Source organism: Stegostoma tigrinum, chromosome 16 (assembly GCF_030684315.1).
Source record: "Stegostoma tigrinum isolate sSteTig4 chromosome 16, sSteTig4.hap1, whole genome shotgun sequence".
Classification (NCBI taxonomy): domain Eukaryota; kingdom Metazoa; phylum Chordata; class Chondrichthyes; order Orectolobiformes; family Stegostomatidae; genus Stegostoma; species Stegostoma tigrinum.
Genome location: NC_081369.1, coordinates 50475780 through 50619958, shown reverse-complemented (window position 1 = coordinate 50619958; position 144179 = coordinate 50475780). Strand labels below are relative to the sequence as shown.

General features: G+C 41.1%; 1 long non-coding RNA gene across 1 annotated transcript; it reads right to left on the bottom strand.

The window, feature by feature from the left end:
- Positions 1-49728: 49728 nt before the first annotated feature.
- Positions 49729-112254, bottom strand: LOC125459997 (uncharacterized). The gene is made up of 2 exons (XR_007249150.2): positions 111919-112254; positions 49729-50287 (listed from the first exon to the last, which is right to left on the bottom strand). It is a non-coding gene; the product is annotated as an uncharacterized LOC125459997 (long non-coding RNA).
- Positions 112255-144179: the final 31925 nt, after the last annotated feature.

The following is a 144179-nucleotide window of genomic DNA, read 5'->3' as shown; positions in this document are numbered from 1 at the left end:
TCATTCTCATTGTTCTGCGATAACTGCTCCTGTTCTCCCTGTTCCTCAGCATCCAGCCCATAGTCTCATGGCCTGCTCCAATTGTGCAAGGTACTATACGCTAGTATGTTACAGCACAGACTCTGTCCAGATTTGCCCAGATGTTAGGGCACTGGCTTCTTTTGACACCGGTCCCTGACTGACCCGCTTTTCAATTTGGTTGAATAAATTTGCAGTATGTTTATCTCACAGCAGTTGGCACATACTTCTTGGATGTTGGATTGAAATCTCCCGTGTGTGCTGGACAGTGGAATGTCCCTCACCTGATCCCCAGGGCAGATTCTTACTGACAAGCAGCCAGCCTGTCTCCATGCAAAAAAGCTCATTGATACTGCAGTACTGATGGCTTTTTGGCTCTGGCTGAAGTGTCAAGAGACTAACAATTGCTGCAAACATGTGGCTAGGCACAAAGTGAATGAGTGCTAAGAGGGCAAGTGAATTGCCTGGAGCTGCAGCCTGATCAAATGCCTGAGCTGGGTGCCTGTCCCTGTGTGCAACATATCCTTGCAGCAGCTTTTCGGTGCTAACTACATTGATGTGCTGCTTTCGAAATGGGCCAGAGAGTTGCCAGGATGGTTGTGAAGAATTCGCAGGTGCCAATGTCAGCTGAGGATTGGCCACAGCTGGTGCCCATGGATTGTCTGCCGAGATGCTGTTTTTGATGCTCAGTGACAGAGGTTGTTCACAGACAGCAGAAAGTCTCTGGGTACACATTCAGACTTCCATGTCATTAATCCTAAAAGTTCTGAACAGACTGGCTTACTGCTAAGACTGCTACCAGGAAGCGAGTTTGAGTTGCTTACTGGGGAGTTAGAGTGGATGTTGAAAAGAATGAATTAAGTTTTCTAACATTTAATTGGAACAAATTTCTGCTCGTGCAACGCTGACTGTTAGATAAACAGTCTGAAAATTAAACAGTGGAGCAGTCAAGAGAGCTGGATCTGGGGTGTCATTGTAAATGTTGGAACTAATACTGCCTCCTTGGATGATATCACCATGGCGCCTGCAGGTGAGAAATAGGAGAGGGCAAGGCCAAATCTTTGAGAGCCACCAGTGGTGATGGTGCAAGATAGGAAGATAATAATTCAGTGGCTATGATGAGATAAATAAGACACCCCCTTTTCCTGCTGTTTGACGGTAGAGAGGTACTGGAGAAGGGATAGTGGTGCCATCTGTGTTAAAGGCTGCAGACAGATTGAGATTTTCATGGCGAAAAAAGTTAACTTTTTCAAATGTCATTCTGTGACTGTGACGCTCTGATAAGAACTCTTTCAGTACTGTGGCAGGCTCAGAAACTTGAAGAAGGGATTCAAACATGGTGCTCCAGGAAAGACCGGAATGCATGTGGGGTGCTCAAGAATTTTAAAGAGAAAGAAGAGGTATGAGATCGCATGGTAGTCAGTAAGGTTGGAGTGGTCAAGGGATAGATTTTTTGATGGGGGAGTGATGATGGCAGATTTAAAGAACAGGGGATAACATCTGAAGAGAGAGCATTTTTTCCCAATGTCCATCATCTGAGTATTCTCTCTATTTACGTTGAAGTAACTGAGCTCATCTAGAATATAGTGAATATTAAGATTAAGATTGGTGCTTTCATACCAGGGAACGAAAATGCTCCTCCAGAAATTTCACTTCCGATAGCTGTTCTTACTGGAAAGGGGTATATGTGTGGTCATTAGTGAGTACAAGAATGAGGTGATGCCCCTGCTTTTAACAGCACCAAAACCCGAACCCTCAACAAACGTCCGACACTTGCAAAATTCATTTTTCACTCAACATTTAGTATAACAATTTCCAACTATAACCACTGCTCTCATTTTCTTTCAAATAACAGGTCCTCATCATTCTGCAGTTTCCATTTACAAATTCTGTTGACTTGGTAGTTTTCACTTGTCTACCTCTTATCTCGTTCATGTTGCACGATCATTTTAGTCATTTAAAAACTTATCTTCCACCCTATCCCAGAGCTTCTGTTTTAATGTTTCCCTCCTCTCCACCACTTTCCCTGCCTCCGTACTTAGTTAAACTGCTGTTGAATGTTCTGATGAAAGGTTAACAACCTGAGATTCTAACTTTTTGTTTCCCACACCCAGAGGCTGCTAAGTGTTTCCAGCACTTCTGCATTTATTCTACAGAGAATCCCTATTAAGATAAGACATTACTGCAAAACCCTATAGTATTATAACACAGCCATTAATTTAAGACAGCTTGCCAAGAAATCCAATTAATAATTCAGGAAAAACTGCATTACCTAGAGTGGCAAGAATGTGGAATTCTCTAACATTGTGTGAATGGTTTAAGTGAAGAGCGTTTTAAGAGGAAACCACACAACCATTTGAATGATGGTCATCATGATGGAATTAATTAAGGGAATGTTGGAGGAACTTTGACTGGACCCATTTTGGACTGCAGCATGAACACAGGCACACATACTTTCACTGAAGCCCTACACGGTGGAAGCAGGCCACTTGGCTGATAGAGTCCACACTGATCCCAAAGAGCATTCTATCTAGACCCACTCCCTACCCTATCGTTGTAACTCTGTATTCCCGTGGCAAATCCACTCAAGCTGTGCATGTTTGGGTTTGGGAGAGACACCCTAGAGAACCTGGACGAAACCCACATGGACACGGGGAGAATGTGCAAACTCCACACAAACAGTCCCCTGAGGCTGGAATGACATCCATGTCCCTGGTGCTGTGAGCCAGTAGTGCTAACCAGTGAGCCACCCTGCAATACCTTTTGTAATGAATGGACCATTTGTATGTCTTCTATTCTATGTGTCTTCTGCCGGCACATTTTAGGACATTTGTGTGGGAGAGCGGCGAAACAAGATTTAAAAAAAAGCAATGTTGTATTTTCTAGTGGCTTATCGAATGAAATGGCGCCAAAGAACAGGGCATTCAGTACCAATAATTTTATTAAATCACGAGTACTAGTTCCTGTTCTTCCAATTAGAGTCCTTGTTAATTTGACTATTACTGCCTCAGACATTTGTTAAAATTAGTAATCCATTTGTTCAGTTGAGGCTTTCACCAGTTGACCCTAATAACGACAACAACAAACAGCTACTGGTATTTGATACAGATGGCACAAAGTCATAAAACAGTCAGAGCTAACACGATGCTAGACAGTGCTACAGTACCACATGTGAGCTGTAATAGCCTAATCTACTGTGATAATAAACTTGCTCAGCAAGAGAGAAATGTCAACACAGATTCATATAATCCAATCACAAAGCAGACAATTTAGACTAGATTTGAATTCTAAAAATACTTAACCATTTTTGTACAAATAAATATGTCGTGATACAAAGGTATTTCACCCATCAAAATTTACAAAAAAGCCGCAATACCTTTGCACAACTATTACGAGGATCTTGGTAAGTATTTAGGTCTGAAAGTCGATGTTTATTATTTTCAGGATTACCTTCTGGGCCTAATCCAGATAAAGTAAAAAACCGTCTATTGTTTAACTAAGTCTAGTTATGGAAAACCTTTTTCATCTCACCATATCTGTATGATCTTAGAATTATAAAACTCATTGGGAGAGCAGCCGCAGTCTTGAAGTGAAACACTTATATTTTGCTTGGGATATATTTATGTTTGTGTTAGCAGCCTACTGTAAGATTATACCTGTCTCTGTCACATGTTGCTTTTATATATACATGCAAGCATGTCTTGCAGTATGTATGAATGGATGTGAAAATTGCAGAATCCCTACAGTGTGGAAGCAGACAATTCGATCCATCCAGCCCATGCTGACCCTCCAAAGAGCATCCCACCTAGACCCACCTCCCTCCACTCGATCCCTGTAAACCTGTACTTCCAACAGCTAATACATGTAGCCTGCACATCTCTGAACACTATGGGCAATTTAGCAGGACCAATCCACCTAATATGTACATCTTTGGACTGTGAGAGGAAACTGGAGCACTGCAGGACTGAAATTAACGGTGTGTGTGTGTTTATACATTGAATGATTAATTACTAATTTCCTTCTCAAACTATACCATACACTGATAATCACCATAAGGTCAGGCTGTCATCTGTTACTCAACTGCTTTGAAAGTGTTTGCCAGAAGGTAGGAATGTGTCTCCCTTCCATTTCTCCTTTTTCTCTCACAGAAGGTCCTTTGCTTCTCCATATTTCTGCAGTAGAGGCAGGGGAGTTCAGGATGGTGCTCTGAGACTTTTAATTTACATAGCACCATTCCACAATACAACATGTTAGAGCTGTTGTATCCTGACAACTCTCACTGTTACTAGAGCTGGGATTCACCATAAATGCTTCACTTTTCATTGAATCACCAGAATTGTTCTAATGCCGAAGGACACGATTCAGCCTGTTCAGTTTGCACTGATTGTCCTTCCTCCAAATCAGAAGTCCCACAACACCAGGTTATAGTTCAACAGATCTATTTGGAATCACAAGCATTTGGAACGTCACCTCTTCATCAGGATGAGTCCACACTGACCGTCTGAAGGGGACAACACTGAGAATCCCTGCACTTCACCCATTTCCCCACCCGCCCCCCCCCCCCCCCCCCCCCCCCCACTCTATGTCTGGATGAATACACTATGCTTCGAAAGCTTGTGATTTCAAATAAACCTGTTGGACTATAACCTGGTGTCGTGTGACTTCTCACTTTGTCCACCCGGTCCAACACCGGCACCTCCACATCGTGTCCTTGCTCAGGGCCACTCCTCCACCTTCCCCCATAATGCTTTTACTGACAGCATTACAGAATAAAACATGAACGTTGGCAGTTCAAAAAGGTAAGGTGAACGGCCTTGGAATAAGCATTGCTATATTCAATTCTTTGTACATAACTATAATACCATAGTTGGGCTTTTACACGAGGGCCGTGTTGCCTTTCCTCCATTAACCAGAAAGTCAAGAGCCAGTGATAATGGGAACTGCAGATGCTGGAGAATCCAAGATAATAAAATGTGAGGCTGGATGAACACAGCAGGCCCAGCAGCATCTCAGGAGCACAAAAGCTGACGTTTCGGGCCTAGACCCTTCATCAGAGAAGGTCTAGTCCTCACTTTCACAAGGTCAAGAAATTGCTGGGGAGGGTGGGAGAGTGATTTAGTAGATCGAGGGATTACAGTCATGAGGATAGACTGGAGAAGGTATGGTTGTTCTACGTGGAGTGGAAACCCGATAGAGGCATTTAAAATCATGAAGGATTTAGACTGGATAAAGGGAAACCAATTCCGGATATGTCAGGGTTTATAACTAGAGCACACAGATTTAAGGTGACTGTAAAAAGAACCAAAAATAACATTGGGAAAACAATTTCTAATGGATGAATATTAAGATTTGGTAGTGGACACAGATTCAATAGTATATTTCAAAATGGTATTAGATAAATATATGAAGAAGCAAAAAGACTTGCAGGAATTTAAGATAACAAAGTGTGGAGCTGGATGAACACAGCAGGCCAAGCAGCATCTCAGGAGCACAAAAGCTGACGTTTCAGGCTTAGACCCTTTATCAGAGAGGGGGATGGGGAGAGGGTTCTGGAATTGAGAGGGGGAGGTGGACCAAAGATGGAGAGAAAAGAAGATAGGTGGAGAGGAGAGTATAGGTAGGGAGGGGATAGGTCAGTCCAGGGAAGACGGACAGGTCAAGGAGGTGGGATGAGGTTAGTAGGTAGGAAATGGAGGTGGGGCTTGAGGTGGGAGGAAGGGATGGGTGAGAGGAAGAACAGGTTAGGGAGGCAGAGACAGGCTGGGCTGGTTTTGGATGCAGTGGGGGGAGGGGATGAGCTGGGCTGGTTGTGTGATGCAGTGGGGGGAGGGGAAGAACTGGGCTGGTTTTGGGGTGTACTGGGGGAAGGGGAGATTTTGAAGCTTGTGAAGTCCACATTGATACCATTGGGCTGCAGGGTTCCCAAGCGGAATATGAGTTGCTGTTCCTGCAACCTTCGGGTGGCATCATTGTGGCACTGCAGGAGGCCCATGATGGACATGCCGTCTGAAGAATGGGAGGGCGAGTTAAAATGGTTCGCGACTGGGAGATACAGTTGTTTACTGCGAACCGAGCGGAGGTGTTCTGCAAAGCGGTCCCGAAGCCTACGCTCGGTTTCCCCAATGTAGAGGAAGCCACACCGGGTACAATGGATACAGTATACCACATTGGCAGATATGCAGATGAACCTCTGCTTAATATGGAAAGTCATCTTGGGGCCTGGGATGGGGGTGATGGAGGAGGTGTGGGGGCAAGTGTAGCACTTCCTGCGGTTGCAGAGGAAGGTGCCGGGTGTGGTGGGGTTGGAGGGCAGTGTGGAGTGAACAAGGGAGTCATGGATAGAGTGGTCTCTCCGGAAGGCAGACAAGGGTGAGGATGGAAAAATGTCTTGGGTGGTGGGGTCGGATTGTAGATGGCGGAAGTGTCGGAGGATGATGCGTTGTATCCGGAGGTTGGTGGGGTGGTGTGTGAGAATGAGGGGGATCCTCTGGGGGCGGTTGTGGCTGGGGTGGGGTGTGAGGGATATGTTGCGGGAGACGCGGTCAAGGGCGTCCTCGACCACAGTGGGGGGAAAGTTGCGGTCCTTGAAGAACTTGGACATCTGGGATGTGCGGGAGTGGAATGCCTCATCGTGGGAGCAGATGCGGTGGAGGCGGAGGAATTGGGAATAGGGGATGTAATTTTTAGGAGGGTGGGTGGGAATTCAAAGCAGGTGTTTAGAGTGGTGTCTGAGAAAAGCATCCAAACTGAAATCTTTGTGTGGTCTCACCCTGAGCTATACTAGCGCACAATTCCTTCATTCTCTAGATGGCATGTGAACATCCAACTGTGGAACAAACTATAGTAGATAATGATGGATGAAAGTATAAAATATTTTAATTTTCAGGAGTTGTGGTAGTGACTATTTTAGCCACTTGAGTGGGTGATGTGAAAGGAAGTGCTATTTGATCATGTGCTAAGATATAGCATACTAGAGGCATGTAGGAGGTGAGTTCTGTTAGTTACTGCACTTTTGAATGCTGATTTGCCCTCTTTGGGTAGCGTTCATCCAGGCTGTACCCTGTTTGGCAGGTGGTGGTCTAAGTAGTACAGGGCACAGAGGACAATTGAGGCAGCAAGGCTCGAGTGTAACTAGTATGTATCAAGTGGCTAACAAATGATAGAAAACTCTCTGGGACAAAGGAAGCTGCAGGATATCAGCCTGGCTTTTTCACGCAGAGGGTGGTGCGTATATGGAATGAACTGCCAGAGGGAGTAATGGAGGCTGATACAATTACAACATTTAAAAGGTATCTGGATGGGTATATGAATAGAAGGGTTTAGAGGCACATGGGAAATAGGACTAGATTAATTAAGGATATCTGACATGGATGAGATAGACTGATGGGTTTATTTCCATGCTGTACGTCTCTATGACTCTGGGGTTGGTGGAAGAGGCAGAATTCTTTGTTCCACACCAAGAACATGAAGGATGCTCCTGGCATGAAGAAAATGAAAAGCTGTCTGGGTGTCCTTTTTAAATATGGTGCCAGGACATTTGACCCTAGCAGGTACTGCTGAGGGTGAGGACTTGCTGCCTCTCCTTGCCACAAGATTTGATGAGCCTTCTGTGTGTGTGTGGACATATGGAGCTTAGAACTATGTGATTGTTCAAGACAAGGCGACCTTGCTGTGTAAAATTGTAAAATTAGACTCTGTAGCAAAAGCTGCTGCCCAAGAAAAGTATTAGTGGATCAATGTAAATCGCTGGTTAAACCTCAACTGGAGCTGGTGCCCAGTTTTGGGCACCACACTTATGGTAGAACATTAATTCCATGGAGAGTGTACAGGAGAGATGTTGCAGAATGGTAGTAAGGGGAGGACTTCCATTGTGTGGAGAAGCTAGGAAGCTGAGAGTGTTCTCCTTACAATGTCGACAAAGCTAAAAAACTGATCAAAACTGATCTCCATTCGGAGGAAGGGTCACCGGACCTGAAAAATTAACTCTGGATTTTTCTTTTCTTCACAGATGCTGCCAGGCCTGCTGAGCTGTTCCAGCAATTTCTGTTTTTGTTGCTAAAAGACCAATCATTGACTTCAAAAGGAAGAGGAGAATACGCCCCCATCTACATCAACAGAGCTGAGATTGAGAGGGTGGAGAGCATCAAGTTCCTAGGAGTGATGATAACCAACAACCTGTCCCGGACTTCCCACTTGGAGATGAGAGTCAACAAGGCACAATGACTCCTCTTTTCTCTCAGACAGCTCAGGAAATTTTGGCATATCCAAGGAGATCCTCACCAACATTTATAGATGCACCATTGAAAGCATACCATCAGGGTGTATAATAGCCTGGTATAGCAACTGCTCTGCCCAGGACCATAAGAAACTACAGAAGGTGGTGTGCACAGCCCAAACTAACATGGAAGCCAAACTTCCATCCATGGACTCCATTAACACAGCTTGTGCTGTGGAAAGACTGCTAACGTCATCAAAGAGACCCATCATACCCCAGTATTGATCTCTTACAACAACTTCCGTCAGGCATGAAAATGCAGAATCTTGAAACACATGCACCAGTAGTTTCAGGAGGGACTCCTTCCCAGCCATTATTAGACTGATGTGAGGGTGCCACTGTTGGACTGGGTTGGACAAGGTCAAAAATCACGCAAAACCAGATTGTAGTGCAACAGGTTTATTTGCAAACACTACCTTTTAGGAGCTTTACACCTGGATGAAGTAGCAATGCTTCGAAAGCTAGTGTTTTCAAATAAACCTATTGGACTATAACCTGGTGTTGTGTGATTTTGACATTATTATACTGATGAATGGACTCTCAACTTCAAATGATGCTGGTCTTGCTAATGTTGATTTTGCCTAGTGCACGCCCTATGTGACATAACCTGTATGCCTCTAAGTTTCTTTTTCACCCTATGATCTGCCTGTACTGCTCAGAAACAAAGCTTTCCATTGTTCTTAGGTACACATGACAATAAATAAATGAAACAAACCAGAGATGATAACAGGACAGTTTTATTAAAGAAGCTTGAAATGTTGCAGTGTTTCAATACAGTCGACAAGGCCAAATTGTTTCCATTTCAAGAAGCATTTGTAACCAGGGTCAGACACCTAAAATAATTGGCATAAGGTCCAGGAAGTAATGTTTTCATGCAGGGAATGGTCCTGATTTGAAATGAGTTCCCTGAGCAAATTGTGGCAGTAGAGTTAGCAACAGTTAGGGAATGGGACTAATTGAATAAGTGTTTCAAAGAGCTACCAGAGACTAGATGGGCTGAATATCTCTTGTGCTGTATGATTCTATGATCTTATGATTGCTAAGTAAAATCATTGCCAGACTCATTGATATATGGCGAACCTTCATTAGAATCTAAGTCGCTGTATGCAAATCTTTTAATAAATGTACTGCTATGCATACATGTCCTGTGTGTTACAAGATATAAACAAGTGATCAAACGCATCAACATTACAACACTGCCATCTAGCAAAATACACTTGGCAGTCTTTCCGTTGCTGTCTATTAAGGTCCTTCCTGTCAAATGCCTCCTTCCCTGACATTTTCTAAGACCTGTGTTGCTTGTCTCATATAAGTCTGGGGTGAGGGGTGCAGGGTGGTCTGGATGCAGTTTCAACAACTGAAACTGTTTTCAAATGAAGCACTGAAATCAAATAATTTCAGTACTGACCAATCTGGGGAAAACATGCATTCGATCCCAAATGGGATTGTGTCTGTCATCCATTAATTACACAAGTCTGTCAGGGCAGGCAGACTTGGCATGCATTGGCAAGTCAATTTGACGAGCTGTGTGAATGCCCAAGACAATCTGCTCATGAGGTAGAGCACCAAAATCTGGCAAGAATTCAACTTCTGAAAGAAAATGGAGCCAGAAAGGTTTTGCAGTTAAGACAACCTTAACTAATTTAGAATTGTCAAACTTTACGCTTTCCCAGCCAATAGGACAACCAAAAGGGCTCTGTCCTTTAGAAAACATTTCACTGGGACTGGTCGTATTGCACTGGGGAGCTCTTAGTGGTTTGGAAACTTGAGCTCGCACCTTGCTTCTTTTTGAGATGTTATCAGAGGCTGCTGATTGCTTTACTTACACAACATCAGCAGTGTAAGTGACATTCCATCACTTTAAAAGCAAGGGTTGACAGGTTTTGTTTTAGTTTTGTTGTAGCATAACCTGTCATCTATGCTTAAACTATCTTTGGATCTTAAGCCTAACTGGAAATTCAACTCTACAATACTTCAACTCATGACGCTGATCAAGTTTGAGTACGCTTCCTAATATGTAGCATTAATAAATATATTAATGTTTTCAGTAGCACAATTGACAAGTCTGTGTAAAAAAAAATGAATGATATCAAACCAAATGTTGATAGTTAGGGAATGAGACAAGAATTTTCAGTTAGCTTTTTATTTCTGAGGGGAGATGTGAGATGATGATTTACCAAACAATTTTTTTTAAATCCCAGGAGGTTGAGCTCTGCAATTCCCCTTGAGGTTCACACCCATAATTTTTAAATTGTAGCAATATTTCAATAAAGCCAGGGGTCGTGATTCTGGATTTTGATTTTAAGATCAAACAACTGAAATGTTTAACTGAAGGTTATAGGGCTTCTCTATAAATTTAAATCTCCTGTTCAAACCTGTACTAATCTGTTTTTCAAAAGCCTTTGTGCTGACAGGAGAGTGACTTCTGAAATATCTCACCAGGATTTGTGGCTTCTTTCTCTGACCCTTCCCCACGCCCCCCCCCCCCCCCCCCCCCCCCCCAACCCATTAGGCTAGGAAGAATCAAGGCAGCTACAAAAAGCTCTGGAACAATAGTGTCAATCTTTCCAACTGCTGTGTAGGCAGCCCTACAAGATTGGTTTTGAGTCATTTCCATCTAGGAGCAACAGTGATTCTTGGGATTGTTCTCTTTTTGGCTTTGGTGCAAGCTTGCTGTTAAATGTTAAAATCAAATGTTTCCTGTCTCAGAGACAGTAGAAAAACTCTTTTTCCACTTCTGTTCCCTATACATAAAAACAGGAAAAATTGAAGCCAGAAATAAGTCCTTCAGCACCCGCCATGCCTGCTCTGACATTCATGACTAATCTGATATGGCCTTAACTCCAATTTTCTGTCCTTGTCAATCAAAATTCAGTTACACTCAGGTCATTGAATATATTCAAGGCTATCTCCTCCATGCACCAAATACAAATATCTTCTGAAATAAATCTTTCCTCATCTGTCTCTCTCTAATTGAAGACACTTTTTCGTTTGAAATTGTGCCCTCTAGTTCTACATTCCCCAACAAAGCAAAACATTTTCTCAACTCCTACCGTGCCAAGTTCCCTCCAAATCTTGTATGTTTCAATAAAGCTTTCAATCTTCTTAACTCCACGTAGTCCCAACCTCCCCAAACCTTTCTTATAGGACAAAATCCTGATCCCTGAAATCAACTTGATGAGCCTTTCCTGAATTGCTGCCAATCATAATATTTCTTTGTGAGCCATTTGGTATGTATTTAAATGTGGAATACAGAAACAGATCGTTCACTCCAATGTCCATTTTCAGGCTTCAAATTCTCCTATCAACTTTACATCGCAATTAGTGTCATTTTTTCTTTCCTCTTGGGTATTGAGTTAGCTTCTCATTAAATACATCTTGGCTATTCATCTTCACTACCCCAGGCCGGATTTTGTTTTGGGATTCATAGTGGAATGTCAGGTGTTTTGATGCAGTGTTGGATCAGTGCCTGATGTAATTTTTGTTGAGTAGGTCAATTACTGATCAGGCTCCATGTGCACCCTCTGATTATGACCCAGGTAGGTAAAAGAAAGGACACCAAAAATGGAAGAATTCTGAAGAATTTTCAATCCCTTAAAACTGAAAGGAGGCCGCAGCTCCCATGCTGTAGTTGTGGAGGTGTTGTGACCATCTTGCACTCATGGCCACCAGAATCAGGTGGGTTCTGGTGTTTGAGGGGGTTGGTGATAGGATGTTTTGTGGTTGGTGCAAAGCAAGGGCAGTAATGTTAAATATGGCCTGCCGAGTTTCCGGAAGTGGGGCCATACATTATGCGTCTCCCATGGGTGCTGGGTCAATTCTTCTGGATAACGAAACACTTCAGAATTTTCCCAATTACTTTGAGTTGGATCACAGTGTTTACAGAGCAGGCAAGTACTGAAAAATGATGGGAACTTTGACCAGTGGCATACAGATAAGACAAGATAGGAGTTAAAAACCAGGAATCTAGCTTAGGCCTGTGAGTGCAGTCTACCACTCCATGAGTGTTCTATGCTGTGATTTGATTCCAATATGTGGTTAAAAAGGATATCTGTTAGCTTAGGTTGGCTGTACTAAACTGTGCCTTTTACTGGTAGCCTCTAAAAGTGTGGAAATTGAGCATAATAGATGCTCGCACATTCACTGAGAATGCTATCCAGATGTCACAGCTGAGCTTTGTGTCTGGTTCCAGGATTTGACTCATGACAGAGATGAGTTCTTTGTTAAAGAACAACATCTTTAACTACCGTTCCTGACAGAAGTCCAGGTAGATGCCAGTAGCGTATAGCATGGCAAAAAGAAGCAGGTTCTAAAAGATTGGTTTTTCAACCCTTACACCTGGTGGGGCCCCTTCTGATCCTGCTCAAGTTCTTCTAAATTAGCCATCATTGAGGTGCTTCCTGCAACACCTTTTGCTTGCCACCAGTCTCCCCTTTACCTTCTTCTTTAAGCTACTTCTTGTTCGACTCATACTTCAAACTGTTGCTCTCCCTGGTTTATTAATTTCACCATTAGTTGGACAAAATGAACCCAATGTGCAAAGTCTTTAGAATGCTAGAATTAGACGTCGGGGGAATTTTTCTGTTATGTTTATGATTTTAGTGATCAAAGGAATTTTACCATTTTGTTTTGTTATCTTGTTGATACAGTGATCAGAGCAAAATTAAAAAATAAACATTTTCAATTGAACCTTCCAAGAAATCTTCCTTCCTGTCAGTCCAGGATTATAAATTGCAAGGTTTAAAATGAAGTATTATTCAGGCTAATAAATCTTTGCCAAAGTGTACCTGACCATTTAGTTCACTGTTGTTTGTGAGACCTTTCTGTATCACCTTTGATTGCTGTGTTTCCCTAAAAAAAATAATGGAAGCAAAAGGGTAACCCATTGACTGGAAAGCACTGTGTGATATTCTGAAGATGTTCTGAATGACATGACAAAAATCCAAATCTTCTTTTCTATCCGTTTGCTTCAAGTTTCTGTGTGGTATAGTCACTGGAAAATAATTGCAATGGCTGCATGTTAAGAGGGCTCTGGAGAACACTACGCTTTTTCTACATCCCAATCTTATTGCAGATCAGTAAAAAGCCTTCAGATGTGTACAGCGGTCTTTTTTTTCCCCCTTTGGGATCATTTCAGGCTGAAATATGTTCCACACCATGAGATAAGTTGACCTCATCCTGAGTAACAGTGTGGATCATGAAAGGAAAAATGTGGAACTTTAACATATCCATAGTTTCAAAAATTGGATGAGAGCTAAAGACTGGGAACAACAGTGAATCATTGTTACTTGGACAGAGATCGAGCCAGCAGTGAAGTGAACTTTTAAAGCCCAGAATTCTCCAGCAATCCAATTTACATAAAATCCATTTCAACAGTGAGCACGGAAAGAGACAACATTACGTTACTCCCCTGACTCCCTTCCCCTCCAAGTTAGCACCTTGAATTTGTTCGATAAAGTTGCTACAGTCTTACCAGACTATATAGATGCTCTTATTAGAGAGACGAGTGGTGGCAGTTTAAGCTGAGGGTCACCATGTCTCTGGTGAGAGGAGAGATTGAGAAGGAGAATCCTTCCATGGTAATCTTAGCCAATGTAGGAATCAAACCTATGCTGTTGGCATGACTATGCATCTAAACCAGCTGTCCAGCCAGTTGAAATGACATATAGTCCTTTTAAATGAAGAAGCGATTATCATTTTGCAAGGAGTAATTTATGTTTTTTGAATGTGCATATCCACTGGGCACTGAAGGTGTCAGGTAGATAGTTAAGGCAGTTACGAAGTAAAATGCAACAATTTTACTTTTATTCACTTAGGTACAGAAAACCAGAACAGTAAGGCTGTGCTGGAATTGTATGAAATGCTGGTTTGGCCACAACTGGAGTATTGTGTGTAGTTCTAATCATCACATCATAGAAAGGATGTGACTGCTGTGGAAAGAGTGCAGGGGACATTTACCAGTTTGCCTGGGCAGGAAGGCCTGAGCCAAGAAGAAAAATTAAGATAGGCTAGGCTTGCTTTCCTCTTGTGCAGTGAATGTTGTGCGGGAACCTGATAGAGATGTACAAAAGTGTATGAGATGCTTACATAGAGTGGATAGTAGAAGGGTCAATAACTGAAGAGCATGTATTTAAGGTAAAAGTTAGAAATCTAAGAGTAGGAGATTAGTTTTTTCTCACATGAGGGCGTTGGGAGTTTATCTCTTGAAAAAGTGGTTGAGTCAGATTTTATTTTTATTTTGTTGCCATAACTTCCAGGGCTTTGGACCAAGATCTGCAAAATGAGATGAGTATATTCAGATGTGTGGTGTGACCATGATGGGTTGAATGGCCTCCTGTGTTGTAAATATCTGAGTCTCAGTTGATTTAATCAGGAAGTGCTTCAGCAATGAAGAAGTGATGACATCCTCCCCCACCACCCCCTCGAAAACTCAAACCTTTTCCTGGTCCATTTCCTCTTGGGTGTTACTATAAAGAAGTACCCCTGTCCCCAGGAGGGAATGCTTTGCCAAACAAGTTTAGGATTCATTGTGAGGTCTATTTACCAGTAGTCAAATATTGCTGCACTATGACAACAGCAGAGTTCAGCTCCAATTTGATTTGAATCTGCGTAACATCATTCACTTTTTGTGGATTATGAGTTTACCATCAATGGGTAGCAAAAGGAACAGATTTATGAATTAGAATTGTCAGTCAAAGCAACTCTTCCTCGACATGTGCATTGCTGCTATAGGCAACAAGCAGAGCAATTCTTTCTCCACTATATCTTCTATTGCAGTAAAACCATTTACGAGAACTCACATGAAGTTGACACAAGCAGTACACTGGCTTTCCCAATCTGCAAATGTGAGTATGCATCCTCACTGGACGCACAACATCTGTAGTTCATCAAAGAGTTTACAAGCGCTACAGATGTCACTGCAAACATCTGCTCAGTGTAGTGAAATATCACTGGGAAAAGCTGATGTGAACTGTTTGCTTGCAACACAAATGCATGCAGTCAAGTTCTGTTGATGCGAGAAAAATATCAAAGGATGCGAAAGTAGAACATTCTTTAGATGTCATAGTGTGCTATTTTTAGGGAGATTTTGTAGCCAGTTGGATTATGTCCCAAGAAAGGCCACTTTCTCTTTGTAAGGTAGGACTGTTCACATCAGCGGTCCACTTAACATAACACCGTATGATGGGAAAAGAAAGAAAGTTAGTACAAAATTCAGACCAATGGCACAATTGGAAGTGCATCATCTCAAGAAGACTGCTAATGTAGGTGTCCATTACAACAAATAGAAGCACCAAACAATAAGTGTGTGACCCATTTTACAAGTAGGGTCACGACTGTCCATTCAACAAGTTCACAAAACAATCATCAATAATCAAGCATTCAGCTTCTCTTTTTTTGGCGAGGTGGTGTTGTGTGCAAATAGGGGGACACTTGCATTATTTAAACATCCAAGCAATCAACTTACAGGTAAGGTAACAAGGTAAGGGATGGTGATAGCCTAGCCGAGTTATCACTAGACTATTAATCTAGAGACTCAGGAAATGTTCTGGGCACCCAGGTTTGAATCCTGTTGCAGCAGATGGTGAAATTTCAATTCAAGTGAAAAATGTAGAAGTTTAATGAAAGCCATGAAATCAATGTCCATTGTTGGATTAACCATTTGGTTCACAAATGCCCTTTCGTGTAATAAACAACCATCTCATTTATAATGAAATGTGAGGATGGATGAACACAGCAGGCCCAGCAGCATCTCAGGAGCACAAAAGCTGACGTTTCGGGCCTAGACCCTTCATCAGAGAGGGGGATAGGGTGAGGGTTCTGGAATAAATAGGGAGAGAGGGGGAGGCGGACCAAAGATGGAGAGAAAAGAAGATAGGTGGAGAGGAGAGTATAGGTGGGGAGGTAGGGAGGGGATAGGTCAGTCCAGGGAAGACGGGCAGGTCAAGGAGGTGGGATGAGGTTGGTAGGTAGGAGATGGAGGTGCGGCTGGGGTGGGAGGAAGGGATGGGTGAGAGGAAGAACAGATTAGGGAGGCAGAGACAGGTTGGACTGGTTATGGGATGCAGTGGGGTGGAGGGGAAGAGCTGGGCTGGTTGTGTGGTGCAGTGGGGGGAGGGGACGAACTGGGCTGGTTTTGGGATGCAGTGGGGGAAGGGGAGATTTTGAAGCTGGTGAAGTCCACATTGATACCATTGGGCTGCAGGGTTCCCAAGTGGAATATGAGTTGCTGTTACTGCAACCTTCGTGTGGAATCATTGTGGCACTGCAGGAGGCCCATGATGGACATGTCATCTAAAGAATGGGAGGGGGAGTGGAAATGGTTTGCGACTAGGAGGTGCAGTTGTTTATTGCAAACCGAGCGGAGGTATTCTGCAAAGCGGTCCCCAAGCCTCCGCTTGGTTTCCCCAGTGTAGAGGAAGCCACACCGGGTACAGATGTGCAGGTGAACCTCTGCTTAATGTGGAAAGTCATCTTGGGGCCTGGGATAGGAGTGAGGGAAGAGGTGTGGGGGCAAGTGTAGCATTTCCTGCGGTTGCAGGGGAAGGTGCCGGGTGTGGTGGGGTTGGAGGGCAGTGTGGAGCGAACAAGGGAGTCACGGAGAGAGTGGTCTCTCCGGAAAGCACACAGGGGTGGGGATGGAAAAATGTCTTGGGTGGTGGGGTCGGATTGTAGATGGCGGAAGTGTCGGAGGATGATGCGTTGTATCTGGAGGTTGGTGGGGTGGTGTGTGAGAATGAGGGGGATCCACTTGGGGCGGTTGTGGCGGGGACGGGGTGTGAGCGATGTGTTGCGGGAAATGCGGGAGATGCGGTCAAGGGCGTTCTCGACCACTGTCGGGGGAAAGTTGCGGTCCTTGAAGAACTTGGACATCTGGGATGTGCGAGAGTGGAATGCCTCATCGTGGGAGCAGATGCGGCGGAGGCGGAGGAATTGGGAATAGGGGATGGAATTTTTGCAGGAGGGTGGGTGCTAGGAGGTGTATTCTAGGTAGCTGTGGGAGTCGGTGGGCTTGAAATGGACATCAGTTGCAAGCTGGTTGCCTGAGATGGAGACTGAGAGGACCAGGAAGGTGAGTGATGTGCTGGAGATGGTCCAGGTGAACTGAAGGTTGGGGTGGAAGGTATTGGTGAAGTGGATGAACTGTTCGAGCTCCTCTGGGGAGCAAGAGGCAGCGCCGATACAGTCATCAATGTAACGGAGGAAGAGATGGGGTTTGGGGCCTGTGTAGGTGCGGAAGAGAGACTGTTCCACGTAACCTACAAAGAGGCAGGCATAGCTGGGACCCATGCGGGTGCCCATGGCCACCCCCTTAGTCTGTAGGAAGTGGGAGGAATCGAAAGAGAAGTTGTTGAGGGTGAGGACGAGTTTGGCTAGGCAGATGAGGGTGTCGGTGTGGGGGGACTGGTTGGGCCTGCGGGACAGGAAGAAGCGGAGGGCCTTGAGGTCATCTGCATGCGGAATACAGATGTATAGGGACTGGACGTCCATGGTGAAAATGAGGTGTTGGGGGCCAGGGAATTGGAAGTCCTGGAGGAGGTGGAGGGCGTGGGTGGTGTCACAGACGTAGGTAGGGAGTTCCTGGACCAAAGGAGAGAAAATGGAGTCCAGATAGGTGGAGATGAGTTCGGTGGGGCAGGAGCAGGCTGAGACGATGTGTCGACCAGGGCAGGCAGGTTTGTGGATTTTGGGAAGGAGATAGAAACAGGCTGTGTGTGGTTGGGGAACAACGAGGTTGGAGGCTGTGGGTGGGAGGTCCCCTGAGGTGATGAGGTCATGAATGGTGTTGGAGATGATGGTTTGGTGCTCGGGTGTGGGTTCATGATCGAGGGGGCGGTAGGAGGTGGTGTCAGAGAGTTGGCGTTTGGCCTCGGCGCTGTCGAGGTCAGTGCGCCATACTACCACTGCACCACCATTGTCTGCGGGTTTGATGGTGAGGTTGGGGTTGGAGCGGAGGGAGCGGAGGGCTGCCGGTTCTGCGTTTGAGAGGACTCCATCGGCTCCAACCCCAACCTCAGCATCAAACCCGCAGACAAGGGTGGCGCAGTGGTACTATGGCGCACTGACCTCTACATCGCCGAGGCCAAACGCCAACTCTCCGACACCACCTCCTACCGCCCCCTCGATCATGACCCCACACCCGATCAACAACCATCATCTCCAACACCATTCATGTCCTCATCACCTCAGGGGACCTCCCACCCACAGCCTCCATACTCTTTATTCCCCAACCCCGCACAGCCCATTTCTATCTCCTTCCCAAAATCCACAAACCTGCCTGCCCTGGTCGACCCATCATCTCAGCCTGCTCCTGCCCCACCGAACTCATCTCCACCTATCTGGACTCCATTTTCTCCCCTTTGGCCCAGGAACTCCCTACCTACGTCCGTGACACTACCCATGCCCTCCACCTCCTCCAGGACTTCCAATTCCCTGGCCCCCAATACCTCATTTTCACCATGGATGGCCATTCCCTATACACATTGTATTCTGCATGCAGATGGCCTCAAGGCCCTCTGCTTCTTCCTGTCCCGCAGGCCCGACCAGTTCCCCCCCACCGACACCCTCATTTGCCTAGCCAACCTCGACCTCACCCTCAACAACTTCTCTTTTGATTCCTCCCACTTCCTACAGACTTAGGGGGTGGCCATGGGCACCCGCATGGGCCCCAGCTATGCCTGCCTCTTTGTAGGTTACATGGAGCAGCCCCTCTTCCGCACCTACACAGGCCCCAAACCCCATCTCTTCCTCCGTTACATTGATGACTGTATCGGAGCCGCCTCTTGCTCCCCAGAGGAGCTTGAACAGTTCATCCACTTCACCAACACCTTCCACCCCAACCTTTAGTTCACCTGGGCCATCTCCAGCACATCCCTCACCTTCCTGGACCTCTCAGCCTTCATCTCAGGCAACCAGCTTGTAACTGATGTCCATTTCAAGCCCACTGACTCCCACAGCTACCTAGAATACACCTCCTCCCACCCACCCTCCTGCAAAAATTCCACCCCCTATTCCCAATTCCTCCGCCTCCACCGCATCTGCTCCCACGATGAGACATTCCACTCTCGCACATCCCAGATGTCCAAGTTCTTCAAGGACCGCAACTTTCCCCCGACAGTGGTCGAGAACGCCCTTGACCGTGTCTCCCGCATTTCCCGCAACACATCCCTCACACCCCGCCCCCTCCACAAGTGGATCCCCCTCGTTCTCACACACCACCCCACCAACCTCCGGATACAACGCATCATCCACCGACACTTCCGCCATCTACAATCCGACCCCACCACCCAAGACATTTTTCCATCCCCACTCCTGTGTGCTTTCCGGAGAGACCACTCTCTCCGTGACTCCCTTGTTCGCTCCACACTGCCCTCCCACCCCACCACACCCAGCACCTTCCCCTGCAACCGCAGGAAATGCTACACTTGCCCCCACACCTCCTCCCTCACTCCTATCCCAGGCCCCAAGATGACATTCCATATTAAGCAGAGGTTCACCTGCACATCTGCCAATGTGGTATACTGCATCCACTGTGCCCGGTGTGGCTTCCTCTACATTGGGGAAACCAAGCAGAGGCTTGGGGACCGCTTTGCAGAACACCTCCGCTCGGTTCGCAATAAACAACTGCACCTCCCAGTCGCAAACCATTTCCACTCCCCCTCCCATTCTTTAGATGACATGTCCATCATGGGCCTCCTGCAGTGCCACAATGATGCCACCCGAAGGTTGCAGGAACAGCAACTCATATTCCACTTGGGAACCCTGCAGCCCAATGGTATCAATGTGGACTTCACCCGCTTCAAAATCTCCCCTTCCCCCACTGCATCCCAAAACCAGCCCAGTTCGTCCCTTCCCCCCACTGCACCACACAACCAGCCCTGCTCTTCCCCTCCACCCATTGCATCCCATAACCAATTCAACCTGTCTCTGCCTCCCTAATCTGTTCTTCCTCTCACCCATCCCTTCCTCCCACCCCAAGCCACACCTCCATCTCCTACCTACCAACCTCATCCCACCTTCTTGGCCTGTCCGTCTTCCCTGGACTGACCTGTCCCCTCCCTACCTCCCCACCTATACTCTCCTCTCCACCTATCTTCTTTTGTCTCCATCTTTGGTCCGCCTCCCCTCTCTCCCTATTTATTCCAGAACCCTCACCCTATCCCCCTCTCTGATGAAGGGTCTAGACCCGAAACGTCAACTTTTGTGCTCCTGAGATGCTGCTGGGCCTGCTGTGTTCATCCAGCCTCACATTTCATTATCTTGGATTCTCCAGCATCTGCAGTTCCCATTATCACCATCTCATTTGCTCTGGTTTATGTGTGACTGCAGACCTGCAGCAATATGGTTGACTCTTATGGGCAATAAATGCTCGTCTAATTAGTGATACCCATATCCTGTGAATTAATGAAAATGAGACTTGATGAGCATCTGTTATTCAAATGTGCCTGTTAGTACTTTGGAGTGCTTTTGGAGGTATGGTGCTAAGTTCCTGCATTTGAAAAAGCTGTTTCTCATGATTTCGTTGAAGGTTCGATGACCTGCCAACATAAGTCTTATTGACTCTGACTCTGGGTCGGCTGTCTGAGATGGAGATAGAGTGCAGTCTGTGGGATGAACCATTAGTGCATCATACCTTTAGCCAAGTTGCAGCAAATTCTTTTCAGCTTACTGATAACTGGAGGCAGTCTAGTAGACCAATCAATGCAACCAGTTTGTCCACATTCTTCCATATGTCACATCATCCAGGTTTTCACCTGAGGTCTTTCTGACAGAATTCATATGCATCCTCACCCTTCAGTGAGCGAGCAAATGAACCATCCATTTGTCCTGTCCTGCCTGAAGCTCACTTATGCTCAGTGACTCACCATGCTTTGATTCCAAATAAGGGTGAGGTCAATGGGCACACCATTTTCAGCCTGTTTATCATTGCTAGGTAATAGGATGATGTTCAGCTTTATGTGCCTTTCAACTCCTAGAAAAAACTCTTCTGTGGATTTCAGGAGAAGCAGACATCCCTTCTGTTGGAAGTCATCTTGGCTGATCAGAGTGTGGGAAAGATGTCAGTTATTGAGTTGTACTATGCTTGAATGAAGTGACGACCATGGTGAATCACTGGAGGGATAGGAGGCAACGAGACGTGGTTGTACGGCTGGCAGCAATGGTTGACGTGTGAGGATTTTCTGCAATATGTGGAGATGTGGGAATGTTAAATGCAGATGCATTCTTCTTTTCTACCAGCACTGTAGGCGGACTGCAACAGTTCAAGACAAAAACTCAAGATCATTATTTCTAATTCTATTTCTCTTCAATAGCTTCCCAATCATTGATGTGAGACACTCTGGTCTATAGTTTCCTGGATTAGCCTTATTTCCCTTCTTGAACAGCGAAAAAAACATTAGCTACTCGCCAGTCCTACTGGATCTTGCCAATGGCCTACAAGGATATAACGATCTTGAGCAAGGCCCCAGCAATCTCCTCTCTTGCCTCTACCAATAACTTGAGGTAGCTATGATCAGGCCCTGGGGACTTATTCACCTTATGCTCTTCAAGAGACCCAACACCACATCTTTTTCGATCTCAAAAATGCCCTCGTATATTAGCATGCTCCACACAAATCTCAGTTTCCTCCATATCCTTCTCATGGGTGAATACAGACATGAAGTACTCATTAAGGATTATTTTGTATCTGTATTTTACTTGTCTGATAACAGCTCCTCCCAATTAACACTCCCTAGCTCCTGCCCAATACTCACATAATTTGCCCTCCCCATTTCAGTACCTTCCCACAGGGTCATAACTTATCCTTGTTCATAGCTATCTTAAAATGTAAGGAGTTGTGATTACTGTTTCTAAAATACTCCCCCATTGAACGGGTAGTCACCTGGCCAGGCTTATCAGCTAATACAAGGTCCAGAATGGTCCGTCCTCTAGTTGGGCTATCCACATACTGCTTCAAGAAACTCTCTTGGGTGCTATTGACAAATTCTTTCCCATTTAAGCCTCCTGCTCTAAGGGACTCCCAGTCAGTATTGGGGAAATTAAACACATCTGCTCAGACAACTTATGGAGTATTGTCTCTAAGGATTCACACAGCCCTTTTACACGCCACAACATAAACAGAAGTTGCTGGAAAAGCTCAGCAGATATGGCAACATCTGTGAAGAAAAATCACAGTTAATGTTTTGTGTCCAGTGACCCTTTGTCAGAACAGAGATAGTAGGAACTGCAGATGCTGGAGAATCTGAGATAACAAGGTGTAGAGCTGGATGAACACAGCAGGCCAAGCAGCATCAGAGGAGCAGGAAGGCTGATGTTTCGGGCCTAGACCCTTTTTCAGAAATGGGGGAGGGCAAGGGGGTTCTGAAATAAATAGGGAGAGAGGGGGAAGCCGACAGAAGATAAATAGAGAAGATATTTGGAGAGGAGACAGACAGGTCAAAGGGGCGGAGTTGAAGCTGGTAAAGGTGAGTGTAGGTGGGGAGGTTGGGAGGAGATAGGTCAGTCCAGGGAGGATGGACAGGTCAAGGGGGCGGGATGAGGTTAGTAGGTAGAAGGGTGGGCGTGGGGCTTGAGGTGGGAGGAGGAGATAGGTGGGAGGTAGGACAGGTCAGGGAGGCAGGGACAAGCTGGGCTGGTTTTGGGATGCAGTAGGGGGAGGGAGATTTTGATTTTGGGCAAAGCTTAAATCAACTTTGAGGCTTAAATGTGTAGAATATCTGGTTGATTTTTGTCAAATCTGTTGTTTTGTGACAGCAGTGAGTGTTGAATTCTTGGTGTGTGTAAGCAACCCTCTCAATTTAATTCTAAAGGAACTGTTGGCCTCTGGTGCACAGATTTCAGATTTCTGATGATTATAAAATGCTGATTCGTCCTCTCAGCTCATTTCAAAAACTATGAATTCCACTAGCAATCAGCAAATAAGAAGCGAAGCTGTGTGTACATTTCAGTGCACACATGTGGAATTCTCCAACTGTCTGAGTGATGCTAGTCAGCAGCATAATCATTGCAGCCCACTCAAATCATTCTCAAAATGCTGCAAGAATTGCACCACTTAGTCCAAGGATTTGTTGCAGTGTACACAACCAGGACATTATTCAACATGACCAGATCTAGAAATGTTACTATATAAAGGAAATAGTCCTCAAATACCATGTCGTCTATAATTACATGTGGGTAATAGCTGACTAGTGAGTTACAAGGCAGTAATTCAGTCCAGTGGTTTTGATAGCATCATAAACCATGGGAGCAAAACTCAAGCAATTTCAGGACATCAACAGAACCCCAAAGTTTAATTACCATCTTAAACAAGCAGCCTGGTATCTGCTGTTCTTTAGAACACACCGTTTGGAGTTTATATTTTATTTTAAAACTATATTTTAACTGTTACCTGGGTAAGCGCACTGAGCAAGATACAGATCATGTCAGAATGCAATATATTTCAATGAGATGCATTACAATTCAACTACTTACAGTAAAATCATTGTACCTTTTAATTTGCTGGTAGCTTTATTAAGTGATTTGATTTCCTCTGAGGAAAACTGATGCTGAATGCAAGGTGAAAAGTGACTCAGTACCTGAAGTTTCATGGTCCCATGTAACTTATGCATAAGAACATCAGAACTACGAGCAGGAGTTGGCAATTCAGCCCATTGAACCTGCTTTGTCAATCAATACGACCATGGTTGATCTCATCTCAGCCTCAACTCCACTTTCTTGCCCGCTCCTCATAACTCTTTAACCCTTTACTAATTAACAATCTGTCTGTCTCCTCCTCCAACTTATTTAGTGTTACAGTGTTGTCCACCATGCTCTGGGGTAGTGAATGCTACAGATTCACAACCCTTTGAGAGAAGTTTTTTCTCCTCACCTCAATTTTAAATCTGCCACTCTGTGGCCTAAACCTATGAACTCTCATTCTAGATTTTTCTGCAGGAGGAAGCATCTGCTTTATGGCTACTTTACCATCTCCTTTAGCATATTAATACCTCCAATTAGATCTCCTCTCATCCTCCTAAACTGTTGTGAGGATAAACCTGTAGTACTCAATCTGTCCTCTGTAGGAGTCATACTCGCCTTTCTCTTTCAGCATAAGGATCCAGAAGCCAAATTAGACTCTCATTCCCATTAGTTCAAATTACTGTCAATTAACAATTAACATACTTGTATAATGATATCCATCAGTTCTGATGTCAGCATCACTCAGGTCAAGGCTTCCATTGAAATTACATAGTAAGATGTCACAAATTTTTAAATTCCCATTAATAGGACATGGACTAGGCCAACATTTATTGCCCATCACTAATTCCCTTGAGAAGGTCATAGTCAGCTGCCTTCTTGAACTGCTGCATTCCAAAACAGGACTGTTAGTGGAGGAGCACAAGAATTGTGACCCAGTCACAGAAAGGAATAATTGTATAGTTCTAGGTTAGGATGGTGTATGGCTTGGAGGGGAACTTGAATGTGGTGACATTGCCATGTGTCAGCCCTGATTTCCATGTTGGTAATAGTTGTGGGTTTAGAAGATGGTGTCTAAGGAGACTTGTGATTTGTTGCAGTGTACACTGTAGATGGTACATACTACTGATACTGTGGGAGGGAATAAAGGTTGAAAGCATTAATGGGGACACCAAACAGATTGCTTTGTCTCAGATGATGTCAAACTTCTTGAGTGTTGTTGGAGCTGCATTCATCTAGACAAGTGGAGATTCATATTCCCGACTTATATTTTAGTCATTTGGGCATTGCTGGCTTGGTCAGCATTTAATGTCCAGCTCTAATTACCTAGAAAGTAGTGAAGAGTCAGCCACATTGTTTTGGCTCAGGAGTCACATATAGGCCAGAGCAGGTAAGGTAAGAAATTCTGTTTCTCTGACCAGCGTTTAACCATTTGCTCAGATATTGTCATTGTCTGATCATGGCACATTTTGCCTCATATTATCACTGTAAAGTGGCCTGGGATATATGATTCTTTTAAAGGGACTAAAAAAGTACAAATTGATGCTGAGTGACCTCAGCCATGAACAGAGCACATTGGAAAAATCTTTAAGCAAACTGTTTGTGATTTCCTGTCATTGTGGTTGCAGGCAGTATGATCTAACTTTCTGTCATGCAATGGGTGAGCTAACTTGTTATCAGCCCAGAATTTGAGTAGTTAGGATCAAGTGTTATGTCAGTGAGTTTATTTCCTACTTGAAACTTTATGTGCCAGGTAAGTAACCAATTTAGAACAGGTCAATATGATGAGAGCACTGAAAAGTTAGTGCAGCAGATAAACATTCATTCTTCTTTAAGGTGTTATCATTGCTTAGTGTAATTTCAAGCCCATTGTCAATAACCCATCATGGAACAATGGTTAAAGCAAACAACCTCAGTACTGCTGGAAGCTGAATTTTAAGATGAATCAGTGAGAACATTTTGTTCTTGTAACGGCTCTCCATTGGAACGAAATAGCAATAATGTTAAATCTTACAGACACATTGGAAGGAAAACCAGAAGTAGGCTGATTTTTGACTACAAGAGGATATACATGGGCTGATCAGTGGAAAATGGAATTCAACCTGGATAAATGTGAGAAATGCAGGCTGGGTTTGTTTTCCTTGGAGCAGAGAAGTTTGGGAGAGGACATGATTGAGACATATAAAACTATGAGGGTCAAAGAGAGGGTACACAGGAAGAAACATTTCCCGATTGAGGGATCAGTGACCAGGGTACATAGATTTAAGGTAAGGAACAGGAGTTTTAGAGGAGATATAAAGAAAAATCTGAAACTCAATGCCTGTAAGAATGGCTGAGGCAGAAGCCATCATTACATTTACGAAGTGTTTAGATGTGTACTTGCAATGCAGTCACATACAAGGCTATGGGCCAAGTGCTGGAAAGTGAGATTAGAATAGCTGGTTAGTTGTTTTTGACTGGGATACACATGATGGGCTTAAGGACCCTTTACTGTGCTGTCGATCCCAATCACATCCCATATCAAACGTTGACCATTTGATAAGGTTCTGTTATGCCAGATCCTTAATATAAATGCTTTGCAACATTGGGTTGGCACTATAGTTTAGGATGCAGTTGCAAGTTACCTGGTCCAGGTGGTGATACGTTAACCTCAAAAATCCAAGGATAACGCAGGGAAGAATTGGTCAGGATTCCTGCTCTTTTGATCAGATGATACCAGCCAGAACGTTCAGGTGTTATGGGAGGCTAGGAGAGGGTTTGATATTTGAATAGTTCGCCAATGTCCGGTGACAAATTCTTATTAAGACTTGTATAAGATATTGTGTAGTTGGGCAAAAATTGAAGGACCATAGGTATTTCATCTGTTAGAGAAGCATAAGTAGTTATTTAGTATGTAGGGGAACATTGTTCATCAAATATGGATCAAGGGCAGGGAGACTTTGACAACCATAAAAGTTCCAAACATGTAAACCATTCATCATCTACACCACACTGTAGCCATTTGGTCAACAGACCCACCTGGATGATGCTGAAAGCCAATGAAATTATTAATGTGAACTGGGACTTTAGGGAAAAGTAGGAGGACGTAGAAGGGAGAACAAAAATAAAAGTGATAGAAGGTTTGCGCTAAAAATGCACAGTAAGTGTTAAAATCATTTGCAATTTCAAAAAGAGAAATAAAACTGAAAGTTTGATACTATCAATAAAGTGGTTATACTTAAGAGTTTTTGTTTCAATTTGCTTTCATCCCCAGTGTGTTATTTTAGTTTATATGTTACATTGGCGGCTGAGATGCCCATATATTTCCTTTTAGAAATTTCTCTTTGTTAAAAGGTTGAGGAATTATTTTCCGTTTTTTTGTTACTTTGAGCTTCTCCTTTTCTGACTGCCAAATGCAGATGGCAAATAGGTAGGAAATGGACTGGTCCATCTGTAGCTAGCTGTGGTTGTTCTACCAGGAATTATACACTTCAGTGAAGCAGGATAGTATCAAAGCCACTATTGCAGAGAGAATGGAGGAAGTTCAAAAGACACCGCATTTTGGATGATGGTTTGGACCATTGGCTACTTTTGGGTCTTAACCACAAAAGCACAGCAGTAAAATTGTTTTTCCAAAACAATCTCATTATTTTTTATGCCATGCCTGCGCTGGAACCATTAAATAACATCCGCTAAATAACATCACTACTCAACTATTTCTAACACTGCTGAGGAAATGCTCAATACCTTGGTTAACCCTTGAGTGTACCTAGCATCACAGGGAATGTGTTTCTTGGACCACATCATGGCAACCACATAAATGAATAGTTTAAGCCAACTCACCTGAAAGATTCAGATCTGTTCCATTGCTGAAACAACAAGACTGTCTGGAATGGTTCCAGCTCTGTGTACATCAGGACAATATTCCATGACAAACAACACAACACAGATAGGCCTCTCCCTCCAACAGTTCAACTGATGCCAAATCCCACAAGGCATATTTTGTGTTGGAATATAGTACCCAACCAGCATTTTAATAAAAAAACTAAACTCATTATAAATCTCTTACTTGCTCACTTTTATTTTTGAGTTACCATGAATAAGAGTCTGAAACTAGAATGTATAGGTTTAAGATGAGGGGAGAAAGATTTAAAAGAGACCGAAGGGGGAACTTGTTCACATAGATGATGATGTGTGTATGGAATGAGCTGCCAGAGGAAGTGGTAGAGGCTGGTACAATTATAAGATTTAAACAGCAATTGGATGGATATATGAATAAGAAGGACTAAGAGGGATATGGGTCAAGTGCTGGCAAATGGGACTAGATTCATTTAGGATATCTAGTTGGCATGTACCAGTTGGACCAAAGGGTTTTTTTACCGTGCTGGCTACAATCTTCCTCCCCAAGTGAGAATACAGGTATATGAAATAACAAGGTGTTGAGCTGGATGAACACAGCATCAGAGGAGCAGGAACGCTGATGTTTCGGGCCTAGATCCTTCTTCAGAAAACGTCAACCTTCCTGCTCCTCTGATACTGCTTAGCCTGCTGTGTTCATCCAGCTCTACACCTTGTTATTTTGGATTCCCCAGCATCCCCTGTTCCTACTATCTCTGAAACAGGTATATGAATACTTCTTAACCACTCTGTCAGTGTGACTCCCAAATTCCTAGCGAACACCAAAGAATTGATTCTTCCATTCTTACTATGCACACTGCAACCCAAAAATACAACTCTATCAGACAGCTGACATATGCCTCCATGACAATGCCCCTCCTCTGAGTGGAGCCATGTCATATTGTTTACTTTCAACAACTGCCCCTTTAAAGAGACCTAGAAAAGAACTGAAGGAACTCTGAAACAAGCTGCTTAGTCTGGTAGCCTGGAGAGAAGTCTGCATCACATCAAAAATACCATTGGACCTGCCAGCCATATCCTTCGACATGTCAGTAGTAATCTGGAGTAATTCCTGTGAGTGGTTTCAAAGCATGGCACAAAGACAGCTTTCCAAAAATAGTATACAGCTCCACAAAAGGCAAAATTAGGTCCACCAAAAGGCTGATGCAACAATCAAACTGCTTCTCACTAATATTTTTGCTACACCTTCCCAAAACACAAAGCCCAACGCATCTTCTCAGCTACTTCACACTATCGTGTATGTTTAGATAGAAAAGAGTCTATCCCTCTGTAAATGAAAAAGCAACATTCTTACAAGAAAGAACAAGAACAAAATAAGATTTAAGCTCATACTGCTCCTTGCACATTTTATATATTGAATCTCTAGTATTTCTGGACTGTGGGTGCCTATACATATGTTGTCCCTGAATCTGTTGGCTCCTGATCTTTAAATAAAGCTCTTTTACTCTTGCTGGCCTGGAATGCTCCTTCATTCAAATCTGTACAATGTAGACTACTAAAGATCTCTCTAGTGTAACCTCTAAGATTTTTCTTTTCATGCTTCTTTCAGTATGAATTCTTGTCTCAACCCCTAATACTGTTGTAGTGAGCTGTCATACCATCAAAGTTGGCATAAAGCATTATCCTACACAGAGCATGGAAGATTGCCAGTGGGACCAGATTAAAATTCTGCACCGAAGTTGCCTTACCTTACAAGTGACCTACAAATCCATTTAGTTCTGTTGGAGTTGCTGCCTAAGCACCTCACTACTGTCCATGTGCCTACATGGTCCATCTCCAGCTTTACTGTAGTGAAAGTTGCCATAGTCTTGGAGGATCACAGGCTGCTGCCTCATCAGAGAGATTCGACTGATGGTAAGATTAACCTGAGGGTCACCTTGGCTCATGTGAGTCAAGTTACAGGTATCACTTAGCATTGCAAAGCAATGAACTGAGCTGAGCAAACCTTTAAATGATATGCCATTAAAATAAAAGCAACTGTTAATTCTGCTAGTCAATAAAATAAATTAGGTGTAACATTTGAAGAATCCCAAACTGGATTATGGGCATCACACTGCAGGATAAACAAATGTCATTGCTTCCTATACAGGTAGTCCCCAAATTCTGTTACCTGTTTATTTAATGCTTATTGAATGGGAACATGCAGTGCAATACTAAACACACTATTGACTGGCTGCATATCACAGCAGGTAGTTCAAATTCATGCAAATCTCACACAATTTAAATCAATAAAACTAATCTCAGAATTTCTAAAACACCTTGTCTATCAAGTCTGCATGCTGTGGACTTCAGAAAAAGAAGGTGAGGGCATGGCAGTGGGAAATGGTTTAGAGTCATTAATGGTTTTAATAAAGAATAATGCAGCAAAGGTAGAGGATGGGTGACTGTAAAAAGGTGTCGGTGAATAGAGAGCCGGTGCTGGAAAGGTGGGATCTTTAAGGTGCGGTTAAAAACATATAGGGACAGAGCTTTCCACAGAGGTGGACAGAAAGAAGAGGGCTAAGGAGGAGGAACTAGGATGTGGATGGATGGAAATATAAGAAAGTAATAATGTACAAGTCATTATATATAAATAATATTTAATATTGTCGGTCTCACAAAACCAAAACTTTGAAATGATGCAAGCTACAGTTTAGGATTGACATAACAACAGGGCAAAGATGTCCCTATGCTTTTTAATCAACCTGTCCCAACATGTTATGACACAGCTCTGGTATAGGTGAGACTTGAAATATTGACCTTCTGACCCAGAGGTGAGGACACTGCCACTGCAGCTCAAAAGCCCTCCTGTAGTTTTATGTAAACTACAAACCAGTGTTGGCCCACAAGTGAATTGATACATTTTCATGAGTGACTTATTGGTGAATTGCTTTCATTAAATTGAGACTCAACTGGTGGATTAACAAAGTTGCTGTTTAATTGTCTTAATTATCACATTACAATATTCTAAAAATAAACCAGTATGTCTAATTGCTCACATTTTTCTCATTTGTTCCCTAGCTAATAAGAGTTTCCATCTGGATAAAATGTGAGCAATTAAAGCAAAAAAAAAGGTACATATGCAGGTTTCAGTCAGATTTTGGGAGCAAAACATAGTTTTTAAAGAAATAGTCTAACAAAAGCGCAAGTTATTTTTGTAAGAGGTTAAGAACTGATTGCTCACTACAGATTAGTAACAGGAAACCTGGTGCCTCATTCAAACTACTGAGATCTGATGTTTGCAGCCATTGTTTGCCATTAGTTCCATTTGCACTCTCACTAAATTTTTATCCAAGGAAAATCCAAGGCTAATTCATGTCAAAATTCAATGAGTAAAAGCTGACGAAACAGATCTGCCTCTTTCATGAGTAAAAGGCACATGCTTCAATGGTTGACAGTTGTTCGGCAACTCTCACCTCTGACCATGGAGCCCTCCAAGCAGCAGGACCAAACTGTTGTGAAATAATTCAGTAAAGCACCATCATCTCTTTTTATCACACTGATACAATTAACCATCTGTAATAGGGCCAAGCTCATTTTCAACCCCGCTGCTCCCAACACCAAACAAATTCAGCTGAACAGAGTTGCAATGAAGAGTAGCTTCATGGTAAAAAAACAGTTGTCAATCACTGCCACACAAAATTACTGTCCCTGAAATTCTTCACTCAGTCAGCTGACAATCTCAGCCATGTCACACATGGAGAGAGAGAGAGAGAGAGAGCAATCAAATGACATTTATGAAAATAATGAAACATTTCTCAGATTGAGCCTGAATTTGACTCCTTTAAATTCTTTGTTATGGTACCTCTGGAGTAAAGCTTCACTCATTGTAGCAATGAAGTACAGAGGGACATGTTGCAATTATTTCTCTGTGTGTCATTGACCAGTTTGTCATGTCACTTAATTAAAAAATGAACATTGTGCAATTAGTTTTCTGACATAAATGTTGAATATGTTGATTTTAAAAATACAATTCCTCTTAATTGCAGTTAGTGTTTCAAGAGGACATATTTATTTGCCTTTTTTTTCTTTTGATGAAATTGATCTGAAATCTTTGAAAATGTATTGTTTGGTTTGAACTTCTGTAGAGATGAAAATAAACCAGTTTTTGTGGCTGATGATGGAAAGGAGTGCATTCCACTGCTTTTTGATCAAGGTCTGAGAATCTTTTAACAATGTAAAATCTAGCCCAGTTAAGGAACATTCATTAAGCTAATATGTAAGGCCATGTAATGGGGTACAATTTCATTGCATGCATTTTTTAACTATTTCCTTTAATGGATGAAACTTTGGTGACATAGCAGCTGGGAGTGAATTGTACAGTTGGGAGGCAAGGAACTCCTTCCCACCCCAATTTAAAACTTTGTCTAAACTAACTCCTACACCACACTTTTATTATCCATTGGCTAAATGCTGGGTTGGAAAAAGTGGGGAAGAGGCATCAGCATGTTGCTGGCAAATAAAAGCTCTGCAGTCTGGGGGTTCACGAACACTCAGGTTTCAGTAGGATTGCAAATATGAGAAATGGAGTAGTCAGGGCAGCAGAGGCCCAGATTTTCCTAATGGCATTCAAAAGAGTACCCACCCAACCCCCTCTTGTTGACACCACAAGGAAAAGTTTATTGCTTATCTTGTTCGGCTTTAGTTTCTTGTGGGCTAGGTTTTGGGGGGACAAAGGCTGATGGATACCTTGCTCAATCAACAGAGAAACAGAATTGCAGAGGGAATTTTATAGCTGAAATCATCTAAAACAAAAAGGGAATCAAAGAGTAAGAAAAATAATTAAAGAAAGGTAGGAAAGACTGTCCACTTTTCACAAACTAGACAGCCCAAACACCTTACAGTCAATAAAGTATTTTTAAAATTGCAGTCAATGTTGTGTTGTGCCCCATGATCAGTAAACCTTTAAGAGAAACACTCATCGTATCACCACTGTATTATATCATGTGACTTGAAGGTTTAAAGGTCCTATACAATATCCTAACTCTGATGAAAGGATGCTACACTTTGTAACTGAATATATCAATGATAATCCAGACACTGATGTGACTACACATGTCATGATTGTATATATTAATGAGTTGTATTAAATGTCTGTTGGATCTCACAGTGCCATGTTGCCGACATCCCAATTTCTTTTATTGCAAGGGACAACATCACTTTGCTGCATCAGGCCAACTTAACCTGCTTAAGGCAAAACACACAACAGTCATTTTTGGAGTGTGAGGTATATTATTCACAGTAAACTCCCACAAGCAGTAATGAAACCAAGTAACATTCTTTTTGGCAGTGTTTGTTGAAGTGCTAATATTGTTCAGGTCATTGGTTGAAATATCAAGTTTTTCTCTGAATATTGCCATCAGATTTTTTACATCCATCTGGAGAGGGTAGACTGGTTCTCAACTTGACATTTCATCCCAAAGGTAGCATTCCTGACAGTGTAGCTGTTCCTCAGTGCTCCACTGAATTGTTGACAAAAGCAATATGCTTATTTTTCTGGAGTACATTTAAACTCATGAAATTCTGGTTGAAGTTGAATGTGCTACCATTTGACATACAACTAGAGCTCAAAAAGATCAAGCCATTGCCTGGTTTCCTCTCCTGTTCCTCCTGCAGCAACATTACCAGAGCATGGTAACAGGTCATACGGTCAGTAACAAAAATGAGGCATGAAATAAACAGAATATAAAAATAAAGAGAGATGAAGAAATGCACCAAATAACTGTAAGACAGAATGAGTGATAATAACCTGCTCAGATTATTGGCCACTGCCACTGTGTTTGGATGATCTGTAATGAGTAATATTGCAATTTACTGTATAAAAACTGCAGTGACAAGAATAACTTTGTGTTTTACAAAGTAGCCCATTTGATAACATATCATGAATATTTTTATGTCGTCAAGGAATTAAAGTGTGATTATCGACTGTACCTGCTAAATCAACGTCTGCGTTCTAAATGCAGACTTTTGTCACCCATTAATTGAACTCCTGATCCTATTCGACTAATTGGTACTTGGGTAAATCAAATATTTAAGACAAGGTCAATTAATGGTCAGACTTGGGTTGGACGACTGCCTTAAGTAGGAAGGAGAAAATTGACTATGGCACCTTGCTATACAATAACCCATTGGAAAGTCTTGCAAAAAGTTTAGAAAATGATCCAGTTTTCAAAAGTGTCTATTGAAATTTAGAAATTCATCTATTAAAGTCAACTCCACAAAGTTCTATGCAATGCCAGCAACCAATCGTTGATTTAAGTCTCATCATGTAGCCCACATCTATTGTGTGTGATATAGGATACAGTAATGAGACTAGATGAGGGCCAATTTGAATTTACCCTGTCCCTCATAAAACTGATGGACTCCAGAGAATTTATAAAATTAAATCTGTTAATGCAATGGCAGTGTTGTTGACAAGGCCAACATTTATTGCTCATTCCCTAAACTCCTTGCATTCTTGAACTACTAGGAGTACAAGGCTGTTAGAGAGGGTTTTCCAGGATTTTACCCCAGTAACAGTGAAGGAATGATGATATAGATTGAATTCAGAATGGTGGATGAAATAAAGGGAAACTTTCAAGTGCTGTTTTTTTTTTCTGTGAGATTCCTGCCCTTGTTCTTCTCAGCATTAGGGGCTGGGATGCAATGGCCCATTTGTGTTATTGCTAGAATATTAACCCAGAGACCCAGGAAGAATTCTGGGGACCTGGGTTCAAATCCCGTCGTGGTAGATGGTAGAATTTGAATTAAATAATAATCTGGAATTAAGAGTCTAATGACAACCACAAAGTGGTTATCAATTGTCAGAAAACCCCATTTTATTCCCTAATGTCCTTCAGGGAAGAAAATCTGTCTGTCTTACCTGTCTTGACTATATCTGCCTCCAGACCCACAATAATGTGGTTGACTGTTAACTGCCCTGTGGGCAATTAAGAATGGGCAGTAAATGCTAGCCTAGCCAGTGACACCCTCATCAATGGATGAATAAAAAAGAACGCTTCGTATACGCTGTCAAGGGAGTTTTGAAGAATTGTTCAGTTCAAATAATATGGACCCCATAACTGCTATTGTGTTTCAATGGTAAATGAAATGAAAGCTTAAAGTGATGAATGGGGGTGTTGATTAAAAAGGGCTACTATGGCCTGGATGGCATTAAGCTTCTTGTACGTTGTTGGAGCTCCTCCAGACAAATGGGAATATTACACTTTTTGATGGCAGACAGGTTTTGGGGAATCAACAAACAAATTACTCACCTGACATTTCCCAGTCTCTCGCCTGCATTTTTAGCCATTGTATTTGTATTGCTAGTCCACTGAAATTCCTGGTCAATGGTAACCAAGTTGGTATTGATGATGGTGATCTTAATAATCATAATGTGGTTGAATGTTAACCAGAGATAGTTGATTCACTCTTGCCGAAGGTGGACTTTGACTGGCATTTGTCTGTCATGGAGTTAACAATTCACATATGAACCCAAGCTTGTATGTTGTGCAAGTCTTGTTGAATGTGCATATGGAATGGTTGAACATCTGAGGAATCAGAAATGTGTGATACACTGTGTAAGCAGCAGTAAATATTCCTACCCTGACCCTTATGTTAGAAGGAAGACCATTGATAAAGTGGCTTGTCCTAGGCTTTGTTGATGCTACACTTGTTCAAACATTGCCTTGTTATTAAGGTAAGCCACTGTCACCTCATATCTTGAGTTCAGCTCTTTCTCCCATATTCGGGTCATGGCTGGAATAGGATCTGAAGCTGAGTGGCCACAGCTGAACTCAAACTCTACATCAATCAACATATTACTGCTGGGTAATTTTGCATAAATAGCACTGTCCACAACATCATATATTAATTTGCTTATGGTCAATTGTGCTAGAGAAGTCATTGTTGTTTTATATTTGTCCCTTTTGTTTTAATTGACTAGACATACTTGGAAATTTACCACATTGTTAATGTTGCAACAGTTTTGGTCAGGGCATGGATAGTTGTGGAGAATAAGTACTCAATGTTAATAGCTGGGATGTTCTCAGATCCATGGCTTTTGCAGTATCTAGGGTCTTCAGCCATTTCTTGGCATCATGTAGATTGAATCAATTTAGCTGAAGACTAGCATCTGTGATGCTGGTTACCTCAGGAGGTGGTCAAAATGTATCATCAGCTCAGCACTTCTACTCATTAAAAATAACTCACTGACTTCAAAGGAGAATGAGTTTGGCTGGTCTGAAAGGAAAATTATAATCATTTTGCTTTATTGAATAGCAGGCCATTTTGGTCAAGTTTATTCCCAACATTAACCCAAGAGACAATAGGTCAGAGATGGTTTCTGCTTTTAGCTAAGTAATTATTAATTTGACCATACTTTGTTCTCTTTTACTGGTGCCAAATTGTTAATTCAGTTTTCTGCAGTGAGAGTCATTGTAGAAACTTGGCCAATCAGGATTTTTCTGCGATATTTTCACATAATGCCTCTCAAATTGTTTGATTATCATTTGACTTCTTAAAATCTAGGAATACTAATCCAGCTACAGAAAGCAGTAAACTATATAAAATCTAACTGTGGCTATCCTAAATAATTGACATGGTTATTTTTCACTCTTTAAAAGACTTATTGGTTCAGAAGAAAAATATTTGCTTTATGTACATAATAGACCTCTATGTTTTGAAATTGAAATCAAATAACTAATTACAATGTTAAGATTAAAAATAGTATGTTAGACTAAATGGCTTATGTTATATCCATGGAGTTTTTTTTGTTAGTTTGGGTTTTCCTTGTGGCAATTTTTAAATCTCAGCCAAGTTTTGCAAATTCTGATTACTTGTGGGGGAGAATCAACTTGTCGTACATTGTTTCAACCATTTTTTGCTGATCTTAGTGTGCCCTAAGCTTGGATAACTTGGCTGGTTAAAATGTTTTGGGGCACAGTATATCAACAGCATTTAAACAAAAAGTCTTGATGATACATGTGGCCATGGTGCATTCTCTACAGTAGAACCAGCACACAGAGAGAACTTTTTTATTCATTCACAGTTTGTGGGCATTGCAGGTGAGGTCAGCATTTTTTTGTCCACTCCTGGTTGGCACAGGATGGTTAGGAGTCAGCTACATTGCTGAGTCACAGGTGAGGGTGGCAGATTTCCTTCCCTTATGAACCAAACAAGCTTTTATGACAATCAACAGTAATCACATGCTCATTATCAGGCCAGTTTTTGTTTAAGGTTTGGTTCATTTTCAGGTTGAGGTCTTAAAGTTATATTACCAGACAATGATAACTGAACAATCATTACCTGCAATTTCCCTTTCAAACCGCCAGCCTTCAAATATATAGCCTCTTCCTCAGTGTCACTGGGGCAAAACCATGGAAATCCCACCCCAAAGACATCACAGATATCTCCTTACCACACGGACTGTTGGGGTCAAACAGGCAGCTCACAACTAATGTCTCAAGGGCAACCTGGGACAAAGGACCGACAATGACCTAACCATGCCCATACACCCTGTGAAACAATATTGTAAAGTTCATGGGCTAAATGGTATGTTAGAATCTGACTGGCTTCCAAGTAGGGAGAGAGTTAGTTAAGTACGAAATGAGCTGGTGTAAAACTTGAGTCACAAACAGGCCAGAACATTAGTGAATCAGCTGAATTTTTTTCACAGCAACCCAAAAACTTGGAAGCCACTTTTTACCGCTGCTCAGGGCTAGACTTTCATGTCAGAGGCAGGTGTCAGTAAATAGCAGTCTTCAGATGCTACCAGACCTGCCAAGTTTTTCCTAGTATCCTCCCTGTTTTGATAGTTTGCATATTGGAAGTAGACCTCCTTAGAAACCTTTAGCTTCCCCCTTATGGAATTATCTTACTAAGTCCTTCCATATTCTTACTGTCATTTTCTTTGTCACCACCACTATCTCCAGCATACGTGTGATAGCGACACATTTCTTTGTTGTTTAAGTCACGTGACATTGACAAGTTTTAACAAGCACCAGCATACTTAGAAACTAAGTCTTGGTTCCCCTTGTATTTGTGTAATAAAACCAAGGTGCAAGCAAATGTGGTGAACTGACTACAGCTCATTAGACTGTAACAACAAGGAAGATGAATATGCACTAGTATGTAGTATGTCCTTTCAGCCCCTCAATCATGTCGTGCCATTCAACTGGATCAAGGCTGATCGTCTACTTTAGTTTTAACATCAGCTCTGCTCTCTCTCCTCTCTCTCTCTTCCCACTTTTGCATGCAGTAATAATCCCTATACAGGATCAGACCAACATGTGCATATTCAGCTAGATATCGAGAACCAGAGCACATGTTGCTGTGCGTGTTTTGATGGCCTGCTGTAATATGCTCAACCTTCCCATAAGCACCCAGCATAAGCTAAATCTACTCTTGACAATGAGTTTGATAATGTGTGGTGGAGGATGGGAAGAAATATTCCCATTCAATTCCATTCTCTCTGTGCCAACAGTAATTTCAGTCCTAAAATAATCCTTCCTGTATCCTGCAGCCTGTACCCTGTTGTCGACTCGTACCTGCTAACAACTGTATTGACAGTCTCTGCTCTTTCGGTATAGACTTTTTGACTGAGTTGGGAGATTTTTAATCATCTCTGGGAAATCAGATCCACAACATGAACTTATTGTATTCCAGATTACGTTGTCACATGTTACGGACAACATATTAACTACATATGCATAACTGTATTAGTTAGAAATGCCTATTTGATTACTTCCAACAATGCTAATTGCCTCAGTGTATATATCAGAATTTCTGAAAGCCCTGAGCATTTAAATATTGATTCAATACCACATTATATTACACTATACATGCTGCGTTGTAAATCCTTTGTTATCTACCATTTAAAAAATCTTGTATTATGCCAACCTTATCCCAATATTATAGTAATAAAAATCCAGCAACCACGCAAACTGCATAGCTTACTTGCACAACATGTAATTAATTGGGACCTACTCAAATGCTGAGCAATTTATGCTACAATGATTAATCATAGTATCCCTACAGTGTGGGAACAGGTTCTTCAGCCCAACAAAGCCACACTAACTTCAGAGCATCCCATCCAGACCCATCTTCTATAACCCATCTAATCTACACATCCCTAAACACTGCAGGCATTTGAGCATGGCTAATCCACCTAGCCTGCACATCTTTAGACTGTGGGATTCAAACAGAGCAACTGGAGGAAACCCACACAATCACAAGCAGGACGTGCAAACTGTACACAGGGTGGAATCAAACCCAGGTCCCTGGCACTATGAGGCAGCAATGCTAACCACTGAACCATTGTGCCACGCTGTGTGGAAAAGCTGCAAACAAATATTTGGCTAACGTTAAGATGGCAATATAAGAATAATAAGCTCTGGCATAGATGAAGAAAAAAAAAATCAATTATACAATGCTAGTCCTGCAGGAATAGCATCTCTGGAATGAAATTTGTTGGAGTTGAACTCTGGGCAATTTTGTGGAGTTTTTGCTTGATAGTCATCAATGGTCAGAGATTATTTGTGATTGTCTTTTTGAAAGCTCATCTTGTGTTTATTCAGGAAACTGAAATGAGAAAAGTCTATATCATGCAAGTTTATTATGACATGTTGACTCAATATAACAAATTGTACTTTCTTCTTTGTAACATGCAACTAAGAAGAGCATCAGGCCATTAGACATTTCTCATTCCTTTTAGCTTAGTTTCCTTTAGTTCTGCTTTTATTTTATTCTGATTTTGTAATCTAGTGTGTAAATAAGATGGCTGGAGAATGGCAGCTTTGTAGTCTTTTCACTGTACTCTTATATTCCTTTCCTTGCGTATATGTGACAATAAATATAATTCTAATTCTAATCCTAGAAATAGGAACAGGAGTAGGCTATTCATCCTCTCAAACCGTTTGCTATTCTTTTGGATTATGGCTCTTATAATATTCTTCCTGTCCATTCACTTGCATTTTCCGCCTAACTCTTTACTCCTCTTTGCATCTAGAATCTATCCAACAAGGACTCTGCCTCACAGGTCCCTGTGGCAAGACTCTCAATCCTCTCCTTCAGACATATTTACACTCTCCTCACCCCAGCCTTTCCTCTTCTCATTTGACATCCTGCAGTACAGCTTTGTAAAGTACTTTATGACTTTCTTCAGTATGACAGATGCCTCAGGCAATATTGACTTCAATGGAGAATAATATCATGTGGTGGCAAAACTAATGTTGCCCCCAGTCCTGCCAGTTTTCTGACTGCTAGGACAGATTAAATTTACCTCCTTGTCCAATTGTTTGATAGTTGGATTGAACAGCTATCAGTGAGGAGATAATTGAAGCTTGGAGAAGAAGCTGATGTAATATGAATCAAACGATCAAGCTTCACATTTACTTTCAGCTCTCAGATGTATTTCTGTAACAGGTTAACGTATTCATTGGAACCTAAATAGAACATGTCTTAACCTGATAATGCAATGTGTGTATTTATTACGTAAACTCAGTTATTTATGAGCAAATATGTACTGAATTTTACCAAGAATAAGCTACATGTCAATTAAGGGGAATTTTATGGTGGGGGACAGGTGTCTCTGTGAGCTCTAGTGAGTTTTATCACACAATTTTATGATGGTCATCTCATTATGTGTGTACCAAGCCGCTATGGCATCACACACACACCAGCAATGGAAATGCTCCCTGCTGCCAGGACTTTCTGGGCTTCCAGCTGGCAGTGCCATATTTGAACACCAGCTGTGCACCAGGTCAATCCCTGCCAGCAGTTGCAGTGTTAGAAGAATTGCCCTGGAGATGGAATGGGTGACAGAGGCAAGTTAGCACTCCGATATGTTCTCCGTGTACTGGAGGTCCTGGTGGATGGGACTGTCCAGAGGAGAAGTCTTCTCTTTCCTAAAGACTGTCACAGCGACACCAGCCCGTTCTAATGTTTTTACATAGGTCAGTGCAAAATTCATGGTGTGGAAGAATTTCTACATGTGCAGAAGAAAAGAATTAATGACCTTCATAAGGGAAAGTGGCTCCATTTTTCTCTCTGCTATGTCACACTGTCTGTAACTGAACTGCACCTCCCACCAAGGCTCATCTCTAATGCTTTCTCAATTGTACATAATGTCTTCCCTCACTCACTCTTCACAACCCTAACCCCAACAACCCACCCCCAGACAATCCTGCATTCCCTCTGCATTGCCTATTCATTCACACAAGTACGTCACCATCTTTCCACCAGCACTAACGGCTATGTCAGACACTTTCACCTCCCTCAATCCTTTCCTTTGTTTTTGTTACTGAAGGAAATAGCCCATATCAAGAGAACCAAGACAGTTGGTGGACTGGTCAACATTCATCCCCTAAACCCCCACCAGGAGGGAAACTTTGCCCCAGTTGGAGAGGGTTGTGACTTGTGACTGCTCGAGATGATGTCAAGATCTCCATGTGCCAGGAATCAAGTAAGCTTCGTCAAATGCTATGGTGCTCTCCCATTACCATCACTGCAAGTGTGTTCTCAACATGTCCAAACTCTTAACCCCTATTTTAAGATTCATTGTCTCTCTTGTTTCCTGCAGTTGCCAGTGGCATCCATACGGCTGCTACCACAAAGAAGAGAACAGCCCGTCAGGACATCATCTCCTCTTCCAGCTCTGAGGAAGAAGCAACAAATCCCTTAGAAAAAGCTGCCTCCTGCACCCTCCAACTCAGGCACTGATACTTCTTTGGGCATTTTAGCATTCAGGAGCACACTCTGGTAAGCACATCACTTCCATATCTGTACAGCTGGCCAAGTATAAAATATCACTGTGACAGTAAGTTCTTTTCAGAGGCTGTACACCTACTCAGCAAAAAGCAGGAGAGGATGCCATGGTGTCAGCTATTAACGCTTTCAAATGCAATGGCAGGCACACAAACAGCTGTAAGATTTGACAGAGACACTCAGCAACTTGACTCAGAGAATGGAAAAATCCACCAAAGTTATGTGTAATGCTTTACTGATTATTTATGAGCATCTGGCTGCCTCAGTGGACAGGTGGTGGCTACCAAATAATGCTAAGTCCAGCATACTCAGTGCCTGTTGAATATAGACATAGAGCCTGCATTCCATCGGTCCAGCCATTTCGCAATGCGACAGCATAAGGGTCCTTGACCTCACTCCATGTGTCCCTTCCTTACATGGAGACAGAGTGTTACCTCCTCTCAGGATAATCTAGAGGCATCCCTCCACCTCCACCTCCAACTTGCCTCCAATCCCCAACTAAGGAGGGTGAACCGACAGTTGGGCAGGACACACTCAGGATGACTGGGACCTCCAGCCACAAATAGCCCCATGGTCAACCAAGCAAAACTCCAGAGCCATGATAGGGCAAGTTCCATCCAGCCTAGATGTGGACCTCTGGACTACAAGTGGATTGAGCAGGAGGGAAATGAAAAAGAAAACCTTTGGAAGGCACATGGGCTGCATGTAGGATACTTCTTTGTCATAAGTTCATTATCACATTTGCAAATATACGTTCACTTTTCACCATGAGCTGTGTCAGCAACTGTCATTTTAGGTGAAACTATAAGAATGAAGATACAGAAACTAACCATTCTTCATGCCACATTATAACCCCATCTGAATGATAATGGGTGGTATGGTGGCTCAGTGGCTAGCAGTTCAAACATGGCAAGTTAGGTAGTTTAGCCATACTAAATTTCCCATAGTGCATAGGGATGTTCAGGTGGATTAACTATGGTTAATGCGGGGTTGTAGGGAAAGGGTAGATGAGTCTGGGGGGAATGTCCTTCAGAGGGCCAGCATGGACTCAATGGACCAATTTGGTCTGCCTCCATGCTGTAGGGATTCTATGAAACCTATCCTTTCCATAGCATTCATGCTAACATGAAGTTTGTCATGACTAAATGACAAAGCATTGAATGCTAACAGCATGAACTGTGTGGAGAGATCAGCTGTCACACTGCATTTGTGGTTTGGATTATACAGGAGATGCTGGCCTAAGCAACAGTAGCGCATTCTCAGAGAGCAAATATGACTGTGGAACTCCATTTTGTTCAGTAAGTTTCAGGGAGAAGTCGCGCCTCCATTGTTTTTGTTGCAGTTCTGCACTGTAGGATGCTGAATGTGGAGTACCACCTGATGAACATCCTCATGTTCGACGCAAAGGTATGGCTTTCATAGATCCTCATCAATCATCACGTAGCTTCAGCACACCTTCCAGTTGTCCAAAACAGAGGTTAAATGGATTAAGTGGCGGGTTCTGTCTGCACTGATTGGTACTGGTACAAACTCTCAGAAATGACCTGCATGGAAACCTGATGAGGATGGGCACTCATCACCCATTTAAAAAAAATACAAAGTCAAACATCGGAAGTTTAGTAGTAAAATCAAGGATTGGACATTTAATGTGTTTGTTAATGGAATTCTGGTTAAAATACCAGGCCTCCAGGAATTCCCTGGTGTGTCTCTGTTTGAATTGTGTGATTATAAATGTGTTGTCCCAGTCAAATTCATGTGCCTCATTGTCTGTGAGACAAGACAGAATTGGTTGTGTTTCTTGATGGCTAATTAGTGTTCATGTTTCTCTATTGTCAATTTTCTTCTGATTTGGCCAATACAGTGTTTCTCACAGTCCTTGCATGGTATTTTGTGTATTATACCGGTTTTACGGGTTTTGGGTATGAAATCCTCTATGCTCGTCAACAGCTGTCATAGAGTGATTAAATATAAACCAAAAGAGCTGTGGATGCTGTAAATCAGGAACAAAACAGTTGCTGGAAAAGCTCAGCAGGGCTAGCAGCATCTGTGAAGGAGAAAACAGAGTAAACGTTTCGGGTCCAGTGACCCTTCCTCAGAACTGATGCTGCCAGACCTGCTGAGCTTTTCCAGCAACTTTGTTTTTGTCATAGAGTGGTAGTTGGTTTGCGGGCTATGCTGAAATCTAGAGTTCTGAGTAGTCTTGTGGTCATCTCTGAAATGTCCTTGATTTGCGGCAGGGTGATGAGTGAGTCTGGTCGTGTTGTGTCTTCCTGTTGTGGTCTGTCTCAGAGGTGACGGTGGATTATGCTATTTGGGTATTCATTCCTTTTGAAGATTCCGTATAGGTGCTCCTGTTCTGCTTTGCTGCAATATGTTGTGGCTCATTTAAGTAGTGTCCTGATGTAGCTCATTTGTGGGAATTGAGGTGGTTGCTAGTGTAATTGAGTATCTGTTCTGTATGTGTGGTTTTTCTATATACGCTAGTCTGTAGATCCCTGTTGTTTTTGCGTCCACAATTACGTCCAGGAAGGGTTGTCGGCAGTTGTTTTCTTCTTCTTTTGTGAATTTTATCCTGGTGAGGATGTTGTTTATGTGTCAGTGGCTTTCGTCTAGTTTTGTGTGTTTGATAATCATGAAGTTGTCACCTACATCTCAGACGCAAAGTTTGGGTTGTATAATGGAGAGTGCTGATTGTTCTAACCTTTCCCTTATTGTTTCTGCAATCAGTCCTGATATTGGGGATCCCACTGGTGTTCCATTGATTTGCTTGTATATGCCATTGTTGGAGGTGAAGTGGGTTGTGAGGTACAGATCTCGTATTTTCATGGTGGTGTCCTTACTGATGTTGTTGGTGTCTTGGGGTGCCTGTCTACTTGATTTGCCCAGTAGTGTGGCAGTTGTTTCTTTCGTCAGTTCGATGTTTATGGATGTAAATAGTGCTGTTATGTCAAAGGATATCATTGTCTCATCCTCTTTTTGGTAGTCTGCCTTACTTATGAAAAAATGAAACCAGAGGGATCCAACATACCCACTTCTATAGGCTCCCCAACATACAGAAACCAGGGGTCCCCCTCAGACCCATTGTCTCACTGCCAGGTACACAAACATATTGACTTACCAACGAACTACAGCAGAAACTGAAATATTTAGTTGACAATACTACCCACTCCATCCACTCAACCAAACCCACCAGCTCGGCAAGCATGTCTACAACCTCATCCAAAACCCAAGATTCAAATCTTCTCAAAAACTTTAGAGAAAGTGAAAAACTAAGGAATAGGAAGTGCGCAATTACATTGTTCTGTGTATATGTAAACACCAATTAATGGAAATAATAGAGATGAACAAGGACATTACATAAAGGTTGATGGTATAAAGCATAGATTTAATGGGGGATTTAATTGCCTCTATATTGACTGGGATAGTTTTTTATTCATTTACAGAACGTGAATGTGGCTGGTTAAGCTAGATATTGCCCAGAGGGCAGTTAAAGTTCAGCCTCACAACCAGGTGATGATGGCAATTTCTTTCCCTAAAGCACATTAATGAACCAGATGGGTTTATTCTGATAATTGACAATGATTTTGTGGTCATCACTGGATTATTAATTGATTGAATTCAAATTCCACCATCTTCTATGGCAGGATTTAAACCTGGGTCACCATAACATTACCTGGATCTCTGAATTAATAGGCCAGCAACAATGCTACCAGGTCATTGCCTCCCCATCAAAGTGGTAGCAGAATAGACAGTATGGGATAAGCATTCCTTGATGGTGTTCAAGGAAGTTTCCTCCAGGACTGTATGTCCAGTCCAACAAGAAAGAAGGCATTGCTTGGCCTAGATCTTAGTAATAATGGCCAAGTTGATCAAGTGACAGTGGGGGAGCATGTAGAGGACATACACCAATGGTGGGTGGTAAAAAGAAGAGAGATTCTAGTAGGCCATATGCCAGAGGGAAATTGGAACTTCGACCATCACCACTAATAGCTCCAGCTACAACATGTTTGTGAGATTGTAATTTGCCACAGCAATTCAGTCTGCTTGATTTGGGGATGGAATTTGGCTGGATGGCTGTGGTGGATCACTTTGGCATGAAGAGAAAACAATTGATCCCCTTTCTTGCTCAGGTGGATTAAAGACCTGCTTTCATGCCCTATCAGAGCTGGTGGTTAAGGTGCTGAGGTTGGAGCAGTGAACAGAGGAATGCAAACAAAAATCCATTAAATGGACTTTTCCCATTCATTTTCTCGATATAGTTGGAGGAAAGAGATGCTAGCAACATTTTAAAAATGTATTGCTTATCTCTTCTTTGGTCCTCCATATTGTGGAAGGTCTATGAAAGGACCTGCATTGATCTGGCTTCTCTGAAAAGATGATTGGTTGTTTGTTCATTTCATAAATGAATGATGGCCAGTGTGATGTAAAATGGTATATCATTGGATGCCTTTCCTGAGCCAATGACATTAGGCAAAGCTGTATATTGGTTCTGCTCTGTTCACTGTATCCTCTTGGCCATGCTCCAGTACACACTGTAAGATCCTGACATGTGCTTACACATTGAGGTTGGGAAAGACAGCAATCTCTTCAACTTGCAAAGGTTCAAGACTTGCACAAAAGTTACTGGATAGCTACTGAGTGAGCTCTTGTTCGCAGATAATTATAGTGCATATTGTGGAGACACTTGACTGCTTATTAATTGCTTTGCCAAGCCTCAGAAAAACATTGCTCTGATATAGTCTGAACGAAACAGAGAACTTGTATCAACCTGCCCCTGATCACATACTCCAACATTCCATCACCTTGCAAAAGCAGGCTCAGGGTTTGAAAGGCTCACTTACAGATACTGAAAGTGCATGGAGATAATCTTTGTGCTTTGTTCTGAGATGATCAGGACATTCTGCAAGATGTCCACTCCGGTGTCTGAGATCTACTTTCAATATCAGGTGGTGGGACAAAATACTCAAGTTCATGACAAGCACTGCATTCCTGGCATTGATGGCATGCTCCTCAGACCTCAGCTTTACTGGGTCAGTCACATGGTTCACATGGAGGATTCCCTGATACCAAAGGCAATGCGCTACAGCCAATTGAGCATGGTCACCCACACCACAGGTTGCCCTGAGCCTAGATATCAAGCCAACATGAAAGACGACCTCAGAGCCTTCAAGTTGGATCCCAAAACATGGGAAAACATGGATAGATCCGAATCAAGAAGTCACTCCCAGTGATTTCACCATTTGAGGAGAACAGAATAAAATGCTTCCAGATCAATTGAGCACAGTGTGAAGTCACTGCCTACATACATTTCTCCAACACTGATGGCTTATGCAGTACTCGCAATCTCTTACGGATATCAAGTTTAAGGCTAAGATCATACATGAAGCGGCATTGAGACTGCAAGCCAGGCATTTTGTTTTTTGCTGATCTCTCCATTCATCTAAGTAGTGGGAAAATCAATTGAAATTGAAAATATCAGATTATATACTTAATACAATGTCAACATTCTGCAAAATCCATGTGTTTTGAGCTGGGTTTTCAAAGGAGTGTGAGGTCAGCCCAATGTGATTGGGAGTTAAATGTTGCAGTCATGGAAGTCATCTCAGAATCTTGACACCAGCTGGATAGTTTCAAAAAGCCAGAAACAGGTCATACAATTGCATTCAATTCCTTCACCTCGTTAGTGAGCTTGTTAAGAGCCCTGTCAGTTTGAGCTTGGAATTTTTAAAGCTCATTTCAGCAAGCCTGAATAGTTTGGTGCAGAATACTCAAATCAGTATGGGAGCATTAAGACATTTCTCCGCATTGATATATAACCGATCTCTCCTTTGCTCTGTTCCGCTTTCTAATCTTATCTCTTGAATTGTTGTGAACACTGCTGCTTTCTAGGACGCTGCCTGTCTTCTTTGGACAACGCGATCGCAGCCTCCAAATCACTGCTGCTTGCTTTTGCTGTTAGCACCAGGCAGGTAGTTCCTACTTCCTGGGAGTGTTGGCACTTCTAACTGGCTGCTGAACTCACTCTCGAGGCCATCAGCCCACTTACATGTGAAAAAAATCATGACAGTGACGCAGCTCAGACAAACAGTGGTATCTGACCTGTTAAGTTTTAAAGGTAAGTCATAGTTAATGAATTTAAATATGGATAAATATGAAGTTCTACAGTGGAACAGTGAATGTACAGTATGCGTACACAATAAAGAGTGACTGAAGCTGTTTAACAACCTTCTGGGATGACATTAGATCTTTAAACGTAGAAAGGACTTTTGCCTGGCAATACTGTGTTTCATAACTTGGGGAAGCAAAAATTTTGACGTATGTTCTTCAGCAACAATGGTAAAGAAAAAGATGTTCCAATTGACAGTTCAATGAAAATATAACACAGTCTCTATTTAGCTCACCGTTAAGTAAAACAGCCATGAATGATTCTACAATGACTGACTCATCACAGCACTGAATAGTTTCTTAAATGTTTCCAAGATTTTCCTTCCAATATTTTACTATCCCAAGTATGAATTATTCTTTAAGTGAAGAGCAATTTTTTGGCATCAGTTGTAAATGTACCATTTGCTGGTTTGAACCTATGCCACCTTGTCTTTCAACCAATATTCAACTTGATTTGGTGCTATTACTATCCTAGATAATTCCCTCTCATTTAGTTGCTTTGAATTCTGAAGAGTTCACATTTTTCTAACCTTTTCATTATAGCCCAACCTCTGATATTAGGCTGAGTTTATTGTCCTCCACATTCTTCCGGATGATTTCCTCATGCCACAGAAATTGGGACTGAACGTACTAGTTAAGATAAATAGCTGTAACCCGTGTTTTGGCAAACTGTCACTGGCCTGAAACACTGACCATAAGCTGGATGTAGCCAGGTTGGTTGGCGATCATTCTCAGCAGCCAGAAAGCCAGCAGGGAGCCATCATCCATTGTGCAGAACGGTCCCAATGGAATCGAAGGCCCTTGAGACATTTAGCTGACCACTATCAGGCCTCCACATTCAATGAGGTCCTTGGTAACTGATGTTCTGCCTGTCAAGAGTTATTGGTCGATTTGAGGTCAGCAGCTACACCGAATCATGGCTGATTGCAGTGCTGTACCTTGGAGAGGATTGGAATTTCACAGGACCCCAGTGGAGAAAGAGTGAGACATGGATGGAATTGTGGGACCATGTGGGAAGATGTTGGTGGTGGAGAGGTTGAATAAAATTAAGGGAGGGAGAGGCTTTTAGCAGCTTCTCCCCTGCGTGATACTGAGTCCCTTGAGTGACAACAGGGTCACAAATAAATACATCAACCAACCCATGCCCGCACTCCCAACCATATTTCTGGGATCTAACTGGCCAACCTGACAGGATTTGCTGGGCAGATTTCTGAGAGTGCAAGAAAGCTGTGCTTATCACATCAAACTCAAGGAGTTACGACCACATTGTGGTGGCCTCAGGGATAATGATCACCATTTGGCTCAATAATGAGCCTAAATTGCCATCCTGCCACTGGTGACCTTTCTCCCCTCTGAATTAATCCAGGATAGCATTGTACTCTCTCTGCTAGGAAACAAATTAAGTGGGCCCTATGATTAAGTGGGCCTGATCATAATGGTTCATGCTGTGACAGGCTACATTAAATCCAGCCCTCCATTTCTCTCAACACAAATTCAGTCTGACCTCTTGACTATTTCTTGCATATTCTCTTTTTGTTTCAAATTTCCAGCATCAGTAGTATCTAGCTTTGTTGCAGTTCCCAAGGTGCAGACTGGCCAAAGCACTCTATAGCTTCAAGGTCACAATCCCAAACATAGCTTCCACTGTTGCTGTAAGAATGCTTGACAATCTCTTTATTTTATTAGTTCTTATTCTGTATGACCTGATATGGTCCCTAAGACCATATCACTCCATATTCTTCATGGTTGTCAGCTATTACAATTTCACTTAATGAATAAAACATGTATCTCATTTTTTTCTTGTTTTGTGTTGAACCTTGCTCTAAGATGAACTACTCAACACTTTATGCACCTAAACTAATGACTTTAAATAAAAAAGGTATAGTTATTCGTGAGGCCAAGATTACGATATTATGTCTAGTGTCAGCACTTGCTTTAAAGAAATGGCCATGAAAGCACTGGACAAAGTGAAGAGTAAGTAAAAAGAAAGACAAATGTGTTACTTCAGTTGCAAAGTGAAACTCATGGATCAGAATTCTGTTTAAATGGACAGCAAATAATGGAACGGACCAAATAGGATACATTTTTAAAAACAGCTGAATGGTATGAATAATGTTGGAATAGGCATATTATTTCATTCAATAGTAATCTCACAACAAGATGATCACAGAAAAAGTACAAAATAAGCAAATCTCAAGCAAGATACTTCGATTTTATTTCATACAGATCAATGCATATAGGAATCCCAACTTCCTCTTAATTAGTTGAGGAAGTTACAAAGGGTATATGAATAAACAGAGACACATGATAAAACATTTTATTAAAAAATTATGATTGTGCTGCAGAGTCGCAGTGGGTATTGCTTGTGCAATAATATTCATTTGGATTGAATATTATATATTTGTTATCTTGCAATTTCCAGATTATTTTAGTGAAAAGAGAAAGTTGCAAAGAACTCCTTTGATGTCTTACTTCAGCTACGTTATGTCTCTGCTTCAGGAGAGATTTTTTCTTAACCAAAGATTTTTATATTCTTTTGTGTAGCTATCATTGCATCTGCTCAGTTCACCACACAATACAAAATAACAGAATGAATCCCACATTGCAGATAGGAACATTGAATTATTTTGGGGATGTTTTGTGCGGGGGTAATGATTTCATTTTTTCTAATGTTCTTATGATCAATCTATTTCTTGTCTTTGCTCTTGCTAGAAGCTTTCCCATTTGGTGTTTGTCCCCTGGTTCAGAGATCACTGTCTAAAATAGATAAAATGCTACAATCAGGTTATTCATGTCATTCCACACTTTAGAAAAGCCTGAATAATGTAATCTATTAATAGCTCAATGGGTTGGATGAATTCACCAGTTTTATAGAATTACATGTTTTTTATGAACTTATAATTTAAAAGTATATCAGAACCTGAGTTGATCTAATTTTGTTTTATCAGTATGAGTGTAGATCCAACAACAAAAAAGAAGCTTGGCAGTAAGCACTCCACCTGATTGGCACCTCATCCACCACCTTCAAATTCATTCCCTTCACCAGTTACACAGAGCAGCAGTGTGTACCATCTGCAAAATACACTGCAGTAACTCCACAGGTCCCCTTAGACAGCTTCTTCCAAACCGAAGTCTTCTATCACCTAGAGAGATAAGGGCAATGGATACATGGGACTCCACCACCAATAAATTTCCCACACAACATCCTGATTTGGAATCATATTATTATTCTTTCACTGTCACTGGGTCAAGATCCTGGAACTCCCTTCCTAACAGCATTGTGGGCGTCCCTACACTCCAAGATATGCAGCAGTTCAAGAAGGCACATCAACATGCTTTAGGTCGATTGGAGATGGGAAATGAATGCTGGCCTCGTCAATAATGCTCACACCCCATGAAAAAAAATTAAAAGTAAATCATTGGAAATCTTAGAGGCAAAATGGTGGAAAAGCTATTATATTTGTAACTAACAGATGAAATACAATTCGATGAATGCGAATGGTCTGTTCAGATGAAAAGTTTTCTCCTGAATCAGTACCTCATTTTATTCTCTCTTTCCATGTTGAAGAAAAACTTTGTTTTGCTCTGTTTCCCAATTTTATTTCCTTCTTTGTATTGCCTTGGATTTTGTTTAGTTCTACAATTTTTGGTGATACATCAATGTACTTTTGTGCTGGAGAACAGAGACACTTTTGTATAACCTTCATGCTGTCGCTTCATGCTGTTCTTTCCAAAACAGATAACTGACAGTATCTCAGAATGGTTATGAAGGTGTGGAATAGTCAGAAGATGGATAGGACTTGCAACACTTTGCAAGCAGTAACATTATTTTGAATGTATAAACTGTTATTCACAACAACGCAGCAGTGATTGCCACAAAAAAGCTACTGTTCTACTTGACCGATTGCAGCAGAAAATGGAGCAAAATGCAGGTCTCTTTTGGACGTTGCTAATGAGCATGTTCATTCTGGCTACCTGCCACTCTTCTCTTGTTTTGTTTGCACTAAAGTAATCATAGTGAAGGATCATAATATCTCCCAAACATTGGACATTTTCTGTGAGGAGTGGATACTGCAGATTCTGGAGGATATACTGGGAACTGTTAATATTATGCAAGGCCTGAATGCTACAGTTAGTGATGAAAGAATAGCCTAGACAGAAAGTGTCCACAAAGATTTAGCAGTATCTAGAGTGCAGGTTTGCAATGCGAGTTTAACTTGGTGCCTTCGACTGGAGATCTGAAATATACAACAGTGCAAACTCCAGGCAAGCTGGTCAGGCAATCAAATGTAGATATAGGAAATGTAAATCCCATTTAAATTATGCTGCAGTAGGAGAAATAAGAATTTGGACATGCACATGGAGGTCAAGGGAAAATTATAAACATCAGAAGAAAAATATTAATAAGTTTTATTTAATGAAAACCTGACACTTCAGTTTCAGGCTTCTAAGGGATTGATACACCGCATCTACAAAATTATTTTTTTCAGGGTGAGAGAGGCTATTCTGAAATATTTATGACTCATTATGGTGTTAATAAATCCTGTTTGATAAAATTAAGCCATGTTGATTTCTCATTACAGTAAAGTTAATGGGTTCATAACTGAAATTAATAATTTCTGAATGATTCCATCTGTGAATTCTCCAATAGCATACCTTGTTGAGAAGTAGGATATGACTGATAAACAACTTCCAAATTTCAACATTATAGCATACATGTGTAGAAGTTGTTTTCTGTTTCAGTTTATGTCTGCCCCAGACATATTTCATAACATGCCTGAACAGGTTGATTTAAAGCATCCAGAAGGAAGGATTGATGGCAACACTCAATCCCAACCATATACTGCCAGTAGTTTGTACCACGAACTATCACAGTAACTTTCTTGGTTAAAGAGCCTATTAAAGCTTACAGCTTGATATGGCATAGACCACCTGTCATATGGCTGCCTTGATAGTCAATTCCATCAAAGTCAATGGAACTGATCATGGGACAGGAAGAATAGTGGCCAGCAGATGCAATTCCACAGAAACACATTCTAATTCAACATCCAGGCTCAATCTTGAGGAATAGCCATTTGGCAAGGTGTCAGGATAAAGTTAATGTTGAGCATATTCCAAAGGGTCATCAGGATGAAAGAAAATTTAGAGAGACAAAAAAAATGGACCAATAATTACTGACCTTGTTTGTCTGGGAACTAAATTATACACAAAGCAGTCACTGAACTTCAGAAGTAATTCACTGTGAAAAGCACTTTGAGATGTTTGGATGAGGTGATAAGTGCTATATAAATACAAGTATTTCTTTTAACTCAATTATGTGACACAAACATAATATAAAACCAGGCCCTCAATTTTCTCTCTATTTAATAACTGAAAATGTTTCTCAGCTGTTTCTTATCCTTCTGATCTCAGTACTTAGTCCTCACTTATTCAGACCACCTTGGTTGTCTTAGGATCTTACTCCTACAAGAAAAATGGGCAAATTATATCACTGAACTTCAACAAGCATGACATCATTCTTATTTAAGTTACAAGTTATATTGAAAATGTGGGGATAGTAGGGTACTCTATATTGGAACTTTGAATTCACAGTGATGAAATTCATGAAGACTTCTTAGTTTAGTAAAAAATTGTCATAGCAACCCAGGTGGCCTATCTAAGTAAGTGCAGAGTACCCTGACCAGGGGAATAAGAACCAGCTGAGAAACATTCCTAATTAAAATGGAGAGAAAAGACAGTAATTTAATGAATGCTATGACTTCACTATTGCACTTTGGAATCTCCTTTAAATGCCAATATAAAGTTGTTCTGGTGATGGCTCGATCCCACCCCCCTCTCAAAAATTCTCCATTCAACATTCTGGCCAATGTCAGTTTGTCCCTGAAAATTTTGCTAATTCACTCTGCTTACAGTGCACTACCAGATTTAAACAATTATTGGAACAGAGCTTCTGTAAGCTGTTTGAGTTAAAGATGAAAATGAATAATCCAATTCCCTGTCAGGCATGCATGTGGTAGAATCAATTTATGAGCAAGTTAAGCAAAGAGGACTTGCCAAGCTTTCAACAGTAGTCCGAGTGTTTACACTGGATAAACCCTTTTTAAAAATTTTGCATTGATAAATATAGCTTATATATGTTTTGAAGCATGCTTAACTGCTATTTGAAATAGTCTGATTTATGAGAGAGAAAACTGTCCCTCAGAGAAACTGCACATATTGCTTATTTTGGCAGGTGCAATGCTTTTGATTCTATAAAAGAACTGCTATCAACTCTACTGTAAAAAGGTCCATTACTTGACTCTAGCATCTAGAAAGGTGTTAACCCCTAGTACGGAAGTGAGTACTGCTTAGAACTATAGTTGGAGAAAACTCAAAAGATTTCTTGGCTCGGTGAAAACAGTTTTGATACTTTAGGTATTTGGCCTTGGTTATTACTGGTGAAATTCTACTTTGAACACCACAGAGAAAGACATTGTGAGAGCAAGAAGAACAAATGTTATGATGTATCTTTCTGTTCTGTGGCCAACTTTCATTCATTCTTGTCTTATTGGGTGGTATAAAAATGCATAGATCATAAACGGGTACAGCATCAACAAAGGCCATTCAAACTGTTATATCTGTGTTGGCTCTCTCGAACAGCTACTTAGCTAGTCTCACTCACCTTTGCCACACAGCCCTGTAAGTATTTTCTCCTTAGAATATTAATTCTATTTTCAGTGCCACGATTGATTCTGCCTCCCCACTGTCAGACAGAGCATTCTGAATCCAAAGGGCTTGCTGTATAAAGCTTTCTTCAGCTTGCAGTCTCCTCTTTTTTTAACCAATCACCTTAAATCAATATCTGCTCAATGGTTTGCAACTCTTCTATCAATGGGAATAGTTTCTCCCTATCTATTCCGCCTAAATGTCTCAAGACTCTGCCTTCTCTTCTCTAGCCAGAACAAACACAGCTTTGTTAATCCACCCTTGTAAGTGAAGTCTTTCATCCCCAAGCCATACTTCATTTCTCTTCTGCATTGTCTTCATGTTCTTCCTAAACTGTAGGGCCAATAAGTGGACACTCAGCTGAATATCCAGTTGAGGTCAAGCCAGTGATTTTGCAAAAGCTCAACATTACTTCCTTGCTTTTGTACTCTATGCCTCTCTTTATAAAGCTCAAGATCCCTTATGCCTTTCAACCAATATTTCAAACCAGTCTGCAATCTTTAACAAATTATCCATTGACTCCAGGTTCCTCTGCTACAGTATATTTTATTTAATTTGATATTGCATTATCGTCCTGCCAAAATGGATCACCCCTCCGCTCCCTCGGACCATTGAATTTCCTACTTTGTATTGATGGGGATTGGTTTTGAGACTTAAAAGTAACTTTTCACTGCTACTTCTATTCCTGGTCACTGAGATAATGTCATGTCCATAGTTCTTCTTTTTCTAAGGGCTTTAACTTTGCTGACAAGCCTGAAATTTGGAAATTCCTGTACACAGCATTAATTGCATTGTCCTGATCAACTCCTACTGCTACTTAATCAGAAAAATTCTGCCAAATTAACTGAACACTATTTGCCTTTAACAAATCTACTCTAGCTATTCTTAATTAATTCACATTTGTCTAAGAGACTACTAATTTGTCCAGGATGGCTCGAGAAGCTTTCCAACGACCGCTTTAAAGCTGACGGAAGGGTCTAGGCCCGAAACGTCAGCTTTTGTGCTCCTGAGATGCTGCTTGGCCTGCTGTGTTCATCCAGCTTCACACTTTGTTATCTTGGATTCTCCAGCATCTGCAGTTCCCATTATCACTGACTTGTGGCTGTTGGTTTATCTTTCTACTCATTTTTGAACTGGGTATTACATCTGTAATTTTCCTGTCCTCTGGAACCATCCTGTATCCAAGGCGAATTGGAAGATTATGGCAAGCCCATCTACAATTTACAGATTTATTTCCATGAGGTCTAATCTGGTCAATTACCACATTTTAGTACAGCTAGTCTTTCTAAATCTCCACTTTATTAATTTTTAGTCCACCTAGTGACTTAACACTCTTGCAAGCATCTTCTTGATAAAGTCAGGTGCAAAATGGTTACTTAGTATCTCGACCTTGTCTTTAGCTCCAAGTGTACATTCCCTTTTTTGGTCCCTTAACAAACCTATTCCTCCTTTTACCACATTTTACTATTTAAGTGGCATTTAGACAGATATGAATAGGCAAGGAATAGAAGGATATGGACTGAGTGCAATCAGATAGATTAGTTTCGAATTATGGCATTATAGTCAACATAAACATGGTGGGCCGAAAGGTTTTTTACAGTATTGTTACAGAGGTAGTAGGAACTGCCGATGCTGGAGAATCTGAGATAAAAAGGGGTAGAGCTGGATGAACACAGCAGGCCAAGCAGCATCAGAGGAGTAGGAAAGCTGACGTAAGGGTCTCAACCCGAAACATCAGCTTTCCTGCTCCTCTGATGCTGCTTGGCCTGCTGTGTTCATCCAGCTCTACACTTGTTATCTCTATTATAGTACTGTGTTATTCTATGTTCTACATGTATTGAAGACTTTTTAATTCTCTTTTCTGTTCAAAGTTGGTTCTTCACATAGTTTGTCTTTACCCTGCCTTGTTTCATTCATCACTTTCATACTTAACATTTTAATATTTAAACTGGCTCTCATTTGTTTTACGTACATGTATACAAGTTAGGAACAGGGGTAGGCCATTTCATCTGTTGAGCCAGTTCTGCCATTCAATAAGATCATGGCCAATCTGATTATTTCACAATGCTGCGTACTTCCAATTAAACTTTCACTCTCTTGCTTACCAAGAATCTCTCCACCACTGTCTTTAAAAATATTCAAAATGTGTTTTCACTGCCTTTTGAAGATGAAAACTCCAAAGATATATGATTTTTCTCTGGCAGTAAGAGAAATCTCATCTGCCTTAAATGGGTGACCATTCATTTTTAAATGATGAACTCTAGCTTTAGATTCTCAGGTGCGGGCAGGACCTCTCCATATAAACCCTGTCAAGCACCCTTGGGATCTTTCATTTTGCGATCAAGTCACTTTCTATCCACCCAGTATTTGTCTACCCACCCCAGGGCCCGTTATAAACACTATGCCAATTTATGCCAATCTACCTACCCCTTCATGGCCCTTTATAGTCCCCGTGCTCACTCACCTAATATCCATCATGAAAAGATAAATTCAATGCAGAGATAAAATGAAAGAGTTACTTTCAATAAATTGGAAGATTTACTAAGTCTTCAACATATTTATTAAAAACTCATGCATAACAATCCATTGACTACATTTACATTCCTTCAACTGCAACATGCATTATTAGAACCAGCCTTGTATTCAAACGCACAATCCTGTACAAGAACAAGTATTGGAATTCATTTATAGTATGACTGCAAAATGTTTCTAACCTCTTGTAGCTGTCAAACAAACTGACAATGGATAATTGAGACATTAGTTTAGCAGCCGTTCTCCAGCTTGATTCTACAAAAGAACTGCTATCAACTCTACTGTAAAAAGGTCCATTACTTGACTCTAGCATCTAGAAAGGCGTTAATCCCTTGTACTGAAGTGTGTGCTGCTTAGAACTGTAGTTGGAGAAAATTCAAAAGATTTCTGGCTCAGTGAAAACATTTTTGATACTTTAGGTATTTGACCTTGGTTATTACTGGTGAAATTCTACTTTGAACACCACAGAGACATTGGGAGAGCAAGAAGAACAAATGTTAATTGGATGGTTTCACATTTATGCCAATGTTGTAATGAAATAGAAAGCAATGATTTGCTTTATTGCTCCAGACATTGATTCCCAAAGATTTAAAGTGCACAACTATCAAATGCTTTGCTATCTTGACAGCTCCCTTTCCTATTGACACTATTTATCATTAATTTTGACATGTCTGTTGACAGTTCCATTGAGCTTGACAGTTAATGATTTATGTAGTTTTCATGCCTGTTCCCAACCATTCCAAAGGGCAGCCTACATCATTCAAAGAACATCTAAACTCTACCAATGGTCAGATGACCTCCCCCAAATGTGTCCTGTTTGTAGATCAGAACATGTATTTTACTTGTCCAAAGTGGGTACCCTGGCTAGCCAAATAAATGCACAAAATTCAGATCTGCTCTTAAAGACTACTCTGTACACTTTCTGATTTCCTGGGCAACTAAAATCAAATTTGAGTGGAGACAGCCAATAATTTAAATAGTCAGCTGTCTCTGTGAGCTGAGGTCATGAATAGGTATTTGCAATCTCCAGGGTCATCTGGTGAAAATTCAATCCCTTGTATCCAAAAACAAACCGATTTTATATCATGGAATATTCCGCTTATTGCATTCCCAGCTAATATCTCTCTGTTCATTTTTCAGGAGCCATCTGTCTCTCCAAATTCCATGTGCATTTGTTCTTCCCTCCCTAATATCACCTTCTGGTTCACATCCCTTACCAGTCTAACCACTCCCCACTAGTACAAGTAAACTATCCTGCAAAGCCACTGATCCTTGACCAATTGGAAAGTAATCTACCTGACCTGGGTAACCTGATGAGACTGATGTCATTATCTTGTTGATGTCAGAAACTTGGTCATTTCCTGATCTGCTTTGCACTCTGATCGGATTTTCATGTGCTATATTCATTTTGTTCTTTACTCCCTTGAAGTCTGTTACACCTGTGACATTTTCCAAGGCTGCTAACTTTTTGACAGAATGAAAGATTAACTCAGTTTCTTTCTCTTCACAGATGCTGTCTGATTGATTTTGCATTTGAGGTATTTCCTTTTTAGATTTCAGAATTCCAGCATTCAAGATATTTTGAAGACAATAAGGACTGCAGATGCAGGAAGCCAGAGTCTATAGGTGTGAAGCTGGAAAAGCACAGTAGGTCAGACAACATCAGAGGAGCAGGAAGGTCAAAATTTTGAGCTGAAACCCTTCAAAAACCCTTCCCTTGCCACTCCCCAGTTCTGATTAAGGGTTTTGAACTTTGACTTTTATGCTCCTTTGATTCAAAATATTTTAAGTTACTTCTTCATATGCTGCCTTAGTTGCTGAACATTTTTAGCATTTACAAAGTTCTTTTAAATATTTCTCCATAAGACCATAAGACATAGGAGTGGGAGTAAGGCCATTCGGCCCATCAAGCCCACTCCGCCATTTAAATCATGGCTGATGGGCATTTCAACTCCACTTCCCTGCACTCTCCCCGTAGCCCTTAATTCCTTGATTCCTCCAATTTTAACAGCTCTAAATGTAAGGCAGCATAGTAGAGAAAATTGCATAAATTCCATAAATACGTTCACAAGTGAAAATGAACATCAGAAGTATTTACTATAAGCATTTCTAGATCTTAGAAGCACATTTTTTTTGATTTATTATTATTGTCACATGTACCAGAGTACAGTGAAAAGTTGTGTATTGCATGTAGTACAGGCCGATCATTACCATACAAAGTGCATTAGGGTTATAGAACAGAGCTAAGAATGCAATGTTACAGCTGCAGAGAAGGTGTACAAAGTTTGACATCAACATTCAACTTAAAATCTGAGAGGTCCATTCGGGAGTCTAATAATAGCAGGGAAAAAGCTGTTCTTGAATCTGTTGGTACATGTGTTTAAGCTTTTGTATCTTCTGCCTGATGGAAGAATTTGGAAGGATGGGAGGGGGCTTTGACAATGTTGGCTACCATCCCAAGTCAGTGAGAAGTATAGATGGAGTCAGTTGATGGAAGATTTGCTTGTGTAATTGTCTGGGCTGTGTTCACAATTTTCTTTAGTTTCTTACATGTGTGCAGCCAGAGAGAATGCTTTCTCTGCTACATCCATAAAAATTGGTAAGAGTCTTTATGAACATGCCAAATTACCTTAGCTTCTGAAGGGGTTAGAGGTGTGTTGTGTTGTCTTGATTTGATTAGATTAGATTAGATTTGATTTGATTGTTGATATAGCCATTGACTATAGCTGACAGGTTTCACTATAAAATTAAACTTGTATTGCAAAGATGCTCATGAAATACTAGATCGTATATTTAGGTAACTGGAAAATCGATTTTTTAAAAAACTGATTGCCTCAAAAACAAGAACAGAAATTACTGCAGAACAATTCTGAAGAATGGTCATTGGGTTTAAAATGTTAACCTTGTTTTCTCTCCAGACATGCTGCCAGACCTGCTGATTTTCTCCAGCAATTTTTGATTTTGTTTCATATCTTCACCATCTGCAGTTCTTTGCTTCATTTTTACTTCAGAATCCAATCTTGTTGTAAGTGCTATTCTGTATGATATCAATACACAATTCCTTAATAAATTAGGCATTCAAGTGAGCTGCTGAACAATTTGAAGTTTATAAAAATAAATTTATTCTTATTAGTGTGTCTCTGGCATAAGCTATTGTTGTGATGTATATCTTAACGCCTATTTTCAGGTTTTTTTTTAATCCTCTGGTTTGATTGCTGCAGTCGTTTGGAGGATTGGTTAAAGGAACAGTCTGGGAACAAATTGGAGGTGGGATCTGGATTGGGTTGTCTTCTGAGTCCATTACTTCCTTGAGTACACATTTACAGGGCTGGGAACTAGGTCAGTTGCCTACTCCATGGAAGCAGATAGCCATTGAATGCAAGTAAGGAGCCACTCTGCAATGTTGTTGGTATTTTGCTGCCATTTGCAGTTATCCTTAGCTGTATGCCCCAAGTAGGTGGTCATTAGGTTGGAACTGCTTGCACTGTATAATGATAGTGTTATTGTCATGCAAGACTGAAACCTCATTTGTCACTTGTAAGCATGGGTTTTCCTTTCTAACCAATGGCCATACCAATGTAAGGTATCTTTATTTGATTATATTAACAAAGGCACTTGGAGCCCCTCATACTTCCCAGCTGCATTAGCGGTCCCAAATGCTAGATAACAAAAGTGTGGAGCTGGATGAACACAGCAGGCCAAGCAGCATCTCAGGAGCACAAAAGCTGACGTTTCGGGCCTAGACCCTTCATCAGAGAAGACGTTTCGGGCCTAGACCCTTCATCAGAGAGCCTGCTGTGTTCATCCAGCTCCACACTTTTGTTATCTTGGACTCTCCAGCATCTGCAGTTCCCATTATCACAGTCCCAAATGCTAGTAGGCTTATACCACCATGGGCCATTCGATTGGAACAGGACATTCAGGAAGCTGCCTACAGCCAGTTTTAGATGACAGTGAACATAAAGACATCAATCTAAGAAGCAAGACTGCATTGGCAGAGCATGTAAAGGCCATAGGCAGGCTTATGACCCTCATATGTATTGCGTTGTGTCTCACAGTTAGTAAGCGGTATACTTTTAAGGGATTGCTCATGACATCATCATTAACATAGCACGTGAACTGAAGGCCTCTGATTCCATCTTAAGTCCGAGCTAACGAAAGCATGAGACATTGATGGAAGCATGCTGTGATTTGCAATGAATTGCACAGAACTAGTCCAGAAGGTGAGTTGCTTGCAGCTGTAATAAACACACATAGCAGGATTTGTAATAAAATTCTCTCGGCACTAAGTATCCATGCCTAGTTCATTATGTTACAGATGTGAACATGAATATTTGCCCAACACATACAAATAACTGACTGGAGGCATGATGGCAGATTACCACGTGAGCTTTATATCAGGGTCCAGACGCAAGGAGACGCAGTTCAGAAAATCTGTTCAGATCACTTTCCAAAGTGACTGCAATCATTTTCTCAAGCAGCAACATAAACTGAAGTGGCTAATTGCTCATGTCTCCATTTATGATGCCGTGAAGAAATATCTTTAGGACTTTACAAAATGCCTGTTAGTGGAAATACCTTGGTGTTCACTCCTGGACTGCTTCTCCATAACCCTTTGAAAGAACAGGAATAAAGGAGAATTGAGAGATAGCAACGAGTGCATTACATCTTAACACATTATTTTTAACGTTTAGGGTTATGTGGCAGTTCTTCAGAATTCCGTTCATCTAGAATACACTCACATGGTATAAATAGCACACTTCAATGCTGGCTGGAAATGCAGTCAATTTCATTCGTGATATAAATTTGTAAACAACTACTGGGAGTTTTGTATCCTGTAGTCAGCACACTTGCCAATCAAAACAAGGAAGGAAATGCTTCTTCTGACTTGAGCCTAATTTATACGTGCTTCTTTAAGAAAAAAAAGGAAAAGTACAAAAAATAAATTAAGTATATTTAGTTTTTGTTTGTTTTTTCTTGCATGGAGCTATGTTTTACCCATAATTCCTGCTTTCTTTTCTTTGGAAGATGGACGTTGGAGGGAGCCAGAACATTTCAATTTTCTGTCTTCAAGGTGAGGGATCCAATGCTTGGGATTGCAATATTTTTCTTTCTTGGGCTCCCAGTGTCAGTGATAGTGCAGCCAGATGAGGAATAAAGATGCTTTTGCATTGGCCCAACCATGTGCCTTAATACCTGCCTTAGAAGAGCAACCCCATACTGCATCAATGACATTTTTTACACGCTGTGCCAGTCATCCTTATAATGTCTGGGTGAGATTACAAACATAGCTCTAAACTTGTACTGAATTGTGGCAGTTTAATTTGTGCCCCAGGGCCCAATCCACAAGGAATTTGTCTTATGTGGGATTACTTCTACCAGCCTATTCATGTGGTCTGAATTGTGTCCAAGTTTACAGTCTAAGGGACACTGCTCGAATTGAATGCGCTGCCCAACATCTCACATTGACTACCTGTTGACATATTTCAATTACTTTGATGATTTGGTGTTGTGTATTAGCCGTTAATCACTGCAACTATCCAGTTCTTCTTGCCCACCACCACATAATTCCTGTCAAAGCGTAAACATTGAAACTTCTTTCTTGATGTAACTCAAGAACCATGAAAAAATGCTGTCAGTTGGGGCGAGGGAGATCATCAATAGGGGGATAAGAAAAAAGACAATGACTTAAATCCTTATTTGCTGTTCTCCATGTACAATGGATGATTTTTACAAACACAAAGAGGGAGAGATCTGTTCCACTTATAGCATTGGCAGAGGTGAGATTCTTACAAACTGCATGTCTCCAGATGGGGATAACTGAAAGGTAATTTTTTTAGCTTGTCATTCAGCCATCTAGTGACTCCATGATTTGAGTAGCTTTTGTCCATTTTCATAGGCAGATTAATAGGAGAAAGCCTTGGGCTTACAGATATTGGTAGTGTTGTATGTGAGCTTGAGCTGAAATTCTTGATCTGTGTAAAACCGACTGTAGTCCAGTGTTGACATGTATCTATCAGCCTAGTGTGTAGCACGAATCAGTCCTGGGCATTTTAGTGCAGAATAGCAATGTCTATATTGAATGCCAGTTAGTTAAGGGTGATCAATTACTAAAACCAGAGTTACTGCTGAAGTCAGGACTTTGAAATATTAGATGCCACAAGCACAATTATAGTTTGATGGTTAGGGCATTAAATGTTAATTTTCTAATAAGTATCGTATAATCCTTGTATTCATTTATCTTGTTTGTGAATTTACCATATAGTAAAAGAAGCATCTACTCTAAATTGTTAAAGAGTCCAGTTGGTATAACTTTGAACCTGGGCATTTAATACAGAGGGGTGACAGCAAAGAGGAGTGAGAATACTAGCTCTGATATTTATGTAGAGGTTGGAGGGAGTCGGGATGCATGTCAACGGCTGTAATGACAGAACTTTGCAATAATTGTGGAAGGTGGTGAGTTGCAGAGTTTAATGTATTTGAGTGATCTTGAAGGAAGATTTCAGGGAGAGGCAGAACACAGTGCAGATTTGTGGGGAGGGGGGAGTTAAGGAGACCATGGTGGTTCAGCAGTGTTTATGAGAGGAGAGGTGGTTTCATGAAAGGAGACAATTGCTGGGAGTGGATGGACAAATTTATATATTTGTCAACATAACCCTTAAACTCCCTCTGTTCTTTTAAATAATGAATCATTCTCTCATTCGAGGTATATTTTTTTAAAAACTAAATCATATAAACTCAGACTTAATGACATTGCACACCATCTGTAACTTATTTACCTATTCCACCACAATCAATCTCAATTTGCAACTCCCTTTATCAAGCTTACTATTTCAAGATCATCTGCAAGTTCAGACACTATCCCAACTCATCATATTTCCAAACTACTGAGGTACACGATGAACAGAAATCGAGAACAAATTAAAGGTGAGAAAACTCTAAGTGCATTGATATTTGGTATCATTCATACAGCCTTTGCTTCCTCCAACCCTGGTACTGGCACGTTGGCAATCTGAGGATATCATTAGAGAATGGAAAATGCTGTTTTCTCTAAAAATGTCCCCAGAAAATCTGCAGAGCCTCTCTGAGAGAAGGAAGATCATGTCACACCAAAATGGGTTTTTCCTATCAGTCCAGCAGATATGGGGAGGTACTTGTGCTCCTCTTTCCTTATTTCATGTTAGTGTAGCAATGCATCCTTTTACTCTTCAGCTGCATGTATTTAAAGATGTATTTAAAGAATTTCTTCTTAAATGCATCTATGCCATCTCCCCAATCAGAACAGAAGAGAAATCCATATTCTCACCCATCACCAAGTAAAGAACTTCCTCTTCAATTCCTTACTGTTTTATTTTGTGACTATCTTACATTTCTGACACCTTGTTTTAGATTCCCACACAATCTGCGTAACTTTCTGATATACATATTAATATTTCCAGCTCTACAATGTTGTGTAGAATATCTCTGATGGAAAGACATTTTCTCCCCACTGCCAATTGAGTGCCCAAATTATCCAATTAATCCCCACTTATGGGCCTCATTGAACTGAGTTAATATTAAACCAATGCCAGACAGTAAACTCGCTATGTGAGGAGGGTGACAAGCAAACCTGGGCTGGTTTGCTGGAAAGCTTCCCTGGGATACTTTTTAGAGATGCTCAGTGCTTGATTGAGGGACTAGAATGGAAACCATCACCAACTTGCCCATCTCTTCAATGAAACACCCATCCACTGTTAACCCGTATTCATTCAGGGCCTTGAATGGGTGTCATACAGGCAGTAGTCTCCCCAGTGGCCCCACATTAATTAGAGCCACTAGTCTTTGACGTGCTGACAGTCCTAAGTGGGTGGGACCTCTACTTTCAGATCCCTCATCCTGCGGAATAAGTGTTCTGAATGGCACTTTATTTGGTGGGCCTTCTCAAGAAGCCAGCCTCCATGTTGTTGCTCTTTCTGTGGCGGATTGATGAAAGGCCTAACAGAGTATAGTTACAGCCCTGCCACGCATCATTTTCTACTGGTTGTAATTTTATGATATCATTCAAAATTACCCATCTAACATTTTGTTTTGATCTTCCATGAACTGTTTAAAGTCTTGTTTGAATGTTAGGCCCCAGAGGAACTGCTTATGACTAATAATTGAGAGGAAAGGACTCTGTAGCTTCGATCAATTTTATAGTCAGGACGTGACTTAAATTCAAATATATTTTTAATATTTTTGATTACAATCTGATGATGCAGTCTCTTTCACTCATCCCTGTGAGAGCAGTCAAATCCACCAGATGTTATTGATGAGAGAAATTAACTAAAGATCAGCTGCATCTGGAGATAATATAGAGCACAATGCAAAGGAAGGTAATATAATGGGATGACAATATAATCCCAATGGAAGCAGTGCCTGCAAAATCTACTCCTTAAGGCTTCAGCCTATTATTCCTACTGCATGGAATGAAGAACTGGCTTTGTAAATTGGTCTTTAGTTCCCCTTTCTTGTTCCCCTTGAGGACCATTAAGTTAAAATGCTTATACTATCACTGAAAGGTTGTTTCAAAGCTGTGTTTACTTCTTAAGTAACCTTATGTTTCAGCTGCCTATTCTTCCAGCAGAAAATGACCACCAAAAACATCATGCTAGATGTAAGTGAAATTAAGTAACAAATAACACAATATTGAAAAGTGCAACTGTTATCATGTCACCTAATAAGGGTTCATAATAGGACTATTCTTCGTATTATTTAATGACACCTGTGATGTTCTACGTAGAAACAGGGAACCAGTGCATTTGATTCACATACAGGTGGTTCTGCTGTAACATATGTTTCGTTAATGCAAATTGGCTGTAATGCGATCGGTGAATAGTGGACACTGTTTGGATAATGCAAACTTTCTACTGTACTGGTATAGTGAATTTCTATGATGATTTTCTATAGTGCAAGATGACACACGAATGTGTTACAGGAGAACTAACTATATGTTGACATTTACCAACTATGCTAAAAAATGGATTACACCACAATTATGCTATTTCACTTCAACTCCTATTCTTTCACTCACCTTTTCAAATTGATGTTGAATATTGCCAGAGGGGTGAAATTTAGGCTGTATACCTCCAAAACAAATATAAGGACAGGTTCTGTAGCCAGGTAGTTAAAGTAAGTAATTTTTTTAGATTGCCTCTGCAGCCTAGCTCCAATGGTTTTAAAGGGGCTCATGCGGTACAGTGATGGTATCCCTGGGTGGGAGCCGGGAGATCTGAGATTAAGTCCCAACTGCTTTGATGTGTGTAATGATATCTCTGAACAGGTTGATTGGAAAATATCTGGAGATGAGAGTTTAGATAGCTGCAAGTAACCTAGTTGCTGCAGTTGGTATCTTAATTAGTGCAGGCATGTTGGTGCCAAATTACCCACGGTCATTGAGGCAATTTACAAAATAGTGGGCTAACTGGTTAACATCTGCCATCTTCAGGGCCCAAAACCAGGAGCACGCCACTTCAGCCATTGAGCTCCAGTACACAGATGACATTCACATGTGCACTCACTCAGAAACTGAGCTTCAGTTGACTCCCTCTCCAAAGCACATAAGAATTTGCATCTTCAAAAGAAAACACCCCGAAATCGAAGATAAGTCCAACAAGTTCCCACAGCACGATACCTTCTTGATTAAGATCAATAGCAAGATCTGAGGGCCTCTGGCTTCTGTAGCACTGGTATTAATGACTCTGTGGAGCTAAATAACTAGGCCCTTGATTTGATGGTCCACTTTTAAAAGAAAACAGGTGCATGAGTTGACATTAAAGAATGTCATGTCAGAGGTATAATAGGCCACTGCTGTAACCTACCTTCAATTAAACTGTAGTCTGCTACCTCATATTTTAAAGTTACACTTGAGAGAAAAAAAAACCCTGAAGTTTCCTTAGGTTTAGTAAAGAATTAAAATCTCAACAGGGGGAAAATTGGATCTAACTGTTTACCAGGATCCAAGGTGACCTACCAAATAATGGAGAACCTGTAGTTTGATAAATTATGATTATGCTAGCCAACTTTATATAATACATCAACCAACACCTTATTTCTCTCCTCTAGTCAATCAGCAGTAAACACCTTTTACAGTGTGCTTGACCCTTCGAGCACAAAGACCCCTAAGACATCTATCAACAAAGTTAAAATCTGGAATTTATTATAAAGGAAATCCCATACCCACTGGGCTACAGGTTGAACTAGTTACAAATTCATTTCAAATTAGAGCCCTCTGTACTGCTGAGGTCAACCAGTCCACCTCACACAAAGTGCCAAAAGAGCAAGATTACAAGTTAAGACTTTAACCCTTTCAGCCCACAAATCTTTTACTGGTTCATTAAATGTTTCATTTCTTTTAGTTTCTTTTTTCTACCGTTGATGTCTGAAGAGATTGACATTAAAAGAGCAGAGAATTGAATGAAATGTACTTGCAGCAATCTTTACTCTTATTTGTTCCCCTGTGAAAAAGACACATGTTTACTTATTGCTATTAATGCCAAATAACATTGAATGTGGATTGGGGCTTTTCGGTTTGATAAATGCCCTAATGCCAATCATTGTTGCTTGTCTGACTTGGAATTATCTATGCATAAATCAATATCCTGCAGAATTGCAAGACTGCTTCATTTCAAAGAGCAGGTTAAGAGCAAAGTTCGATGGATCACTTATGACCTCTTGTACCAAATTAGCACTAAAGCATAATCAATGAAACTCTTTAATAATGCAAATGTTCAATAATCTCATGGAAAACAAATATTTAAAGGCTTTTTGCTCTCAGTGTTCAGATGTTAAACAACGTCTGATTTACAGACATTCATACTTATTTGCTTTGGAGCACCCATGACCCTGTGATAATTGTACACGACAGCAGTGATTTGATCAGATTTATTGTTATCACATGTACCTCAGTATAGTGAAAAGTTCTGTTTTGCATGCAAAACAGACAGGTCATAACAAACCAAGACATACAGATCATAGTGTGGTTAAACAGAGCAAGGCATACAAAGTTATGGCTTCACAGGAGGTGCACAAAAGCAAGATCAATGTTAGATTTGAAATTTGAGAAATCCATTCTTGGTGTTAGGCTGTGAGGAAAGAATGCTCAAATGGGCAACTATGAATCATCACAAAATTCAGACGCATCTCTAACATTGACAACACTTGCCAGCAGTGTTTATTTCCATTTATAGTTTTTCAGATAGTGAAATAGATGAGCCAGTGCACAATATTTAGGCTTGAGTATGTAAATATCTTATAACATGCATGTTACATGAATGCCAAGCAAGAAAAAAGATTATAAACACCTCTGCTTTACACATGATGGCATCATCATAGCCAAATGCCCACCATCAACATCCTGGGAGATGCACTGAGCAAACAATTAACTGGATCAGTCATATTGACGTGAATAACTCACAATGTGAATGCAACAACAGGGCAGAGAATGGGTAATCTCCCATGTCTCAAAGTTTTTTCACTACCTACAAAGGACGGCACCAGATTATAGTACAACAGGTTTATTTGAAATCACCAGCCTTCAGAAGGGAACTCCCCTCATCTGGTGACTTCACCTTTGAAAGATTGTGATTTCAAATAAACCTGTTAGACTATAACCTGGTGACATGTGACTTTGGACTTTGTCCACCCCAGTCCAACACCAGCACCTCCACATCATGGCTACAAAGGATGAGTGAGCAGTTTGATGCAATATGCTCCACTGGCATGTATGATTGTAGTTTGAACAACAATTGAAGCTTGACGCTTAACCAACGTGCTTCATCAGCAGCCCCTCCACCACCTTAAAGTGTCCAATCCCACCATTACTCACACAACATGACTGCTGCATATAACAGATACAAAATGCAACGCAGCAACTTGGTAAGGCTTCCCAAATCTGCAATGAACACTGCTAGAAGGGTAATGCAAGCAGGCATTTTTTTTTAAACTCTATCCCTTCCAAATGCATCATGATAAATATATTGCTGTTCCTTCAACATCTGAGTAAATTCCCATCTAACAATTCTGTGGGAGTACTTACACCACACAGACTTCAGCAGTTCAGAGTGGCAGCACTTTATCATCCTTACAAGGGAAATCAATGATCAGGAATATTTAGAGTCACAGAAATGCACAGTGCAGAAACAGACCCTTTGGTCCAACTCGTCCATGCCGACCAGACGTCCTAAATTAATCTAATCCTATTTGCCGGCAGTTGGCCCATATCTCTCTGAACCCTTCATATTTGTATACGCTTCCAGATGCCTTTTATATGTTGTAGTCGGACCAGCCTCCACCACTTCCTCTGACAGCTCATTCCATGCACACACACCCTGTACATGAAAAAGCTGACCCTTAAATTCCTTTTAATTCTTTCCACTCTCATCTTTAAACTTGTGATTTTTGGTTTTGGACATTGTCAATTTACCCTATCCATGCCCCTATACACCTGTATAAGGTCATCTCTAAGCATCTGATGCTCCAGGGAAAACAGCTCCAGCCTGTTCAGCTTCTCCCTATAGCTTCACCCTTCCGATTCTGGCAACATCCTTGTAAATTTTTTCTGAACCCTTTCAAGTTTCACAACATCCTTCCTATAGTGGGGCGACCAGAACTGCATGCAGTATTCCAAAAGTGGCCTAACCAATGTCCTGTACAGCCACAAAATGACCCTCCCAACTCCTATATTCTATGCATTGACCAATAAAGGCAAGCATATCAAAAGCTTTCTTCGCTATCCTGTTTACCTGTAACTCGAATTGTATGGAACTATGAACCTAAACTCCAAGGTCTCTTTGTTCAGCAAACACTCCAACAATTGTTGATGCTGCCAGCAATGCTCACATCCCCTGAAGGAATGAGAACATTTAAAGCACATACCGCAGCAGCATGTATTTCCTGCACTTCAGGTTTTAGGCTGAACAAGCTTTCTTCAATCGCCTTGCTAACGTCATGCAGTTTGACCTAGATGTTGACACAGATTCATTCAGACCACCCAAACCTTGCTGCACAGAGCTTCTTCTGGAGCTAATTAAAGTAGAAACACCAAGAAAAAAAGCATCCTCTGCTCAAAGGTATCCACTGAGAGACTCACTTCCTCATTCAAATTTGGAAAGTGTGGATCCATCCAGCACTTAACACTATTGTCCAAGGGAAGGGTACGAAGCTACAACTATAATAATCATTGCACTTCATGCACGTTTTTGCCAATTTCTTTAGTTGTCAGAAGACAAAGGCGACCACAGTAGAAATATAGCATTGAAACTATTAACCAGTTCAAGGCTATTGTGCTAGATTTTGATTTGGTTTCATTAAAATATATTGAGACACAAAGATCTTCACTTTTCCCTAAGTCAGCATTTACAAGTTTCAGTGCAGATCTAGTTGTAAGCAAATGTTGCTACGGGCACTGTGCATCGGTCACAGGGGTGACCATGAAAGGCAAAGGAGTATCCATCAAGAAGATGCGAGGTCATCTGGGTTTAACTGGCAATCTTCCCATGTGGCAGAAGGCCTTCCCAATGTGGGCAAATGCCCAGATGGCGGCAAGTAGCTTTCATTATTTTTTCCATTCATTCATGGGACATGGGCATCACTGGCTAAGCCAGGATTTATTGCCCACACCCAATTCCATAGAGTCTTGGAATCCCTACAGTGCAGAAATAGGCCATTCTGCCCATCAAGTTTGCACCAAGTCTCCGAACAGCATCCCATCCAGAACCCCACCGTCATCCCCACCCCCACTCCATCCCTGTAGCCCCACATGGGGTTTTTACCATCACCAACTCACCCAACCTGCATAGCCACAAGCACTATGGGCCTCACCAAATTCCACTGGCAACCTGAAAATTAGAGCTATTCAGGAATTACTTAACCATGCATGGGATAGCAAAATCTCTTCCCCTAATAATTTGGACACTTGGTTACATATTTTTGTTAAGGATATCAAGACATATGAAGAAAGGCACATAAATTGATAAGAGATATAAATAATCTATTACTTACTTGAATGACAAAATACAGGCTTGAGGACGTGAATGGCTTATTGTTGTGTGTTCCTAAATTTGTAGGCCATACATAGGTAACCTCCCACATTACTATGTAGCTATCAGTGTCATAGTTGATCAAGTACCAGCTACATTTGATGTTCTGGTCTTTACCATTGTAGCAAGGATAATGTCAGAAACATAACTAAATAAAATCCGTAATCATGAGACAATTAATTGCCAAACTTTGTTCTTTAGCTGCTAAATGAAAACAGTGAAATCAAAATTATTATTTGATGAAAGTAAGAACAGCAGTAATCCTAATGTTAGCTTATTTTAATTCAGAATAGGATGCCCCTTTAACTTAATGATGCTGTAGATATACAGTAAGGCAGGTGTTTCCTGTGCATGTGATGATAATTGTCTCATTTGCACACAAATTTAGCTTTCCCTCATGTTGGCATGTATGGATTGTTGCTAGGCCAACTGATTCGACATGGCATGCTAACCCGCGGCAAGTTTCATGCATGATCTCAGTTATTGCGTATAGCCCAAAAGCAGTTTCTGAGCAGATCTGAGTGATAAAAAAAATAATTTATTACAGCAAACTAGTATGGCTGCAGAGTGATTATGGTATTAATAATGAAGGGATTATTACGTTCAAATCTCACCATGGTAAATTGAGAAATTGAATTCAGTAAATCTGGTAATTTTTTTGCATTAGCACCAGAAAATGATTATGGATTGTTGCAAGAAATCCACCTGATTCAGTGAAGTTCTGTGAATGGAACTTGTCACTGTGCCCCTGTGTAACTCTTCTTGGTGTGATTTACCCTTCTTTGCTTTTTGGGCAATTAAGGGAGGGGCAATAAATTCTCAGTCTCTGTTCGATATTCCCCACACAACAACTTTTTAAAAAATGAATTACGTGAATTTCGGCTGTTGGAGATCAAATCAAGTTGGTGACAGCTGTGTTTGTTCTCCCTGAGGGAAGTCCAGTTTCCCCACATGACTTCAGTACAATATGAAAAACTGATGTCTAAAATTAATGCAAGCTGCAGGAAGAAAAGAAACACTCCACACATTGTTGCAAAATGTTGAGTTCCCTTCCTGAAATATGGAACAGATCTGAACGTGTTCAACATACTCAATTCTCTGTGTGTAGACACTCAGTGAGATCATGGTCATAAATTGTTTGGAAGACAAACAGTAGGTATTGTTCTCTCAACTATGATTTGTGCTGTGTTACCTGTTCTCCACCCAGTGTGACCATAAAGGAAACACAGATAATGTGATCACCTTGTCTCGTTGAGAGAGGTACAGGCCAAAAATGCTAGTGGGTCAGGAGAGTGATGCTTCAGAGGGATTGGTCAGTGTTCCTGTTCTTGTTATTGAGAACATTATGGAAAATTATGACTGATAGACAAAGATCCATACCCTCCTGTACCACCTTAGGAAAGAAGAGGGTGAGGGAGAGTGAGGGTCAGTAAAGTAGTTCCCTTCTCTACCATTCGCTGTGCTTTTAACCTATATGGCAATCAAGATATTTTCAATTTTATGCACGGGTCTGTGCTGTTTAGCCTGGCCTGGAAGGCAAGTCCTTGCAGTAAAACAACAGGATGGAAATTTCATGATACCATGCTGAAATCCATAGAAGCTTAACTCATCAAAAATCCTGAATTAAAGCATGTGTTCCCAAAAAACCCTATTTCCAACCTCACTTTTCTAAGATCCTCAAACTTGATGCTGCCTCTCAGTTGTTATTTTCCCCTGAATTCCACATGAATTCTTTCAGTTTAAGCTGTTCTTTGCTCACGCTTCCAAGGTTGTAATAGTAGATGCCTGTCATTTCCTCAGCACTGTATGGAATGTAAGCCTTGATTTTCTTTTTGTGTGTTCAAGTGCTGGAGTCGGACTTGAACCTGGAAAACTGAGACTCCGAGGTGAGATGTGGAACGTGAAACAAATTGACTAAAAGAATCTGAAATGAGTTTTGGGATCTGAGTTTCATATCTAAAGTTTGGAATCCCTTGCGTGCTTAGTGCATCAATGTGCATCTGAAACTATTTCAATTTTATGCAAATAACTATCACTATTCCATATACTGACCTGTGAGTACACAAAAAATGAATTCACACAATTATGAAGCCATGATTTTTGCTTCTCACCAATACTGAAGTACTGCGAAGAGAGTTGACCTCAGGGCCAGGGACTAACCTGATTGCAAATGCAGGGGAATGAGCTTCCACCAGAGAGTGACGGTCCTATTTCATTTGTTTCTGAGTCAGTTCATGGTTGATACCTAATTCAGAATCAGGTGTCCCAGTCTGAAGATATGGTGTAGACCATTTAGAACTGAGATGAGAAGAAATTTCACCCAGAGTGTGGTGACCCTGTGGAATTCTCGACCACAGAAAGCAGTTGAGGCCAAAACATTGAGTGTTCTCAAGGAGTTGTTGTTCTCAGGGCTAAAGAGATCAAAGTGTATGGGAAGAAAGCAGGAACAGGGGACGAGTTGGATGATCATCCGTGATCATACTAAATGGCACAGCAGACTTGATGGGTTTACACCTGCCCATATTTTCTATGAGAAAAGATGCCTTTATACCAAGGCTAACCTCATAAAATGAAAGCATCGTAAAATGAAGCAATCCCTGCACCACAAGTCGATAATTTCATATCTATCTTGCCTAGGCTTTAATGGTTATTTTATAAACTTAAAGAAAATTAGATTTTGTAAATCAGAACTGATTTTTTTGTTTGTGATCTCTTCATTGTAGTTGTTAGCAATCTGGTAAAATTACCTATCCAAAGAAACATAGAATAATAGAATCCCTACATTGCAGAAAGAAGCCATTTAGCACATGGCTTAGTATCCCAGAAGTTTGTCAGGATTCAAATATCATAACTTCTGTCTACTACCTGCACATCTCTCTCCATAGATACCAATGAGAGAAACAGCTGCAACAGAACTGCTGTATTGCAAGTGAAATTAAACCGAACAATTATATTGATTTAGAAATTATAGTATGAAGAAAAGGGTTTTGAAATTATTTTGTGTAGAATTATTCACAGAATCTCATAGGTTGTCTTACTTTACAAGAATCTTTCTACATATATTCTTCGCCTAACTTCCTGAACTGTGAACTATCTATAGGTCAGTAGTTCAGATTGTTCAAATAAAGAAGAGAACACATGCATTTTATCCATTTCAATTATAAAATTTAGGAATTTGACACTATCCGTAACCAACACCATTCCTCGTGCTGATTTGGATTAAAATATATCTTAGAAAGCATTGCTATAATTTAATATACTGTCATCACAACAGTGGCTACATTTCAAAAAAATACTTGGCTGTAAATCATTTGGGATAGCTGCTGGATTAAAGAAGTGGGATATCAATGCAAGTATTTACTTTCTCTTCCATATTAATTTGATTTGGAGCTTGGAAGCTTGGCAAAAAATAACTGAGTACAGAAACGTGTCACACCATGTTCAACTGTTTGGCTACTGGCACTTATAATCTTGTTTACTTTTTAAGTCCGGTGGAGAGGAAGATGCTTTACAAAACGTTAAATGGGCAGGATAAATAGAATGTTGTGATGAGGTTGGAGTTAGTCTAGTTTGACATACGGAATCACACAGATCAGAAGTAAGTGGATTCTGATAGGGAGATTTGTTGCCATGGAGAATGCACCAGCTCTTCCACGGAACGGCAGCATGAGTGGTATTCCCCACTAACAGGATGCTGCCATCAAGGCAAAAAGACATTCTGTCTATCACATAAATGAGACATGTGGCTTATGAATTTCAGTGTCCATGTGACGCTTTGTATGGAGGTCATATATCCTGAAGACTGACAGATCATTTCAAATTCCAAATTCTTTCTGCTGTTTGCAATAAACAGGATACTGACCATATTCGACCAACCTGTACTTGCAAAACTTACAACAGTGTCCAATGTCAGATATGATTTTGCATATGGACAATAATTGCTACATAATCCTGAATGTGCAAAGAACTATGCTGCCATCCAATTTAAGGTTGTCAGTCAAACTTGAAGTATGGCACTTTTGCACACAGTGATACACAGTGTTATTAATCCCAGCTGATTATTACTGCACAGGTTAGTTTCCTGAAACCTAGTTTCATAGTTCAAATTTTGATTTGTTTTGTTTTTAAAGAAGTTGTCTCTCATAGAACCATAAGCATGCAATGCTTCAAATTTTGCCTAAACGATATAATAAAAGTCTATTAATGACAAAAATTATGATAAAATAGAAAAAAAACAAATGATCAACTTCTAACAGAAATTCAGGATTTTTAAAATAGATGGAAAAGAAGTATAATCCCATTAATTGCAAAACACTTCATCTTACATTAGAAAGAAATTAAAACAACAGTTTTTGGATGGTACCCTGAACCTACCCCTGACATAATACCCAAAAACACACTTTCTGTAATATTCAAAAATACAACTTTTACAATACTCAGACCTGAGTCCCTGACTCTAACACACTGGTAAATTTAAGTTCACTTGTGACTCTTATGTATTGACTGAATTGCAATAGCTTCTTCTTGGAAGTATTATACACCTGATCATGAATGGATTCCGCTTTAAGTAACACTTTCAGGGCTTTATATCAACATCGCTGTTCTAGGACCAGCACTTACTGTTCATTCTAAGGTGACTTGGTTCACTTGCCTTTGCAGGAGCATGGATCTACACAGCCATCTTATTCCAAGGACTTCACAGGTCTCAAAACTTAAAATAAAACAAAAATAAGAAACTCCTTCTGTAAGCTATTGATGTTTCCATTCAGCTTTTAAAAGAAACAAATTCCAGAAGTATCTAACAAACCTTGAGATACCATAATTTACCTGCTGGGTTGCAAAACAGTCTAAGGTGTTCAGAGATAATGGGAACTGCAGATGCTGGAGAATCCAGGATAACAAAGTGTGGGGCTGGATGAACACAGCAGGCCAAGCAGCATCTCAGGAGCACAAAAGCTGACGTTTCGGGCCTAGACCCTTCATCAGAAAAAAAGATGACGAAGGTTCATCCAGCCCCACACTTTGTTATTTAAGGTAGACAAAGATCTGTAGTGATGCACAACAATATATGAGTTCTAAAACTATATCTAAACATGGTTACAGAAATACTTACAAGTTATTTATTGATTTCAAACACACAGAAAATCCACATTGCTAGCTCAAAAACAAATTCAAAATGTTCACTCATTGCACATTTTAATTTAACAAAATAAATGACAGTCATTTTCTAGTTTATTTCTCAGGGCAATGCCTTGACCAATCAATGTTGACTTAACTTGTTAAAATTTAAACAAAATTCATTTGACAACCAATCAGCACTTTCCTCACATGTAATACAATTGGTGGCAGGTCTTCACTCTGACTTTTCTTGCACATTGTCTTGATGAATACAAGTTGAAAAGATTTGAGAAAATGTGTCTTCTTTCAAAAATGCCCACAACATTGTTGATATTTAACTGTCCTCTAAAATGACCTAATAGATAACTTATCTGCACCAAATTGTTATAGTCAATTATAATATGAAACTGGGCATTAACCAAAACATACCATAAAAAAGACGCAACCAAGCCAGGTGACCTTAGGGAATTAGAAGAGAATAATTAAATCATTTACACAGAATCACACCTATCACCTATCAGCCAACATCACAGGCTCCTTGAATCATCCCTTAGTAGGTGCTGATTCACTGGAAAGGCAAACAGACGAGGCACTGCAGGGTTACACAACCAGGAAGGTGTACTCTGAAAGTCCTCAACAGTGAATCATGAAGTTGCAAAGCAACCACCCAACTTCAGCCAATGAATCAGTACACCTCCATGCTGAATACCATTTGCCAGAAGAACTGAGAGTAGCAAGGAAACATAATCTGTTTGAAATGGGGACTTCAATGTCCACCACCAAAACTAGTTCAGTAGCAATGCCACTGACAGAGCTGGCCAAGTAATGAAAGGCGTAACTACCATAATTTGTGGCATTACAACATTAATGTGAAGGAGGTAAAAACCCATTTAAGAAAGCTGTCACCAAGATATCTTTCACAGATACACTGATCCATGAATTTATGGTTAGGAGTGACCACCATACAGTGCTTGTGGAGTGGAATTCCCATCATGGTTCACTGAGAAGTTTGGAAAATCATGCTCAGATTAGCACTGCCATACCTCAAAATGAAATGTCCAACAGGTGACATTATCACTCAGGTATAAACGCAAGTTAAAGAATGGGAGAAGTATACTACAGACGAAGCAAAGAGATCCCACAGACAATAATTCCGATAAAAGAACTGAAGTTCTGCCACATCCAATTGTAAATGCAGGGGACTTCATGAATAGTCCTATCCTCAGCGATGAGGAAGCCAAGTACATGAAGCTTTTTTCTTTTGCCAGGCTGTTCCTGTACATTGAGAACAAACTTCTTCCACTCTGGTGTTGTGGATAGTGAGGTGATGAAATAGTCCAATATTGGATCAGCTAACAGTGGGGCACTTGGTGCAGGCTGAAGTAGGTGGGGTGTTTGAGCTTTCAAATGTTCATTTTCTACTTGTGCTTGGCCTCCACCTAAGCCTATCAGCAATTCTTAAGATGGTTGATAGTTTGTGGATCTTCTTTTTCAATTCAGACAATCTTAGGAGTGAAGATTGGCTCCACTTTAGTGAGAAACAGCATGAATATGGGATGGAGCATTGTGGCAAGGAATATGAGAAAGCTGGTGCAGTGACACAGCTCTGCTTGAAGATAGTTTGCATGCCTATAGGGTTTGTAGTGGATCTGTTGGTGAGATTGCAGCTTATATGCTATCACGGAGCAGGCCCAAGTAGGTGGCAAAAGCCTTTGAAGTCAAGAAGACCATGTACAGAAAGATTGTTGCTTTCTTGTTATTTTTCTTAGAGACTTGCTATAAATATCATGCCCACTCTTGATGGATAGGCACTGCATTGTGACTCTTGGAGGAGGTGATTAATGAAGATTCTTCTTTTTATTCATTCACAGGACTTAGGCATCACTTGCAGGGCCACCATTTATTGCCCATTCCTAATTGAGAAGATGGTGGGGAGCCACTTTATTGAACTGCTGCAGTTCATTTGGTGTAGGTCCAGGCAAATAGTGAATGTTCCATCACAGTGTTGACTTGTGTCTTGTAGACAATAGACAGGCTGTGGTGAACCAGGAATAGGATATAGATATCTTAGCGTCTGATCTGCTTCTGTAGCCACAGTAATTATGCAGCTAGTCCAATTCAGTTTCTAGTCAATGATAGCCTTCAGAATTTTGATGGCTGGGGATTCAGTGATGATGATGATAATGATGATGATATTAAAAGGTAATGGCACCTCTCCTCTTATTGGATATAATTATTGTCTGGCAGTCGTGTGGCATAAATGTTATTTGCCACTTAATAGTCCAAATTTGACTGGTGTCTAATTTTCACTGCATTTGTACATGAACAGCTTCAGTACCTGAGGATTCACAAATGGTGGTGAGCATTGTGTGAACATTCCCACTTTTGACCTTATGGAGGGAATTTCATGAATAAAGATGGTTGGGTGTCAGACACCACCTTGAGGACCTCCTGTAGAGATGTCCTGAAGTTGAGATGACTACCCTCCACTAACCACAATCATCTTCCTTTAATCACATATAAGTCCAACTATGGAGAGTTTTCAACTCTAATTCCCATTGACTCCACTTTTGCTCGTGCTCCTTAATGTTACACTTCGTCTATTGCTGCCTTAATGTTAACATAGTTATTCACCTCATGTCTGGAATTCAGCTCCTTTGTCCATATTTGAACCAAAGCTTTAATGAAGTCAGGAGCTGAGTGGCCCTTGTAAAATCCAAGCTCAGTGTCAGTAAGTAGGTTATTGCTAAGCAAACACTGCTGGAGAGCACTGTTGTTGACACCTCCCATCAGTTTAATGTTGATCGAGAGTAGGCTGGTGGGGCAGTAATTGGCTTATGTATCTGCCTTTCAAGGACAGGACATATCTGGGCAATTTTCTACATTGTTGAGTAGATGCCTATGATGTTGCTGTTCTGGAATAGCTTGGGTAGGGGTGCAGCAAGCTCTGGAGCACATGTTTTCAATCCTATTGCCAGGGCTGCTTTAGCATCACCATTTCTTGATATCACATGGACTGAATTGAATTAGCTGAGGACTATTATCTGTGAACCTCTGGAGGATGTCAAGATGGATCATCTACTTGACACTTCTGACAGAAGGCTGTTGCAAAAGCATTGAGAGCTGAGGTCGTCCATCATTGAAGATGAAGAAATTTGTGGAGGATCTTCTTCCAGTGAGTTGTTCAACTATCCACCAACATTCTCAACTGGATGGGGCACGACAGACGAGGTTAACTCTGCTTTGCTCTATCACTCGCTGCTTATGATGTTTGGCAAACAAGAATCCTGTGTTGTAGCTTCACCAGGTTGACATCTCATTTTTATATATGCCTGAGTACTGCTCCAGGCATGCCCTCCTGCAGTTTCCATTGAACCAGTGTTGATCCCTTAACTTGATGGTAATGGTAGAGTGGGGATGTGCCAAAACGTGATGTTGCAGAAACAAAACAGAAAGTACTGGAGAAACTCAACATGTTTGGTAGCATCTATCCCTCAGGCAACTGTCTATATGTAGTTTGCACATTCTTCCCATGTCTGTGTGGGTTTCCTCCAGGTGCTCTGGTTTCCTCCCACAGTTCTAAGATGTACAGGTTAGGTGGTTTGGCTATGAGAAACTGCCCAACGTGTCCAAAGATGTGCAAGCTAGGCAGATTAGCCATGGGGAATGCAGGGTTACGGGATTAATGTAGGACTTGATGAGCTGAATGGCGTACTTCCACACTGTAGGGATTCTATAATTCTATCTGGGAAGACAGTAACAGTGTTAACATTTTGATTCTAGTGATCTGTCATGAGAACCTGTTAAAGCTTGCAGATTGTGCTTGCCTACAGTTCTGCTGTTACTGATGGCCCACGGTAACTCACAGAAGCCCAGTCTTGAGTTGCTGGATCTAAACCTATTCTGTATGGGTGGTAGTGCCCCACAACGTGATGGATGATATCCTGCAATGTGAAGACTGTGTGATGGTCATTCATGCCAATACTGTACCGTCATGAATGGATGCATCTGCAGCAGGCAGACTGGCAAGAGTGAGGTCAAGCGTGTTTTTCCTTCTTGTTGGTTTCTTCACCTGCTGCTTATATGGTCGAGCAGCTATGTCCTTTAGGACACAACCAGCTCAATTAATTGTACTAATTAAGAACTACTGTTGGCAATGAACAGTAAGGTCCACCAGCCAGACTACATTCTTACTTTGACACCCTTAATGCTTCCTCTGAGCATGTTCAAACTGGAGTAGCACTGATTCATCAGTCAAATTGGGATAGGAGGGGGGAGGTCACAGGACATGGCAATCATCAGGTAGCTTCCTTGCTTATATTTGGCCTGATGCCATGAGATTTCATGGGCCCCAGAGTCAATGTTGAAGGCTCCTAGGACAACGCCCTCCCAACTGTATGGCATTGTACCAACAACTTGTTTGGGTCCTCGCAAACAAACCAAGGGGCACTGATGATGTGTGGCTGGGATATTTGTTAAGGTATAATTTTGTGAGTATGACAATGTCAGGCGGTTGCGCAACTGGTCTATGGGGTAACCCTCCAAATTTTTTCTTGTACCCAGATATTTTTAAGGCAGACTTTACAGTGTCAACAGGGTTGAGCTTTTCATTGCTGTTGCAGGTGCCTTTGTAGATGTCAGGCATTCCTTCAAATTTAGTTCCTTTTTGAGACTTTTTAGTGGTTGATACATCAGATTGACCTTGCTTGGACCATTTCAGAGGGCAGTTAAGAGCCAACTACATTTCTGTGGATCTGGATTCACTGGAGGCCAGGCGAGTAAGGATAGCATTCTTCATTTATTCATTCAAGGAATTTAGTGAACCAGTTGACAATATTAAATAGCCATAGTCATACCAGGCCTTAGAGTTGTTGTCTCATTTGAAAGAGATGCCTGGTGATGGTTTAACTGAGGTTAGCTTTGCGTCTCAGGTGTAGGGCAAGCTTGAGACAGAGGATCCATCTTGCGAACCTCGCTAGCAGAAGAACTTAACCCACTCTGTGGTGTCACTTCACATCACAAACTAGCATCTGAGATAACTAACCCCAAATTGGCAATTACAAGATCAGACTTTTAGTTTCTGATTTTTTAAAATTGAATTTAAATCACACTTTCTGCCATGGTGCGATTCAAACCCAGGTTCCCAGAATGTTACCTAGGATCCTGGACTATTAGTGCAGTGACAATAGCACTAAATTATCTCCTCTTGAAATATCCTTTCCTGCAGCAGGTAGTAGGCATATTCCTCTGCAGTCACTAATAATCATCTTGTCTCATTCCTTGAAAATGGTCGCAGTTATAGTATCTTGGAGATCCCCTGTAATGCTCTCCTCCTTGCAGTTGAGGGACACAAAGTCATATGTACATACAATAGTACTTTTCTGCCTCAGTATTTTAGTAGGGATTCTGTCTGCTCAGAAGTCTTGTTGGCTCTCAGCTGTCAGATGTCCTTTTCAACTTTATGTTAGGCTGGGATTATGCTGAGATGGTTATAGGTAGCATGTTGTCAGATTACTTCAAGGGAACTCACAACGAAGACTGTCAATTGAAAAGGTGCTCCTTCGAATCAGTGTTCACTGCCTTTCTAATCATGATGAGTGCCACTCAATTCTTACCTCTCAGTGAGGTTTTTAGAAGCCAAGGCTGAAACATTTACAACCATTTTCAATTCAGAAGTCCTGGGTGGATGGTCAATCTCAGCAAACCCCTGAGATCCTCATCATCATGGATTCCAGATTTCAGCCAACTCAATGCAATTCAATCTGCATAAGATCAAGGTTCACTGCATTGGATACAAGGCCTGACAACAACTCAGTTGAAGATTTGTGGTGCGGAACAAGCAAAACCATTTACATTGCAACTAAAACGCTGGAACCTACCCAACAAAGTGACAATTAGTCCGATAAATCCTGATTACAAAAAGCAGTACAATTATTGCATCATTACCCTCCTCTGAATCATTGGCAGTGATGGAAGATGGTCTTGACAGTGATATCAAGCAGCACTTACTAATGACTTGCTAAACATTGTGCAACTTGGGCCTCTCATTCCCAGACATTACAGCTTTTATCCAAATATAGACAAATCAGCTACATTCCTAAGATGATGCGAAAGCAACTGTCTTGAAATCAGGGCAGGGTTTGACTCAAAAATGACACTAATGAAGACATGTAAAATGGAAATCAGGGAAAAGCTCACCTTTGGCTGAAGACATACCTAACTCAAATGATGTTTGTTGGAGACCAGCCGTCTCAGCTCCAAGACTACAAGGCTAACCAGCTTTGATTACTTCATCGATTAACTTTCCCCCCATTAAAATATCAGCAGTCCTGGTGTTCACGAATGTATTCACTGTCTGTTTCATCTCAAATGGCTCAAATATGAAGCAACTCATTGATGATCCATTAAAGCAATAGCTATCTTTTGCAAGCGTCTAACCACCTCTCTTTGACATTGAATGTAATTACCGTCAAAATCTTCCACTGGGATTTGGCGTGGTGGTCATGATTGACTCATTGACCAGTAACTAAAATAAAATCCTGGATGTGCTTCACTGACAATATTGTGAGAGTTTTTTTCACCAAGTGGACCCCAACAGTTTGAAGAGGTGGCTCACTACCCCCTTACCAAGGACAAATAGCATATAAACAGGCAATAAATGCTGGACTTGCCAACAATGTCTACATTCCATGGGTAAATTAAAATTAAGGCAAAATTACTTCCTCTCATCCTACAAAGAAACACTCCCCACTTTGCACTGAAATGCAAAAAGGTGTCACTGAAAACTACCTGAATTATATTCTTTATGTTCTTTATTTGCTTTGATGTGAAATAAACTAGTGTAACTCACAACAAAAAGCACCATGATTATGACATTTTGCGGTCCTAAGATGCTGCTTGGCCTGCTGTGTTCATCCAGCTCTACACTTTGTTATCACCATTTCTTTCATTTAATTTTTCTTTTACTGGTGCTAAGGGTCTGATATAGAACAGATTAAATTATTACAAGTACTATGAAGTATAATATTAATGTTGGCCAAATGGAAATTACTCATTTCAAGATGAGATGTTATGGCAGGGATAAAAACAAAGTAATACAGATTTAGATATTAGGGATGAATTCCAAAGTATTTTAGAAATCAAAACTGGCATGAGTTTGGCCGGATTTTTGGAAAAAGTCAGAATTTTGACCTGAGTCAGAGCATTCAGAATTGAATATATTCATTAGGTTATGATGTCACACTTGTAATACAGAATCTAACCAGTATTAGTCAATTCTGCACATATTCAGTGTGTCAAGATGATAAAATATGGACTATGTGTCTTTAGCATCTCCTCAACAAACTTTAAAGCCTTGGAGTTTCGAGCTGAGAAAAACACCATTAAAAATTAATGATCTGGAACACTTTAAAATGGTTGCCAAAGCTGGTTCACATGTAAACAGCCAAACTCACAGGAATTTACAAAGGAATGTCTAGTGGCCAAGGCTGACTAACAACCTCAGAAAAGGAGGGGTTACCTGAAGACAGTCAAATTTAATTCATATGCAAATTCCCATACAACATGCATTGGAATTCATAGTCCCAAACAAAGTTTCTACAGCCTCTTGTTGTAATTGATTTAAATGTTTTGAGGTTTTATTTAGTTGAAGGAATGTAAGTATATAGTTTTAATGAATGAATGCTTTTTTCATTACAACAATTTCTACAATAGACAGCAACAACTGCAGATGCTGGAGTCATTGACAACACAGTATGGAGCTGGAGGAATTCAGCAGGCCAGGCAGCATCTGAGGAGCAGGAAAGCTGACGTTTCAGTTCAACTTTTAGATCAGAAGAAGGATCCTGACCTGAAACGTCAACATTCCTGCTCCTTTGATATTGGCTGACCAGCTGCGTTCCTCCAGCTCCATACAGTGTTGTCTACGTCTACAATAGATATGTAGAACTTTATTTGCCAGAACATTATTTTAACTAACCCCTTCATGGATCCTGATGTCTGCCCATGGTTGATATTAGGTGGGTTGGCATGATAGGTGTAAGGGATGGGTTGGCGTCAGTTGGTATAGTTTGTACAGAGGCTATAAAGGATCATGGAATTGATTGAATTCACCTAGATTGCCATGGAGGATGTGGGGGTCATGGGTCAGCATGGTGAGTGACACATAGAGTCATACAGGTCTACTGCATGGAAAAGATCTTTTGGCCCAACTTGCCAATGCCACCCAATATTTTGATATGGAGGTCATGAAGTGTAATGCATATGAGGTTTAGAGCTTATGGCAACTGTTTCAAATAGTCTTAAAACAAGCATTTTCTTTAGGATGGGGCTGGCTTGGAGATGCGGATGGTGGCGAGTGGGAAAGAATGAACTCATCTTCGTTACAACATTTCTTGAAGTGTTTTGGCTTTCTGGATAAGCACAATGAATCACAAAATGCTTAATGTTCTCATTCCCCTTCCTAACGTGTAGAAATCAAAAACAATGGTGGAAATGTGGGCTTGAAATCTGGTAATATTTCAAACTGTTTTAAAGCGCTTCTTTTGGTGCAAAGATGGCAAGTGCTTTCTGGTCATCTTAGATATTAGATCTTTACTCTTTACAAATTCCAAACTCCAGTTTGTGAGTGAAGTGTGGGCCTGGCAAGAGCACTAGTTGTAAAATTCTTAAAAATCAAAATGTCTAAAAGGGAAAGGCTTTTCTTGTTTATTTTGGAGAAAACATCCTGGTATTAATATTATTTTTCCTGTGGGTAAACTCCCATTGACTTCAGGAGTTACAGGGTTGCTAAATTAATCCTAAAACCCTGGAGCCAAGAAACTATTCGCTTCACAGTAAAAGTTATTTAACCAGTTCGTGCTAATTTTTCTGACATGTATCTATTGAAATATCAGCTCCAACCATTGAAGTTAAAGGACATGCACTTTACAAGAAATCAAACAGAACAAAAAAGTTAGCTCCAAAAGGCAGCAGAGATGCTAAATTAGCTCCATCCATTGCTCCATCATAACAGCTGCAACTGTATCTCTTAAATAATAGATATTATTTTGTGAACTTATTTTGTGATGCTGTGATTTGTATCCTACATGGATTGAAGTTGTGAATATTGTTGTTCAACTTTGTATGAAGCATTTTCCAGATATCAATATTATTCCCAAAATATTTCATTTACACCATGAATGTCTTGCAAAATTGAAACGTTTCAGATCTCAATTTTTGTCCAGATGTTGTGAGATGTCTGTTGCTTTGACCTAGAATAGCACTTATGACATGCGATAAAGGTCAGATAACACATCATGTTTTCCCTTCTGTAGTCTCCTGTGTTTTTCCAACCAATAAATGCTGTTTTATCAGTATACAGTCCTATATTTGTGGCATTAATAGGGTACATTTATGAAGTACACCAAGAAATGCAATAAAATTTGTGAGGTAAAGAGAAATGTAACTTTAAATATAAATATCATTAATGTTAGAAGATGAAAACCTTTGCCCAAATATAATTGAAGAATTCACAAATATCAAATTATTTTCATCCCTTCCAATTTACAGTTTCAACCAAATATCACTGTTTCATACAAATCATTACAACATGAAATAAGCAAAAAGATTTCAGTATTATGAACTTCTAGGGACCTTTAGTTATGCTGATTAGGGGTTCCATTCACTAGTTTATTCTTTTGTACAGACTACAATAAAACCTGAAGCCGGATCATCAACAAAAATGTTTGTTGCATTTGAGAGACAATTCTGATTAAACTGTTCAGACAATGGTGCATTTTTGGGGCATGGCACTACTAATTCTTGTTGTGTTTATAAAACCACTCTTGACAAACATAGATGATCAGAATGTGACAATGTTATTCTTCATCCAGTGTGCTTCAATCTCACTGAGACTGTGTGTGGAAGGCACTGAGCAGAACAACAACACTCCTTCCAGATGGACCAAAGGACGGCGGCCCAATCAAGTGATGTTTCTCTTTTCCTTTTCCCGAAGGTCGGATGGACAATACCAGAGACCTACAGATTACCTGCCCAGCCTTTTAAGATGAATCCATTGTATGATACCATGAGTTACACATGAAGTTTTCACTGCTGAAACTAAGGTTCAGATCCAATAAGGGATTTTTAGAAACTTCAAATTTGGATGTAATGTCATGAAGAAAATGCATTTGGATAGTTTTAATCTCTTTTCTAATGCTGTAGTGTTTATAGTGTAAAACGTTCTCTGAAAATCTCACTAAGGCCCTCTGCAAAATAGTGATAGTTATGGGAAAACAAACAAATCAAATAAAAGTAGGGCTTGAGAAAATAATTTTGGAATTGAGATATGGAAGAATCAAAAAATCTCTAGAATAGCTATCATCTCTATTATCATTTTCAACTGATGTAGAAGAAAATTAGATATTAGCAAAAACTCCATTAATGACAACCCAAACTTATTTACTAAAAGCAGTTTCTGCTCTATATCAGTAACCACAATCAGAGCTGCAAAAACCATATACTTAATAGGCCTTTACATAATCTGAATTTATACAACCGATTTAATTTGCTTTCTTTGTAATCATTTCCATTGCTGACACTAAAATGACTTTCAGCAGGGTGGTTCCCATGAACTTCATGATATTCTACCATATGGTTTAAATTAACTATTTTCCAATAAAAGCCCTGTGCAATGTACTGCATTCTTTGTATATAACATTGTTTACCCAGCCACCCATGTGTTTCAATTTATCAATTAACTAATAAAAACCTTCATCTAATGCACTGCATTCCATAACTCACATACATACCTCAAATACCCAAACTAGAGAATAACAAAGATAAAGCAAAGGTCTGTGGTCAAACACCATCTACTGTTAGGTAAGATACTTTTAGATTTTAATCTGATACACTAACATGAAAGCCATTTGATTTTCAACCATTCCTGGCATTGTTCAACTTTTTATTAGTTCTCAATATTCATTCAAGTTATAGTAATGAATACAGGGAATTGCATCATTGTTGTCATGTGCTGACATACAGTGAAAAGCATTGTTTTGCTTGTTATACAGCTAAATCATACCTTACATAAGAACATCAGAGTAATACAACAGAATACAGAATGTAGTGTTACAGTTACAGAGAAGGTGCAGAGAAAGATCAACTTGAATATATGAGGAGTCTGTTCAAAAGTTTGCTGACAGCAAGGAAGAAGCTTTTCTTGAATATGCTGAGGTGCAATACAGAATATTTTTACACAAAAAGTTCTTGGAATAAAAGGAAGAAGGTCTAAGTTACAATACAAAATTTATTTTCTGGAGATATTAACCATCATTGAAGTGTAAGATCAATTAAAAAAAAGTTTATAAGAGAGTTCTACAATTCTTCCTATTGCATATAATGCAACCCCATCAATCTCCATTAAGTGACAGTTTCGACTATAGATTTAATCAGATGTCCATTAGTAAAGGTGGGAATTTAATAAAGTGAGTGTGATTATTGACATTTCACATAGATTCTTGGGCCCATATGAGGCTGTCAATGACATTAATCAAATACTATGAGCTGAACTTTACCAAAAAATGGCCAAATATCAATTTTGAAGAGTTCCATGCAGAGTTTTTTTTCTGTGAGCTGCAACAAGATATTTCACAAAATTCCTCGCTGTTCACCTTGACCTGTGTGAACTACAATGGTGCTGCAGCACTCTCTCATCCATTCCGTTGACACAGAAGTACTTGCCATTGACAGAACCTTACAGTATCTGTGCTTCTGGTGCCATACTTAAAGTGCACCGCATTGAACACTTATTCCCTCTCTTGACCCCTGCAGACGCTAGCAGCATCTGCCTTAAAGGAGCAGCTGCACATCAGCTCCTGCTCCAATTCCGAGGGAGAAAACGCAGGTCCCTTAGAAGATACACCAACAAGGTTGTCTCCTGCCCCCTCCAACAGCTCAGGTCCCAACAACTTTAGTGAGATTAGAGTTGGGAACATGTTCTGGTATCTCTTCACTGTCTCCGCAGCTGGTCCTGGAAGAAACACCCCAGACCACTGGCACTCAGAAGACTTCTGGAGACTGAGCACCTGCGCAGCCCCAGGCAGGAGATTTCTGTTCATTCCAACACACAATTAGACACAGAAGCAGCAGTCAGATTTGCTAGCGGTACTTGGGAAATGGATAAAAGTTTGGAGGAGTCTACCCATGCTATTTTTACCATGTTAGTTCGAGCACACTCAATGTCTGCTGGATATATGCATAGACCTACACTCCATTGCTCAACAGAGGAATAAGGGACATTGAACTCACCCCCAGCAAGTCCTTCCTTTCTTGAGCATAGGAGAATGTTGTAGAGACTGTGCTGGAATAGGAGCCGTAGACATCATGTCACCAAGAACCCTTCTCCCCACACCCAACACAATTTCCCCAGATGTCTCATCTTTGGACAGTCCAGAGGTGCCTGGCCCCTCCACCTCCATTCTGCTTGTTGCCTTTGACCTTTTGGAAGTTCAAGCCTCAAGAGGAGAGTGAACCTCCATCTAGTCAGGACACTGTCAACATGATTGAGGCCCCTGCCACAAACACTCAGAGCTACCTTCCCAATATTGTAACACCAGCAGACTTCACTATATCCACCCTACTGGCAGATTCTGAGACTGCACCTAGACTTAGAAGGAGAAAAAGAATAAAGAAAACTTTATAAGAGTGCATAAATTGCAGAGGTTACCCTTCATTGTAGATAGCATCTCTCATGTATAAATATATGGTCATATTTCATCAACAGCTGTGTGATGTACTGTTAATTGAGCTTCAAATACCAGAACGATGGCAGAGAGACTGATCATCCTTAGCGCATCAATAAAGTCATCAGTCAACATTGGCAGGAATAGTAGGAACTGCAGATGCTGGAGAATCTGAGATAACAAGGGGTAGAGCTGGATGAACATAGCAGGCCAAGCAAGATGCTGCTTGGCCTGCTGTGTTCATCCAGCTCCACATCTTGTTATCTCAGTCAGCATTGGCAGCACACATACATGCTATTTAGACATCGTCATCATAGCATCGCAACATGGAGGCCTCTGACAAGGAGGGCAATGAGATCCCATATTTCATACTCAGCCACTGACGTGCAGACCTGATTCAGATGTATTCTGCAGAAACTATTTGGTGCATCCATCATAGGATATTGTAAGTGTGGTAAGAAGAATGTGAAAAGAAAGGCAGCAATGCATATGTGATAACCGTGTGCAAATATTATCGTCCAGGGAGTAAAATAAGAAGCCCCTGGACTTGGAATGTGACATAATTTTTTGTTATAATTTCAGATCTGTTAGAAGCCAAAAGGAAATGATACGTGTCCCATTGCATTGAAAGTATGTGGAAATAATGGAGAAAGGACAAGGTGATGGGAGTGATTAATTGTCAGAGATTTTGCATTGGTAAATGCTCACCCTTCATTTGTTATGAATTTATAATGCTGTTACCTTCAGTGATGATTTCATATTAAAGGGAATGAGTTTCAGATCATCTAATGTCTGATCTGCCCTCAGTAAGTGGCTGTTTAATTAGAAGATGCATCCAACCCTTGGATGCTGTCATTGAGCATGGCGATTAATGGGATTTGATTTTGGCTTTCAACTTCATGAATATATAGGAATTCCTGAATGTGGGAGAAGTAGTTCTAAAAAAAAGTTAATAAAAAGCACATGAGAACCTAGAATTTATAAATTTAGTACAAAGACAATGATGTAATGGTAAACCTATAAAAGTCATTTGTTAGGCACAGTTAGAATATTGTGTACAGTTTAGGGAACTTTACCTTAGGAAAGATGCCAAGGCCATGGAGCAAGCACAAAAAAGATTAGTAAAGGAGACTAAGTCTGAAAGTTTAAGTTATGAAACTGTTTGGAGAAATTTGGGCTGTTCCCTCCAGGGAAATTTGGTTTCAGTGATCATAATTATCAGGCCTTTCTATGAAGCAAGCAGGGACTATCTATTATATCTATGACTATTTTATATCTATTCTGACATGGGTTTGAGAATATCAGCGAATGAATGAAAGGTGAGATTAGAATTCTTAAAATACATCGATAACATATATATCAAGGAAGGTCATGACTGATTTGTAAAAGGTACAGAAAGATTTTCTGGAATTACTCCAGTATGAGGAATTATATTTATGTGGACAGATCGAAGACACTGAGATTGTTCTCCTTGGAGCACAGACGTCTATATGGAGATTTGGTAAAGGTGTTTAAAATCAAGTAGGATTTAGATAGAGTAATAAGAGAAACTGTTTAGTTTCAGTGGTTAGTGGCACAGTGGTTAGCACTCATGCCTCACAGTGCCAAGTACCCAGGTTTGATTCCAGCCTCTGGTGACTGTGTGGAGTTTGCACATTCTCCCCGTGTCTGTGTGGGTTCCTGCCACCGACTCCATGATGTGCAGGTTGGGTGGATCGACCATGCTCAAAAGAAAATTGCTCTGTAGTGTCCAGGGAGGTGTAGGGTCAGTGAATTAGCCACAATAAATGGGGTGTTATAGGGATAGGGTGGGATGCTCTTCGGACAATCAGTGCAGACCTGATGGGCCAAATAGCCTCTCTCAGCACTGTAAGGATTCTATGATTCTTTCCTGTAGCTGAAGGTTCAATAACCAAAGGGAACAAATTTAAAGTGGTTGGCAAAAGAACCAGATGTGACATGAGGTGAGGATTTGGAGTGCAATGTCTGATAAGAAAATGACTACAGATTCAGCAGTAGTCTTCATTAGATTAATGGATAAAGGAAAAATAATTACAGGGAAAGAGAATGTGCTGGAAGGATTTGGGGTCGGAGGGTATTGAGCGAACTAGAGATGGGGGAATGCCTATTCAACCGAGAGTAGACCTGATTGGCCAGGTGGTCACCTCCTGTGCTATGACTCCTTGAGGGAATAGCCCTAAACAATTGGTTCTTTTCAAAGTTACGAAACAGGAAATCAGGCCAAATGGTTTCCTTCCAAATATAAACTTATGAGTCCACTACAGCTACAGCTAAACCTCCAAAAGAAACTCACTGTTTATTCACAATTAATAGCAATTTAATATAATCCCAAATTCACGAGGAACCTCGGTAGTGAAATCTGTCTTTAGCACTTGGCTTGACACTTCTGATCTTATCTCGCAGTTCTGTTACATCAATCCATCACGATGTCTGCAAAGTACTTGCAATTAAATATTCATTTTATTCTTGTTCAACCACGTTCTCTTATTATTTCTGTGAAGCAAAAGGAACCATGACCTTTAAATTGTCACCTGTGAACCACAATTCACACGGACAATCATAATTTCATTGGCTGTAAGAGTACGCAGAGCTGATTTTCACTCATCTTGAGCTGTAAGTATTTTCTAACGTGCTGCTCAATAACAATTTCGTCTTTTTTAATGGTCATGTACAATATTGATCAAAATCTTAACCGCCTGTTAAAGCCATTTCTGTCATAGTTTTGTTAAATGGGCAGAATATTCCTAGCCCCTAAACGACATGGGAAATGATGAGTCAGTTGAGAAAATAGGACAGGATTGGAGAGATGAGATTCTTGCTCAAGAAAAAGCGAATCCAATTTTCCTCCGAAGTTTCGAATGATGAGGTGAAAATCTCACTAGTGAGGAGCGCGAGAACTACTTACATGTACTTAAATCTCATTAGTACTGCATGGCATCTCATTCATATTTAACTTCCTATTCTCTCACAAGGATGAGAGAAACTTGGTGAGAACAGTTGGCACGTTTTGGACTCACTTGGAATACATAAGTGAAAGAGTTGGTTGGGAACATGCAGAAGCTCAGAACTGTTTGGGTCAGTAGGAAGTGCAATGAAAAGAGGGACATGAAGTCCAAAGATGTGCAGTCTAGGTGGATTGGCTATGCTAAATTACCAGTAGTGTTCAGGGGTGTGTAGCTTATGTGGGTTATAGGGGAATGGGTCTGGGTGGGATGCACTGAAGTCTGGCATGGACTTGTTGGGCTGAAGGGCCTGTTTCCACACTGTAGGGATTCTGAGATTCTAAATTTGTTTGGTGGATGGAGTCTCCCAGATTACGAGGCAGAACGTATGATTCACCCTCTGAAGTGTAACCTGTGTTGCCTCTCACTTTCATCCAAAATGAGCAACGGAAATGAAAAATGCCTGCAACTACATCCAGAGTAGGGGAAGTGGTTTTATTTCTGTAAAACATGCTCTATTTGTGAGTAACGTGAGGCTCTTTAAGGAATAATTGCATGTATCAGGTACTTACACAGTACAGGTTGAAGACATTGTAGCACTCTGCGCATAAAATGCGTACAGTGTTCAACTGTCGGTTACAAATTCTGATCACAAGTAAAATTGAACATATCATTGGTCATCACAAAATGAACGCTATTATTTCTATGAAGCAGAAGGAACCATGGGTAACCTTTAAATTGTCACCTTCAAGCCAGAATTCACAAGGACAAACATGGTCTCATTGGCTGCAAAAGTACACAGAGCGAATTTCCACTCACCATGAACTGTATCTTCCAACATGCTCTTATATACAATACAGCCTTTCTTGGGTCATCAAAGGAGCAAATTATGTCCCCTCTAATTTTTCCTGCTGCTTCATTTATCTTTGAAGTCTATATATGATCTGGATGAAGGGACTGGGTGCATTTTGGCGAAGTTTGCCGATGATACAAAGATAGTTGGACAGGCAGGTAGTACTGAGGAGGTGGGGAAGCTGCAGAAAGATTTAGACAGTTTAGGAGAGTGGTCCAGGAAATGGCTGATGAAATTCAATGTGAGCCAATGTGAGCAAATGTGAGGTTTTGCACTTTGGAAAAAAGAATACAGGCATGGACTATTTTCTAAATGGTGAGAAAATTCGCAAAGCAGAAGTACAAAGGGATCTGGGAGTGTTGGTCCAGGATTCTCTAAAGGTTAACTTGCGGGTAGAGTCCGTAATTAAGAAAGCAAATGCAATGTTGTTGTTTATCTCAAGAGGGTTGGAATATAAAAGCAGCGATATGCTTCTGAGGCTTTATAAAGCTCTAGTTAGGCCCCATTTAGAATACTGTGTCCAATTTTGGGCCCCACACCTCAGGAAGGACATTCTAGCCCTGGAGCATGTCCAGTGGAGATTCACACGGATGATCCCTGGAATGGTAGGTTTAATGTATGATGAATGGCTAAGGATCCTGGGATTGTACTCATTAGAGTTTAGAAGGTTGAGGGCAGATCTAATAGAAACTTACAAGATAATGTATGGTTTAGAAGGGGTGGACACTATGAAGTTGTTTCCATTAGGCAGGGAGACTAGGACCCTTGGGCACAGCCTTAAAATTAGAGGGGGTAAATTTAAAACTGAAATGAGACGACATTTCTTCAGCCAGAGAGTGGTGGGCTTGTGGAATTCATTGCCACAGAGTGCAGTGGAGGCCGGGACGTTGGATGCCTTCAAGGCAGAGATCGACAAATTCTTGATCTCAGAAGGAATCAAGGGCTACGGGGAGAGTGCAGGGAAGGGGAGTTGAAATGCCCATCAGCCATGATTTAAATGGTGGAGTGGACTTGATTGGCTGAATGGCCTTACTTCCACTCTTATGTCTTATGGTGCTTCCAGAAACAGAATTCAATGTGTCCACCTGACAATCAGTATGCACAGGCTCTCAAAGTGGTGCAATAGCCTAGTAGTATTCTCGTCAGACTATTCATGTAGAAACTCAGCTAATGATCCAGGAACTTGGGTTCAAATCGATTAAATTTGAATTTAGTACAGATTCAGAAATTAAGGGTCTGAAGGTGAGCATAAAACCATTGTTGATTCAATATGAAAAACCCAAGTGGTTCACTGATATGCTTTTGGAAGGAAATCTGCCATCCTTACCTGGTCTAGCTACATGTGACTCTAGACCTACAGCAAAGAGGTTGATTGTTAACTGCCCTCTGGTCAATTCGGCATGAGTGATAAATGTTGGCTGCACCAGAGATGTCCTCATCCTTTGAATGAATTTTTTAGGCTAATTAAGCTAATGTGTAGCTTAGAGGGGGAAAGCTTTCAGTAATACTACCGAACTTACAATCTCTTGCTGCACTTGTGTGGCATGGCTCATGTTGTAGACATTGGATTAAGGTCCATGTGCAAGCTAACCAGGGGCATCTTTGATGGTATCCCCAGTCCCCAATGAATAAAGGACAATACTAAACTGTAATTTGTGTGCAAAATGAATGCTGCCTTCTCACATTACTGAGAATCCCTTCTGTTTCTGATATTGCCCACATGGGTTCATTAGAACCATAACCAATGCGTCCAGCTGAAGCAGGGGTTACTGTCACTGTGACCATGGCGTAGCAAAGGCTCAGAGAAATTAAGGAAGAATTTGAGTCAGTAAGCCCAGGATCAGCAGTGACCTCCAATGGCTGCCAAACATCCTCCATGTGAAGTTTAACAGTTGAAGTTCCCCCGAGGGTATGGAGGAGGTACAGAAAAACTAGCGTTTGTTGCCTTCATTGCCATTTCCTTCAAATGAACATGGATCCAAAGACTGTGGATGTCCCAAATCACGATTATGGAGCTATGCCAACTGCTCAAGGGAGATTTGTGATCTGAGGGGGTGGGTGGCCATCCTATCTCAGTGACTGTCAAGGTGATATTTCACTGAATTCTTAAGCAACTGGCCTCCTCCAAAGAAACACTGGGCACCTGTGTGGGATCTCACATCCTTCAATTCACAAATCTATTGGGGCTGTTACCGACACAATTTGCACCAGATCATACTATTTCATCTCATTTTGGGTCAATACTGCAGCCAAGTAGAAGGCTTTGCAATATGGTTGGCTTCCCGCAGATGTAGAACATTGTAAACTGTAAACGTGTTGTGTTGAGAGCATCATATCATAATGCAGCTCACTCCATTAGCAAAGATATGATCCATTCCATTAATACACAAGTTATCTGTAATGATTGGTATCATCTGGTCTACACCAGGTGCTCTGGGGGTTTCCTTGATCTTTATATATCGTTGAGGACACTTATGTTCCTGCTTCACTATGAAGGACGGGTGCCTTACAAGAACGGATACTGGGAGGCAAGGGCTATTGCTCTGTCTGATGATAGCTTATGACTCTGTTTACCCAGCCTCCTGATTCAAACCCGGCATAGATACAATCCAACCCATTCTTCCACCAGGGCAATCACAGGCCTCCTGAATATGAGGAGCCAATCCTTGAATCAGCCTGAGGTGAGGGAGCTTGAACTACTGTACCCTACACTATTGGAGAAGGCAAAGCAGGGGTGTGATGGATGCTGAAGAGCTGGGAGAGTAGTATTGGTTTTCTGATGAGGATGATAAAGCTGTTGAGCAGGATCAATATCACTTTCAGCATGGTAGAATGGCACAGTGTCAGGCATAACAAGCCAGACAGAACTTCATTATCAGAGATAATGGGAACTGCAGATGACGTCAGCTTTTGTGCTCCTAAGGTGCTGCTTGGCCTGCTGTGTTCATCCAGCTCCACACTTTGTTATCCAGGACTTCATTATCACCTGTTTCCAACAGATCTGAATTGGGTGAAGTGATACTTCTTTGAGTATAAATTTGTCATTGCTCAAAGGCAAGCAGTCCCTGTTTGTTGACAGAAGAAACTGCTGCTGATTTTAGTTTCCTTCTTCTTCACCTTTGCTTTCGTTCAATTTAAGTTAATGTTTTCAACAAGGCTTATAATGAGTGATGCTCCAACATTGAACAATGACAGGATGTTATGCTACAGCGGCTTTTAAGGAAGGAGTAGCACACCCTTAGACAGTGTTCTAACATCGTGTGGAGTTGAGGCTGAAGAGCCTGTGTAATTTGATTCTTGCACTCAATTACATTGACAGTCGATCAGACAGGTGATGATGTGAAATAGCAATAGATTTTATGAATGTGAGCTTCTACTTCCAATGAAATGTCACCTGTGCCACATTTGTGCCTTTAAAAGCTATTCCTTTTTCATTTTCCACCCACTATGTGCACAGTGAAAGTCTATTTTGGCCAGCGGTGATCAATTTTGGTGCAAGGCTGGGCTTTCAATATGGCACTGGTGGAAGAAAATATGGATTATTCAAGTGGCAGCTGATTCTGCTGGTGAGAACCGAATAATGTAAGAGTGGCACTGTCAAGGCATGGTGTGTACCTAAGAAGTGAGAGATGTAAAATTGTGTGAGATAAGTTGCTAGAGCCCACAAAGAGACAAATCCCCAAAGCTGACACAGCTTATTTTTGGCAAAATTCAAACCGCATAACTTTAGTATTAAATTTCCAGTCAACATTATAGTTCATTCAACAAAGCATCACCCAATATATAATGAATCTTTACCTTACCTGCCTCAGAGGTGCGGTTTTAATTACATTTTGGAATAACTATTTAGGATTTTATTTTTAAAGCTGAAGGTACTGAAATCATTGCATTTTAAATCCAAATGATTTATGATCAGAAAGAACATACAACCTTTATGGGGTTAATGTCTGTCTGTAGCTTTGAGAAGCTGAATTATCAAAAATTCATGATTACTGACTGTAAAGTCATTCCCACTTTCTCAAAGGTCTGTTTAAAGTAAATTGGATACATTAAAGCATTTGTTTTAAAATGTTATCATTTGAATCTACAACAAAAATCTCTAGCATCATGGAGATTTTCCTGCAAATCTGTCCAAAGATTAGTGTAAAATAGGTGTCATAGGTAGAAAGTTTCCTAATAAGGTCCAATTTTGGCGAATTAAGTCTTACCGCAAGAACTTCTGAAAGCATTTGCTTAAAATGGGGCTGAATAAGTGTTCAGGCATTTATCACAGCTACCTAATAACAAAGCTCGCCTCTCTTTTTCTCCTGCAGCTTTATGCCACATCTAGAAGTTTTCGTTTAAGACAGACCGATCAAGAAGGCAAGGTCAAGAACTGTCCTCTGACATAGACTTCTTTAGAACTCTGTTTATTGCAAGTAATATTAACTACCATGATACATGGTACTCTGAGATATATCAAGTTCTAATCTCACTGTTACATCATTGAAAGATTATTCTCATGCGCTTTCATGTGTATTCTTATATGCTTTCACGTGTGCTTTCTTCTTCAGTCTCCCACATAACTCTTTGAATAGCTATGCCACATTATGCTTTTCATACCCAATGGGGAGCAGTTCTGTGATATCATCATAAGTTTTGCTCCATGGTCCTAAAGTCTTTCCTTTACAATCTCCTTATGATTATGTCTTGCAAGGTGGAGAGGACTACTCCAATCAGATTCCCCTGGTGTGGACATGATCTAGCAACTGAGCAAGAGATAGAATTTCGAAACAAGATCACCTCTTAACTTTACTCCATAGCACTCCTTTTGTCCTCAATTGCTTCCAACCCTCACCATTATTCTCCTTTCCCCAGTGCAGAATCTGGCAATTCAAACAGGCACGACAACTGACCAGTTGACCTAGGTTATTCTGAGGCCCAATGCTGACGTGCAGTATAAACACTTATTTTCATTCACGGGATGTAGGCATTATTAGCTGGGCCAACATTTATTGACTAACCCTCTAGACAATTAAGAGTCCACCACATTGTTGTGGGTCAGGAGGAAATTGTAGGCCAGACCAGGTAAGGATGGCAGTTTCCTTCCCTAAAGGACTTCTGTGAATGAGATAGGTTTTTCCCCTGGAAATCATCAATGGCTTCATAGCCATCAATAGAGTCTTCTTCCAGAATCTTTATTGAATTTAAATTCCACCATCTGCCATGGGGGGATTTGAATGTAGGTCCCCAGAACATTAGCTGAGTTTCTACATTAATAGTCTAGCTATAACACCATTAGGCCATTGCCTGCCCCAATAGAAACCACTTGGAGAGCTTGTGCACACTCATTGGCATGTGAGCAATTGAATTCTGTTTCTGGAAGCTGTTGCCGTGTACAGATTTCAATGGTCCTTGCAGCACCAGAAATAATTAGATGAAACATAATTTGCTCTTTTGTCCAACCAAGAAAGGCAGTGTTTGAAAAAAAAGCATGTTGGAAGATACTTACAGCTCAAGGTGAGTGACAATCAACTCTGTGTACTTTTACAGCCAATGAGACTATGATTGTCCTTGTGAATTGTGGTTTGTAGGTGACAATTTAAAGGTCACTCACCATTCCTTCTGTTTCACAGATACAGTTGTGATCAATTTGTGAGGACCAATGAGTATGGTTAAGATTATTTGTGACCAGAATTTGTATTCCATACAGTTGAACACTGCATGCATTTCACATAATCAAAATTAGACTCTTACTTACAGAATATTATTGAATTCAAATTCTACTGTCTGCACAGCAGAATCAAAACCTAGATCACCAGATTGTTACATGGATCGCTAGATTAACAGTCCAGCAGTAATACCACTAGGCTGCGGTCTACTTCACTGTTTTTGTACCTGGTACCAGTCCTTCCTACCTCAAGGTGCAAAGCAATGGATCCATTTGTAAAGACACAATATGGAATTTATGCCTAATGTCTGTTCAGAGAAGTTAATGAGAAAATCTGAATTCTGTTCATAATTATAAATTGTTTTGATAAGATGAATAAAGAAAATGCATTTTGACATTTAATTCAGTCAGAAACTTCAGGAAATAAGTTTGAGATCCACAACAAAAAATGAAAGATATAATTAGAGATTTTATTTTATACACAGGACCATGAATGCAGTAGCAGTAACAATGGTGAAAGACTATCATTAAAATGGACATTCAGCACAATGCATAGGAACTTAGCTGTGAACTGATATAGGTGACAATAGGACTCAAGTACCATTGGAAATCAGTGAAACAAGAGTCATCTTGGATTTTGCAACAGCAATATCCATGAAGATGCTTGAAATCTTTTCCTTCTACTTTTAAATATTCAGCACAACACTTCACTTCTTGAAGAAATGAAGCTACATTGATAAAGTCTGAAACACCTCGATTTTTTTCATCAATAATGCCTTTGACAAAGATGAGTGATTATTATGAATCCTTATTTAATTAACAATGCTGCATTTTAGTAGAAGTTCCAGATTCGATCAATCTTGCCAATTAGAATTGGAAAGTATCCGTCATTTTATCTTGAGCAGTGCACCAAAGAATTGGCAGTAATTCAAACAGCGTATGATTGACTGCAATTGTAAATTACCTGGTTGAAATGAAAGCACATGTTGGGATACCGGGATCACAGCTGTGCTATGTTAGTAAGAAATCCTGCTACCTTTTGGCCATTTCATTCTTTTGCTTGTGGCATTACTTTTTCTTCCTTTTACACAATATAGTTCAAGCAAAAGGCCAATATGCATTTCTGATCATTATCAAGCTGTATATCTGGTCATCACTTCCCGACAATGCTCACAGGAATTTCAATATGCACTTAATTTATTCATGGAAAAGGTTTACTATCAAATTAAAGGCACATTTTCTGTGCTTGGTCTGTGCCAAACTAAAATTTGGCATTGTTTGCATTATAAAAATGTGTGTCATTATATAAAACATAATAAAGTGTACAGTGGAACAATTTATTGGGGCACTTAATGTCTCTCAATACAGCTTTAACATAGTGAAGATGATTAGCAATAAATTGAATGTCATTATCGTAAATACAAAGATCTGCAAAATTACTGGTTGATTAGTATATGATTTTTATCTTTCTTCCAAAGAAGGCTAAGGACTTAGTATCAATGCCAATTGTTCAATGAAGGCTACAAGTTCATACTTCAACTCTGTTTAATGCCTTTGAAAGACTGATGATATTATGTTTGATATTTGTCATTAACATGAATTTTCTATGGTATGAGGATAATAGCTTGAAATGGAAACAAGCAAGCATTTGTGCTCAACATAACAACCAAACTCCACAATGTTTTAAAATTTTTGAGTCTGTCTAATCTGTGATCCAGAGACCAATCAAATAGTAGGCTCTTAGTTCTTCAGGGTAAAAGTGTATTTATGGCATGTAAGCTGTAAAGGGTTAAAAGACATAGTAAAGGCACAAAAGTACTTGGCTGATTCAAAGGACAGAATTGTTAATGATGAATATGTTTGAGCTAATTACCATTGCTGCCAAATATTTTTGAGCTAAAAGTAAGTGAAATGGTCTCCTGCCAACGTGAGTATTGCCAAATACTGTTTTCAAATTGACGTTGTTCACTCATAAAGGGCTTGTTTTTGCAATTTTAGAAAAATTCCTTCTGGTAACACAAAATATATGCCTTTACTTTATCAATACTCCAAAGAATGTTTGTTGATGTTATTACTGTCTTTTTGGAAAGTCTGTTAGGTGACACACTTACTGCTTGATTTTGTCTATAAGAATTTCCTTCTTTACCACAGACAGTCAATAAAAATGACAGAAATAAAAGATATTCATGTTTGTCATGCTCTTAGTATTTTAACAGAACAAAAAATAGAAGGAATATCCAATAAAAATGAATAATTCTAACAAGCAATATACCTAGATGTTGCTGTGAGGATTTGGCTCAGCTCTGAGTTAATTAATCTTTCAACCATCCACATATTATTTAATTTTGCAAAAGAGAGGGTATATGCAGTTAAAATTGCTTTGATGCGCAGCCTGCCATCCCTACTCAGTTCCAATTCAACCTGAATACATGCAATTCGGGGTCCTGGGAAATATTTAGAATTCCAATGCATTTTTAACTGGAAAGGTTGTAAATTCCACATAACATCCAAAACAGATTGACTAAACCTCATGAAACTGGTTTCAGCTGAGTCTGGAAAAATGATGTAAAATGGCAGTCAGGTGAAGATCTTCACATCATTTGGCTGTTCAACCCATTGACTATTGTCCGCCATTCAATGAGGTAATGTCCGATCTAATTCATCCTCAACCCCAAATTCATGTCTTATCACCTTAAAACCTGATTCCCTTACTGAATTGATCTTAGCCTTGAATATACAGACTAAACCAGCCTTGATAATCCTCTGTGTAAAAAAAAGTCCATACATACGCCACCCTTTGAAAGAAGAAATTTCTCTTCATCTCTGACATAAATGGGTGAGCCTTGACTCTGAGATTATGCTGTCTGGTCCAAGCCTCTTTCACAAGGGGAAACAACATCTCCATATTTACCCCGACAAACACCCTAATAAGATCTCGTCTTATTCTTTTGAGCTCCAATGAAAACAAGCCCTACTTACTCAACCTCTCCTCATAAGAAGATTTCCCCATACCAGCAATCAACCCAGTGAACCTTCTTTAGACTGTCTCCAATGACAATAAACTTTTCCTTAGATAAGGGGACCAAAACTCTTCACAGTATTCTAGCTTTTGTCTTACTAGTGTCAGTGTAGTTTCAGCAAGATCTTCTCTCAACTTTTATATTCCACTCCCTTTGAAGTAAAGACTGAATTTCCATTTGTCTTCCCTATCATCTGCTGAATTTGGATGCTAGTTTATTTTGTGATTCTTGCATGAGGACCTCCAAATCCTCTGTACTGCAACTTTCAGTATTCCTTCCCCATTTAAATAATCTACATCTCTTCTGTTCTTCCTGCCAAAGCACATATCCTCACATTCCCCCCCGTTATATTCCATCTGTTAATTTTTACTCCACTCACTCAAACTGTTTCTAGCCCTCTGAAGGCTACTTGTCTCAACTTCAGTAATTGCCTTCCCACCTATTTATGTGTCCTCCACAAACTTTGTGAAAGTACATTCACATCAACACCGTTGAGCGTTAAAGAACTGTGGTTAGATTGTCTCTTATTAGAGATGGTCATTGCCTAGCATTTATGTGGTGTCAATGCTACTTGACACTTGTCAGCCCAACCGTGGATTTGTCCAGGTCTTGTTGTATTTGAAGGAAGGCGGCTCCAGTATCTGAGGAGTTGTGAGTGGTGCTGAACATTATGGAACCATCAGCGAACATCTCCACTTCTGACTTTATGATGCAGGGAATGTTATTGATGAGGCGACTGAAGATGGTTGAGCCTCAGAAACTACCCTAAGGAGCTCTGCAGAGGTGGCCTGGAGCTGAGATGACCAGCCTCCAAAAAACACAACAATCTTCCTATGTACCAGGTATGAGAGTCTGTCCCTGATTCCTATTGATTCCAGTTTTGGCAGGGTTCCCTGATGCCACTCTTGGTTGAATGCAGCCTTGGAGTCACTCTCACCTCACCCCTGGATTTCAGCACTTTTGTCTATGTTTGAACCAATGCTGTAATCAGATCAGGAGCTGAGTCGTCCTGGTTGAACCCAAACTGGGTGTCAAACAGCAGGTTATTGCTGAGAGGTGCTGCTTGATAACACTATTGATGGCACCTTCCATCACTTTACTCGTGATTGAGAGTAGACTGATGGGGCAGTAATTGAATTTGTTTTGCTTTTTATGGGTAGGACATTCCTGGGCAATTTTCCACATGCTCGGGTAGATGCCGGTGTTCTAATGAACTGAAATGTTTTCACGGCCCATAACCTCTGCAGTATAATAAAATGTGAGGCTGGATGAACACAGCAGGCCAAGCAGCATCTCAGGAGCACAAAAGCTGACGTTTCGGGCCTCGACCCTTCATCAGAGAGGGGGATGGGGTGAGGGTTCTGGAATAAATAGGGAGAGAGGGGGAGGCGGACCGAAGATGGAGAGAAAAGAAGATAGGTAGAGAGGAGAGTATAGGTGGGGAGGTAGGGAGGGGATAGGTCAGTCCAGGGAAGATGGACAGGTCAAGGAGGTGGGATGAGGTTAGTAGGTAGGAGATGGAGGTGCTGCTTGAGGTGGGAGGAAGGGATGGGTGAGAGGAAGAACAGGTTAGGGAGGCAGGGGACAGGCTGGGCTGGTTTTGGGATGCAGTGGGGGGAGGGGATGAACTGGGCTGGTTTTGGGATGCGGTGGGGGAAGGGGAGATTTTGAAGCTGGTGAAGTCCACATTGATACCATTGGGCTGCAGGGTTCCCTCCCACAATAGTGCACACAGTTTGACGGAGAGGTATTTGGCTACAAGACTACTGTTTAGAATTTAAACATGGGCAGTTAGTGAACATGAACTGGCAATTTAAGTTGAAGGATAAAGTCAGCAGTGGCAATAGTGGTTTATTAAGATAGTCCAAAAAGCATGGAATAAATACATTCAAACAAATGTGGAAAATTATGAGGGATGGATTTTCCATCTGTGGTTAACTACAAAAGACAATACTGCAAGATATGTCAGTAGATTGGGCAGAATATATAAAAATCAAAGAATAACTAAGAGATTAATGAGGAGGCAAGCATTAAGTTGTGGGAGAAAGTTATCAAAAATGCCTCTCCCTCAAACTGTGTTCACTATTGTGGGAGGGAACCCTGCAGCCCAATGGTATCAATGTGGGCTTCACCAGCTTCAAAATCTCCCCTTCCCCCACCGCATCCCAAAACCAGCCCAGTTCGTCCCCTCCCCCCACTGCATTCCAAAACCAGCCCAGCCTGTCCCCTGCCTCCCTAACCTGTTCTTCCTCTCACCCATCCCTTCCTCCCACCTCAAGCGGCACCTCCATCTCCTACCTACTAACCTCATCCCACCTCCTTGACCTGTCCATCTTCCCTGGACTGACCTATCCCCTCCCTACCTCCCCACCTATACTCTCCTCTCCACCTATCTTCTTTTCTCTCCATCTTTGGTCCGCCTCCTCCTCTCTCCCTATTTATTCCAGAACCCTCACCCCATCCCCCTCTCTGATGAAGGGTCGAGGCCCGAAACGTCAGCTTTTGTGCTCCTGAGATGCTGCTTGGCCTGCTGTGTTCATCCAGCCTCACATTTTATTATCTTGGAATTCGCCAGCATCTGCAGTTCCCATTACCTCTGTAGTATCCAGTTTTTCCAACTGTTCTTGATATCACATGGAGTGAATTAAATTGGCTGAAGACTGGTATCTGTGATGCTGGGGACCACTGAAGAAGGCAGAGATGACTCATTCACTTAGCACTGATTTTTTTCTCTGAAGAAGGGTCCAGACCCGAAATGTCAGCTTTCCTGCTTCTCTGATGCTGCTTGGCCTGCTGTGTTCATCCAACTCTACACCTTGTTATCCACTTAGCACTTTGGTTGAATGCTTCAACCTTATCTTTTGCACTGACGTGTTGAGCTCTTCAATCTTTGAGGATGGGGATATTTGTAGAGCCTCCTCCTCCAGTGAGTTGTTTAATTGTCCGCTACTATTTATGACTGGATGTGGCAGCACTGCAAATCTTGGATCTAATCTGTTTATTAAGTCTGTCTATCACTTGCTGCTCTTGCAATTATAATGCAATTATGATTACGTTATGTTTTACTATATGCTCTGCTATTACATCCTTTACGATAGACTCTAATATTGTTTCATTGACAAATGTTAAATTAACTGCCCTATAACATTACCAGTTTATTTGTGTCTCAGTTCTAAATTAATGTGTTACATTCGTAGTTTCCAATCCTCTGGGAGTTTTCCAGAATTTAAGGCTTCTTGGAAGATTACAGCTAGTACATCTGGTATCTCTGTAACTACTTCCTTTAAAATCCTAGGATGCAGCTCATCATGATCAGGTAACTTACTGGCCTTTAGCCCCATTCACTTCCTAGCGCAGCGAACTTTGTTTTAACAGGCACCTTACAAACTGGCACTCTATAAACCAGCAAAAATTATGTATGTTAAAACAGGACATTTACTGTATATTTGCGATGTGCAAGTAATTATTGAGGGCATAAGTGATAAGAGTCTCTGCCCCAAAGTTTTATTTCAGGCAAAGTTGTATTATTATTTGGGTGATTTATGCTGTAAATAAAGCATAATGGTGATATGCACACCCCCTGCATTATGTTTCTGGATCTTAGTGTGTGTTTTTACATTATGTGGACCTCCTGATCAATTGGAATATTGGATCAACTGATGCACACCTGGTCCCATAGATGCCAGTTAATAAAATGTTTGCTATACCTTTTTCTAGTGATACTTAATGTCTTTATTCCAACCCCTCACCTCAGTCAGTTGTTTAAAATCTTTGGAATGCTATTAGTATTCTTTACCATAAAGATGAACAAAATATCTGTTTAATTTCTGCGCTATTTCCTGGCTCCCATTATTATATCACTCTCATTCTCTCAAGGGTCTATATTCACTGTTGCCTCTTCCTTTTTAAAGAGCCTCTCACCGTCTATTTTTATTCACTCTCATGGATTATTTTCTACTTCTTTAGTCCTTTTTGTTGGCTTTTAAAATTTCCATGTCTTCTGCTTTACCACTAATCTTTGCCATGTTGTATGTTTTTTTTCTTTCAAAGTTGATACAGATTTTCATTTCCTTGGTTGACCATGGTGTATCCTCCTCCTAAAATCCTTTCTCCTCAATGTGATATATCTTTTCAGTGAGCTATGAACTTTTGTTTTCAATGTTTGTCATTGTGCATCAACTATCTCTTCTGCTAAACCTCCTTCCCCAGTCTACTCCAACCAGCTTAGCACTCACTCCCATGGTAATGTCCTTATATAAGTTTCTGTCACAAACTGAATGCTAACTTAGAATCCTTACAGAATAGAAACAGGTCCTTCGGCCCAACAAGTCCACACTGACCCTTGAAGCATTCCACCCAGACCCATCCCACGTAACCCATACACCCCATGACCCTATGGACAATTTAGTTGGTCAATCCACCTAGCCTGCACATCTTTGGACTGTGGGAGGAAACCTGAGCACCCAGAGGGAACCCACACAGACATGGGGAGAACGTCCAAACTCCACACAGACAGTCGCCCGTGGCTGGAATTGAACCTGGGTCCCTGGCGCTGTGAGGCTGCAGTGCTAAGCACTGAGTCACCGTGCTGCCTAACGTCTACCACGTGATGGTCACTCTTCCCTAAGGGATGTTTTATTTTGAGATTCATTTATTAAGCCTGTGTTATGAAGCATTACTAGATCCAAAACAGGCTGATCCCTGGTTGGATCCACAACAGATTGTTCTAGTAAGCTGCCTTGAATATACTCTTACGAATTATTTTCTTGACATGAACAGGTTGCTACAGCTACTATGCAAAACTGTGAAGGAGGACCCCTTCAACATTTCAATGTCTGCCTGGAACAATGCCCCTCACCAAATCTCGCACTGGAAATTAGGCTGCAAGTAGCTATCAGTATCATGGGCAACAGCTGTGCACAGGCCAAAGGGGAAATTCCACTCACTTATCCATGGCCTTTTAATTAGCTGAAGAAGATGTGCACCATTTACAGATGAGTATTGCAGCAGCCTCCATGAAAATGTCTTTAGAGCAGAATGATGCCAGCAAATGGGCACTCCAGCCAGGCACACAAAATTATGCATTTGCCTGCCTCACCTCTTGCTTCTCAACATTGAGGCAAGAGAGTCACTAAATGTGTCCCACGAATTACCTGCAAATCAGTAATGATAGACTTCTTGTAAAATTGATTGCTAAGTTGTTAAGACTTCTTGGTCACCCTCTCGGGCGTTGCATCTCTGCAACAACTTGTGCAGCCAGAGTAGTAGCAAGTTTGATCTCAAAAAAAATTTTTTCCACTGTTTATCCAAGCTCTTAAGAGGAGATACCACCTCACTGGGAAAGACTTTCATGCTGAGTTGGAGGCTGCTTTTGCACACCTCTTGAATAGCTGATTCAAGAATGACATTCACAGATGTCTAAAAGCCAAGAAGCATGTGTTCAGAAGTGTTCAGGAGTGGTAGGAAATTCTGGAGGGGCTGGGGGATAGAATAATAACATTTCAACAAGTAGTTTACATTAAGACCAGAATCTGACCACTGGTGGAAAGTTGTTTCTGAATCATAAACCTGCAAAGGAAATAGATCTTTTGGAACTCCTACCTATTTTATGAAGCACAGTTTATGGAACGAATTCCTCACTGGTGCAATTTGAAATTGATAAATGTCAACTAATTATGAATTTCATTCTGCACAAGGGAAGTTGCATTTTGCAAACTGACCCAATTTCTCTTAATTTTGTGCTGATTTTGGCACATTTGAAAGTGGAAAATTACAAACCACTGAACAGCGATTTACAAAATTAGTACCAACCCCATTGGCTTTGCATAAATAAATAATCATCAACTCTGCAACTGTACATCATTGTGACTGACAGAGGGGGAGGGAGAGAAAAAGCGAGAGAATTTGTGATTATTTGAAGATTGCTGCCCCAGATTCTCCCTAAGTCACATGGATATGGACAATGAAGTGTCTTTATTTTTGATCACTATCCTGAAATACAAACCCTGTGAAAGCAGCATCACTATAAGGCAATCAAGAAGTAAAAAGCAGCCCCCATTAATTCAGAGTAAGGTGGGATGCAGATTAAGTGCAGTCTGATCAGGATTGTCCACTACCACCCAAGCACAATGATCAGGAACAGGAAAGGGAGACTTAAAATCCAAGGTCACAGGACATTGACTAGTGTATGTATTTATATGACAATCTTCTTGCTTTTTATATTTGTTCACAGGAGGCAGGAGTCACTCGGCAGATTAGCATTTATTGCCCAGCTTTAATTGTCTGTATAGCAGTTAAGAATCAATCACATTGAGGTGGATATGGAGTCACATGCAGCTTAGACCAGGTAATGATAGCAGATATCCTTAGAGGACGTGAGTGAACCAATAGTTTTTACAACAATTAACATTGGTTACATGAACAGAAGTTGCTGGAAAAGCTCAGCAGGTCTGGCAGCATTTGTGAAGAAAAAAAATCAGAGTTACCGTTGCAAGTCCGGTGACCCTTCCACAGAACTGTTCTAAGGGTCACCAAACCTGAAATATTAACACTGAATTATTTTGTTCACAGATGCTGCCAGAACTGCTGAGCTTTTCCAGCACCTTCTGTTCTTGTTCCTGACTTACAACATCTGCAGTTCTTAACATTGGTTACATGTTCACCATTAGGCCAGCTTCTCTTTTCATTCTGGATTTTAATTGAATTCAAATTTCACCCTTTGCTATAATGTGATTCAAACTGAGGTCCCCAGAACAGTAGCCTGGGGTTCTTGATTACTAGTCTATTGACATTACCACTACAACACTGCATCACTCTACTGGATAAAAATAGGATATTTGGTCCTACTACTCTAAGCCAATGTTATTGCTCCATATGGGCCTCTTCCCACCCTACTTCATCCAACACTTGGAAGTGTATCTTTCTATTGCTTTTTCCCTCATGTTCTCATCTAACTCTGGTTAAGTTTACATTTTCACAACAATATCTCTATGTGACAGTTCCTTATTTCTTACCACTCTCTGAATATTTCTGGAGACCTTTTGCTGGAGTTGCGTTCGGATAATTTCGTCATTAATATGAAATATGAAGTAAGAGCAAGAATTAATCATTTGGTTCTTCGAGCTACTCTACCATTTCACAAGATCCTGGTTCATCTGATTGTGGTCTAAACTCCATTATATTGTCTACCTTCATACGTTTTGATTATTTTGGGAATCATAACTTATTTATGATTTCTAATCTTTGATTCCCAAATATTATTTTAATTTTATTTGTTCAAACATGGGATGTTGGAATCACTAGTTGGACCAGCGTTTATTGCCCCTCTAGATGTTCTTGACAAGTTAAGGTAAGCTTTCTTATTCTATTTGCTGAGCGTAAGCTCTCAATGCCTTTAGAGTGGAAGTTTTAGGATTTTGACTCACCGGAACTGAAGGAACGGAGATATATTTTCAAGTCAGGATGGTGTGAGGCTTGGAGGGGAGGTTACAGGTTGTGACATTCCCATGTATTTGATGTCCTTGTCCTTCTGGATGGTAGTCGTTCTGGCCATGGTAGGTGCCATCTTAGAAGCCCTGGTCAATTTCAGCAATGCATCTTGTAGATGGCACATAATGTTCATACTTATGACAACTGCCTGTGTGAACTTGTCAAAATACAATTATACCCTCTTTTATTAGTATTTGGCAGATCACTTTTCCTCACTCCTCTGTCGATGCAACTTCAGAATAGTGGGGGCAGTGAATCCATTTACAGAAAGCATCGGGGATGCTGTGCATGGAAAAATGTCGAGTGTAATCACAACATGTGCTAAAGTGAGGATCAGTTAAGGTGCTTTTTTTCCTTCATTCTTTTACAGGATATGGGTGTCACAAGCAAAGCCAGCAGTTATAGCCCATTGTCCTTGAATTGAATGCTTGCTGAGCTACTTCAGATTGCAGTTAAGAGTCAACTACATTGTTGTAGGTCTGGAGTCACAGTTAAGTCAGATAAGGTCAGAAGTCACATGGCACCAGGTTATACTCCAACAGGTTTATTTGAAATCAAAAGCTTTCGGAGTGCTCCTCCTTTGTGAAGTGAACACTTCAGCTGATAAAGAAGCAGTGCCCCAAAAGCTTGTGATTTCAAATAAACTTGTAGGTCTATAACCTGGGGTCATGTGACTTCTGACTTTGTCCACACCAGTCCAACACCAGCACCTCCACATTAGGTCAGATAAGGACAGCAGATTTTCTTCCCTAAAGGGTATTATTAAAACAGATAACATTTTACAACAATTGGAAATCATTTCATCATCACCATTACTAATGCCAGATACATTAATTGAGCTTAATTTGTACCAACCGTGATGGGATTTAAACCTATTTCCTTTGTGCATCTGCCTGGGTATCCAGGACCACTATCCATAAGACATGACCACTGTGGCACCATTGCCCCACGTTAAAGAAAAGACCAGTTTTCCAAAAATTGGAGAGGTCACTGTTTGCTCATTATCTCAATTTCCACATGAAAAATTGCAATGGATGAGTGACACTTGTTGAATACAACTCAAATATGAGCCGATATCTTTGGAAAAGAGGTAGAAAGAAGAACAAACTGGGCTGTTGGATAATTAACTGTGGAGGCAACAGAGAAATAAATCATACAACTGTAAAAGAAACAGGAACAGGAACATTTACGTCCCTCTTAACCTGCTCAGCTATTCAATAAGCTCTGGCTCTGGTCTGAACTTCACTTTTCTGTCTGCCCCACATACCCTTGACTCCCTTGTCAGTAATCTGTCTAACTCAGCCTTGAATAAATTCCAGCCTCAACTGTTGTTGGGGAAGGTAATTCCAGATTAATGACCTCTAAGAGAAAAAAAATCCTCAATTTCATTTTAAAACCAAGACCAAAGCCAAGAATAGTGCAGTGAATACAAGAGCTGGGTGCTCATGTTGTGACTGTACAGGACATTGGTTCGGACATTTTTGGAATATTGTATGCAATTCTCCTTGCAATAGGTGGGTTGTTATGAAACTTGAAAGGGTTCAGAAACAATTTACAAGGATGTTTCTGGTGTAGTTGTGTTTGAACAATAGGGAGAGGGTGAATAGTTTGGGGCTATCTTTCCTGGAGCATCAGAGGCTGAGGGGTGACATTATAGAGGTTTATAAAATAATGAGGGACATTGACAGGATAAATAGACAAGGCCTTTTCCCTAGGGTGGGGGAGTCCAAAACTGGAGGTCACAGGTTTAAGGTGAGAAGGCAAAGATTTAAAAGAGGCCTAAGGGGCTACTTTTTGTACACAGGGTGGTGCATGTATGGAATACGCTGCCAGAGGAAGTGGTGGAGGCTGGTAAAATTGCAACATTTAAAAGGCATCTGGATGAGTATGTGCATCCGACAGATTTAGAGGGATATGGGCCAAATGGCAAATGGGACTAGATTTATATAGTATATCTGCTCAGCATGGACCAGTTGGACCGTAAGGTCTGTTTCCGAGCTGTTTATCTCAATGACCTCTTAAAACCTGTGTCTCCTGGTTCTTTCCTACAAGGAGAAACATTCTTTCTGAACCCAAATCTGGTCAAATTCCCTTAGTATCAAAATGTTTCAATAAGAAATTGAATATAATCAATGATACTGAACAAATATGCATGTTGTACACACTGGCTATGTTTTGAAAATAATGTATAAAACTCGTTGCGGCAGTGTCGGTGTTCGTCAAGGGTGGACCAAGTGAGAAGGCGCACGACGCCAGGTTATAGTCCAACAGTAGCGCTCAGAAAGCTTGTGATTTCAAATAAGCCTGTTGCACTGTAACCTGGTGTCGCGCGACTTCTGACTTTATTTTTTAAAAAATCTGTGTTAATAAAGGTTTTTTTTCCTGAGTTAAACAGGAAGAATAAAGAGATTATTTGCATGACCGTTGTATCAGTGAGGCAGTAATGTTTGCCCCACACTTGTCTAGGAAGATTATGGTTTTCATAATGGCGATCGCTGCACTATGTAGCTTGCAGAGTGCATCCTAACAAGGATGTAAACTGCGACTTGAAGGGCAAAGATTTATCTCGCCTCCTCTCTAGTCACTGTCATGCTGGAATAAAATAAGGAAAGTCCTTAATGATGCAGTATCATTCATTGCATAGCACGGAGACCATAAAAAAGAGGCACACATTTACGCTGCAGTAATCTCCCCGGGTACCATCAGATTGCTGCTCCCAGCACACTGGAAGGAAGACATCTCTGGATCGAGCTGATATAGCGAGAGATGGCCCGTCAAAACATTATCAGCCAGCATACACCAATCAACTCTGAGACTTATAGACAGCTGTACAAAGGACGGAAAATTGCTGGCGCCGCCGTGCTCTTTACAGGGTCACCTCACAGCTGAAAATACGAAATGCTATGCCATGTAAACTGGTGAAAAAATACAGGGGAGGGAGTGCGAAAAAGTTAGTGAAACAGCCTCCAATGATATAAATTAACACGGATAACTACTGTCACTGTACTTTCTCACTTCAATGGCCAATTATGTTCTGAACACAGACAATCTAATTGCCATAGAACAGAAAGCAATGTGGCTTTTTGGAAAGATTTTTTTTCTGGGGAGGGGAGAAGTCTGCTGGCATTGGTTTCAAAATATTTATTTTGTTAGTCATATAGTTAGCAGCACTGACAATCTACCAGCGTGTTAACACCACAACGTCGGGTCAACTGTAGAGTCCAATACACAAAATCAGAGCGAGAAAGCACACAAACTGATTGTGTTTCCTCATACCTACCGGATCGAACGAGCGTCTTGATTTTTGGAGAACTGGTTCCGGAGACACACACAAACATACACAATCCGATTCCGCTGCTTTTGTGTATGTGGCTTTCACAGATTCCTGCGGTGCCCGTCTCATCCTCTTCCCCCCCTCCTCCCCAAACTCTTCACCTTTCGCCATGATTGACAGGACTCTGGGGAGCGAAGGGGTTAGCACCTCTGTCAGAACCTGGGTCTCTGCTGAAGTTGAGGACTGCAGATCGATTATCAGCCTGTTCCAGTTGGGACCCATCTCTCAGCCTTTTTCTGACAGGATGCCGGACCTCTTCCACTGACAGAGACGTATAGTAACAAGGACTGAACGAGAGTAAATTGTCCGTCAAAACTGCGGCTTCTCCCCCCTAACATTATGATCATCATTGTATTGACCACAGCCATTGGAATGTTAAAAATGCAGCGTTTTTTTTTCTGTCGCTGTCCCCTCGATTCAAAAATTCCTCAAAAAATTTCATCAGAATATAATATTACTGTCAGCGTCTGAGCAGTAAAAGCTGACAAATTTGCTACTTGGTATATGTTCGCCGGTGGAAAACTTGCCCATTAGCGTTTATTTCTAGTGAACAGCTGTCCAAACAAATCAGAAACAGCCTCCAAATAAAATATGGATCAGAGTGTGTTTTGAAGCTCGATTCCAAAGTTCTGTAGGGTTGCTCGTTTTATTTCACTCGTGCTCAGAATTATAATAAGGGGAGCTTAATGGTGGAAATGATCAAGCAATTCAAGTCTTCAAATTTAAATGGCAAGAAAATATAGTTTCAATAAAATATTACAAAACGTACAATTTGTGTTTTTTCAATCATCAAAAAGAGAGCAAAAAGTAAAGGATTATAAGTTACAATTATATATATATTCAATTGCAAGTGTGTGTGTGTGTTTAGCAGAAATATAGAACTCCCTCTATGATTCTGAATGCTCTTTAATCAACCTGTTCAGCCATTATGATGCACCTCTGGAGCAGGAACAAAAACCCTCTCTGTGGTTCTATTTGTATGCTTAATGCATCTTTTTAAGTACAAAATATTTTAATGAGCCATATATTGTTAAATACTAAACACAGTCAGAGTTTTATTCTTCAATTGGATGTTGGCTTTATATCCACACGAGAGTCAACCACATGCCATGCACCAGATCATGAAGCAACTGCTTTATCTGGAACTCAGCTGCAGCAGGAGACTCCCAAGAGGATAGTGGAAACATTTGAAGGATGTCTTCAAGATTTTCTTGAAGGGATCAAACATACAGCTGACTCATGGGGAACCTGGTTTATATCCAACCTAAATTTTGAGTCCTTAATGGAGAAAACTAATTTGGGAAGGCATCAAACACATTGAGAGACATTGCTAAGAAAGCGAAGAGACAAAGCTGAAGTTTTAGATGGTGTACACAAACCTCCAAATAATCCAGTCGGACTGACCTTTCAAGCACCACCTAACATCATATTGCATTTTACATATTATATAATGTAATTCTGTTATAAAGTCAGTTAAAATGAAGGTTAACGTTTCCTAAGATTTATCTCTTAAAACCACAAGCAAAACAACATTTAGTTAACATTAATATGCAAGTGGAACACAACATATCTAGAGAGCTTATGTTGATGCATTGTTGTGTGTGCATTTCCAGACAGCGATATCTTGAAGTACCTTGCTTGCTTGTGCAAATTATACCAGGTTGGACTAATTTGACATGACTCTTTTCCTTATGTTGCTAATAATTCATTCTACCAATGTAATTTAGAATCATGATTGCATTTGATCCATTTCACATTGATTTTTATGTCACCTGCAATAAGATATGTGAATCTGATAATGATTAGATTTACCATTTTTGGATGATTATAGAATAATGCATCACTAATTTGCCAAGAAATGTTATGGTTGAATTGGGATTATGCTCGAAGCTCTTTTACTATAAATTGTGGATAAAAACGGCCAATTTTCAGATCTTTGTACTGCAACCTATTTAGTCATTCATTCAGCACTTCAATCACAACAGCAGATTCCACTGGTCAAAATCATATATCTTATGTTAAAGGCATAAACTTCTAAATTGTGTCCTCAACAGAATACAAAAATGAATTGATTCGATTTCATTACTTTGTTCTTTGATTAAAAAAAAGATAATTTGGCATTATTTTCAGTTTAGATTACAATTCCAGATTCATGTGGTTTATGTTGTATATTTTGCATCATTAACGTAGACGGGAAGATGGTCAGTAAAATGAAATTCTGTGCTTAAATCAGAATTTTTTTTGTCACATCAGATTTTTAAATTACTATGAGGTTGAAACAAACTGCAATGACTATGTGTGGCAGCGTAAATATAAATGCAGTTCGAGTTCTCGGGCTCCCACCATCCTCCTTTCCTTCCTCTTTTGAAGTTATGGAATGGTTTCACACGTGTTGGTTGCTCTCCAGCCCTTTTCCCATTCCTCTTGATATAGAGTATTGCTAGGCTATTTGACTGTGGAAGCATCAGAACAGATTTTAATTTCATCCTCACTAGGTATCCACAGGTAAGCACTTTCTGTTTGGTTTCTTTGGACCGATAAAAATATACTTGAGTGCAATTATAACATCCCAGCTTTCTTTATTACATTTAACATAGACTGGAGAATGAATCTGGGAGAATTGTGCAGAATTCACAAATTGAACCTTGAAGAGCTCAGTTCTAATGTTTTTCTTATATTCTGCGGTGTGCATCTGATTTTGTGACAGAAGTCACAAAGCAAATTTGAATTTTTAGCTAAGTTCAGAATACCTAAGCAATGTGAGCTAGCATAAATCATGCACAATTCTTTTGGATTAAACAACAGTGCAACATCTGTAAATAATATGAAGATATGGTAAGTAACCATAGGATTATGAAATAGAACATAGTACATAGAACAGTACAGCACAGAACAGACCCTTCAGCCCACAATGTTGTGCCGACCATTGATCCTCATGTATGCACCCTCAAATTTCTGTGACCATATGCATGTCCAGCAGTCTCTTAAATGTCCCCAATGACCTTGCTTCCACAACTGCTGGCAACGCATTCCATGCTCTCACAACTCTCTGTGTAAAGAACCCACCCCTGACATCCCCTCTATACTTTCCTCCAAACAGCTTAAAACTATGACCCCTCGTGTTAGCCATTTCTGCCCTGGGAAATAGTCTCTGGCTATCAACTCTATCTACGCCTCTCATTATCTTGTATACCTCAATTAGGTTCCCTCTCCTCCTCCTTTTCTCCAATGAAAAAAGTCCAAGCTCAGTCAATCTCTCTTCATAAGATAAGCCCTCCAGTCCAGGCAGCATCCTGGTAAACCTCCTCTGAACCCTCTCCAAAGCATCCACATCTTTCTTATAATAGGGCGACCAGAACTGGACGCAGTATTCCAAGTGCGGTCTAACCAAAGTTTTATAGAGCTGCAACAAGATCTTACGACTCTTAAACTCAATCCCCCTGTTAATGAAAGCCAAAACACCATATGCTTTCTTAACAACCCTGTCCACTTGGGTGGCCGTTTTAAGGGATCTATGTATCTGCACACCAAGGTCCCTCTGTTCCTCCACACTGCCAAGAATCCTATCCTTAATCCTGTACTCAGCTTTCAAATTCGACCTTCCAAAATGCATCACCTCACATTTATCCGGGTTGAACTCCATCTGCCACCTCTCAGCCCATCTCTGCATCCTGTCAATGTCCCGCTGCAGCCTACAACAGCCCGCTATTCTGTCAACGACACCTCCAACCTTCATGTCATCTGCAAACTTGCTGACCCATCCTTCAATCCCCTCATCCAAGTCATTAATAAAAATTACAAACAGTAGAGGCCCAAGGACAGAGCCCTGTGGAACACCACTCACCACTGACTTCCATGCAGAATATTTCCCTTCTACTACCACTCGCTGTCTTCTGTTGGCCAGCCAATTCTGTATCCAGACAGCTAAGTTCCCCTGTATCCCATTCTTCCTGACCTTCTGAATGAGCCTACCTTGGGGAACCTTATCAAATGCCTTGCTGAAGTCCATATACACCGCATCCACAGCTTGACCCTCATCAACTTTTCTAGTCACATCCTCAAAAAACTCGATAAGGTTTGTGAGGCATGACCTGCCCCTCACAAAGCTGTGTTGACTGCATTTAATCAAGCCATGCTCTTCCAGATATGATGCAGTGTTTTGTACCTTGTAATTCAGATTCACTTTTAAGTTAATTTAGCACAAATTGGAGATATATTTGATAATAATCATGTAGTTACTTTATTATCAGCCAGATATATATATATAAACATACAGTTTTGTTATTGAGACATTACTACTTCAATCATAAGCATTCTACATTTTCATATGACAGAAAAAATATATATTTTTACATATTAACACTAAACGATAAACCTGTAAGCCAAGCAGTAAACCAGCTGGAATGTAATTTTATTGTAACATCTCCAGCAAGCCTGGCATTGGTCTTCTTCTTTATATGCAAGATAACATTGAGAATAAAGCTAACGCCATGTTTACATTTGATGTCACTGGATTTTTACATTTTTTCTCATATTGAAACACCTGAAATTTGACCCAATTTGGGTCATTACGGAAACAATAGCAAAATATAATGGATGCTGTGAATCTGAAATAAATGCAGACAGTTCCAAGTTGTGAATGGATTCTGTTCTTGAGTCACTTTGCAAGTCGACTTGTATGCAAGTGGGAATACACAGCAGAACAGTATAAGATAGCTGTTTGTAAGCACAGGAAATGTTCAAATATTACATTGTTAAAATTATACCCCCAATGCAATCTCGTTCATAAGTATGAGGGTTGGTAAATTGGACATTCATAAATCACAGCCTTCTTGTATAGGGAATGCTGGAAACACTCAGCAAGTCTGTTTGCACTTGTGGAAGGAACACAGAGTTAAATTCCCATTGACTTTATACCAAAATGGGGGATGATGTGTTCTGTTCATATGAGTTTGAGCTGGCTTGCTTCTTAAAAAATCCTTTCCATTTTCAAGGATGTAATAAAATTCCATTGTGCACATTCAGCCGTCAGTTTTCAGGCATTGTGTGCAAGCTACTGCACTGAGCTCAAACAATGGTGGGGGTGCGTGAGTGGTAAGTAGTATTTTTGCCTTGTAACACAATGGGGTTGATGCTAATATTTGGTGATCGAATAGCAATATAAACTAGCATTCTTACATGTAAAGTCATTGGACTGATTACAACATTGGAAGGGCAAATGATATCTGTGTCTGGTACTCTCTGATTAAACTTGTCAGGAGCGAATTACTGCAGATGCTGGAATCTGTACAGAAAACAAAAAATGCTGGAAATCACAGCAGACCAGACAACATCTGTGGAAAGACAGCAAGCAAACATTTCAAATCTAGGTGACTTTTTATCAGAGTTGACATGAAACGTGGAGGGAGCAGCATATATGCGATAGCGTGGGGGTGGAATGCTGGAGGATAAAGGGTGCAGATACTGTAGTTTAAGTGATTGGAATTTGAGAATGGCAGGACAATGGTGTCTCCAACTGCCAAACTGGAAAGAACAGATGGTTCCACTGGAGTGGGGAGGCGGGGTGCAGGAAAAGAGGAATAGTGACAAGAATGCAACAAGTAAAGCTAAAAGAAAGGGAAGAAATGGAAGTGATTTCACCATCTGAAGTCATTAAGAGACTTATGGCAGGCAAACTTCATTGATTAATGAGGATGAGCTGAGGATTGTGACAGAAGTGCAGCAGATTATCAATTTTGACTAAAACATGATGTGAATATTAGTGGGGAACAACTCAAAAGGCAAATTTTGTAATCCTGAAAGGGGATCATTCCGGGAAAAAAAAAGCTAATTAGCAAACAGGAGCCCAACATTGTAGCAGTACTGCTAATCTTTGAGGGCATAACTGACATCACATGATGGGTAATTTATCCTCTACTTTTCTTAATATCAGGCTGAAATATACTAAAATTTATCTCTAATAGTCAATATCTTCATGGCAAATAGCAATGTCTTTTTTCAACAAAACGTCAGCAAAGTTTTCATGTAATAAGACTCACGTCTGCTTTCCTTAGAAGTATGGACAAAGGAAGAGGTATACGTACTTCTTGAAGGTCAGATGAAGAAGCAAGCATTCACTTTTCCTCAGAGAATATATTCACATTCCTTGCTGAGTCTTGCTAGCTCACATGTTGAAGTAAGGAGCTGGGGGTGCAATGTTTTCCAGGTGGTCGAGGGAGATTCATGCACCAGACAGTTGCACTGATTTATGTCCTTCCAACATTAACAAATTCAGACCTGAAGCCTGACAAATAAGCCCCTGAAGAATAATTTACAAGTGTGGTCTGAATATTATGATCCAAAGTTAAGGAATTGTACAGCACTATGCTCATATTATTCATTCAGCATCACCACCAGACAAAATTCTGCTTTATTTTTCTGTGGAAATACATCCAAACGATAATTTGGGGAAAGCAGAGAACAATTGTTGCACAGATTTAACACTGACAGCATCTTGGAGCAGAAAGGCAAAGAGGGAACTCTAAGAGTTTTAAAAATTTGCACATAAATAGAGGAGCATAGCTCTGTAGATTAGCTACAATCAAAGGTATATTGGTATTGTGGCTAAGGTGTTCACATAGTAATCCAGAGACCCGGTCTAATAGTCCATGAAATGCGAGTTTTCATTGCCCTCATGGATTAAAATTTTTCGCAAAAATTTAGAAATCAAGTGCCGCATTAATTAAAAATAATTATGAAGCTGTCAAGCGGCCTTAAAAGTTTCCCCAAATACTTACTAAGTCGAGCCTAACAACGTCTCCAGCTCCATTCCAAAGTGGTTGCCTCTTAACTTGGAATAGGTCATTAATGTCAGCCTTACTATTGATAACTATTACACAGCAATTAATCAAATAATAACAAATTGATTGGATGGCAGTTCCTTTGACAGTCATGATTTTAAATAAAAAGTAAAGAAAGAAAGACTTGAGCCTTCTTGCGTTAATAATGTCAAAAAGTGCTTTACAGCCAGTTAAACACTTTTGAGTATGGTCACCATACAACTGAAACCCAGCGAGCAAATTGCACACAACAATGTCTTAGAAACAATGAGGTAGGTGACCATATCATTTATTTAAGAGTAAGTGTAATTGAAAAAAAGTTCCACCTTTGAACTAGTACAAGTGAAAAATGTTATAAGCCCTCTTTTTGAGATCTTTACGAAGCTTGCATTAGATTTGGGCCAATATTTGTGCTTGCAGACAGAAGTGATCAACAATGCTTAAAACCATTATAGCTTTAAATTTGTTGTCACCCGATTTTAAAGTGACCTTCATTTTTGTTATTTGTAAGCTGCTGTTCATGGTGATTGAATCAGTCAGATTACACTTTTTAATTACATTTTTACCAGAGCTTTGAGGATCAAATTCTGCAATTCCATTCCTTTGTCACTGGAAGCTGAAAACCTTGTGGATAATGGACAAAGGCACTGCTATTTCTTATATTCAGGCTCACTAGTTTATGGTGACTGTATGAGTCAAATTGTATTTTTATTACATGTTATTCTGGAATTTTTACCAGCACTTTGGGGATCACTTTCTCCAATTCTGCCCATTTTTGTGAAAATAACAAACAGTGGTCTTGGTTACTTATGTAATCATTCACAGTTAGTGATGGAGAAATATTTATTCGCAAAGGGCTTGTGAATTTTGATTAAATTTCATGAAACTACAGAACTGTTAGTCAGAACTGCTTTTTGTTATTTCCCAACAGAAGTTGCTGCAATATCTAAAATTATAAACAATTTGATTTTTCAAGTGTCTTAAAAGTTTTGTGAGCAATCTACTCATCCTGTGATCAAACACAAACCCCTAGTTGCTTTGTTAACCACTAAGCATGTGCTTAACCGATTGAGAATATTTCAATTCTGCTAATACTCTTGCTCTAAACAAACAGAAAACTATCTTTCCCTTTTGAGTCAACAGAAACCAATGTAGCTTTATATAATTAGATAATTTATATAATAACGAGGTGTAGAGCTGGATGAACATAGCAGGCCAAGCAGCATCAGAGGACGTTTCGGGCCTAGACCCCTCTTCAGAGGGTCAGGAGTCTCACTGAAGTCTTATCAAATCACAAATCAGAGCTGGTAGCTTCAAGGTGCTGATCAGTATTCCTGAAAACATTGGCTGCATTGCCATTAAGAAATGGACTGACCAGCAGATAAGTGTTTTTGTATGGGCTGGAAGTTTCAGGATGGTCAAAGCAGAGGCAGGACAATGGCCTTCAATTGTCCTGTTACTCAATTCTTTTTCTTGATGTCCCTCAATTGGGCAATCCCCTTCAGAATCTAACAGGCAGCTCTATGTGGTTTTCCTGTTGGGAAACTGAATAATATTCCCTCCTACTGGGAGGCAGGTAATTGGACTCGTGGTGCATTGAGCCTCTTAGGTATCTCTTAATTGACCACTTGAGCCACTTCATAGTGGCAGGTCACCCACAGACCTAGCGGCTAATTGCTGAGGTGGTGGAAAGGGGGCGAGTATGTCTCCATGGCCAACACAGCCAATTATTTGCCTTTACTGCTACCTTCCTCACTGCCTCCAGAGGTAAAGTTGCCATTGTCTCAGACGATTAGAGGACTGCTCCATCATTAGAGAGAGAGAGACAACTGGTGACCAGTTTAACCTGAGGATCACCATCCCTCAAGGAAGGGGCAGGATTGAGAAGGTGAGTGGGACCTTCATGTTAACTCCAGCCAGTGTGGGAATTGAACCTACACTGTTTGTGTCATTCAGTCCAGCCAATTGAGCTAACAGGCACCAAAGCACCTCAAGGGAGGAGTGAATTTAATCCACAATTTCAGCAAATAACATGAATGGGGGTAGGGGTAGGGGCTAACCAGCAAATGTGAATTCTCCCAAAATCTTTGAATAACATGCAGCTAAGCCACCATCACTGTACCCAGATCATAAAGACCCAATACGGAAATAAATAACAATGCATTGATTGTCCTGGCCAGCAATTAGCCTCCAACCCTACCCCCATATATGTTATTTGCTGAAATTGTGGATTAAATTCAGTCCTCCCTTGAGGTGCTTTGGTGCCAGTTAGCTCAATTAGCTGGACTGAGTGATGCAAACAGTGTAGGTTCAGTTCTTGCACTGGCTGGAGTTAACATGAAGGTCCCACTCACCTTCTCAATCCTGCCCCTTCCTTGAGGGATGGTGATCCTCAGGTTAAACTGGCCACCAATTGTCTCTCTGTCTCTAATGATAGAGCAGTCCTCTAATCCTTTGAAACAATGGCAACTTTACCTCTGGAGGCAGTGAGGAAGGTGGCAGTAAAGGCAAATAATTGGCTGTGTTGGCCATGGAGACATACTCGCACCCTTTCCACCACCTCAGCGATTAGCCTCTAGGTCTGTGGGTGACCTGCCACTATGAAGTGGCTCAAGTGGTCAATTAAGAGACGCCTAAGAGGCTCAATGCATCACAAGTCCAATTACCTGCCTCCCAGTCGGAGGGAATATTATTCAGTTTCCCAACAGGAAAACCACATAGAGCTGCCTGTTAGATTCTGAAGGGGATTGCCCAATTGAGGGACATCAAGAAAAAGAATTGAGTAACTGTACAATTGAAGGCCACAATCCAGCTGATACAATGGAAGGTCATTGTCCTGCCTCTGCTTTGACCATCTTGAAACCTCCAGCCCATACAAAAACACTTATCTGCTGGTCAGTACATTTCATAATGGCAAGGCAGCCAATGCTTCCAGGAATACTGGTCAGCACCTTGAAGCTACCAGCTCTGATTTGTGATTTGATAAGACTTCAGTGAGGAGGCTCCTGGTTGGACCAGAAGCTCTGTGGACAGCAGTTACGTACATAATTGGTGTTTGGTCAAGTGGGCTTTCTTGCTGATGAGGGCAGACACAAAAAGGAAGTTTCCTGCTTGTGAGCTAAGTGCACAGAGCTGTAAATCCCACCCAGTATGTACACAATATGCCATTTCATCACAATCCAGCTGTTACAATGAAGAGCAGTTGTTCGGTGGTGTGAATTTGTCTGGGGATGAACACGAAGGATAAAATGAGAGGTTGGAAAGTAATGGAATCGAATAAGTTTGAGGTGGGGATTTAAAGATGTGCTGTTGAAATTTCATAAGCTTTTTTCTGTAAAAGTGTGTGTGTGTGCGTGTGTGTGTGTGTGTGTGTGTGTGTGTGTGTGTGCACGCGCACGCATTTGTGTATGGTGGGTGGTGGGTAGGTGGTGTAGGGGAGGGGGTGTGGATGTGTGGTGTTGGCAGAGGGGGAAAGGAAATAAAGGAAAGGACAACACGGAGAGGGGAAAGATATTGGAAGGAGGAACAGAATTGGAATATGGAATACAGAATAGAGTAGGTGGAGGGAGGCAACATGGAAAATGGATACAATGGCAAAGAACCTGCTTGGGAGGAGGAAGTAGGCAGAAGAGTCAGGATATGAATGCAATTGGAAGGAAGGGTGGAATGTGAAGTAGTTGGGGCAGAATGAGAGAGATGAAAGGCAGTCAATGTGAATGGCATAAAGAAGCACTATATTTATATTTATTTGTTTCAGTAAAGATTCAAATTTAACCACAAATGTTTTGTGGTTCAGTGCTAGCATTAATAAACAAAATACTTCTCACTATTAAAACTATTCCAACATTAAACATTTTGGTTGTGAAATGTTTAAACTAACTTGTTGCCTTCCTGGCATCTTCAGACAATATCCTCAATTCAGCATGAGGATCGCTTGCCAGATATCAGGCATAATCCAACAATACTTTACTGGTAGACCATCTTGGTGTGTGAATTTTCATCCGGTTCCTTCTCTTTATTGAATCTGGCAGAATTGTTATTCCAGCATTTTTTGTTCTTATATCAGTTTCATGCATTATTATTTTCTTTCATTCTCTGAAAATTTACCAGCTGCTTTACTTTAATCATGATAACTCATGCAAAAATAACATGTATCAAATTTTTATTCCATTGGCATATTTAGTCCTTGTTACCACCATAATATGTTCTAAATATTTAAAGAGTGGATGACTATAGTTACTCTCAGTGACAAGACTTTACTCAACAATAGCACTTATGCAACACATCTTTGCTTAAACATCTTTCTTCATCATAGATAACGGTGAAGACTAAAAAAACTCTAATGCTGAAAATCTTAAATTTGAATGGGAAGTGCTGGCAGTGGGTTTGGCAGAATCTTCTCAGAGAGAAATAGTCAATGTTCATGTTATGTATGTGTATGTAAGGCAAGACAAGTCCAATATGGCCAATTACACGTATATCAAGGATATCAGAAGAAAGGGCCCAACCTGAAACGTCAACTTTCCAGCTTCTCTGATGCTGCCTGGCCTGGTGTGTACCTCTGGCTCCACACTGTGTTATCTCTGACTCTAGCATCGGCAGTTCTTGCAATCTCCACCTCCATATCAATTTGCTTTTGCTCTTCAACAAAGCAATGGGAAGAGGTCATCTGCAGTGTCATCAAGTAGCCATCTAACTGACATTCATCCACCCGGTGCCATTCAACTTCTGACCAAATCACAGCCTTAGTACAAACTTTGGTAAAAACGCTGAAACTCAGAGCTGACATGAGAGTGACTGTCCTTAACATCAAGGGAGCAGCGATCCACCATCCAAGAAAGTGTGCATTATTTCAGTACTTTGCTGACTTGTTGCTTGTAGATGATGGACATGCATTGTGAGGTCAAGATGTGAGTTACTCACATGAGAATTGCTAGCTTCTGACTGGTTCTTGTAGGCACAATATTTATATGGTTGGTTCACTTCCGTTTATAGTCAATGGTCGTCTACTATGAGATCTGGCTACCGGGTACTGTGCTCTTAGGGCTGCTTTCTGCTCTCTCTCCTCTACGTTTAATGCATCTGTATCTCTGCATTAACCAAGGGTGACTACAGTCTGACTGTCGGAGTTGCAAGAAATCTTTGGGTGGAGTCTTCTCAGACTCTGACCATTGTGTGTTGTAATGAGAAATTTGGGAGGATCTCATGAGATGTCAGTCGAGGTTTCTCTTGATGTCTAGACTGACATCTCCAACTAAGTTCCAGATGTTGAGACAAGATTCTCACCAGTGAATGGTGACAGATCTAATAACTTGGATCATTATTCATTATCACCTTCATTATTACTTAATCTCTCCTCATTAACATGCACTCTCCTCTTCTACACCTGCTGAATTGAAATTAAACACCAAGACATCCTGACGTGAAAACTGGAGCAGGCACTTGGCAACTGTAGTTCACTACTTAGTCTTCCAGACCTTCAGCTCATAGGCTCGCAGCCAGAAGTTAAAGGCACACTTCATAGGCAGTGACTGTGTACACCTCATGTCCACAGACATTGGCATCTGAAGCATTCATGACATGCCTCCAATCCACTTCTGAGACACTTTTGCACTTTAATGCTGAAATGTAAAAGGTATTGGCACTGGTCATTGCAATGCTGCTGCAAGGGCACTTTGAGTGCCGGGTCTGTCACTGGGTCATGCACCAGCCTACATTTCAGGCCTACTTTCTTACTCTCTTTCTCACTCATCCACTTTTAGCTTACCTGGACTGTCACAACCCTTCTTTCCCATTTTATGCTTTGGGCCCTCAGCCAGAACCTAAAGGTTCACATTACTTCTGGTAGCTCTGCCTTTTGGTGCTGACCCAATACTAGGAAGCTTCTCATGGTTATCAGCTGTCAACAGTTAAAGGGTTGGACATGTTGCTATATAGTACTTTGCTATGCCAATCACACACCTCCACCATGTGCCAGAAGCTTATAGGACCAGTATACTGCATTGTGTCAACCAAATGGCCCTGTTTCCAAATCAAAGTGCAATAGTCCTTAGTCAAGTCAAGGGGGACACCATTCAGGTGAGGGTTCCTGGCAAGTAAGTCAGGGCAGCTTCTGAGAACACTCTAGGGGCTTGGGTTCCATTAGTGAGCCGACAGATCAGAATCATCTCCTTGTAGGGGTGTGGTGCCTATTGTTAGGACTCTACCACCAGCCTAGTCCCTTTATGCTCCATCATGGACTGTGTTTTCCCTATTGCATGAGAAAGGGGGATATTGAGTGAAATGCAATTGTCTGGCACCAGCTGTCAGTGCTGCTGCAGATGATAGATAGGTGGTGTGGTGCCCCAAGTGGTGAGTAGGCAGTGGGAAGGCATGCAGGCTTAGTGGTGTGTGAGAGCAAAGGTGAGGGTGGCACTGCTTGGTTCTGGGTGGGAGATGGGTGTAGCCACAGAGAAAGTGTGAGTATTAAGTAGCAGACAGAAGATGACAGTACTTACCCTGGTGGAATAGAGAAGATCATTGACCTTCTTCTTTCACTCCTGGCCACCTCTTTGGCTGGTTGAAACCACGTTAACCCAGATGGTAACCTTGGACCAGGCAGGGAGGGTCTGATGTTGTGGTTTCCTTTGCTAGTCCTGGGGAAGGGGCATTCCTCCTCTGTATCATTCCATTCAGCAGAGCCTCAACATCCTGACTGCAAAGTGGGGGTTCTCCTGTGATCTGCCATGTCCAGAGATAATGTCACAAACCATGCAGGGCAGTGCCAGACTGACCGTGCTTGTCTGGGTGCGCAATATTGCTTTAATGTATACGCCAGGGATCTCTGGATATCCCAACTGTACCTCTGGCTGCGGCAAGTGGGAGAATTGGGCTGGTATTGAGAAGCGAGCACAGTTGGCTGGCTAGCATTTACTGTCTGCCCGAGGTTTCATTTTGGAAGGTGGTGGCGGTGAGCTGACTTCTTGAAACACTGCAGGCCATGTATATTCAATTACATCTCTCTTGTACATTCCTCCATTCCTCTCTTCTCCAAGTCTTGATGACATATGACTGTTCATATCAGAATTGCATCAGCATATACATCGACATCATTGATATATTCATGGCCAATGTACTTCACGCCTCACTTCTTCTCTCACCTCCTTTAAGATGCTTCATAAGTACTATACCTCTAATCAATCTTTCAGTCATCCATCCTAGAATTAGACATTGCAACACGTTTATATGATAATGTTTCTGTGAAGTGCATTGAAACATGTTACTACTGCAAATGTGCTGTGTAAACACAAGTTATTGTTGTTGAACATGCCCAAATGCTGATATAACAGGAGAAGTAAATTTTGCTCTTGGTGCTGAATAAGATCCACTATTCTGTGTGCTGTTTCCTCCCAGATTCTGATCAAGTTTTCTCTTGGATAAACCCGTAAGTGAAAACACACAAAGGCCAAGTATGGAAAAAATCAATTGGTTTTGATCCTTAAACAGTAAAACGATATTTATTCATCTACTGAGTATGAATGAGCATGAAATCTGTCCATAGAAAATCTGTTCAGTCAATCTTTGACTGTTAAATAGCCTCTGACACAACCTGCCACACCAACTCAGAGGGTGGAAACACAGGTCTGTAGTATTATCATCTACTAGCAATGGTGGGAACCTGACTCTTGTTCTATTATTTTATTTCCCCTCTACACTTTACACATGTTGTCCCTGTGAAATCTGGAGTGCAACAGGATCACACTTTTTAACTGGACACGAAAAAAAGTTTTGATGTAAATTCTCATCCCACACTTTAATAGCACTTTTTTGGATGTAGAATAGTGGAGTACAAACCAGATGATCAAAAATTACCTGGCTAAAAATAAGCAGGAATAAGGAGCACAGTTAAACACAAAAGTCCAGTACAACTAGCCACAGAAGACACTTGCAGAGTTAAAATATGGGCCAAAATTTCCATAATTTTTCTAATTGTGAGGAAAGCATGTAGTTGGCAATTAATATGCCCCTCCTTTACCAGCGAAATAATTTGTTGTATTATCTGCCAACTTGCTAATTAAGAACATACAAGTGAGAAAGAGGTAAGTATCTCATCCTGCCATAAACATTAGCATTGGCAATCCAGGTTGACAGTGGCTACTAACCAATCAGGGGCTGGGAGCAACAAAGGGCAAGAAATCAAATGCTTCATTTTCTCTTCATTGGGTGAAGCTCATGAATATGGGTGTGGGTCAGTTCAGAGGTAAAGGTCACCCTCTGTCTTCCCCCATCCCCAATCCCTCTAATTTCTCTCGGATTTAAGCAAGAGGAAGACCAAAAACCCAACCCAATAGGCAAGAACAGCCTGGTTTCCAAGTTAGGAAAATCTTGCTTATACAGGAGGCAAGGGGATAAAGGAGGTTTCCTCTACATTGGGGAAACCAAGCGGAGGACTGCTCGGTTCACAGTAAACAACTGCACCTCCCAGTCACAAACCATTTCCACTCCCCCCTCTCATTCTTTAGATGACATGTCCATCATGGGCCTCCTGCAGTGCCACAATGATGCCACCCGAAGGTTGCAGGAACAGCAACTCATATTCCACTTGGGAACCCTGCAGCCCAATGGTATCAATGTGGACTTCACCAGCTTCAAAATCTCCCCTTCCCCCACCGCATCCCAAAACCAGTCCAGTTTGTCCCCTCCCCCAACTGCACCACACAACCAGCCCAGCTCTTCCCCTCCACCCACTGCATCCCAAAACCAGTCCAACCTGCCTCTGCCTACCTAACCTGTTCTTTCTCTCACCCATCCCTTCCTCCCACCCCAAGCCGCACCTCCATCTCCTACCTACTAACCTCATCCCACCTCCTTGACCTGTCCGTCTTCCCTGGACTGATCTATCCCCTCCCTACCTCCCCACCTATACTCTCCTCTCCACCTATCTTCTTTTCTCTCCATCTTCGGTCCGCCTCCCCCTCTCTCCCTATTTATTCCAGAACCCTCACCCCATCCCCCTCTCTGATGAAGGGTCTAGGCCCGAAATGTCAGCTTTTGTGCTCCTGAGATGCTGCTGGGCTTGCTGTGTTATTCCAGCCTCACATTTTATTATCTTGGATCCTCCAACATCTGCAGTTCCCATTATCACAGATAAAGGAGGTGTTGAGTTGTCAATTAATTGACAACCTAAAGGCATTAATTACTGGTGAGTTGAGTAAGCCCCTGTTGGGATGTCTGGCCAGCTTACTGACTGAGATGGTGAGAAGAAGTTGAGATTCTCCCCAGGGCCAACTCGTCCTATTATGTCCCTTACTCACCACCTCGAGGGTAGTGGAAGTTTGCGTACTTAGTTTTCTGATTGACATTAAATTGGCTTGGATTTTTCAGATGGTCAGATAATCATCTCTGAAGCCTGATATACCCCAACCATTCTATCACTTACCTCATTCCTTTGCCACCTTACACACTGGCAGTGTTATGTCCAACATTCTACCCATTTGGTACCTTGCCCCCAGCATCCTACACCTACCCACTTGACACCCTTAACTACAAGGAACATAACCCTCTGTCTTCCAATACCCCCTACCCTAACTTACTTGCCTGCACCCTACACATTTGCTACCATGCTCTTGGAACCCTCTCCAATGTGGCACCTTACTTACTCAACACTATACACCCTTAGCCAGCTGGCACCCTACCTACCCAATTCCCTCACATCAACTCACACTTACTTTACGAACTTAACCTTTCATAGAAACTGTCAAAGTGGTTGCCTGGGATGCTAAAGATCTAATTTACAGAATGCAGCCACTGCCTGACGTGAGAAAGGCATGTGATTTGCCCTCCTGCCTGTTCTATGCGGTGAGGGACCTGTCAGAATGGAAATTTGGCTCTTCATTTCTGAAGGAATATTCTTTCAGAAATACAAAAACCTTTGATTGCATAAAAAGGAAGTTGATTGGTAAATATTGGGTCATTCATACTTCATACAAAATTCGAATCTTTGTCTGCAAATCGATCCTAAACATTTTGTGCTGCAGATCATTTTCATTTACAGTAATGTTGTCTTGGATACTGCAGATGGCTTTGAGATACTGTAAGTAGAAGCAAGAACAGGAAATGGAAGTAGATCTGAAGTTCTGAGGAAGAGTTCCGATCCGAAAAGCCAACTTTCCTGCTCCTCTGACGCTGCCTGGCTGGCTGCGTTCCTCCAGCTCCACACTGTGTTGTCTCTAGAACTCAAGTGCTTTGATTACAAATTGAACAGAGGAATTGAAGGAACTTGAGGTGCAAATATATAGATAAATAGACTGGACCACACAAATGTAATCTAACAACCATTTTAATATCGCACAATCTGACTATTTACATTTCTTTCATAATAAATTTCATGGCGTGAATTTGTGGTAGAAAAAGTTGTCAGATTATGTGTGCAAATATTAGCTTTAAATACATTGTATGGATAAATGTGAGGGGACAGGACAATGGGATTGTATTAGAATAACTTGTGTGAGAAAAATACAGATTTAATATTTTCTGATTTAATATATCTGCTGTAACAGAGCCTGCAAATCTGACCTTAAATTAATCCTGGTTCAGATTTTGGGTGTCTCTCTGTCGTTCTTGAGATTAAGAGTGGTGATTTTTAAATATTGGTCTCAACTCTCCATTTGACTATAAATATTGATGTTGAAGTCCATTACAAATATATGCAAACAAACATTATGCTGTCACCTGAAGGCACATAATAATTTCACGCAGCACCACAAATAAGTTGTTTGAGCTGTCTGTCATTAACAATAAAGCTCATTGTCAGTGCATGGAACAAAAACAAAACAAAATCCCATCCCACTTTTATCACATTTTACAGTGAGTGGCCTTTAAAGGCGTCTCAGGAATAGCTGAAATCCTAGAAATCTTTCAGTTAAGGGTTTATGCCTGCAATTTTTAAGCCTGACACAAAGGCGTTACAATAAAATCTAAAGGCTAGGAATTGAATAACCATATTTTTCTTTTGGCTTCATGTAACTAATGCAGCAGTGCAAAGCTTTGTTTCAGATAATAAAAGTATTAGCTTAGCACGGCTGAGTCTCATCTCACCATAAGGCATGAGATGCACACATTTCAGCCCCATGTCATGATCTCTGGCAGTGTTTGAAATTTAAGCCAAATCATTGATGAATTGCTCCAGAAGTTTGGTCACCAAGCCTTTGGAATAACTCCTTGATAGATTGAATGTGTCTGGGACAAGACAGGGCACATGTTAAGACTTCTTCCTCTTTCTCCAACTGTGTGGTTCAATTTCACTGCTCTAATACAGCGCTCTTAATTAGTAAATGCAATCTTATTATAAAAATATAAACTCTATTCCTAAGCAACTTTCCATCTTAGAGCTGGTCCAGCTTAGGGAGTGACACTTTTATTTAGCTGATCCTGTTGTTAAACTCTTTCTTTCAGTAAAAAAAAAACACAAAAGTACAGGATAAATTTGAAGATGGCAATAATAGGCAATAAAACAATGCCAGCTAAAAATAATGTTTCAGTGATGGCAACTTTGAAAAACCTGTCAGGATTTGGGAAAGATCTGAATGAAGGTAAGGGATTGGAATGCTGGGAATTGTAAGCTCCCCAATTTAAACATACAATTTAATTAGAAAGGGAAATAATTCCAGTGATTCACCTCATTTTATATCTCACTGGAGTGACCGAAAACAGAACATTGTACTCATAATCATTTGGCGCTTACTAAGTTTTGCAATGTGCTCAGTGATTCAAAACATTGTAAACCCAACTCTCATGTATCCACAGCATAATACAATTATTCTTACTTTACATGTTGTTCATGTAAACCTAATCTGTATTCTTGCTGTTCACAAAGAAGTTAACCCATGGAAATAGTTTTATGATTGAAACAAGTGTAACAGCTGGAATTGGTCCAAAGAGCTATAAATCCAGATACAATTGAGTGCGCAGTTGCTTTTTTTAAAACTCAGCTGATTCCTGTGTCTACACTCCATACTTTCCTTCAGAGTTTGCGTCCCTCCCTTTTAAGGTTGGAGGTCATAAGTTCATAGCAATCCTGTTCACGGTGCTTAAGCTAACTGTGCACATTTAACTCTTGCACAACATGTCGAACAACAGAGCACAGGGACTCAGTAGTTAGCACTGCTGCCTCACAGTGCCAAGGGCCTGGGTTTGATTCCACCCTAGGGTGACTGTGTGGGTTGTGCACATTCGCCCTCTGTCTGTGTGGGTATCCTCCAGGTGTTCCAGTTTCCTGCCCACTGTCCAAAGATGTGCAAATTAGGTGGATTCACAATGCTCAATTGCCCATAGCATCTCGGGATGTGCAGGCTAGGTGGATTAGCCATGAGAAATGCAAAATTACAGAGATAGGGTAGGATTGGATGGGATGCTCTTCAGAGGGTCATTGTGGAACCAGGCCATTCGGCCCAACAAGTCCACACTGCCCCTCTGAAGAGCATTCCACCCAGACCCATCCCCCTACCCTTTATCTGTAATCCTGCATTTCCCTTCTCAAATCCACCCAACTTACACACCTTTGGGCTACAAGCAATTTAGCACGGCCAATCCACATAACCTGCACATCTTTGGACTGTGGGAGGAAATTGGAGCACCCGGCATAAACCCATGCAGACACAGGGAGAATTGTAAACTCCATACAGACAGTTGCCTGAGGGTGGAATTGAACTTGGGTCACTGATGCTGTGAGGCAGCAGAGCTGACCACTGAGCCATCATGCTGACGTGATGGACCAAATGGCCTGCTTCCACATGGGAGGGCTTCTATGATCTGCAACAATTTGAAGAACACTTTCATTCTGCTTCAATGCGCATATAAATAAACTTCTCTTGTCTTGAGTATGCAAATTATTTTTCACTCAATCGTAACTTTTCAAAAACAGATAAACATTTCAATGCATTATAAAAAAGGTTCTTTCTGTAAATACATGAACCAGGACAAATAATCCAGGAAAAGAAGATACAAAAAATAGTATGATTGTAGTTGTTATTTCTGCATTTTTCTTAAATATCTTAAAGTGCACAGTGCCGTGAAAGGTTAATTTGTCTTTGAGGGCACAATAATTGTAGGTCAAATCAAAGACCTTACTGTTCTTTAACAAAGAATTATAATAAAATACAAACACACTGTTATAGATTTGTTGTAATCTCTATTCAGTGCACACGATGACTTCAGTTAAATAGAACTGTGCACGTTGGTCAGCCTAGCTATTGTTGCTGCTCCCCTAAAAACCAGGGTGAGTGTACATGTGAATTAACTTATTTCTTCACCTCAAGAATGATAAAACTGTCTGTTGTAGGGTCTGAAACCATAGAAGAGAGTGGGCAATTAGGTGTATAATCAAGTTAAACTAATTAGACAATTAGTACAGTATTCAGGGATTAGAAGTTTCACTTGTGCCTGCTGTTCCAGGACTAGCTTTTTAACTTTACAGATGCCTTTTCAGAGTTCTCAATACTTCCAGAGGAATCTGTTAAAACAATACACACAGTGACAATTGAAAAAAGATTTTAGGGTCATTTCTAAATAGCTGCTCTGGTCCCAGTGCAGCACATGTACAGTGTCAAATGGAGATTTTAGTGTCAATGAGTGTAAAATTTGAATTTTGGGAAGCGGGTGGGTGGTTTATGGAACCCACAAGAGCAGGAAATGTAGTGTGTGGGATGACTTAATTAGACAGGATGCAAAATTTTGATTTCCCGATGGAGGGTGGAGATGGACTGATAAAGTTAGCCACGTGCTTGGGGCATGTTAAGTGTTTTTAGCCTGCAGCGGGTTCGTACTTGTAATGCTTTGTAATAGTCATTTAATGCGAAACACTGTTCAATGAAGCCTAAACCTTGATAACGGCAGTGGTGTATATGCATTAAATGACACCTGATTCCCAATGGTTTCGAGGCCTTGTAGACTATTCAGCTTTATGCAGTTGTATTCCATGTTGAACTCTGTTGCACAAAGCAGTGGGTGTTAAAAAAGTCAGTGTATGGAGTTCCATAGGAGGGAACAAGCTAGCATCCTGATGTGATGGTTTGAAGTAGAGATTGAAAGATGGCCGAAAGCATAAAGGACACAGGGTTCATGCTATCAAAGTAGGTTCCTGAGGGTTGAATTGATGGTGCCGAGTGCAAATGGAGGAGTCACAGTTAAAGGGGCTATTTGTACCTGAGCTAGGAGCAGATCCAGAGTCAGAATTGGGAATAGAAAGTTCTCATGGGTTGGGCCACAGAACCGAACAAATGTATGGAGATGATAATGAGAAGGCTCAGAGTGGGCATTGGGATAGCCATGGGTGTAGGCATGATGGGGACTGGGGAAGAGAGGTGGTATGTTCAGGAAAATAGCAGTAGGATCTAGGGTTCAGAGATAATGGGAACTGCAGATGCTGGAGAATCCGAGATAACAAAGTATGGAGCTGGATGAACACAGCAGGCCAAACAGCATCTTAGGAGCGCAAAAGCTGACGTTTTGGGCCTAGACTCTTCTTCAGAAATGGAGAGGGGAAGGGAGTTCTGAAATAAATACTGACAGAGGGGGAGGTGGATAGAAGATGGATAGAGGAGAAGATAGGTGGAGAGGAGGCAGACAGGTCAAAGAGGGTAATGGGGGTAGTGTTCAAGGCGAACAAAAGAGAGAGGAAAGTATAAAAAAAGCAAAATATTGCAGATGCTGGCAATTGGAAATAAAAACATGAAGTGCTAGAGAAACTCAGTAGGTCTAGGAGTAGGTGTGGAGTGAAAAATGGAGTTAACAGTTTGAGTACAATATGACTTTTCATTTGATTGATTCTTCAGAAAGGTTATAGCGAGTGGATCAAGGGTTAATGGAAGTTACACTGAGTGTGAACTGGAGCAGTATTACATATCCCCCATACTTCCAGTGTTTAAATGCATGTTCTCTGAATGTAAACTCACTTAATGTGGAAAGAGAGTTGTTTTGGAAGGGTAGTACTCATGCTGCTCATACTTGGCAATTAAAGGGGATTGGTAATAATTAATTTGATGGTTGAGAACCTTGGGCGATCAAGCTCTCAAGTGTATAAGTTCTGAAGATGGGGTATAGGACCCAAAACCATAACTCTGCTTTCTGTCCACAGATGCTGCCAGACCTGCTGAGTTTTTGCAGCAATTTCTGGTTTTATTCCTGAGTTCCAGCATCTACTATTCTTTGTCTTGTACTCACATGTATGTCTACCCTCCTTTCACAATTGCTGCCACAACCACTGGTCAATTCACTTGGCTTCCTACAACCTCAGGAGCAAGAGGAAGAGAATGCAAAGCAAGAGAGCTTACACGCGCAACATATAGGACCAGAGGGTGAGGCTGATCCCGATGCAGCAATTCAGGGAAGGCATCACTGGAGAACAGTATCAACATATCCAGAGGACAAGAACAACTAATGTGATTGTCAGATTTCATAAAATAGAATCATAGAATCCCTACAGTGTGGAAACAGGCCATTTGAAGCATTGAATATAAACCTCTCCTCTGAAGAGCATCCCACCCAGACCAACCTTTCTACACTATCCCCGTAATCCTGCATTTCCCATGGTTAATCGATCTAGCCCACACATTCCCAAACACTATTGGCAATTTAACATGGCCAAACCACCTAGCCTGCACGTCTTTGGACTGTGAGAGGAAATCCGCACAGGCATGGGGAAAATGTGCAAACTCCACACTGACAATCACCCAACGCTGGAATGAACCTGGGTCCCTGGCATTGTAAGGCAGCACTGCTAACCACCGAGCCACCGTGCTGCCCAAGTTTCGTCAAGTGCAAGGTTTTATTTTATTCATTCATGTGAGGTTCGACATCACTGGTCAGGCCAAGATTTATTGCCCATCCCTAATTATTCAGAGGACAGTTGAGAATCAACTACATTGCTCTGGGTCTGGTGTCACATGTAGGTCAGACCTGAGAAGGATGGCAGATTTCCTTGCCTAAAGGCTATAAGTAAACCAGATGGGTTTTTCCAACAATCAGCAACAGTTGCATGATTACCATAATCACAGTTTTTTTTAAATTTCAAATTCTACCATCTGCCATGGCTGGATTTGAACCCAGGTCCTGGGTCTTTGGATTCTAGTCAATTCTCCATATCTGTGAGGATAATCCATTCCTGGGAGCCCCTGTGGATGCCAAAAATCAAAAATACATTTCAAAAGGTTAAAAATCGCAAATATTTGAGTTTTGCTTGTGGATGTTGAATTCTGTTGTTATTTATTTTTCGGCAAGGCAACTTCATGAGTCATGATCTTGCAGAGGAATTACTATGTTGGTCTAGTGATAATACCACTAGGCCATTGCCTAAATTGACTGAACTCAAATGGAATAAAAGCTCCATGGGAACAACCAGCTATATTTGTACACCAAAAGGAGTTTCCCTCCATGAACATGGAACTGGTGTGTAACAAGAGCGAAATAGTGCAGTTCTGTGCTTGTTTCCTGGTGAGCTGCTGTCATGTTTACATTTTGTATAGCTCATCACTGCCAGAGCTTTTTGAAGGCCCAGCCCATGTTCATGGATATCCTTAGTGATAAGGAGGAGTCTTCCACAATATGTTTGAAGATACCGTGCAGCGTTCTCAGATTATTGCAGAGGTGTGCATCAACCAAGCCCACACATCAACCAAAACTACCATTGAGTACACCAGTGGGCTTCTGAAACTGTGCCTCGACCAGTCTGGAGGGATTATGCAAAATGCACTTCACTGGTTATTGTGAATATTGTCACGCATTACCACATCTGGCACTGTAACAAGGGCAAATGTTGCAAAGGAAAGAGCACGTGGAAGATGAATTGTCTTCAGATGAGAAAGAGTTTTTGGAACATGAGGAGAAGGAGGAGAACAGAAAGTCGGAATAAGATTTTCATGGATGCAAGGGCTATGAAGAGATACAAAAGAACAACCGAATCAATACAGGATTCACAAAACAGGAAGACCTCTGCATGTCCAGCACTCCATCAGGAGACATCCATCACCACCACCATTCTCTCCGCCTACAATGCTGTAGACATTGCCCTTTGATCTTCCCCTGCTCTGTTGACTTTAAACCTGTGCCCTTTACCATCTGGGATAGAACTTTGACATACAAGCTTGTCAGTGAGTGCTGGTAACAAGAACATCTGAGGGGTACATGATCATGCAGTCATAGAAACACACAGCGAGGAAACAATCCATCAGTCCAACTCGTTAACTCGTCCATGCTGACCAGGTAACGTAAACTGAACTAGTTCCATTTGCCCTGCATCCCTCTAAATATTTCTTATTGATATACCTTTCCAAAAGTCCTTCAAATGTTGTGACTGTACCCATTTCTACCACTTCTTCTGGTAGCTAATCCTATGTTTACACTGGCCTCTGAGTGCAAAAGGTGCCCATCAGGTCCCTTTTAAATATTTCTCCTCTCAACTTAAACCCATGCACTCTACATTTGCTCTTCTCTGCTCCTGGAAAAAGACCTTGGCTACTCACTTATCGATGCTCCATCAACCATGTAACAATTTGCCTTGCCTAATTATTCTGATCCAGCACCGTTGTAAGCTCTGATAGCAATGGCACCTCTCACAGTTACAACTGCTGAGAGTTAAATCAACCAATATACTCTACAGTGCATAGATTTGGAGTACCTGCATTTAAAGTCATATTTTGTAGAAGGATTATCAGGTGTAATAATTCACATGAACAATCAGGAAATACAAGGCAACACAACTCATTCAGCAAAAAGAGACAAAGAAAGCTGCAGATACTGGAATCCAAGGTAGACAAACAGGAGGTTGGAAGAACACAGTAAGCCAGGCAGTATCCGAAAGAAAGAAGTCAACATTTTGGGTATTACCCTTCTTCAGGACAGGATCTGGGGTGAGGGGGAGTTACAGACAAGGAGGGGGGTAGGGTAGCGGAATGGTGGTGATAGGTGGACACTGGTAGTAGGAATCACCTGGTTGGTGGATAGGAGGGATGAATCCAATTGGTAGCTGGAATGGAAGGGAGGAGTTGGGGTTGGAAAGGGAGCCAGTGGATGGTGTTGTGGGGGGGAAGGTTATTTGAAATTAGAGAACTCAATGTTGAGTCATCTGGGCTGCAGTGTGCCCAGGAGGAAGATCAAGTGTTGTTCTTCAAATTTGCATTCTGAATCAAAGTGACACTGGACGAGGCCGAGGACGAACATGTCAGAGGGGGATTGGGGGTGTGGGGAGTTGAAATAGGCAGTGACCAGAAGGTCAAACAGGCCTTTATGGGCCAGATGAACATGATTAGCGAAATGGTCACCTCGTCTACATTTGGTCTCACCAATGTAGAGAAGACCATGTTGGGAGCCTGGATGCAATAGACTAAGTTGGAGTTGATGCAGGAGAAGACCTGCCTCACTTGGAAGGACTGTTTCAGGTCCTGGATGAAGGTTGGGCAGGTGGTGTCTGGGCAGGTGTTGCATCTTTTACTATTGTAGGGGAAGGTACTGGGGGAAGTTGGAGTGGTTGATGGGGAGTATGGCACAAACTAAGGAGTAGTGAAGGGAATGGCCTTTGTGGAAGGCAGAGAGAAGTAGCCAGTGGAAGATGTTCTGAGTATTCGGGTCTAACTGGAGTTGGCAGAAGTGTTTGAGGATGATATTTTGGATGTGGAAACCGGTAGGGTGGAAAGTGAGGACAAGGCGTGGCCCTGAGACAACAAGGTGCAGACCTGAATAAACACAGCAGGCCAAGCAATATCCTAGGAGCAGGAAAGCAGACGTTTCGGGTCTAGACCCTTCATCAAGGGTGATGACACAAGGGGTGGCCCTACCTTTATTATGTTTCGGTGGTGTGCTTAGAGCTGGGGAGTGGGGAATGGATGAGTTCCGGTGGAAGGTAGTCTGGATGATAGAGTGGGGAAAAGAACATTTATTGATAAAGAACATCTGGGATGCTTGGCTGTCTCCTCATCAGAGCAGGTGCAATGGACTTGGAGGAATTGGGAAATCAGGGTGGAAATTCTGCAGGACACAGAATGAGAGGAGGTACAGTCTAGGTAGCAATGGGAGTCTGTAGGTTTGTAGTAAACTGTAACCATAAATGGAAATGGAGACATCATGAAATGGATGGGACATTTCTGAGATAGACCAAGTGAATTTGAGAGTGGGATGCAAGTTATTAGTGAAGCCGATGAACTACTCTAGTTAAGCATGGGTGCAGGATGCAGCACTACTGCAATATCGATGCAACAGAGGAAGACATGGGGAACAATATCAGTGTATGAACTGAAGACAGACTGTTTGACATAACGACAAAGAGGCAGGTGTAGTTGGGGCCCATGTGAGTTATCATGGCTACCCGCTGGATTTGGACAGAATGGGAAGAATTGAAGGAAGTTATTGAAGGTGAGGACCAGTGCAGTGATGCAGAGGAGTGTGTTGGTGGGGAGGTCTGGATGGGTCTGTTGGAGAGGAAAAAGCGGAGGGCTTGCAGGCCATCTGTTTGGGGATTGCATAGAACAATGAAGTGCTGAGGGTCAGGGAATTGGAAGTTACCAAAAAGGTGGAGACCGTGGTTTGTGTCCCGGAAGTAGGTGGGGGCAGCCTGGATCAAGAGGCAGAGAATGGTATTGAGGTAGGAAGAAATGAGTTTGGAGGGGCAGGGGCATGTGGAGATGATGATTCAGCTGGGGCAGTTGGGCTCGTGGTGCTTGGGGAGCAGGTAGAAGTGGACAGTGCTGGCCTGGGGGTCTATAAGGCTAGAGGCAGTGGAGGGGAGATCACTGGAAGTGATGAGATCATGGACAGTGTTGGAGATGGTGGCTCGATGGGCCATTGTGGAGTAGTGGTCAAGGGGGAGGTAGGACATGGTGTTGGAGAATTGGCATTTGGCCTTTGCGACATGACCACCTCCAGACTACCACCACCCTGCCTTTGTCAGTGGGTTTGATAGTGAAGCAAATACATCTGTCCTCCACACTTCTTCAGCCATCACATCGAGATAAACGAAAGGTGCATCATGTCTGCTGCATCTGCAATTATTAGAGAGACTAACAATTCTCAATCATTACGAATAATTGAAGATAATATATTATATTGTACATTTCTTATAAATTCAGAATGAATGAAAGAATGAAATGGAAAAATGACCTGTGTCACCTTGGTGGTCATAATTGTTTCAGTTCTAATTTTCTTCCACAGTGTCAAAAGGTATCATTAATATCAGCAGCTGATGGATGAATTCTGGAGATTGTATTAACGATGTGGGTGAGGTGAGACAAACGCTTCAGGGAGCTGGCATGTACTCCTCCTTTGTCTGATCATGCAATAGTACCTCACTATCTTCCTGAAGACTTCTGGAAGGAGGTCCAGATGCTTTGTGCCCCTATTGCTTAGCAATGTAGCACAGCCAGAGTGATGGAATGGGGGTCAGGGCACAAATGCATGGAATGCACTTCCTGGCTCTTTAAGATAGTTGCTGTCCTTTCCATGGATGACACTTTGTACTTAAATGCCTAGGTCATGAAAAAGAACACGTATATAATCTTTGACTCCCTAACCTCAATTACAAATCCAACAGTTGAGGCTGCAGCCAGTGACCTATCATAAGCCGGGCAGAACAGAGGCCTTGTCCTGGTGATTTGATGGCCACCTACATGCATCTGGGCAATTCGCAGTGGTAGATTTTTCTAAGTCCTGTCATAATTGCCGTCTGCTTCCTGAATTCTATGAGTCATAGTTCAGAACAAAATGGATCACATCAAGAATCATCACATTGTAAACACTTTACATTGAAGGTCACATTATGTGTTAGTCTGTGTACCTCCAGAAAGATGGTTGCCTCACTCCAAGCTGGAATAGCATCACCTTCTAACACCAGTTACACTCCTTCCTCACCAGCAATCTTCATCACCTTGTCCTTGGTTGCTTTGAGGAGCTTTAGATCTTAAATTCTTCCTCTTGTGCATCTCCTCCCTCTGACATTGTCCTGCATTGCAAAGTGCAGAGTTAGTGGCATGTCAAGTGACATCTAACCCTGCCCACCCTCCATCAAGCACAAAATGTCCTGTCATTCACATTGTTGCATCCAAGCTTAGACAAAAAGTTAACTTTCAGACCGTTTGCCATGTGGCACGAAGTCTGATTATACATTCACTCTTTGACATATCTGCCCACTCTCCCATGTATACTATTATCACATCATGAGTGGCTCCTGTTGAAGATGCAGCTCTAGAATCTAGCCTTGTGGATGTGAGTAGGTTGTTGATCTGTTCCCTGCTCCTTTCCCAGATTTGACAGATGTCCCCATGGTTGATCAGCTGCTCTGCCAACTTCATCCTAGCCCTTAATCAGGCAGGCCGGCCTTGTGGTAACACTGTCAGGAAAGATCAGCCACTCAGTTTTCCCTGTTGGTCTGGAAGAGGCAACATCACAGAGATATGGAGCTTGTCTGCTCAATCAAGAGGCCCTTCTTTGGGAAACCATCCCCATGCCTTTGCTTTCAATTCCCCTGCCACCATGACACTCTACCTCGTACTGCCACCTCACCCTCATTCTTCTGAGCCTATTCATCCAATGATGAGCTCTGGTAAAGCTCCTGGAGTATACCAGCAGGAACCACCAATCCTGTTGATGCTTCTAGCAATGGCATTGCTCCCACCCACCTAATCAGAAGCTATCAGCTCTCAAGATCAGCAGGATTTTCATACCTAGTATCCCCAGGGATCAAATATAATGGAATTCAACCTGGAAAAGTGTGAAGTGATTCATTCTGGAAGGTCGCGTTTGAATGCAGAATACAGTGTTAATGGCAGGATTCTTGGCTGTGTGGAGGAACAGAGAAATCTTGGGGTCGTCATCCATAGATCCCTCAAAGTTGCTACCCAAGTTGACAGGGTTGTTATGAAGGTGTATGGTGTATTGGCCTTCATTGGCAGGGGAATTGAGTTTAAGAGCTGTGAGGTTATCCTACAGCTCTATAAAACCGTGGTTGGACCACACTTGGAATATTGTGTTCAGTTCTGGTCACCTCATTACAGGAAAGATGTGGAAGCATCAGAGAGAGTGCGGAGGAGATTTATCAGGATGCTGCCTGGACTGGAGGGCAGGTCTTATGAGGAAAGTTTGAGGGTGCAAGGGCTTTTCCCTTTGGAACCAAAAAGGATGAGGCAACTTAATAGAGGTGTACAAGATGATGAGAGGCATAGACAGAGTGGATAGCCAGAGATGTTTTCACAGGGCTGAAATGACTACTATGAGAGGGCATAATTTTTTAGGTGATTGGAGGATGGGATGGGGGAGATGTCAGAGGTAGGTTCTTTACACAGAGAGTGGTGGCGTGTTGAATGCGCTGCCGGCGGTAGTAGTAGAGTCAGATACATTAGGGACATTTAAGTGACTCTTGGATAGGCATATGGAGGATCGTAAAATGTAGGGCATGCAGGGTAGTTTGATCTTGGAATAGGATAATAGGTTGGCACAACATCATGGGCCAAAGGGCCTGTGCTGTGTTGTACTGTTCTATGTTCTATAAGTATGGCTTTATTCCAAGAGCCTGTACATTGCAATAAGAAAAGAAAGGTTTATTTATGTTCGAACATGTTTTCCATATTTGTTCATTTTGACATTTATAAGAGAATAGTATATGTTATTCATGTTTTGCAAAGTTAATGCTCTATTTTTAATGAAGGAAGACGCTGAGTTGTATTTAATTCAAGTGATGGGATTCTCGTCCACCAGCGGGAACCTCACCTGCCACCTCTGAGTGAGGTTCACTGATTTTAGTGCCAGTCAGACACAATAACTGGGCAGCAGTCAGCCTTTCACTCGCTCAAGTTTCCTGAGGATGGAAGTCAGAGGCCAGCAGTGGTATGCTGCTCAGCAGCACCACCAGTAGTATGGTGGCTGCTGCCAGTACTGCAACAACCCAAAAACCAGGATCACTGAGGTTTCCCAGGCCACTATAAGTAAGTGATTGCTGGCAGGGGATCATGCAGTGGGAATTGCTGGAGAGGACAGGATGTAGGTGAGTCAGTGGCAAGCTAAGGGATATGACTGACAATGGACCCTCTCCTTTCCTTCAATCAGGCTCTGAGGGCTCACTCTGAGACCCCAGGAGCAACCACAAACAAGGTGTGCACAACGATACCACCTGTAGGTTGCAGGAACAGCAACTCATATTCCGCTTGGGAACCCTGCAGCTGAATGGTATCAATGTGGACTTCACCAGCTTCAAAATCTATCCTCCCGCCACTGCATCCCAAAAGCAGCCCAGCTCATCCCCGCCTGCCTAATCTGTTTTTCCTCTCACCCATCCCTTCCTCCCACCTCAAGACACACCTCTATTTCCTACCTACTAACCTCATCCCACCCCCTTGACCTGTCCGTCCTCCCCGGACTGACCTACCTCCTCCCTACCTCCCCATCCATACTCTCCTCTCCAACTATCTTCTCCTCTATCCATCTTCAGTCCGCCTTCCCCTCTCTCCCTATTTATTTCAGAATCCTCTCCCCATCCCCCTTTTCTGATGAAGGGTCCAGGCCCGGAACGTCAGCTTTTGTGCTCCTGAGATGCTGCTTGGCCTGCTGTGTTCATCCAGCCCCACACTTTGTTATCACAAACAAGGTGTGGCTCCTCTTTCCTGCTGCCTGGGGCTGAAGCAATGCAGCACCAAGCCCTCACCCTCCCAACTAACTAAATGCATTTCCACCACCAAATGTGCCTTCGGGATAGAGATTTAAATTCTATCCACCATGTGGGAAATGAAAAGGATCATTCCCTGAAGCAGTTGGTTCTGCTGTATGTTGACACATATTTTAATTCTAATAGATATTAGAAGTCATTTTATTAAAAAAAAATCAGAAATCACACACCACCAGATTATAGTCTAACAGGTTTATTTGAAAACACAAGCTTTCAGGTCCACCCCATTTTAACACTGTCATCTCACATCATAAAAAAAAGACATATGCCTATTTCAAAGACCCCCATTCAACCTGCTTGTAAAGCTGGTAAACTCAAATCACTCAGACACTAGCCATTTCCAACCGCAAGGAAATATTTTAACCGGTATCTTTTCAATTTCTCTGTTCCCACCATTTCACATCTGGCCTGAGCAGGGCAGATCATGCCATTAAGAAAGCAAAGCCAACACCCCAGAAAAACAGCCACCTCTCAGAACACCCAAGTTGACACAGTATGAGAGGAGGCCTAATAAATACCACATGACTTGATGCTGCACTTTTATGCCATTAGCATAGCCAAAGGGAAAACCAATTATAATACAACTGTTTGGAAATATATGAGAATGTCAGGATAAACAATATTATCATTTTAATCAACCTTGGCTGGAGAAGAACATCTGGATTGAAGCTGAGAAAGACATGTACCCTACTTGACTTGGGTTAAAGCTGGTTAAAACAAATCAAACCACACACAATGGAGCTGTTAGAAATGATCATGCCATCTCTATGAAAAAAACCTCCCCTAGGGCAGAATGCAAAATTAAACTGCCCCTTATAGTAACATTTCCAGCCCAAGTCTGCAGCAGATCACGTTTCACATTCCTCACATTCTTCAATAAGTTGGCAAGACGTTAACTGTCGTTTAAAACTCAATGTATGGAGTTAAGCTCTCAATATTTCTTTTTCCTCTCCTCTTATCCTATTGACACAACAACATCTAATGGACAGGTAGGCCTTGGGGCAAAATTATGAAGCCTTCCCTGTTGCTACACGCCTTAGAAGGCAGAATTGTGACATTGTTCATTTATAGCGCTGACAGGAGGGCCATTCAGCTTTGGAAAACCATAATTGAGTGAGACATGGGAAGTGAAGCAGTTCCCTAAAAAAAGTCACTTGGGATTTGTTTAAATTTTGGAAAAAAACTAGCCCTTTCAACTTTATTTGACCCCAGTAACAGCATTTGCGCTGTATCAGAAAATATTATCAAAAAATACATTTGTTTGAGATATTTCCCTTTCTGAGTATTTCAACAAAGGAAAATTCTTCTGCATGCTGTAATCATAATTTAAATGCTTCAGATTTGAACAAGTTATATTTTATCATTAGATCATAGTTGTTTGATATGACCTAATAGCAATGGCTGTTATAATTATTTCAGGAATAAAGCATCAGATCAAGAAGCTCATAATTGAATAATCAAAGAACTACAGGGGCAAAAGACTTTGAGTTGGCTCTCTCTAAAAGGAAATATACTTTCATGGCATTTTGATATAATACTAAATCCTAAGAAATACACAATAAAATTCCAGTGACCAAGTAGCTCAGATTGTACGACCATCTATAGATAACTCAGCCACAGATCTTGTTTACTGGTTTTTTCACAATATTCAAATGCATTTTTGCTTTTATATAGAATCATAACAGTTTGGAAGTTGAAGAGAATTTTTAAAA